The sequence below is a fragment of the Mesoplodon mirus genome (assembly GCF_964341445.2).
Source record: "Mesoplodon mirus genome assembly, chromosome: 3".
Classification (NCBI taxonomy): Eukaryota; Metazoa; Chordata; class Mammalia; order Artiodactyla; family Ziphiidae; genus Mesoplodon; species Mesoplodon mirus.
The window spans coordinates 151,764,421-151,899,828 of NC_138978.1; the positions used below are offsets into that span (position 1 = coordinate 151,764,421).

Below are 135,408 nucleotides of genomic sequence, written 5' to 3' on the forward strand. Positions count from 1 at the left end.
AATGTATTAAAATTTTAATTATCTTTCTATACACTAACAATGAACAATCTAAAAATTAATTAATTGAGGCATTGAGGAAACAATTCCATTTATAATCACAGTGAAAATAAGAAAATGCCTAGGAATAAATTTAACAAAAGAAATGCAAGACTAGTACACTGAAAACGACAAGACATTTTAAAAATAAATTAAAGATCCAAATAAATGGAAGGGGATCCCATGTTTATAGATTGGAAGAATTAACATTGTCATGATGGTAAGTAGTCTCTAAATTGATCTACAGATTCAATGCAATAACTATCAAAATTCTAGATTCTTTTTGCAAAAAATGACAAGCTGATTGTAAATTCACATGGAAAGGCAAGAGATACAGAATAGCCAAAACAATGCTGAAGAAGAAGAGCAAGTTGGAGGACTTATACTTACCAATTTAAAACTGACTACAAAGCTACAGTAATTAAGACAATGTAGTACTGGCATAAGAACTGACATATAGATCAATGGAATAGAATTGAGAGTCCAGAAACAAACCCTCAAGTATATAGTCAACTGATTTTTAACAAGGGTGCCAAGACAATTCAACGAGGGAAAGAATAGATTTTTTTATTTCAACAAATGGTCAGTGAAAACTAGATATCCATAAGCAAAAGACTGAAGTTAGACCCCTGCTTCACACCATATGCAAACATTAACTCAAAATGGACCACGGACCCAAATGTAGGTGCTAAAACTATAAATCTCCTAGAAGAAAGCATAGGAGTAAATTTTTGTGGTCTTTGATTACGCAATGGTTTCTTAGATACAACACGAAAACCAAGTGACAAAAGGAAAAATAGATAAATTAGAGTTTATCACATTTGAAAACCTTTGTGTATCAAAGGGCACTAGCAAGAAAGTGAAAAGATAACCCATAGAACAATACATATTTGCAAATCACATATATCCAGGATATATAAAGAACTTTTACAACAATAAAAACACAAATAGTACAATTTAAAAGTTGGCAAAGGATTTGAATAGACATTTCTCCAAAGAAGATATACAGGTGGTAAATAAACACATGAAAATATGCTCAGCATCATTATTAGGGAAATGTAAAGCCAATCAGAATGAGACACCACTTCACACTCACTTGAATGGCTAAAATAAAAAAGAGAACAAGTATTGGTGAGGATATGGAGAAATTAGAACATTCATACATTGCTGGTGGGAATGTAAAATGGTTCAGTCACTTTGGAAAACTGTTTGACAGTTGCTCAAAATGCTAAACATAGAGTTATGTAACCTAGCAATTCCACTCCTAGGTGTACACACCGGAAATGAAATATAGGTCCACACAAAAAATTTATACATTAATGTCCAGCATAGCACTATTCAAAATAACCAAAAAGTGGAAGCAACCCACATATACATCAACTGATGAATGAACAAAGCGTGGTATATTCATATGCCAGAATTATTATTTAGCAATGAAAAAGAATGAGGTACTGATACATGCCACAACATGGGTGAACCTTGAAAAGATTAAATGAATAAAGTTAGTCACAAAAGACCACATATTATATGGTGAAGTGTCCAGAATTGGCAAACTCATAAGGACAGAAGGTAAATTAGTAGCTGTCTGGGGTTGAGGCAGGGAGTTTGGGGAAGTAAGGTGAGCAGAAATAGTGAATGATTGCTAATGTGGACAGGGTTTTTTTTTTCGGGTGTTGAAAATGTTCTAACATTAAATTGTGGTGTTCATACTACTGTGAATGTACTAAAAGCCGTTGAATTGTACACTTTAGGTGGGTGAGTTTTATGGTGTGTGAAATATATCTCAATAAAGCTGTAAAAAATACATAAAGACATTTTCAGACATTTTCAAGGCTTCAAATTTTAATTTCCCATCTATCTTTCACAAGAAGCTACTTGCAGATGTATTCTGCCAAAAAGAGTAAATAACTTCAGAAAGAGAAAAATATGGAATTCAGAAACCAAAAATTTAACCCAAGAGAGAGGCAAAAGAAATTCTCAGATTAATGATTAAGGGATGCTCGTGATAACAGTTGTGCAGCAAGCTTCGACAGTTACAAGTTATATATAACAGAAAGAAAAAGGGTATAGGAGAGAAATCTTTGAGGGAAAAAAAAGGAAAAAAAAAGACTACTTAATATGTCTGCATATATTGAGATGATTTTTATTGTTTGGCCAGAGAATTTGAAATGAATTTGTGATAAGTACACGGAAAACTAAGCAAGCAGGCAAACAGTGAGGCAACTATTAACTCCAGCAAAACATAAAGTTGTCCAAAAAATAAAATAGTTTTATTGTATTCCCCAGATAAGCAGTGAATTACATTTCCATAACCATAACACCATCAACACTGAACACTGATTTCACCCACAAGGTGAGAAAACTATAATGGGAGGATGGGAAGAATTGATTGTGAGTGTGGCAGGAGTGCAGGAAATGTTGGTATAGGATCCAAAAAAGCTAAAACTGAAAAACCAAGAGATAGCAGTATAATCCTGCTATTTAGAAATAAGGGGTTGGGGGGAAACAAAAGCAACAGAGAAGAGAGTCAAAAGCAGTTTTTTCTAGGAAGCAGGAATTCAAAAAAGTAGGGGGAAAGGATTGCAATTTTTTCACTGTAGACTTAGTGGTACTATGGAATTAAAAAAAAAAACGGTACCCATGCATTACTTTGGTTTTTTAAAGAAAGAATAAATAGTTTTTAAAATAAGGAAGATAGTTGTACTGGAGTGTCCTCAAAGAAACCACCCTTTCCAGAAAAGCTCCTCGGCTGCAGCATTCCACCCTGCTCTTCCTTTTCTTCAGCCCACATCAGCTTCCCTCCTCAGTGACTGACTTAGCCCCCTAACCACTTGCTCCTTTTTGCCCCAGTATGGTACGCTTTGGCTTCTCCCTCAGTCCTGTCATAGTCATCCAGGTCCATTCCCTGTCTCTCTCGACCTTCCCTTTTGCTTTAGAATCTTGGACATGAGCCTGGGCTAGCCTTACTCTAAATTTGTCAGCCTCAAACAATTAGTCTGCTCCAATCTGGTTCTCTTGGCTGCTCCACTAGCCTTGTAAGTACTCTGTCTGTACATCAGCAGCAGCCATTAGCCTGGCTTCTTCTTGGGACTAGAGTGGGCAGCACTAAGCATAGCTGTCCAGGGGTGGGCAAGGTCCTCTCCTGAAATCTGGATCAAGCCACAGACCACATATCACTCCCCTTACTCATTCTGAGCCCGCTAAACTCGTTGGTTTCTCTCAAGCTATGATGGCAAGTCTCCACCACATTCATGGACTTATAATTGCTTTTTTCGCCTACATGCAGCATATTTATCTATATAACATTATATCTTTCTAAAAAAAATCTTGTTTTGACTCATCTGTGGAGTAAGGAGCAAGGATAAACACTGTATAAATGACATACAATGTAGACTCAAAGTAGAGGTGCTCAGGCATGTGGCTGGCAGGATGGACACAGTCCTCCCAGACACTTGTCATCTCAAGGAGAGGCATGCTTAGGCCGACCATGACTTGGAGTGCCACGTGTGTGTGTTTGTGATCCAAGAGAGGGAACCTGGTGCCCCATTGCCTTGCATATTAATGATGAAGGTCAGAGGGGATAGATCCTGAGCTTTGCAACCTGGGTTACAACCTTGTTGGCATGAGAAATATCCTATTCCCCAATGAGTTGTGTGAGAAGTTTGCAAATCAGCATTGGTTCCAACCCAAGTTCTTGAAGCCCTCCTACAGAGCCAGCATTCTACTGGGCTGCCCAAGGGTCATGCAGTAGACAATCTGGTTTGTCCCTCCTCAACGGGTCTTTACATATCTGAGCTTACTTTTGTGTTATGTTTTCCTCTAACCTTTGTGCTATTCAGTCTTTATCCAAGCCACTGCTTAAAATCTTGAAAAAGTCAAAACCAGTGAAAAAGCCCTGTTGTTTATCTCTGTGATGATAATAATCAATACTTTTTGGCTATTAAACCAAAAAGATCTCTATCTAATATGCTATCATCCAACTTATTCCTCTAGTTTGTCCACAAAGGTAGTTATAGGAGTCTTTCTCCAATTCATGCTAAGAATCAAGAAACCCCATATTCATCAGGCCCTATCCACAGCCAGGACATGGATGGTAAGGGCTGGCCTCAGAGACAAGGGGTACGGAAGAGGTTCAGGAAGCCACATCCAGCTGTATGGAGATGGAAATTTTAATTGTCCCAGTGGATGCAGCAAGGGAGAGAAGAAAGCATAGCTGTGAGGAGACCCCAGATCATAAGCCTATTAGAGTGAATGTGTTAATTAATGTGGTTATCAAATCTTTCCCTCTAGGATTAGAGAACCCCCCAGACAGCCTGAAAGCCTTGGCACCTAAAAATGGAGATGACTGAAAGAGAGGGGACCGAGAGCTGGGAGAGGAGGGTCCCTCAGCCCCTCCTTGCTCTCCATCAGCCCCCTCACACGGCATCTTGTGTCCTCATACATCAGAAGGTGATTGCCTAAATTGCATCATGTGTTAGTTACTCTCTCAGGAATATTAATTATGTCCAGGCCACCAGGGGAGCACAATGCTTAACCCATACAAGTGAATTCCTCTTTCCAGGCTGAGCAGAAGGATTGGGGGAGTACTTCAAACCAGACCGCAAGGTGACACAACACTCACTTTCAGTTTGTTCTCTGTATACATAGCCATTGTACTTATCACTGTGAGATAGTTGTTTACATGTCTTTCACATCTACTAGATTGTCAGCAGCTTGGTTAATGCAGATACTACTGTGCTGTTCATCTTTGCATTCCCAGGGCCTGGCATGCACCTGGCGTACTCCACCCATCTGCCCAGTGAAGGCTGGCCCTAGGGGTCCTGCAAAGGGCTAGAGTGGCATCATTCCAACTGCTCCTCTGTGCTTGGCATATAGTAGCTGCCCAACAAATATCTGGTGAATAAACGAAAGCAAAATATTTGCCTGCCTGTGAGGAAGGTCTTAGGACAATGCTTACAGGAGACTCTGCCTGCACGGCTCATCCTTCTCCTCAACTGATCAAGGCCAGTGAAAGAGCCCTGTGGCACTGCTATGGACTTCCCCTCAGGATGATGAGAGTCATGGTGGGTCAGAACGTTCCCTGCAGCTCAGGGAATAAAGAACTACCCTGTGAGGCTCCTCTGCAGCCTCTGGGGTGGAAGGCATCACACTCACAAGCAATTCTGACATTTGGCACGTGCTGATGGAGCCCTGACTATGAGCCAGATCCTGGGGACAGAGCAGACACAGGCAACGTCCCTGCCTTCATGAAGCTTACATCGTCTCTCAGGGAGGAAGACAATGCAAATAAATATGTAACAAGTCTCATGATAGTGGGGGTAATGAAGTCAACAAAGCAGGGTGAAGGGGGAGACCCGGGGTGCTGTTTTGTGTAGAGGTCAAGGAGGACCTCGGAGGTAGGTAACATTTGATCTAAGGCCTGAATTCAGTTGTTCACTTGTGTAGCAGTCTACACGTCTGGCCACCCTCTCTGCTTCCTGCTGTTTCTCCAGCAGACCAAGCCCCTTCCACCTCAGGGTTGTTTCTAGTGCATGCGATTCTCCTTCCTAGTTGTTTGCTCTAGTTGTTTCCACTGCCTGCGATTCTCCTTCACCTCTTCAAGTTTTTGCTTAAATGTCACCTTCCCAATGAGGTCCGGCCTGACCGCCCTGTTTAAAACACCCTCCCCGTGGGAAGCAGCCGCATAGCACAGGGAGATCAGCTCGGTACTTTGTGACCGCCTGGAGGGGTGGGATAGGGAGGGTGGGAGGGAGACGCAAAAGGGAGGGGATATGGAAACATATGTATATGTATAACTGATTAAATTTGTTATAAAGCAAAAAAATAAAAAAAATAAAATGTGGCCAGCACCTGGTAAGTGCTTCAAACATCCACTGTTCCTTCAACCTGATGTGCCTGCCCTGCACCAGGTGCTGCCCTGCGGTGGCAAGAAGCCCCCTTGTGACGGTGGAAGGGGGCATGGAATGCTGCCCCTACTTCCCTCTGTGCTGTTTTGGGCTAACTCTGGGGGGAGGTGGCATGGTTGGCTTGGGAGTCCCTGGGCTCCACTTCCCGACCACCTCAGCTCCTGCCCTCTTCTCTTCCAAAGAGCACAGGGCGAGGACCTGTCTCAGATCAGGAAGCTGGAGGGGGACCTGGAGAGGGTTGGCATGGCCAGAGACAGGGGACGTACTCTGAGGAGGGCTGGGAGTCGGGGCGAGGGACTCGGCCTGCCAGGGTAGGTCGGAGCTGAGGCGAGAGGCACAGGGCCACCTGGAGAGGCCAAGGGTGAAGAAATCCCTTCCTTATTGCCTCCCTCAGGCATTCTGTAACGAGCCTTGCAACACCATTCCAGTTCCACTGTGCAAGGCTCCTGGTACTCTCAGCGGGGTGTCTGGGAGAATTAACTGCCTGAATGCCTAATGACAGACACAGGAGCAGAGAACAAGTGTGTATGTGTGGGGGGCGGGGTGAGGAAGAGCCAATGCCTTTTCTCTTTAGAATTATTTGTGGCCAATTGCAGATTTCCATCTTCAGAGCCCGTATCTTCTGTGAACTCAGCCAGCCCTCCCCACACCACCACTGTTGTCACTGTTCCTGAGTCTCTGGCCAAGGGACTGACCCCTCTGTTTTCCCAAGCAGGGATTTTCAGATTCCCTTCCCTCAAGCTTAGCACCGATGCCTGCTGGACCATGGTGCCCTCCCTGCTGTGACCACTCCAGGCTGACAGTCACTTTCCCTAGGCTCGGTCACTTGATGGCTAACAAGTGTTCCCTGGGGCTGGTCAGAGTGAAGTCCAGAGCAGTGAATTTCTCCCTTGCTTCCTCCACTTCTGAGCTACGAAATTATCCGTTAAGCAAATCAATAATTCATCAGGTTATCCACATTTAGTCTAAATTAGATCTCATCGCCTCAGGCTAGACTTTGAAGTCCTGCTTCACCTGACTCCACTACCCAGCCAGCCACGCCACGGAGTCCAGCCAGCTTGCTAGTGCTGGGCCCCTTCTCCCCACTACTCGGTCCCCACACCGCTATCCCCAGCCGACCAAGAATAGCCCAATCTGATCCCCTCTCCAGAAGCCCATCCTTCCCTCTTTGATGTAATCCAGCTTGCTCTTCAAGGTCTCGTCTTAATTCCAGCCTTTACCATGAGCTTCCTGGGGCTTCTGCAGCAGATGGAAATATTTTATAATTAGAAGTACACAACTTTGCACTTATTTGCACTCCATTTGTTTCACATTTGCAAACTCTGTCTTCCCCGATAGTTGTTAAGCAACACAAGGACCGTAACAGACCCCTCACATCCCTTCACCACACCACGGAACACGCAGTGAATGCTGTTGAATTGTACCACCTCGTTTCTACCCTCCTCTCCATCACCATCTCTCTCTCTTAATCCAAACTACCTTTAGCACCGCAACCCTCAGTCCCACTTTCCCTTCAGTCCTCAGGGACTAGACAACCCTGGGTACATGGTCAGACTTTGGATCATAGAGAATCAAGCTGGCTGCAAGCCTACTGAAGAGATTAGAAATGGGGCTAGAGTGGATACAGGCCAGTCGGTAGGGCCATTGCAGCGGGCTGGATGAGAGATGGTGGGAGTAAGTTCAAGGAGCCACTGATAGAGATGGAGACAAGTGGATGGATTCAGGAGATCATCTGCAGCACTTTTGCATCTACTACATCCTTTGAGTTTCATCTCCCTCAACAAGTTGTGACAGATACTGAGTAGTACATGTAATTTGGATCTCGGTCTAGGTGATGAAACCAAGGCGAGGAGGGACGGAGTGGATTGCCTGGATTCACACAGCTGGTCGGGGTGGGCCTCGGACCCACACCCAGATCCTCAGGCATCACATCTAGGACTCTCTGGTCTCGTGCCCCGGAGACTAGCGCTGGAGCTGCCATGGGAGGGCCGGGTGTTAAGCTGAAGAACCCTGCCTGGGCTACCTGCCTGCAGCTATTCACACAGTTCCAATTGATTTGTAGTAACCTGTAATTATTTCTGCTGAATTTTTTTTGCATGCTCCATTTGTTTTTTACTCTCCAGCAGACAAGCTGCAGGAAAAAAAGCAGCTTGGGACATAAGTGGGGGCAGAAGAGCCTGTCTGGTTCTGGGACAGAAGGTTAGGGGAGTCCAGATGCCAGTCTTCCGTCTTGCTCCCCTCGGCTCCCTCCACCATTTCCTCAGTCTCTCTTCCTCCCCACAGATGGGGGTGGGGGGTGGGTACTCCTGAGCCAGATCTCTCTTCTCAGTACCTCTCAGGTCTGTCTCTGCCAGAGGGAAAGAATCTCTCCAGAGTCCCTAACTCCCTTTCTGCCATGTAACAATTTCCCCTTGGCACGTCTCTCAAGACACAGACTTTTGGAAGGAAAAAGAAGGAAAGAAACTGCAAGGATGGATTGTTAATTTTCTAAATGAAATATGACTGTGAGATTCTACCTAGCTAGCTGGAGGGACATTCCACTATGCTTCCCCTCTGTAAGGTGGTCTGAGTGTTCAGGATACTTACTCAATTTGGAAAGCTTGGGGAAAGTCTTCTGCCCATAGTCCAAACCTGTGGGGTCCCTTCAAGGGAGTGAGGGCTGCCCCTAGGGGCTAGTCTCTCCGTGCCAACTTGGCCATAGTACCCCAGACCCTATAAGAGGTTCAGCTGTGTCCTGGGTCACTGTGTGGGTGTGGAGGGCAGGTCTCCCCCACTCACAGAGCCTGCCACTCCCTCACTCCTCCTCACTCTCCCTCGGGGTTCAAACCACTCCCACCAGCTCCAGTCCAAGCAGCAGCCTCCTGTGGAGCCAACCCTTTCCAGCCACAGCTTTGGTAAGTTAGATTTTCTTTTGCTTCATATTTTAGAGTGGAGACACAAGGAAGCAGTCCTGTCCACCCAAGGGGTTAAGAAGAGCCTAAACCTTAGTACTCAAAGTGTGGATGATCTCCCTGGCATGGAATTGGGGTGAAGCTGGAAACAGCTCTCACTCTTTTTTTTTTCTTTTTTTGCGGTATGCGGGCCTCTCACTGCTGTGGCCTCTCCCGTTGCGGAGCACAGGCTCCGGACGCACAGGCTCAGCGGCCATGGCTCACGGGCCCAGCCGCTCTGCGGCATGTGGGATCTTCCTGGACCGGAGCACGAACCCGTGTGCCCTGCATCAGCAGGCAGACTCTCAACCACTGTGCCACCAGGGAAGCCCCCCAGCTCTCACTCTTTTGTGACATGCCTATAGACAGGAAAATAGAGACACAATTCATTTCTCAATCTGGTTGTCCTACCACACTATCATTTGTCAAGTATTTCACAAACACAGTTTTTGGTCCTCACTATTATTATTTCAGGGTAGTTATTATTAACCACATTTTACATATGAAGAGGCTCAAAGAAATTAAAAAAATGTTTTTTGTCCAAGGACACGCAACTATTAAGTGATGGAGTGGGGATTCAAACCCTGGCCTGCCAAATTCTCTTTCCACTACTCCAGCTGCTGCTGGGTAGAGATGAATTCTCTTCACCAAAGGCACTTGCATTAGCAAAGCCCTGGAAAAGTCAAAGAAAGAAATGCCCAAGTAAAGTCTTCAGGGGTCAGTGTAGTGGGGAGCTATTTTCTGGAGGCAGCTTCTAGAGCCTCTCAAAGGATAAATAAATAAATAGATAGATAAATTTATAAGCATAAACAAATACTGAACTCTAGTTAATAAGATGATAAAATGTTTAAAAGTTAAGTGTACTGATGTATGCCACTTACACTGAAATGTGTCAAAAGCATAAGAATGGACTGATGGATGGACAGATGTGTAATAAAACAAATATAGTAAAATGCTAGTTATAGAATCTAGGCAGTGGGTGTTCATTATGCAATTCTTTAAATTCTTCTAGGGACTTCTCTGGTGGCACAGTGGTTAAGAATCTGCCTGCCGGTGCAGGGGACATGGGTTCAATCCCTGGTCCACGAAGATCCCACATGCCGCGGAACAACTAAGCCCACGTGCCACAACTACTGAAGCCTGTGCGCCTAGAGCCCATGCTCAGCAATAAGAGAAGCCACCGTAATGAGAAGCCCGTGCACCTCACCGAAGAGTAGCCCCTGCTTGCCCAGCTAGAGAAAGCCTGCGCACAGCAACGAAGACCCAACGTGGCCAAAAAAAAAAAAAAAAAATCTGGATGTTTAAAATTTTTGCAATAATATATTGGAGGGAGAAGAAATCACACAGGTGAGTCACACCCACCTCTTGTCACACATCACTGTGGCTTGAGGGATCTTGGTCATTAGTCACCAAGTTTTTCCTACAGGAAGAGTCCTGGACTACACACTTGAGAATACAGAATAATGAATGGATAGGTAGTCCCTGCTTTGTGAAAATTTAGGATACCTGGGAGAAAATAGGACAGAGTCATAAAAAACAGTGGTTCTTTATTTTCTGCCTTAACAGAAGTGGAGCAGGTTACAAATTGCTTGTAAGTATACATCGTCCAAAACCCTCTTCTGATTGACTTTGATGCGTAGGACAGCCCACTACAGTTAAAGAGTCAGAAATGGACAGTAAGGGAAGATGACTCACAATCCCCCGGGGATTACAGAGACTCCCACAGTGGAAAATTCACCCACAGGTGAATGTGTTAAAGAACAAGAGCGGCTCCTTTGGATGGCCGATTGGTTTCGTGGAAAGCTCAGCAGAGTTGGAACCCAGCCAGTCCCAACTCTGCCCATTTATATCAACTTGAACTAGTCATGTTCTCTTCAAAGCTTAATTTCCTCCTCTGTTAAGGATGATAAACTATTGCCTGCAGTTCAAATTTTGCCTATGACTTGTTTTTATATGGCCTGAGAGTTAAGAATGATCTTTATATTTTTAAATGGTTAGAAAAAATTAAAAGAAGAATAAGTTGACATGTGGAAATTATATGAAATTCAAATTTCATTGTCCATAAGTAAAGTCTACTGGAACAGAGCTGCTCTTGTTTTTTTTTTTTACACATTGTCTATGGCTGCTTTCAACCTACAAGAGCAGAATCAGTTGCGGTAGACACCATATGGCCTGCGCAGCCTAAAATATTTACTTTCTAACCCTCTGCAGAAGAAGTTTGCTGATCCGGTGTGAAATGGTCCATTCACTAACTTCACTTCTCCATCTACCTCACTTCACAGAATTGCTGTGAGAATTAACACGCGCTTTGGGCTTAGTAAACTGTAAGTTTCCATGAAACTCAGGGTGTTACTACTACTGGACCTCATTTCTCTCAATACCATCTTAACAAAGGGAGGAGAATCTGGAAGGAATATTTTATACGACAGATGGGGAAACTGAAGTTGAAGAAGGGAGACAAAACAATCATGCAGAAATAAATGCCCCTATTTCACCCACAAGGCTTCCACAGCCAGGGCCTCAGGTAGGAACCTCTGCAAATCTCTACGTACCTCTGAGAAGGACAGAATGGGGAGGACCATGCATTTTTCAGAAATTTTATGAGACAGTTGTTAAAACACACCCATTACTAAAAAGCAAATTACATAAAGTTACAATTAAATAAATTATAAAAGAAAAGGTAATAAATACTCAAAATTCATCCCTTCCTAATTATTTTACAACATTTATTACTATCTCTGCTTTTGAAGTTATTTATGTCTTTTGTATCTGCATGGTGAAGATACTGTAGAATGGTGTGCTTCTGCACAGCTCTTCCTGCCTTTGCATTCAATGATGTCACATTTGGTATCTTGAAATTAGTTTTGGTGAGAGTGTTTACAACTTGACACATGGCAAACCCTATAAATCAGGCATTTCCCTCACCACAAAGCTGGACTTAAACATTTACTTGCACGCTGCTGGGACCAGAGCTTCTGGTTACAGGAGGTTCACAAGGGATATGGTGGGCGAGAGAGTGGAGAATGATAGAGGACAGAGGGCAGATGCCACAGGTATAGAAGAAGAGGAGGCCACGTTTTTCTTGGACCAAGAAGCTTTTGAACTAGGAGTATTTGGGGACTAAGGCTCCAGCACTTTCCCTGGGGAACCCTAGAGCCTTAGTGTCTGCAACCATTACTGTGATTCACCTTCTGGTTATACCTCCAGAGCGGTGAGGCCTGAAAGAAACTGGTTGCATAAAGACAGGATCACTGAGGCTCAGAGAGATGAATGACTTGCTGGGAGTCAATCAGTGCCTCAGAGCCAGGTCTAGAATCCCAACTCCTTCTCCCAGACCAGCTCTTTGTAGAACAGTGATGCTGTTTTACCAAGCACCTGCTGATGACAGGAAATGGATATGTGGACCTGCATGGCTGTTGTTTTCCCATCAGGTCCCATTGAGGACCTGCCTCCCTCTCCTTTTGTCAACAGATGTCAGGGGCCTTTGGCACACAGGAGAGTCTGACCACCCATGTCCTCAGCTCACCTGTACCTCTGCAGCTCTCTTTCTCACAGCCTTCAGTCATCTCTCTGGACTATTCTCCTAACACAGGCTCATTAAGAGCATATGAAGTGTTGGGCTCATGGGTAGGGTGACTGACTATGGTTTTGGGAAGCTCCTGTCTTCTAGGCAGGCTGTCAAAGGGTGTCTTTGATCTGGATTCCTGCAGGAGCCTACCAACTGAGAAGGCGCACAGGACGAGGCAAGAGAAGGTGTTCAGGAAGTGGTCTGTTCTCTGAGCACATGAAATGATTTTAGATCGTCACTTGCACTCTGTATCATCATCATGCACACAGTAGGCTCTTGGAGAGTCATGTTTGGAAGGAACCCAACAGATCATTACGTCTAGTACTTCATTTTACAAATGAGGAAACTGATGTCAGAGAGAGGAAATGACAAGAGCAAAGACATTCCTAGTAAGTGATGGCATTGGATTCAAACCCAGGTCTCTCTGAAGTTTGTTCTTTTCTAAAAACAGAGCTAGGATTTGGAACCAAGATGGCAGAGTAGAAGGATGTGCTGTCACTCCGTCTTGCCAGAACACCAGAATAACAACTAGCTGCTGGACAATCATCGACAGGAAGACACTGGAACTCACCAAAAAAGACACCCCACATCCAAAGACAAAGGATAAGCCACAATGAGATGGTAGGAGGGGTGCAATCACAGTAAAAACAAATCCCATAAGTGCTGGGTGGGTGGCTCATAGACTAGAGAACACTTATACCACAGAAGTCCACCCACTGGAGTGAAGGTTCTGAGCCCCACGTCAGGTTCCCTACCTGGGGGTCCAGCAACGGGAGGAGGAAATCCTAGATAATCAGACTTTGAAGGCCAGTGGGATTTGATTGCAGGACTTCAACAGGACTGGACGAAACAGAGACTCCACACTTGGAGGGCACACACAAAGTAGTGTGCGCATTGGGACCCAGGGGAAGGAGCAGTGAACCCAGGGGAGACTGAAGCAGAGCTACCTGCTAGCATTGGAGGGTCTCCTGCAGAGGCGGGCGGTGGCCATTGCTCACTGTAGGGACAAGGACACTGGCAGCAGAAGTTCTGGGAAGTACTCCTTGACGTGAGCCCTCCCAGAGTCCATTAGCCCCACCAAAGAGCCCAGGTAGGCTCCAGTGTTGGGTTGCTTCAGGCCAAACAACCAACAGGAACCCAGCCCCACCATCAGCAGTCAAATGTATTAAAGTTTTACTGAGCTCTGCCCACCAGAGCAACACCCAGCTCTACCCACCACCAGTCCGCCCCATCAGGAAACTTGCACAAGGCTCTTAGATAGACTCATCCACCAGAGGGCAGACAGAAGAATCAAGAAGAACTACAATCCTGCAGCCTGTGGAACGAAAACCACATTCACAGAAAGATAGACAAGATGAAAAGGCAGAGGGCTATGTACCAGATGAAGGAACAAGATAAAACCACAGAAAAACAACTAAATGAAGTGGAGATAGGCAACCTTCCAGAAAAAGAATTCAGAATAATGATAGTGAAGATGATCCAAGACCTCGGAAAAACAATGGAGGCAAAGATCGAGAAGGTGCAAGAAAAGTTTAACAAAGACCTAGAGGAATTAAAGAACAAACAAACAGAGATGAAGAATACAATAAGTGAAATGAAAAATACACTAGAAGGAATCAATAGCAGAATAACTGAGGCAGGTGAACAGATAAGTAACCTGGAAGACAGAATGGTGGAATTCACTGCTGTGGAACAGAATAAAGAAAAAAGAATGAAAAGAAATGAAGCCAGCCTAAGAGACCTCTGGGACAACAGTAAATGCAACAACGTTCACATTATATGGGTTCCAGAAAGAGGAGAGAGAGAGAAAGGACCCGAGAAAATATTAGAAGAGATTATGGTCGAAAACTTCCCTAACATGGGAAAGGAAATAGCCACCCAAGTCCAGGAAGCAAAGAAAGTCCCATACAGGATACACCCAAAGAGAAACACACCGAAACACATAGTAATCAAACTGGCAAAAACTAAAGACAAAGAAAAATTATTGAAAGCAGCAAAGGAAAAATGACAAATAACATACAAGGGAACTCCCAGAAGGTTAACAGCTGATTTCTCAGCAGAAACTCTACAAGCCAGAAGGCAGTGGCATGATATACTTAAAGTGATGAAAGGGAAGAAGCTACAACCAAGATTACTCTACCTGGCAAGGATCTCATTCAGAGTCGATGGAGAAATCAAAAGCTTTACAGACAAGCAAAAGGTAAGAGAATTCAGCACCACCAAACCAGCTCTACAGCAAATGCTAAAGGAACTTCTCTAAGTGGGAAACACAAGAGAAGAAAAGGAGCTACAAAAACACACCCAAAACAATTAAGAAAATGGTCATAGGACCATACATATTGATAATTACCTTAAACGTGAATGGATTAAATGCTCCAACCAAAAGACACAGGCTTGCTGAATGGATACAAAAACAAGACCCATCTATATGCAGTCCACAAGAGAACAACTTCAGACCTAGGGACACATACAGACTGAAAGTGAGAGGATGGAAAAAGATATTCCATGCAAATGGAAATCAAAAGAAAGCTGGAGTAGCAATACTCATATCAGATAAAATAGACTTTAAAATAAAGAATGTTACAAGAGACAAGGAAGGACACTACATAATGATCAAGGGATAGATCCAAGAAGAAGATATAGCAATTATAAATATACATGCACCCAACATAGGAGCACATCAATACATAGGCAACTGCTAACAGCTATAAAAGAGGAAATCGACAGTAACACAATAATAGTGGGGGACTTTAACACCTCACTTACACCAATGGACAGATCATCCAAAATGAAAATAAATAAGGAAACAGAAGCTTTAAATGACACAATAGACCAGATAGATTTAATTGATATTTATAGGACATTCCATCCAAAAACAGCAGATTACACTTTCTTCTCAAGTGCGCATGGAACATTCTCCAGGATAGATCACATCTTGCATCACAATTCAAGCCACAGTAAATTTAAGAAAATTGAAATCATATCAAGCATCTTTTCTGACCACAACGCTATGAGATTAGAAATGAATTACAGGGGAAAAGACATAAAAAACACAAACACATGGAGGCTAAACAGTACATTACTAAATAACCAAGAGATCACTGAAGAAATCAAAGAGGAAATCAAAAAATACCTAGAGACAAATGACAATGAAAACATGACAATCCAAAACCTGTGGGATGCAGCAAAAGCAGTTCTAAGAGGGAAGTTTATAGCTATACAAGCCTACCTCAAGAAACAAGAAAAATCTCAAATAAACAATCTAACCTTACACTTAAAGGAGCTAGAGAAAGAAGAACAAAGAAAACCCAAAGTTAGCAGAAGGAAAGAAATAAGATCAGAGCATAAATAACTGAAATAGAAACAAAGAAAACAATAGCAAAGATCAATAAAACTAAAGTCTGGTTCTTTGAGAAGATAAACAAAATTGATAAACCATTAGCCAGACTCATCAAGAAAAAGAGGGAGAGGACTCAAATCAATAAAATTAGAAATGAAAAAGGAGAAGTTACAACAGACACTGCAGAAATACAAAGCATCCTAAAAGACTACTACAAGCAACTCTATGCCAATAAAATGGACAACCTGGAAGAAATGGACAAATTCTTAGAAAGGTATAACCTTCCAAGACTGAGCCAGGAAGAAATAGAAAATATGAACAAACCAGTCACAAGTAATCAAATTGAAACTGTGATTAAAAATCTTCCAACAAACAAAAGTCCAGGACCAGATGGCTTCACAGGTGAATTCTATCAAACATTTAGAGAAGAGCTAACACCAATCCTTCTCAAACTCTTCCAAAAATTTGCAGAGGGAGGAACACTCCCAAACTCATTCTATGAGGCCACCATCACCCTGATACCAACACCAAAGATACTACAAAAAAAGAAAATTACAGACCAATATCACTGATGAATATAGATGCAAAAATCCTCAACAAAATACTTGCAAACAGAATCCAACAACACATTAAAAGGATCATACACCATGATCAAGTGGGATTTATCCCAGGGATGCAAGGAGTCTTCAATATATGCAAATCAATCAATGTGATACACCATATTAACAAATTGAAGGAGAAAAACCATATGATCATCTCAATAGATGCAGAAAAAGCTTTTGCCAAAATTCAACACCCATTTATGACAAAAACTCTCCAGAAAGTGGGCATAGAGTGAACCTACCTCAACATACTAAAGACCATATATGACAAACCCACAGCTAACATCATTCTCAGTGGTGAAAAACTGAAAGCATTTCCTCTAGGATAAGGAACAAGACAAGGATGTTCACTCTCACCACTATTATTCAACATAGTTTTGGAAATCCTAGGCGTGGCAATCAGAGAAGAAAAAGAAATAAAAGAATACAAATTGGAAAAGAAGAAATAAAACTGTCACTGTTTGCAGATGACATGATACTATACATAGAGAATCCTAAAGATGCCACCAGAAAACTACTAGAGCTAATCAATGAATCTGGTTAAGTTGCAGGATACAAAACTAATGCACAGAAATCTTGCATTCCTATACACTAATGATGAAAAATCTGAAAGAGAAATTAAGGAAACACTCCCATTTACCATTGCAACAAAAAGAATAAAATACCTAGGAATAAACCTACCTAGGGAGACAAAAGACCTGTATGCTGAAAACTATAAGACACTGATGACAGAAATTAAAGATGATACCAACAGATGGAGAGATATACCATGTTCTCGGATTGGAAGAATCAATACTGTGAAAATGACTATACTACCCATATTCAATGCAATCCCTATCAAATTACCAATGGCATTTTTTATGGAACTAGAACAAAAAATCTTAAAATTTGTATGGAGACACAAAAGACCCTGAATAGCCAAAGCAGTCTTGAGGGAAAAAAACGGAGCTGGAGGAATCAGACTCCCTGACTTCAAAGTATACTACAAATCTACAGTAATCAAGACAATATGGTACTGGAACAAAAACAGAAACACAGATCAATGGAACAAGATAGAAAGCCCAGAGGTAAACCCACACACCTATGGTTCAACTAATCTGTGACAAAGGAGGCAAGGATATACAATGGAGAAAAGACAGTCTCTTCAATAAGTGGTGCTGGGAAAACTGGACAGCTACATGTAAAAGAATGAAATTAGAACACTCCCTAATACCATACACAAAAATAAACTCTAAATGGATTAGAGACCTAAATGTAAGACCGGACACTATAAAACTCTTAGAGGAAAACATAGGAAGAACACTCTTTTACATAAATCACAGCAAGATTTTTTTGATCCACCTCCTAGAATAATGGAAATAAAAACAAAAATAAACAAATGGGACCTAATGAAACTTAAAAGCTTTTGCACAGCAAAGGAAACCATAAACAAGATGAAAAGACAACCCTCAGAATGGGAGAAAATATTTGCAAACTAATCAACGGACAAAGGATTAATCTCCAAAATATATAAACAGCTCATGCAGCTCAATATTAAAAAAAACCAAACAACCCAATCCAAAAATGGGCAGAAGACCTAAATAGACATTTCTCCAAAGAAGACATACAGATGGCCAAGAAGCACATGAAAAGCTGCTCAACATCACTAATTATTAGAGAAATGCAAATCAAAACTACAATCAGATATCACCTCACACCAGTTAGAATGGGCATCATCAGAAAATCTACAAACAACAAATGCTGGAGAGGGTGTGGAGAAAAGGGAACCCTCTTGCACTGTTGGTGGTGGGAATGTACATTGATACAGCCACTATGGAGAACAGTATGGAGGTTCCTTAAAAAACTAAGAATAGAATTACCATATGATCCAGCAATCCCACTACTGGGCATATACCCAGAGAAAACCACAATTCAAAAAGACACATGCAACCCAATGTTCATTGCAGCAGTATTTACAATAGCCAGGTCATGGAAGCAACCTAAATGCCCAACAACAGACGAATGGATAAAGAAGAAGTGGTACATATATACAATGGAATATTACTCAGCCGTAAAAAGGAACGAAATTGGGTCATTTGTTGAGACGTGGGAGGATCTAGAGAGTGTTATACAGAGTGAAGTAAGTCAGAAAGAGAAAAACAAATGTATATTAACACATATATGTGGAACCTAGAAAAATGGTACAGATGAACCGGTTTGCAGGGCAGAAATTGAGACACAGATGTAGAGAACAATCGTATGGACACCAAGGGGAGAAAGCGGCGGGGGGTGGGGGGTGGGGGTGGGGGTGGGGGTGTGCTGAATTGAGCGATTGGGATTGACATGTATACACTGATGTGTATAAAATTGGTGACTAATAAGGACCTGTTGTATAAAAAATGAATAAAATTAAATTTAAAAATAAATAAATAAATAAAAATAAAAAGAGAGCTAGAACTTGATCTCTTAACTCCAGACACAATTTGAAATTCACAGAACCGTAACTTTTTAAAGATAGTAATCTACTATATATTCCTGGAAGCATGCTGAGCACTGTGAAATGAATTCAATAAACACAGTTCCTGCCATCTATGATCTGGTTTATAGTTTAAGACTGATAGATGAACATAGACGGGAAGGGAGTTTTAGACTTAGATAATGGATATATGAACAGAATTTACATTCTATGGGTGGTGATAATAGATGTAAGCTTGGTGCAGAGGGGAAAGCATGGGTTGGAGAAACAACCACCTGAGTTCAAATCCTATCTTTGCTGTTCGTTAGCTGTGTGATCTTGGATAAGCTACTCAGCTTCTCAAAACCTCGGATCCCTGACCATAAAATGGGGAGAGTGATATTCCTTTAACAAGGATGTTGTGAAGCTTAAATGAGATATTTGTAAAGTATTTAGTATAGTACCTGGAACTTAACAGATGTTCAAATAATGGTGACTAGTGACAGATAATGCAAGGTATGGGGAGTGGGTTGGGCCAGAAACATGTGAACTGGAGAAGAAAATGATTTACCTCCCTGGTGCTGGTCACGGTAACAGCAAAAATTCCTCATATTTGCATGTCTCCTTGTAATGTACAGACAGCCCTGAGAGACAAAGCAGTGTTGGTCCTATTTCCAGGCTGATGTACCTTCATATTTTTTCAGTTGAAATGCATTGTTCCAGGCATGTTCTAGATTACGGGGCTTTAGTGATGCAGAAGCGAATGCTAACGGAAAAGGCAGCAGCCCAGACTCTGACTTGAGTTCTTTGAGCTGCTCTTTCAGGCCCCACTCATTCTTCTAGTTTGAGGAAGGCCTAGAATCCCCCAAATGTCCAGGATTCTGAGGGGGAGTAAAGAGGGCTGGAAAGAGGTGCCATGTGCTGACTCAGGCCATGGCACTCCAGAGCACCACTGAGGGGTGGGGTGGTCACTAGAACCTGGTCACTCCAGGGTCACTTTCCTGATGGCCCTTCCAGGTTAGCACACACCCCTCCCAGGCTCAGGAAGCCGCATTCCCCCAAGACAGCTACTTCTGGACTGCTGCTCTGGGCTCTGTGCAGGCAGCCTCTGGCATTCAACCCAGTCGAAGCCAGAGTGTGGAGAACTAAAGACAGGACAGGTGCTGCACGTCAGTGACCGGAGGGAGGCAGAAACCACTCCTGGCTCCGCTGGTCTGCATGGATGTCGGCTTAGCCTGCCAAGAGCCTGCAGGAGAGAGTGTAAGTACGTGGGTGTCCACACGTGGAGAGTGGCCTGGTGTGGTGGGGAGCTTTCATGCACGGTGAACATGGAAGAGTCATGTATGTTTATGTGTACATGAGTATGCTTGTGGCATGGGTGTTTGAGTGAATGCTGTATGTTGTGAGAACGGTGGGTGTGTGTGAATGTGCATGTGAGCTATATACATCCAAGATGTAAATAGATGGCCAAGAGGCTGATGCCATAAGCCACAGACAAAAACTTTGTAGATGAATGCTTCTAACATGAACCTGTATGTGTCGTGTGTCTGTGTGGTTTGGGCATATACGTTTGGTCTAGTGCCCTGTGCATTCAAAAATGTGTACAAGTAGATGAGTGAGTGTTGTGTGCATTTGTACACGAGGCTCTATATGTGAGTGTTGGGTGTGTTATGTGTGTATCTATGTAAGTCTGTGTGTGCTTCTGGCCAGGGCTGGGGACAGGATATTAGTGTGGGACAATGACAGATTCCTATTTTCCTGTAGGCCCAGGATTCTCGCTCCCATAGTCTGTTACAATTTATCCATCCTGAGTGAAATCCTAAAGGTTTGGATGAATCAGTTAAGGCTTTGACCCCCAACAATGTATCCACTTGCTGCTTACACCAGAGCTACCCAGAGACAACTCCCTGATAGGTCCCACCACCAGGAGGAGCCTCTGACCCAAGGGCTGGACCAATACAGCCTTTCTTAACCTCCCCTCATTCCGTCCCTCAATGAGCAGGGCCTGCAGCAGAACCCGAACAGTCCACACTGGCCACCCCCCGACACAGTGCTTTGTTGCAAATGTCCCAGTTTCCCACCCGGGACCTAGAGGGGCTGGTTGGAAGGCCCAGATAATTTTCTCACTACTTTGTCATCTCCGAAAGCTGCTCACTCTAATAGGCCCCCTCTGCTCTGCGGTTGACATTTCTCTCTGCTTTTGTCTAATGAGGTACAGGAGGCTGCTGAAACTGACAATAGAATTACCTGGGATGCTAGATCCTGTCAATCTCCATCAGGAGCCCAGGGAGAAAGTAGTCAAAGCACCAGGACACCTTGGTTCTGTTATTGTAACGGGGCTCACTGTGAGAGCAAACAAAACAACCTTTCCCCTAGACGCACACCCTGGGCTGATGAGTCAACCTGGCTCCCAGCCCAGGCTGCAGCACCCACCTCTCCAGCTGTGCCAAGGTGCCAGAACCTGGGAGAGAATGCACCTCACTGCTGGGGGTACTCAGACATCTGCTAGATCTCAGACCTCAGATCTGCCTGAGGTTGACTCAACAGCCTTTCCCCACTTTAATGACTTAATGGAAAATCCAAAGCCTTTCTATAATTTCCTGGGTGACTTATCTCCTCTTAAACACCTCTGGTTTTGAGCTGCTGATGGATTATTTGAGGACCATCTCTCTGATTCCTCCTCCATCATTTTCCAGTTCCCATGTGTGATACTGTGATTTATAATGAGAAATATATATTTGGTCTTTATTTCTGGCACAGAGCTCCTAAAACCCTTGGAACCTTCTAAGCGATAAGAGCAATAAAGGTGTCTTGATATTCACAACAAATTCCTTTCAGTCCCACCTGAGTTAATGTGAATGAGGTAAGTTTTGGAAAGCACCTAAGGATGGGGGCTGGCTGCAGGGGAAACTAACCATGTGATTGGAAGGCTGGAACTTTCAGTCCCATGATCCTAACCTCGAGAGGGGCTGGAGCTGGAGACTGAATCAGCTGCCAATGGCCAATAATTTAATCAGTCATGCCTATGTAATAAAGCCTCAATAAAAACCCAAAAGAATGGGGTTCAGAGAACTTTCAGGTTGGTAAACACATGGAGGTGCTAGGGCAGTGTGTGCCCGGGCAGGACATAGAAGCTCCGTGTCCCTTCCCACACACCTTGCCCTACTCATGTCTTCCATCTGGATGTTCATCTCTATCCTTTATCATATCCTTTCCTAATAAACTGATAAACAATATGTAAACTCTTTCTCTGAGTTCTGTGAGCTGCTCTAGCAAACCACCATCTCAACCCACTGTGAAACTCAGTCTTTTTCCTCAATTGACTTTTTTTCAATTTATTTGTATTTTTTTATTGGAGTAAAATTGCTTTACAATGTTGTGTTCGTTTCTGCTACACAAATGAAGTGAATTAGCTATATGTATACCTATATCCCCTCCCTCTTGGACCTCCCTCCCCCCCCATCCCACCCATCTAGGTCGTCACAGAGCACCAAGCTGAGCTCCCTGTTCTATACAGCAGGTTCCCACTAGCTATCTATTTTACATGTGGTAGTGTATTTATGTCAAACCTAATCTCTCCATTCATCCCACCCTCCCCATCCCCCACCCTGGGTCCACATGTCCATTCTCTAGGTCTACGTCTCTATTCCTGCCCTATAAATAGGTTCATCTGTACCATTTTTCTAGATTCCACATATATGTGCTAATATATGATCTTTGTTTTTCTCTTTCTGGCTTACTTCACTCTGTATGACATATTCTAGGTCCATCCACCTCTCTACAAATGACCCAGTTTGGTTCCTTCATATGGCTGAGTAATATTCCATTGTATATATGTACCACATCTTCTTTATCCATTCATTTGTCATTGGACAATTAGGTTGTTTCCATGTCCTGGCTATTGTAAAGTGTGCTGCAGTGAACACTGGGGTACATGTGTCCTTTTGAATTATGGTTTTCTCAGGGTATACGCTCAGTAGTGGGATTGCTGTGTCATATGGTAGTTCTATTTTTAGTTTTTTAAGGAACCTTCATACTGTTCTCCATAGTGGCTGTATCAGTGTACATTCCCACCAAGAGTGCAAAAGGGTTCCCTTTTCTCAACACCCTCTCTAGCATTTATTGTTTGTAGATTTTTCGATGACGGCCATTCTTACTGGTGATACTTCACTGTAGTTTTGATTTGCATTTCTCTAACTATTAGTGATGTTGAGCATCTTTTCAACGATGTCCACTCTTGCCACTCTTATTCAACATAGTTTTGGAAGTCCTCCCTATGGCAATCAGAGAAGAAAAAGAAATAAAAGGAATACAAATTGGAAAAGAAGAAGTAAAATTGTCACTGTTTGCAGATGACATGATACTATACGTAGAAAATCCTAAAGATGCCACCAGAAAACTACTAGAACTAATCAATGAATTTGGTAAGGTTGCAGGATAGAAAATTAATGCACAGAAATCTCTGACATTCCTATACACTAACAACGAAAAATCAGAAAGAGAAATTAAGGAAAAAATCCCATTTACCATTGCAAAAAAAGAATAAAATACCTAGGAATAAACCTATCTAAGGAGGCAAAACAACTGTACTCAGAAAACTATAAGATACTGATGAAAGAAATCAAAGACGACATAAACAGATGGAGAAATATACCATGTTCTTGGATTGGAAGAATCAATATTGTGAAAATGACTATACTACCCAAAGCAATCTACAGATTCAATGCAATCCCTATCAATCAAACTACCAATGACATTCTTCACAGAATTAGAACAAAAAATTTTACCATTTGTATGGAAACACAAAAGACCCTTAAGAGCCAAAGCAATCTTGAGAAAGAAAAACGGAGCTGAAGGAATCAGGCTCCCAGACCTCAAACTATACTACAAAGCTACTTTGTAGCTATTACTAGCTACAAAGCTAGTAATCAAGACAGTATGGTACTGACACAAAAACAGAAATATAGATCAATGGTTCAGAATAGAAAGCCCAGAGATAAACCCATGCACATATGGTTGCCTAATTTATGACAAAGGAGGCAAGAACATAGAGCAGAGAAAAGACAGCCTCTTCAATAAGTGGTGCTGGGAAAACTGGACAGCTACATATAAAAGAATGAAGTTAGAACACTACCTAACACCATTCACAAAAATAAACTCCAAATGGATTAAAGGCCTAAATGTAAGACCAGACACTATAAAACTCTTAGAGGAAAACACAGTAAAAACACTCTGACATAAACCACAGCAAGATCTTTTTTGACCCACCTCCTAGAGTAATGAAAATAAAAACAAAAATAAACAAATGGGATATAATTAAACTTAAAAGCTTTTGCACAGCAAAGGAAACCTTAAACAAGATGAAAATAAACTTATAAAAAAATTTTTTTTAATGGGAGAAAATATTTGCAAATGAAGTCATGGACAAAGGATTAATCTCCAAAATATACTAACAGCTCATGGAGCTCAATATCAAAAAAACAAACAACCCAATTAAAAAATGGGTGGAAGACCTAAATAGACATTTCACCAAAGAAGACATACAGATGGCCAAGAGGCACATGAAAAGATTCTCTTAAATTGACTTAAAAAGACTTCTCGGGCTTCCCTGGTGGCGCAGTGGTTGAGAGTCCACCTGCCCATGCAGGAGACCACGGGTTCGTGCCCCGGTCCGGGAAGATCCCACATGCCGCGGAGCGACTGGGCCCGTGAGCCATGGCCGCTGAGCCTGCGCGTCCGGAGCCTGTGCTCCGCAGCGGGAGAGGCCACAACAGTGAGAGGCCCGCTAAAGACTTCTCAAAGGTTAGTCTTTTCAACAATGGTGCTGGAACAAGTGGACACACATATGCACAAAAATGAGTCTCAACCTATACCTCACACCTTACACAAAAAATTAACTCAAAATTAGTTTAAAATGGGGACTTCCCTGGTGGCACAGTGGTTGAGGATCCGCCTGCCAATGCAGGGGACACGGGTTCGAGCCCTGGCTCACGAAGATCCCACATGCTGCAGAGCAACTAAGCCTGTGAGACACAACCACTGAGTGGGTGCTCTAGAGCCCTGAAGCCACAACTACTGAGCCCACGTGCCACAACTACTGAAGCCCATGTGCCTAGAGCCTGTGCTCCGCAACAAAGAGGAGCCACCACAATGAGAAGCCCATGCACCACAACGAAGAGTAGCCCCCACTCACCGCAACTAGAGAAAGCCCACACGCATCAACGAAGACCCAATGCAGCCAAAAATAAAATAAGTAAATAAATTTTTTAAAAATTAGTTAAAAATGGATCATAAGGACCATTTTACATATGGATCATATGTAAAACAAAAAACTATAAAACTTCTAGAAGAAAGCATAGGAGAAAGTCTTTGGGACTTTGATTAGGCAAGGAGTTTTTAGATATATAATACCAAAAGCATGATTTATAAAAGAAAAAATGTATCTATGTTCAAAATTGAATTATATATATATAGATATAATGTGTTCTGATAGCTTTACCTTTCTCTGCACCTTTATATTTGGTTCCAGGTCATAACTGATACCATGTACTTGTGAGAGAGGCCATGGAAAAGACACCTGGGTTGATCAGATAACCAAAAGATCTCTGTTCCTATTGAGGCCTGACCCACAGGCTTGCAAAGGAGCAGAGAGGGGAAAAGGGTAGGGTACGTGATGTGCTGCACTTTATTAACCCAAGACAGAAGAATGTGTAAAGGGTGGTGAAGTCTCATTGGAACCAACTGGGATTTACCACAGGGAAGGCCAAGACTTGGGGCCAAAGGCCCACCCAAGCGATTAGCCAGTGACCCTCTAATGGGACCTGGGCAGTTGGAAGAAGGAAGGGTATTCTTTGTTCTTCACCATCCCTGTAAGAAAAGGGCAGTTTCCTGCACTTGGGAACCTGGAGCAAGCGCTCCATTTCAAATAATTCACTCACCTGCGATTGAGGTGATCTTGCTACTGGGTGTCCATGTGCTCTAATTCTGGTTTTGGATACGTTCTGTAAAGATCTTGACAATGAAAATGTGTTTTTCTTTGTTAAAAAAATTTATCAGTGTACTAGAAGTAGTATATCTGTAGGTACAGGTCCATCTCTGCCCACAGGTAGGGGTGTTTTTCTTCATTTAACAGATTGACACTGGAGTCTGTTGCCCAGAGCCTCCCAACCCTGAACCATTTCTAGGTGAAGGCAGAAAAATCCACAATTAGTCACTCCTCTAAAGACACTTCACCTGAGGTAATAAGCCATTTGGAATGTTCCCACTCCAAAAATAAGTGGTAAATATTTTAATTTAGCAGATAGAGTCTTAAAGGGAAAAGCAACATTTGACTCATCTTTGATTTCTCCCCATTAGATTTGGCCAGAAAATAGATAATATGCATTGATTGATTTCCAAGCCCAATTCAGTAGAGTGGGAGCACTGCTTCCTTTCCTTATCCCACTTGTCTCTTATCTTTTTATGGAATTAGATGAGAAGCTATGGTCTGAGTGACCCTTGTGGCCTAAAACAGTTTGCATATGTACTACATGAAAGGGCTGTCACATAGCTACAGATTCCATTGGCCACCAAAGACTGGAACCCACACATATGTCCCAAAGGAAAGGAATTTCTGGAATGCTGCTGCTTCGCTGGTGGTGCCCTCCTGGCCTGATGCTTCACATTTTGGAACTCTGTTCCCTGCACAGTAGATAGATCAGGGCTGCAGTCTCTCCCAACCTTAGCCCTTGGTGCTAACTGTCCTGCAGTGAAGTGCCTGTGGGGTTGTCCTATCCCATAAGCCACTTAGGTGCTGAGAGTAACCATCATTGGGATGACACAAGCTGAAAACAGAGTCCCCCCCACCACTCAGTGACACCTTTCTTCTTTCCCCCAGACCGGAATATTGATTAGGGAGCACCTCGACATGACATTCTTGCATTGTCCTTGAGATTAATTTGGCAGCAGGAGGGAGCAGACTATGTAACCAGACGTAAGCATTAATTTTTATGTTGAGGGAAAAAATTTAAAAAGAAAGAAAGCATCATATAAATATATTTTTTAGGGAAACATTAATTTTCCTTTAAACTTCTTTTGATGGGGCTTCAGTTCTCACAGCGGCACTTGGCCTCCACAGGGCAGTAGGACCAGGCCCAAGGGCTAGAGTTCTATTCTCTTTTTGTAACCTTGGAATCTTCTGTTGCTCAAAATACAATTAAAAATGGCAGAAACTTGTTTGTTGGGAAAAAAGAAAAAATGATAAATTAGATATTATAAAAATGAAAAACTTTTGTTCTGCAAATTACACTGTTAGTAGAATACAAGCCACAGATGGGAAGAAAATATTTACAAGTCGCATTTTTTTGCTTTTTTTAAATAAATTTATTTATTGATTTTGTGTTGGGTCTTCGTTGCTGTGCGTGGGCTTTCTCTAGTTGCGGTGAGCGGGGGCTACTCTTCGTTGCAGTGCGCAGGCTTCTCATTGTTGTGGCTTCTCTTGTGGAGCACAGGCTCTAGGCGTGCAGACCTCAGTAGTTGTGGCACGTGGGCTCAGTACTTGTGGCCTGCGGGCTCTAGAGCTCAGGCTCAGTAGTTGTGGCACACGGGCTTAGTTGCTCCGTGGCACGTGGGATCTTTCCAGGCCAGGGCTCGAACCCGTGTCCCTTGAATTGGCAGGCGGATTTTTAACCACTGCGCCACCAGGGAAGCGCGCAAATCACATTTTTGACAAAGGCCTTGTATTCAGAATATATAGAGAACCCTCAAAACTCAACAATAAAGAAGCAAACACCAACTAAAATATGGACATAAGATTACAAAAGGCATTTCTCCAAAGAAGGTACAGGGATGGCAAATAAGCATATGAAAAGATATTGAATATCATTAGTCATTAGGGAAATGTTAAATTAAAACCACAATGAGATACCGCTACAAATCTGTTAGAATGGCTAGAAAAATTTTTTTATACCTGACAATATTACCCAGTGCTGATGAGTTTGTAGAGCAACAGGAACTCTCATACATTGCCAGTGATACAGCCACTTTGGAAAACAGCTTGGCAGTTTCATATACAGTTAAACATACACCTACCATATGACCCTACAATCCCAGTTTTCTTGGCTTAAGAGAAATGGAAACATGTTCACACAAAAATCTGTGCATGAATGTTTACAGCAGCTTTATTCAAAATCACCCAAAACTGGAACAACCCAAGTGTTCCTTAACCGGCAAATGAATAAACAAACTGTGGTACCTCCATGGACTGGAATAGGACTTGGCTACTGGTTGACATACAGCGTGGATCAGTCTTAAATGCATTTTGCTAAGTGCAAGATGTCAGATCTAAAAGGCTACATATTATATGATTCCATTTATATGACATTCTGGAAAAGGTATAACTTTAGGGACAAAAAACAGATCAGTGGTTGCCAGTAGTGCTGGGGAGAGGGACTGACCACGAAGGGGCAGAACAAGGGAATTTTGGGAGTGATGGAGTTGTTCTATATCATGTCTGGGGTGGTGGATCCACAACTCTGTGCATTTGTCGAGACCTACTGCACCGTACAGCACAAAAAGTGAATGTCACTGTATGCAAATTGTAAAGAAATAACCAGAATGTTGGGGGAACTCAAAATGGAATACACTAAGAAATAAACCAGATTGTGTATAAATGAGCCATATACCTACACTGAAGGGGATGGGAAAGAAAAGAACTAAACTAAGTAACTTTAGAAAATAGTTTTTTGTTTTTTTTTGAAGATGTTGGGGGTAGGAGTTTATTAATTAATTTATTTATTTTTGCTGTGTTGGGTCTTCGTTTCTGTGCGAGGGCTATCTCTAGTTGTGGCAAGCGGGGGCCACTCTTCATCGCGGTGCGCGGGCCTCTCACTATCGCGGCCTCTCTTGTTGCGGAGCACAGGCTCCAGACACGCAGCCTCACTAGTTGTGGCTCACGGGCTTAGTTGCTCCGCGGCATGTGGGAGCCTCCCAGACCAGGGCTCGAACTCGTGTCCCCTGCATTGGCAGGTAGATTCTCAACCACTGCGCCACCAGGGAAGCCCTAGAAAATAGTTTTGACTGGATATGATAAGAGAACAGACCAAAAGGACTGTATACAGGTATTGTATGCTGGTCAGGAAATCTGCTTCTCACAGGGCTATGCATTAGCATTTGTGCAGTTACCTCATGTGTGCGCGTATTGGGGTTTAACAAACTAAATTCAGCCACTGCTGGTTATCCACAGTAGTTAGGGTCTGCAAGTCACTGTGGACACTGAATTAGCAAATCCTAAACTATTGCTCCTGGGGAAATACAAGGTTAGCTTCCTGTGAGCCCCTGGTCACAACATCTTTGTCAATCAATCAACACATAACTTTGTTTTATGTGTGTTTTTTATTAAAGACATCTTATTAATATATATCGTTGATTCACTAACAATGAGCTCGTGGTCAACAGCCCTAAAACTCACTCCTGAAGGAAGCTCAACTAACACCCGTGATTTCCCCATAAGGCGCATCACATCTTCCTCTGCTCAGCAACACCACATGGCCCTTCTGCACTGTGCTTGGGGACCATTTGAAACAGCCAAATCACCAACAAAAAGCACAAAGATGAGGAAAATGTGGCACTAAATAGACCATGAAAAGGGCACTTGTTTACAGTAGGAGAGCTGAAGCAAGTAGGCAGAGGGTCGCCTCATTTGACCTCAGCTGAGAACACGTGCCTCTGGCAACTCAAATTTTTCACCACTCTGCACAGGTCTGTGAACGACCGACAAAGCGCCCTGAGTTTTGATTTGGGGGTGACGAATTAATTTTAGTGAGTAAGAGAATTTGCAAATACAGAATCCACAGTAACAGGGATCAACCATATATTGTAGATAATGAGAGCCAGATGAGGGGAACAGGCTATCAACCCAACAGTCTCACTGAGGTCACTTATGTCCCCAGAGTGCACTAGACTTTCTGGAGTGAAATTCAGAGAGTTCAGGCTGGAAGGGCCCTCAGAGACCAAGTATCCACCACGCCTTCTACAGAAGCAAAAGCTGAGGTCTGGGGAAGGGAAGGGACTTGTCCAGGTCACAGTTAGCTCTGTTCTGTCTCCATTTCCCATAATACTAGGATGTCTCAGTACCCATCTCCGGGATCTGAGGCCCTGAGAGGTTTGTAGGAGTTGGCGTGGACGGGAATAGAATGCTTGAAATCTAGGCCTCAGTTTACCCAGACTGATCATGCTCTTATACCACCAATCTGCCAGAAAGAACTTAAATAGCTAGAGCCTCGGGCTCAGCCTCAGACCTCCCTCCCTTCCTTTCTATCAGTGCTCACTCCTTAGGTGATCTCATCCATTCTCATTACACTAAGTACCATCTCTATGCAAATCTATACCTCCAGCCCAGACCTCTTCCCTGAACTCCAGACTCCAATTTCCAACTGCCTTCACCACATCTCCACCTGGATATTTAACAGGAATCTCAAACCTAATATCTACAAAACAGAACTTTTATTCCCTCCCCATTCTTTCCCATCCCAAAATCGTAGCCCCAGTTGCTCAGGCTAACATCTTGGGTCATCATCCTTGAATGCTTTCTCCCATATTCTACATCCCATCCAGCAACCAATTCTGTTGGCTCCAAGCACTTCCTACCATGTCCATGGCTACCAACTAGGCCCTCTAACTGCTGCATTTGCCTCCGGAACTGGGTTCCCTGCTTCTAGCCTTGCCGTGTACAGTCTGGCAAACAGCAACTGGCATTGCCCTTATGGAAAATCTTGTCACATCATTGCTCTTCCCAAAACCCTCCAATGGCCTCTCTCTCATTCAGAGTAAAATCCAGGACCCATAGAGGATGCCCAACGCCTGCGTGAGCTACGATCTCCTCTCTGCCCACTCTCCGCTCGTGCCCTGGCTCCAGCCACTAGGCTCCCTGCTGTTCCTGAACACCCAGGCATGCTTCAGCGGGGCCTGTGCTCTTACCGTTCCCTTTACCTAGACAGCAGGTTTGCAGGTCTTCAACACTATCCTCCTTGATCCCGACAAGCAGATCTGGGTTGAAAACCTTTGCTTGCTGGCAGGGTCAGGCCTGGAATCTATTAGCTCTCCCGTCGGCCATCCTCCTGTCCCGCCACTCACTAGCGATACTCAATTCTTTACACGCTTTTTCCACTTCAAGGTTGGATTTTCATCTGCTCTCCCCATGTTTGGAAAGTGTTCCTAATCACTGGAGAATCTAATTACCACTCCTAAGTGAGTTCTCTGTCTCTGTTATGCAGATGTGGCTGTAATTGAGTCAGGCAGGTTTTGTTGCCCTTTTATCTTTCCTCCGCCATGTCTCCAACCCCTTTCAAACTAGAGTTGCAGTTCCCTTTATTTTTTACTGTGAAGGCCCCTGAGGTCCCCAGCTCCCCAACCACTGAAATCGCCTTGATTACCCACTCCGCATCCCAGGAGCCACAAAAGGTCTGCCTCGGGAAAAACAGAAGGAAAAATAAACAGCGTTTAGTGGAATTTATTTTCTTTCTTTGGAGATGCAAATCAGAAGGTTCCAGATGAGCTCTGGGAGCCTCAGTGTGGGGCGGGAGGAAGTTGGCTGTGGGAACAGGAGCAGAGACTGTGGGGAAAACAGGTCCCTCTGCAGCCGCAGGGACTGCACTGATTCTAAGCAGAGCGGGGGATCGGGGGTGGGGTGGAGGGAAGCAATGCCAAACCCCAAACTGTTACATTTGTTATTTTGTCTTATTGAAAGTTTCTGGGCCCTCTCTGAGCAGAGACTCTTGGGAAACTCTGGCTCATTTAAGCCTTGAAATTATCTATTGGCAGACTTGGCCGTGGAATGTGTGCTTCCCGGGTCCCTAGGAGGGGGGCGAGTTCCCTGGCCTCGGGATGGTCCAGGACCACCTCCTCAGCTGCCATCTTCTGGTGACCCTGTCTGAGGTTCCATTTGTTCATTCATTCACTCATTAACTAACACACAGAGTGCCTACTATGTGCCAGGCAATATTCCAGGTGCAGGGAATATAGCAGTGAACAAATTAGACATAAGCTTCCAATCTAATGAAGGGAGATAGACAATACACAAATGGGTGGATATATTATAGCAGGTGGCAAGGAGTATGAAGAAGAAAATCCAGGATGGAGAGGAGAGAGAGTGAGGGGGACGACTCAATTTGGAAAAGGTAGTCAGAGGGCTTCCCTGGTGGCGCAGTGGTTGAGAGTCCGCCTGCCGGTGCAGGGGACATGGGTTCGGGCCCTGGTCTGGGAAGATCCCACATGCTGCGGAGCAACTAGGCCCGTGAGCCACAACTGCTGAGCCTGAGCGTCTGGAGCCTGTGCTCCGCAACAAGAGAGGCCGCGATAGTGAGAGGCCCGAGCACCGCGATAAAGAGCGGCCCCCGCTTGCCACAACTGGAGAAAGCCCTCGCACAGAAACAAAGACCCAACACAGCCATAAATTAAAAAAAAAAAAAAAAAAAGTCAGGGAGGAACTCTAATAAAGGGACATTTGAGCAGAGCATTTTGCAAAAAGTGAGGCTGGAGGTCCAGGCCTGACTCCCCCTGGCCACCCAGATCTTCTACTTGTCCGGATCCAGGGGTGAAAGTGTTGAAGATCCACAGACCTGCCTGGGGGGAGCTCGGGCTCTACCCCAGATAGCTGCGCGACCTCGTGCACGACTGACTCCCAGTAATTCACCTGTTAAATGGGACCTAAAGAGCTACTTGGTGATTAAATGAGATACTGTGTGTCTGTGGAGTTTAAATCCGTGGGCAGTGTGCTAACTTAAAAGCACCTTCTCAGTGCAGGTCTTACAGAAACTTGTTTGCTTCCTGTAGGGCATAAGGTTGACCCCCCTCCAGGAGGAGGTAACTTTTGAGTTGAGAAGGCAGTTAACTCAGGGGAGCGAAGGGGTTGGCAGCCGTGCAGCTGGGGCAGGTGACTGCAGAGGCAGAGTGACAGAGGAGCTGGAAGGGCTGAGGGTGTTAGAGAACGTGGTCTCGCCCTTTCTCTCCCTGAGCCCCAGTTCTCACTTTCTCCCCTGAAGAAAGCATAACGTCAGAGGGGTCACCTTGAATGCAATATTTGTGCATATATAAAAATCATTTGCAAATGTGGATCCTTTATTAGTAGTAGCAGATAATTTGTGTCATACCACCCACTGCCTGGACTATCATGCCCTTTGATGACAGAGACCAGATTTTTATTATTTTTATTATCACTTTTAATTTCTGGCACTTTGGTGCATTATGGGTGATCAGGAAATGTTTAATGAATGACTACCCAGTTTTGACACTCCCTTCCTCCCCACTGCTGTGGCATCCACCAAAGGCAGGGGACTCCTTGAAACCAGACAATGTAGATCTATAACTGGCATGACTCAACAAAAGATTAAGGGACTTTGGGGATGTAATCCTCCATATGTTACTTCTGGGCAATGTTAGGATGTTGGAACCAATGTCCCAAGTTTCCAAGAAGAGAGTGAACTGCAAGGGGCCTCTCTAAAAGAGAACAGATTCGTCCCATCCTCACTTCTTATCTGGACTTGAATATGAGAAGCCTAATTGCTGTGATTAGAGAAGAATGAGTCAAAAATTATTCTTCTTTTACAAGGGTGTATGTGTTTGGGTGTGTGTGTGTGTGTGTGTGTGCATTTAAGTTGTGGTTATGGAAGTATTTCTGCAAGTCAAGTATTAGCTAAAGCTAAGAGTTTGTGTTCAGCTGGTTTCCATGGTAACCCATCAGCTTCCTTTGCTTCCCTCTCTCCCCCTCCTCTGTTATGGGTATACTCCTTTTCTAAACAGGAGGGCCAAGATTAGTAAAAGAGAGAAGGGACCCTCATCCACCCCGGCCTCAACTGCTCACAGACACTGTAGCTGAGGAGGTATTGCTGGAAACCTGAGGTGTCTGCCTGTGCGGCTCAGAGCTGGTGGAGGGACTGATGGGCTCCCTGCTCCAAGGTCACCAGCCCCCAGATTCCTGCTCAGGCCCAGCCCCACCCTGATAGCTAGGCTGGTGCTGTAGGCACAACTGTGCCCAGGGACTTAATTACATGCTTGGGATTCTGTTCTTTCACAGACCAGGTATTTGTTTTTAAAACAGAAGGACAGCAAAGGATTCAGCCAAAGACAGGAGCTGAGAGAGGCAAAGAGAGGGAGGATGACAGACAGACAGGGTCGGAAAAACAGCACAATAAGCTTTGACCCTTTGATATATTGAACAAACAACAGTCCCCAGAGATTACTAGTGAAGGAATAGTCAGAAGATGAGGTCTCAGACTCAGAACAAATGTAGCCTTAGCCCAAACATTTCCCAATTTGCAGGTTACCTATTTTATAATACAAGGTATATGAACCCATTAAACCTTCCCCTTCCTCCTGCAATGTATATATAAAGAGGGTGCCATCCTTTTTTCTTAATATTTTCTAATACAGCTAACTTCTTAGAGCAAGGAGGCACATCCAAAGAATCATAGACTTGAAGTTCTATTTAGACTAAATGACCATGTGCCAGGTCATGGCATCACATGTGTTAATTAGTTTATTTCATCCCTACAAAAAGCCTGTGATATAGATGCTCTAAGAGCCTTCAGTTTATAGAGAAGGAAAGAGAGGCACAGAGAGGTTAAGTAAATTGTCCAAGGTTACACAGCAAACAAGTGGCAGAGCCAGGATTCAGACTCCAGGGTCTGTGTTTATAACCTCTCTACTAATGTGGCTAGAAAAGAACTTAGAGAACATCATGTTTAACCATCTCACTTTACCTGGAGTAAGGAAGTGACTTACCCAAGGTCATACAGCTCCTGAGCAGCAGATGCCAAGGGCAAGTGCTCAGATAATTAAGCTACAGCTGGTCCCTCCCCTTCTGAAAAAGATCTGGGGCAAAGATCTCCCCCAGCCCCACCCGTTCTGCCTCCTGTCCCAAGGTTCATACCCCTTGCTCCTTGCCTTTGAAGGGTCCCTTGCCAGATGTCCCTGTCAGCCCTGCCTGGGTGAAGGGGAGGAGGCTCTGCCCGGCAGTCCTCGGAGAGTGGCAACACCACCCACCACCCTGCCATCTCCGCCTCACTCCTCCCTGTCAGATGCCTCCTGGTTCCCAGCTGTCTGTCAGCAGCTGCTCGGGGATATAAATAGCCAGCCATTGGCAGAGGCAACCCTGGCAGAGAGGGGCGGGGGGGCGGTGGGGGGAGGAGATGGAGTGGGAGTGGACAGGCAGTGAAGAGACTCGGGGGTCTTCTTTGGGATCTGAGCCGCTCATCAGAGGGGCTGGTTGAGGCCTGATAGAAGAACGGGAATTGGGGTTTAGCAGGAAGCAGCTAAGCAGAGGCGGGGAGCAGGCCAGCTCTGTCATACATCCCCTGGGTGCCTGGTACAACCTGCATGACCCCAGTTCTTCCCTCTTTCACCTGATTCTTGAGGAAATATAAGGGGAACTCCTCTCCCCACAAGATCTGTCAGGTGTAAGGAAACTAATAAAGAGAAGACAGTTCTGGAGAGGAGAGGGCTCCTGAGGCCTGATTAAAGCCCAGAGTAAGGGCAGAAATAAGAAGTAAAAGGGAGATCTTGGCAAAATTGGGAGGACAAGAAAATAATTAGAAATTCAACTAACATTTGTCAAGCCTCTACCACACGTTGGGTGCTTCCGCACACATCACCCCATTTCATCGTCTCTGTAATCCCAGGAGTGGGCATTCTCTCTACTTTACAGATAAGGGCAATGGGGAGTGAGAAGGAGAAGCAAGGAAACACAGGGCTGGCAGATCACCGGGTGCAGTCCTCACTTGCTGCTGAGGAGACACAAGGAAGTTAGTGACAAGCCCAAAGACACACAGCCAGGCAGGGGCAGGGCTGACTGGAAAGAGCTTGACAGCCCAGCAGTCACGGCACCCTGTGCCCTCCTCCCCGGGCTGCACGTGGGGGATACGGAGTCGGGGGGAGCTTAGGTAAAGCTCAGGAAGGGGTTCCCCGAGAGGGGACATTTAACAGACCTATTTTATGGCTTGACAAAGGCTGCCCCTCTGATATCTCTTGGTGGAGGACCATCTCACACTTCAGTGTACATCAGGCTCACCTGCAGGAGGTTGAAATGGAATGCTGAGCCCCACCCCACCCCCACCGGAGTTTCTAGATCAGCTAGTGTATGTTTATACGTTTTATTTTCTGTATCTTAAGATGTTTTGAAATCTGAAAAACCTTCTGGCTGGGGAGAGGGAGTCTCTCCCCGGCTAATCAATTCTTAGAGGTAGCAAAAGGCCCAGCTGGGAACACATCTTCCTTTGATATGCAAACTAACTATTCCAGAGCCAAACCTCTTCTGTTTGGCTGGGACACCCCAAGAGACAATCCTTCTGCCTTAATCATCCAAGGCCAGGTACCAGGCAACTAGGGACACCCTATCGCTTAGAGCCCACCAGAATTATTCAAACTAGCCAGTCCTAAACTGTTTACTCTGCCCTGCCTTGCTTTTCCCACAGAAGCCCCGATGGAGGCCATGGCCTATGCTCTCCCCTCCCTCCTGCCCCTTCTGCTTCCTGACAATGCTTCTTCATGTGGCCCTATGCAACATGCTTCCTGTTTCTAGAAGATGTGAGTATAATAAACATGTTTTCCTGAACCTCTCCTGTGTCTCTTCTTGTGGCTGCACCTAACTCACCATCACATAAAAGAACATAGTTCAATAGGTCTGGGGTGAGCCCTGAGAATTTGTATTTCCAACAAGTTCACAGGTGATGCTGACGCTGCTGGCCCACTTTGAGAAGGTGGGTTCAAAGGTAACTGGGGAAGAAAAAGACAAATTTGCATAGGGCCCATAAAACTTCTTGAAAGGAATAGGATCAAGTCGCTGATCTCAAGTTCAGTAAGTTGTGATGGACTGAGATGTAATAACCTTAGACATCACTGGTGAGGATGGACACCAAGGTCTCCAAGGGAGAACTCATCCCGAGGAAAGAAGAGTCTAGACCGGGCTACACAGTATGGTCCCCGTACTGGCATCAGTATCCTGTGGGATGAGATGCAGATTGTTAGGTCCCATCGAAGACCCACTCATCAGAATCTCTGAGGGTGTGGCCCAAAGTCTGTGCTTGAATAGGCTCTGCAGAATTCTAATACTGTACCCAATAAAATTTGGGAAGCACTAGTCTAGACTGGTCATCGGCCTTAATGCTGGAGCTCAGGTTATCTTGGTGGCAGAGTGGCTGATTCTGGCACAGAGTGTTACTGTGTCTAACAACTCTTCCCAGTCCAGCTACTTAGCTGGTGACCTTTGGGGACAGTGGCTGATCACACGAGTATACACTCATTTGCGGTATATCAGGGGCCCAAGAGTGGAACATCCCCGTGCTGGTCTGTGTAGGAACCTGATCAGCAAGGACATCAAAGCAGCAGTGGAAAAGCACCACTGGACTGTGGGAGACCACTGTCGGAGCATCACGTCATGAGGCAGTGACAGGAGCGTGGACTGTTCAGGCCCTCCAGTTATCTACTCACCCATCCCTTCCCACTTCACAAGCCCTAGGACTTTTCTAACAATTACAAGGGGCAGGAGTTGTGGAGGAAGAAAGGGTCATCAAGAAAGAGATTCCAGACTTCCTGCTAAATTGGGCAGATGGATGCTTAGAGGATTAACTTAAATACTAAAAAATCTGTGACCTGTTTTGTACCCTAAACTGAGGAAGCACATCACACTGGTTATCTTTTGATAAACTTCATATTTTACTTATGTCTCTAACAGAGACTGGTTACTGGTACTTGCAACTGAGAGTTCTGACTAATGGTAACCCGAGGGCGAGGTAAGGAAGGAGGTCTTCTTGTGTGGTGTGCAACCAGCTTCTTCACCCTGCCCTGAAAGACTGCAGAGTCCATGCACCTGAAGATGATTCCATGAAGGTTTGCTGCAAGGGAGGGTCCAGGCCAGGAGAAGTAAAGACGCCCCTCAGTACGAGGGGCGCCCCCAGCCTCATCCTGCCTTCGGCACCCACACCCACTTACACATTCCAAGCCCCCAGGCTACTTCCCACCTCCAGTCTCTGCTACCGTCTTCCACCCTACCCAGATGACAAGTGCCTATGCCTCTTTGAGGACTTGGTTTGGGGACCTTTTCTCAGAGTTTCCAGACCTGCCCTGTGATGCTATGGCCATTGCTTCACAGGCCCCCACTGGACACTATCTGTACTTCTGTCAGAGCACAGACAAGCCTTTTTGCCATACTTTAAATCCTAAAGGCAAAGATTACCTTGCCTTTCTCTTTAGGTTCAGCCCCTTGCAGGGAGAACAAGACCATTACTACCCAGGTGGAGTTTATAATCAGGTACGATTTTTTTTTTTTTTTTTTTTTGCGGTACGCGGGCCTCTCACTGCTGTGGCCTCTCCCGCTGCGGAGCACAGGCTCTGGACGCGCAGGCTCAGCGGCCATGGCTCACGGGCCCAGCCGCTCCGCGGCATGTGGGATCTTCCCGGACCGGGGCACGAACCCGTGTCCCCTGCATCGGCAGGCGGACTCTCAACCACTGCGCCACCAGGGAAGCCCTCAGGTACGATTTTTATAAAGTCATCCAAATAAGGAATTAAACCCTGAATGATGAGCCTTAGATGCCTGATATTTTACCAATTAAACTACCAAGACTTTAGCACCTAATCTGACTAAGAAACACCCCTACCTGGGGAGCTCCCTGTTAGATGGGGGAACCCAGCTCCCGCCCCAGGGAACACCAATCTGGTAGGAGTAACACATCTCTTGCCCTCAGGAAGTTCCCAGTATAATGGGTAAATATATTCGTCATGACACTGTTGCCTGCCATTTATGGGTTCCTTTTCCTGTGGTGGGAAATGTGGCCCCTAGAGGTCCAAGGCTAAATTGTCCTACAGTTCACAGTCCAGAGGGAGAGTCCCATGTCCTAATATCAAGTCTCAGAGAAGGCACTGTGTGGCCTGGCCAGGTGTCCATCCCTTGGTGGGTGGGGCAGGGTGAGGGGGTGGGCTGGTCAGCCCTACCAATGTACACAGAACAGGTTTGCCATAGGAGAGGGCTCTGGTACAGGGGTGGGAGGATGGACAGGTAAAAACGCTGCCCCCGGCTGCTGAGGAAGCTAGACACACACCCACACCCATCCCAGATCATACATGTGGGCATGTACAGCAGAAGCAAGTGCAGATCAATACTCAGGAGTGCACTTAAATGCTGAGGGGGAGCCTGGCATTTGAGGTCAGGTGGAGTTAAACAGGGAATGCTTGTAGGGGGAGGTGAATCTTGACTGGGAATCTGAAGAAAGAGGGCAACAGGCCTCTGGATCAGAGGTGGCAGAGGGGTCCTTTCAGATGCCTGGGATCTGGGATGGGGTATGTTGGGGGTGTACTCTGAGGAAGGAGAAGACAATCTCTCAGAGGATGCTGGAGACGTGAGGCCCTAGCATTCCCACAAACTGCGCCCAGGTCCTTTGCCCCATCCTCCCAGTTATAGCATAGGACACTTTCCCTTCAGAGCTTGGAACCGGCTCTTGGGAATCTACAGTCTTGGAAGGACTGAAGAGAAAAGTGCACAGCTTTAATCCTTCCAAAGGGAGAGATGGGGCAGGCAGGGATTTAAGTCCCATGGAAATTAGGAATAGTGGTGGGGGAGGGGGAATTGAGACAGAGAAACAGAGACAGAGAGAGGTGTTTAGCTTGTGAAAGGAGCAGAGTATGGGGTGGGAACAAGAACAGGGGCAAGCCTCACTGTTGTCATGGCAACACAGGCGCATCCAACTGTGCTGTAAACACCACTGTGTTCGAGTCTTTTCCTAAGCCAAAGCCCCAGGACAGAAAGGACCGGGACAGCAGAGCCCGGGGTATGAGGATCACCCACAGAGAGCCTGTGCCCGTCATGTCTGGACACTGCCCTGGCCAGGGGTGTGGAGTGGGCAGGATCATCTGCCCTCCTTGCAGAGGTCAACTCTCCCCTTGGAACAGAGGGAAGCCCCTCATGCAAACTGCCTTCATCTACAGAAAGCCATCAAATGGTGTAGTTTGTGCACCCGGAATTGTGGGGCTGTGGGGAGCAGAAGAGGGGTGTCCCTTCAGGTGGGCACAGATGGTGGCACAGCTCTGCCCACGCATATCCCATGAAGCCCTAGGGCTCATCACCAGGGCGAGGGATCTGGCGAGGCGTGGCCCTGCTCTGCCCTCCCTGGGTTGGGGCCTGCGGCTCCCGGAGGGGGATCCCTTCAGCTGGCCGGAGGAGGGGTGGCCTTGGAGGAAGCTCTGCCGAAGCCCGGGAAGCTGAGTTTCCCCGTCCTCGCTCCCCTATTCTCCCCCACCCTTGTATTTTCTTTTCTTTTCTTTTTTTTTTTTCTTTTGCGGTACGCAGGCCTCTCACTGCTGTGGCCTCTCCCTTTGTGGAGCACAGGCTCCGGATGCGCAGGCTCAGTGGCCATGGCTCACAGGCCCAGCCGCTCCGCAGCATGTGGGATCTTCCCGGACCGGGGCATGAACCCGTGTCCCCTGCCTCGGCAGGCGGACTCTCAACCACTGCGCCACCAGGGAAGCCCCCCCTTGTATTTTCTTGCTCCCTGTCCTCTGCTTATCTTCTGGCAGCTCTCATCTTCTTTCCTGCTCCCTCTCCTCCCTCCCCGCCCACCATGCTGCTCTCCCTCTTCCTCTTCCCCTCTCCGCTTTAGTCTGCCTCTTGTTCCCTGGGTCGCACTCTTCCCTCTCCCCACCTGCCTTCTCTCTATTTAAATCGATAGGAAGCCAGAAGAGTAGGTGGAAGAACACTGCGCTGGGATCAGCAGGGAGGAACGCTTTAGTGTCATCTTCCTGCCGCAGTAGAAACAGAGAAGAGATCCCGGGAGGCATTATCCCGAGGATGCAGGTCACCTACACACCCCACCCCAAAACCGCGTCGTGGCCTGGGCGGCAGGAGACCAAGACTCAGAGGAGGAGAGAGAGGCCGCACCCAGCCCCCTCTTCTGTGTTGCCACCCTGCAGCTAACTGCGATCCCAGACCCATGGGAAAACTGGAACTTTCCTAAACGTGGTTCACCTTGGGACCAGCCCTGCAGAAATCCTAGGTATTCTGCATTTGCAGTTTGGCTAAAGTGGACCGAAAGCCTTGTGGACAGCGTCGTGTATTGATGAACATGGGAGGGGCAGGAGGCCCAGGTCTCTGCTGCAGGTGCTCCCAGAGTTGAAGGAACCCCCATGCCAGGCCTCTGCACTGGAAGGCCCTCCAGCTGGGCCTGGCAGGGAGGATGCGGGTCGGTCTGAACGTCTGATGTGGACAGCTTGGTTGGGAAGACTTTCTCTGGAATTGAAACTAAAGGCCAGTAATGAGGAAGGTCCTTTGATTCCCATTTTGCTAAAATAGAAATACTCTTTAAGTTGTAAACCCACCCAGTGAGATGGGGGCTATTCCTAATGGCCCGTAAACACATTTCGTGAAGCTTACAGATCCTTATCTTTGAGGGGCAACTACCCACCAAGGAGCCCCGCTGACACTGGAGAGCTACACTAGATATAGGATAGCCAAAGGGTGTCCCAGGGTGTCACCCTGCCCCTCATAGAAACTGTTGGCCCAAGAGACCCCTCCAGATGCCTGCAGACTTGTATCCAGAGTCATCTTTAAGTCTCCAGGGTCCTAGAGTATGGATGAAAGGTAGTGAGGAGAGGGACTGTCATGCAGAGAGCCTTCACTCGTGGTCCAGGGCCCCACACTGTGGGGAAATATGGGATCCTGGGTACGCTGGGCAGCAGAGGTGGCCAAGCATCAATCAACAGCATCTGAGACTGATGTGTGCATGCATGTGTGTGTGTGTGTGTGTGTGTGTGTGTGTGTAAAATGACTGGATCACATATACCACATAGAAAGAGAAAAAGAGAAGATCAGGATAGCAAGCACAAGTGATGAGAGCATACTCTCGATAAGGCCTCATGGAGCACTTAGCTTCTTTCTGGCATGCACCACAGTCTATGCCTGCTGATCATAACAGTGGCTGTGGTTGTTCTAGAATTCTAGACCTTCTAGAGAACTTTGACCTTCCAGAGCTCTTTCTCATCTATTATCTCATTTGATCCTCAAAGCAATTTCACCAGGATCACTTTCCTAACTTCCAAGATAAAAGCTGAACTCAGAGAGGTTAACTGACTTGCCTAAGGTCACACAGCTTATTAGATTCGATAAAGTACTTCCTGGATGTTTCCAGTGGGTCAGAAATGTCTTATTTCTCTAAAAGAGATGACACATTGCCTGGTAGCTCACTGGTCTAAAACACATCAGGTCTAACGTTGGTGTAATACAGCCCAGGAATTTGCCCCTCAGACCTCCTGGGCTTGGGCCAGGGTGGAATGTGTGGGCAGCTGCCTTGCAGGACAGGAGAGTAAGTGAAAAACTAAAATGCCTAGGAAAAAGCAGCACCTATAAGACTTGTGTACTGTACCTCAATGTCAGTTTATTTGCTTATGTGAGTGCACACACACACACACACACACGTCACCTGGGCGCCCTCTCCCTGGGTGTCCTGGGTGTCCTCTCCCTCCTACTGGCGTCCTGTGGCCAGGCCTGCTTGAGAGCAGAATCCTCCATCTGAACGAGGGAGCAGCCCCGTTCCTGTTCTCCAGGCTCTCCTCATAAGGGGTGGCTGTACACACACACTGACTCGACACCGGCAAAGAAAACACATAAACAAATGCAGAGGAATAAGCCAGCTGCAGGAGCTTTACACAGCCATGCCAGTGCGTGGATAGTACAAGCAGAGCATAGGACTGGGAGTGCTGAGTCCAGGCAGCTGTGTTTGGGGTTCAGGAGCTAACTTTAAGGGTGAGCTCTAGTCGGTACATAAGTCCTGAGGTCCCTCTACAGACAGTCTGCATTGAGCACATTTGGGTGGTTGCTCAGACACCCCCAGGCTCTGACCCAGGCCCTTAGGCTCTCACTGGGTCTAGGGCAGAAAGGAAAAGCCGCGGAGACCAGATACTGTCCCTGCCAAGGGGTAGAGAGGAGGCACTTCCCTAGAGGGCTGGGCCAGCGACCTCCTGTGGCCAGAGAAGCACGGCTACCTGTCCTGGTCGTGTGGAAAGCCTCACTGAGAGCCCATCCTCAGTTCCGTCGGGGGCTCCCTCTTGGCTAGAGTAACTGGCCTTCTGAACAGGCTGAGAGGCCACTGCACAAAGGAGGACACTTAAAGGACGCAGCAGGTCACTGAACTCCTGGAGGCCGGGCCTCCCTGCCTTCTTCTTACAGCTCTTCCTCCCCACAGGCCTCATCTGAGATCTTCTGGTGGTTGATTTAAATCAAGCTTCACAGACAAATTCCTACCTTGTATCCCTTGGTTTACGTTCCCTAGGCTCATTTCCTGCTTGTAATTTGGACCACAGTGAAAAGATATAAACATCTCTGTGTTTGAAGAACCTCTGAGGAGCCACAGCCGCTCCCTGGCCCTTCTGTGATTGGGGAAAACACTGGGGGTGTCAGGCACCAGCCCTCCCCGCTGCCTTGCCCGGGGCCGGGGGTGCTGGGAGAGATGGGGTCCTGTCCTGCTTGGGGAGGGCCAGGAGACCAGTGGGGAGGAAAGCTCCCTGCCCCCTGCACCACAGCTGTTTCTGTGTTTTATAGCAGGGCACCTAATTTATAAGCTGTTTTTACTGCTGTTGTCAAACAGCCACAAACCGAAGAAATAAGTAGCCAGAGGAACAATGTCTCCCCTCTGCCTGGGCCCTCCCAGTGTCTCTGCAGGGTCAGGGTCTCTGTCTGAAGGGCTGGGGAGCTGAGGTGCTCTGTGACAGACCCTCCAAAATGACCCCCCCTGCCGCAAGCCCCTGTGAGGAGGGAGACACATTCAAGGAGGCTGGTGGGAAACGCATTGAAAGCTGGATTCCTGCACTGGACACCTCAGCCTCTCCAGACAAATGAGGATGTGCCTAAACCTTGTTGCTTCCTGGCTGAGCACACCTGGACTGCCCTGCCGCCCTTTCTCCCCGGTGCTGCTGGGCACAGAAGTGCCAAGCATGATGCGTGGCAGAAGGAAGGCCGTGATGACATTGTCACCCGGGGCTCCATGCTGCCTGGGGACAGCCCGGCCATTGCTCTGCCCACCCCCAGCCCTCAGGGCCCATAGTGACAGCACTTGATTATGGGCACAGTGCCCTCATGGGGAACGATGTCTTCTACGAAATGATACCTTAGACTGCTCTGGGGCCCCCTTCTTATCACATCTGTGCTGGGCCCATAGTGGGCAGGGGACTGGTACACACGGATTAAACGGTGTGATTCTGGGAGGGGAAGGAGCGAGAGCGTGTGAAGGGGGCAGCAGGCAGCCAGGAGGGTGCTGAGTGTGAAGGGTGAGGGACCACCAGGGAGGAGCTGGGAGCACTCCTGCTGGACCCTGGGGAGGAAGGCCGGGGAGCTGGCCATGTCTGACAGCCGCTCTTCTGTGGTGGGTCAAACACAGGATGTGTTTGGTGAGATGTTGAGGCCCCAGCCAGTCTCCCCTGCAGAGAGAAGTGTTAAGGCCTGGCCTCTTCTCCTTAATCACGCTGGATGAGCAGAGGAGAAGGATGGTGTCTCCCGGGGCATCCAGGAGGGTGTCACCCAGCTGAGTATTGAAAACTGAGGTTCCCAGCTAGAGAAGGGGAGACAGCTATTCAAGCCATGGAAAGCTGGGCAGGTCGTGGTTACTCCGTTGCTGAATCCCGTTTGCCGTGGTTCAGCACAGGTAACCGGGTGCAGCCACGGCTCTGAGTCAGGACCACCCTCTCTCTACAGCCACCCAAACCACAAGCTCACCTAAACCATTCAGAAATCCCTCTCCCTAGAACTGCCGGCCTAAGCAACTCCCCTGTCCCCATCCTTTGACCCAGACCCAGACAGAGGTCAGATCAGAGCCCCTCCTGCCCAGGCCAGGCTCTCTCTGCAACTGCACTGTGTTCCGCCGGCTGCCCTCACCACGGTCCTTCACTCTTAACCAGCATCACCCCCGACTTCCTACCCACCTGCCACAGCCCCAGTTAGTCTAGCTTCCATTCAGCAACCTGTGCGGGCCTTCTCTGAGTAAGGAGAATGAGAGATGCTAAGGAAGGAACCCTGAGGGATACCTCATCCCTGCCCTTGAGGGGCTCACAGGGGAGTAGAAAATCCTGGCACGATAGCAGGATTGATGTCACAGACCATCTAGCTTGACCACCTCGTTGTGAGGCAACTGGGAAACTTAGTGACTTGTTCAATATCACGTCACAGAGCAAGCTGGTGGCAGAGTGAGGGCTAGACCTCTGTGCTCTTTCCAGAATGATGTTGTGATATGTATGGATTTGGTGTCAGACAGACCTGGACCTGACTCCCCGTTCTGCCATGTTCTAGTTGTGTGACCTTTGAAGAGTTACCCAACGTGCCTGAATCTTAGGTTCTTCCTGCTTAAAATGAGGGGACGAATGCCTTGCTTACAGGGTTCTCATAACTATCAGGGTACGACGAAGCAAAGTGCAAGGCAATGGAATGAACTCAGCAGATGGTAGCGCACGGGAGGCAAACAGCAGAAGAAGGCAGAACAGTAACCGCAGCGAAGGTGATTGTGTGTCAGAGACTCCTTGTGTACTTCCTCCCATCAATCCTCCAGAGTAAACACTTTTACTTTTCAGGACAGTTGAAGAAAATGAGACTCCGAGAGAGAAAGTAAACTGCCCAAGGTGAGCCAGCTAGCAGGTGGGAGAAGCATCACTGTGGGGTCCACCCTGCCGGCCTGCTTGTGGCTCTCCTGGTCCCTGCACCTCATATACAATTCCTCTGACTCTCAACCTATGAACATTTATTGAGCCCCGGAGGTTTACAAAACACTCTGGGGATGCAGAGCAGAATAATGTGGCATCTTTGCCCTCTAGGAACTTATAGTTTGGGGAGGAAGGACATAAATATAAAAAGATAACTGATAGTCCAAGTCCATGCCAAATAATTCCCATGTGAATTCTAACCCAGGAGGGATCACAGCGGGTTGGGGTAATCATGGAAGGCTTCACAGAGGAAGTAGGCACTCCAGACGGGCCCTGAAGGAGGGAAATGTGCAAGAAAAACAGAAAGGTAGGAACAGACATTCCAAAAGTTGGAAATGGGATGAGCAAAGACCTGGAGGCAGGCTGTGTCTCAGTATAGAGAGGGCATACTGAGTCCTGAGTTTACATACCATCTGTTCATTCACTCATTCATCCCTTTACTGACCCATTTGTTCAACAAATATTTCTTTTCATTGAAGTACAGTTGATTTACAGTGTTGTGTTAATTTCTGCTGTACAACAAAGTGACTCAGTTAGACATATATATATATTCTTTTTCATATTCTTTTCCACAGGATATCAAACATAGTTCCCTGTGCTACACAGTGAGGCCTTGTTGTTTATGCATCCTATATATACTAGTTTGCATCTGCTAACCCCAAACTCCCAATCCTTCCCTCCCTTCCGCCCACCTTGGCAACCACAAGTCTGTTCTCTAAGTCTGTGAGTTGTTTCTGTTTCATAATATGTTCATTTGTGTCATATTTTAGATTTCTCAAATAAGTGATATCATATGGTAGCTGTCTTTCTCTCTCTGACTTACTTCACTTAGTATGATAATCTCTAGGTCCATCCATGTTACTACAAATGGCATTATTTCATACTTTTTAATGGCTGAGTAATATTCCATTGTATATATGTACCACATCTTCATCCATTCATCTGTCAATGGACATTTATGCTGCTTCCATGTCTTGGCTATTGTAAATAGTGCTGCTATGAATGTTGGGGTCCATGTATCTTTTTTAAAATAAATTTATTTATTTTTTATTTTTGGCTGTGTTGGGTCTTATTTGCTGCACGCGGGCTTTCTCTACCTGCGGCGAGTGGGAGGTGGCTACTTTTCGTTGCGGTGCGCGGGCTTCTCCTTGTGCTGGCTTCTCTTGTTGCAGAACATGGGCTCTAGGCGCGTGGGCTTCAGCAGTTGTGGCATGCGGGCTCAGTAGTTGTGGCTGACGGACTCTAGGTGCGCAGGCTTCAGTAGTTGTGGCACATGGGCTCAGTAGTTGTGGTGGATGGGCTTAGTGAGATCTTCCTGGACCAGGGATCGAACCCGTGTCCCCTGCACTGGCAGGCGGATTCTTAACCACTGCGCCACCAGGGAAGTCCCCATATATCTTTTTGAATTATAGTTTTGTCTGGATATATGCCCAGGAGTGGGTTTTCTGGATCATATGGCAACTCTATTTTTAGTTTTTTGAGGAACCTCCATATTGTTTCCCATCGTGGCTGCACCAGCTTACATTCCCATCAACAGCGTAGGAGGGTTCCCTTTTCTCCACACCCTCTCCAGCACAACAAATATTTCTTGAGCACCTACTCTTTGTCAGGCATTGTGCTAAACCTTGGGGATAGAGAAATGAACAGGGTGTGGATGCTATTCTCAAATAACTCAGTCTAGTTGGCAAGACCAACAATACAATGTGAAAATAGTAAGGTAGACAAGTTTGAGTGCTAGGGGATCCAGAGGAGTGGTCTTCCATCCATGCCCGTGGAGTCAGGCAAGATTTCTAGAGGAAGTAGTGTCTAAGCTGAAACATGAGGGACACAAATATAGAATGATCTAAAAAAATATTCATACTCACCATTATCATAATCAGCATTGTCAAAATAACTTACATTTATTGAGCCCTCACTAAGTACCAGGGACTAGATTGAGTACTTTACATATATTCTCTTCCAGTACTTGTGACATCCCTAGATGCTATTCATTACCCCTATTTAGAGATAAAGAAATGCAGGCTAAGAGTTTTTACAAGACTTGCCCGAAGTGACATGGCCAGGAAGTGGCAGAGTCAGGATTCAAACTAGGTCAGGTGGGCCTTAACCTTTATGTCCCTAACCATGTGCCATACTAGAGGTCAAGAAGAAGTATGCTTAAATCCCATGGCATGCATGTTTGCATACATGTGTGCATGTGCATGTGTGCATGGGTATTGGTTGGGAAGGGTGTTTGTTTAGCCCATTGGAGGATGTTTTCCAGTCTGCCCACAGTACTCCCCACCATCACTCCAGCTGCCCACACCCTTAAGCTCAGACTTCCTGCCCCTTGCCTGGGCTGATCCTTCAGTGTAAACCTGGTGTTCCAAAAGGCCAGAGCACCAAAAAGCAAAGGAGCCTCCAGAAGAGACAGAGGCAACTCCTCCTTTTTCCTGAGCTTTCCCCATCCCTTCATTCCCTTTTGAAGAACTGGCCCCAGGAAAAGTAGGGGGCGGGGGCACAGAGCCACAGAGCCGGCTCTGAGTTGTTGCCAGAGCAGCTCAGGTGAAGTCCCGCGTCTGTTGTCATCAAGCTCCCCCAATTAACAAACCAGAACTGTCAGTCAGAAATAAATTTATGAAACTCATTCTCCAAAAGAGGTAGCATGGAGTCCCACAGTGGGCTATAGACCAGCTCTGCCATTAACTGCTGCAAGGTCTCAGGGTCTTCACCCACGAAATGAGGGGTTTTGTCCAGACAAGCCTAGACAGGAGACAGGAAAGGGGGGACATGCACTCCTGGATGATTGTCTACCTTCCTGGGAGCCCCACAAGATCAGGATGCAAAAGATGAGGGTGGGCCTAGATGAGCAGTAAGGAGATGGTGTGCGACCAAGGCAGGACAAGCCTGTGTCTCTCCCTCCCAAAGACTTAGGGTGGGGAGAGAGAGCAGAGCTCCTGGGGCTGCTCATGTGGGGTGGCGTGTGGGTGGTCAAATGAATCAAGTCTTAGGATGGCTCTTTCAGGCCCCCCTACCCTGGACCGCCCCCACCCCCGCCCCAGGGCAAGCCACATTTTGTATCCCATGCCAACGGCAGGGTGGAGCCTTGGCTCACCAGGAGCACACCATGGGTTCAGAAAATGCAGACTTGGCCCCAAAATAAAGTGGCAGAAGAAGCAAGTCCTCTGGAAATTCAATTCAGGATCCTCCTTAAACTTGAAAGTGAAGCTGATTAGGCTTAGAATAATCAAATAAACAAAATATGTTTATACTCCTTCTTCACGGGGTAGATAATCCACTTAGAATACAATACCCCAAGAGGAGGCATAGGCTGGAAATAGGTAGAGCTCCCAAACCAGATTATAATGATTCTGGGGAAAATGGATTCATTATAGGTTAGAAGGAGAACTGAAGTATTTTAGCTATATTCCTAATATTTAAGAATGCCGGGAGAATCTGGTACTTCCAAACCTATCCTGAACATCATGCTAGAGATCAAAGGCAACCCAGGGGTTGACAAACAGTGGTAACAAAGGGTAGAGGTTTTTTTAAAAACCAAAAACCAAAAAACAGGAATTGAACACTGGTACAATCCTCAGACCTTATTCAGATTTCACCAATTTTACATGCACTCCTGTGTGTGTGTGTGTGTGTATGTATGTGTGTAATTCTATGCAATTTTATCTATCGCATGTGTAGATTCATGTAACTAGCACCACAGTCAAGATGCAGAATTGTTCCATTCACACAGATCCCTCGTGCTGCCCCTTTATGGTCACATCACACCCCTCTTCTCCTCTTAAACCACCCCCCCTCCTCATACCCTGGCAACCACTAATCAGTTCTCCATCTGTACAATTTGGTCATTTTGAGAATGTCATATAAACGAAATCATGCAGCATGTGACCTTTTGAAATTGGCTTTTTTCACTCAACACAATGCCCTGAGAGCCATCCAAGTTGTTGTATGTATCACTAGTTCATTCCTTTTTTGTTGCTGAATCGTATTCTACAGTGCAGATGTACCAGATTGTCTAACCATTCACCCATTGAATGACATTTTGGCTGTTTCCATTCTGGGGCTATTTATTACAAATAAAACTGCTATGAACATTCGTGTACAAGATTTTATGTGAACCTAAGTTCTCATTTCTTCGGGACACACGTCTGGGAAGATGACTGCAGGATCATATGGTAAGTATATGTTTAATTTTTAAGAAATGGCAACTGGGGCAAATAAACAGGCACATCTGGGAAGTGCAAGCACCTTCAGCTCATGGTCAGAGGTGTCTGCTAAGTCCAGGCCGGGCCCAGGTGGGAAAGGAACCGATACTTATCGCCCTACAGAGACTGAGACTGCAGCTGACACAGCGGGAAATGGCCAAAAGCAATTGGAAGGAAGAGCTATCTGGACTCCAAAGCTATCCCAAGCAATCTAGAGAGACCTCAGAAACAAGTTTTAAACAGCAAAATAATTCTGGCCTCCAACAAGCCCCTAAACATGCTAGAAAGATGGGCTGCCCAGAATGATTTTCAAGCCATAGCTGTGTTCTGGTAAGTCAGAGCCCTGCACATGAAGAGCACGATCAGAAGAGCTTACTTGTTCACTAAGGAGCTGCGTCGTGGTCCAGCCCCAACCATTGCCCTGGCTCTGTCTCCCTTGACCAGAGGGGCTGCCAAGCGGAAGGCACCAGACCATTCAGTCACTCCCTCAACAGGCATTTTTTGAGGCCCTACTATGTGTACAGCACTGTGTTAGGCTTCTGATTCAACCAAAAGAAACCAGTAGGTGGTCACCATTTGGAGAGAACGTTGAGGGCTGTCCCAAGGTACCTTAAGAAAATTAGCATCCCAACCAGCTAGAATTTCTTAACAGAGGGCAGGCTACAGGACATGTGGAGAAGGCAGGGTGTTGGGGACCTTAGGGACAGTGGTTAACTCTTATTGAGTACTTTGTCACCGCCAGGCGCCAGCACTGTGCCAAGCACTTGATAATACAAATGGTCCCTGACTTATGATGGTTTGACTTAACGATTTTTCGACTTTGCAGTGGTGCAAAAGCAATACACATTCAGTAGAAGCCATTCTTCAACTTTTGAATTTTGATCTTCTTCTGGGCTGGTGACATGCAGTATGATACTCTCTCATGATGCTGGGCAGCGGCAGTGAGCAGCAGCTCCCAGTCAGCCACAGGATCACAAGGGTAAACAACCCATCCACTTACAACCATTCCTCACCCTGCAAGCATTCTGTATTTCACTTTCAGTAGTTACAATCAATTACATGAGCTATTCAACACTTTATTATAAAACAGGCTTTGTGTTAGATGATTTTTCCCAACTGTAGGCTAATGTTAAGTGTTCTGAGCACATTTAAGATAGGCTAGGCTAAGCTATGCTGTTCGGTAGGTTATGTTAAATGCATTTTTGACTTTAGATATTTTCAACCTATGATGGGTTTATTGGGATGTAACCCCACTGTAAGTCAAGGAAGATCTGGACTTTAATAGTGTAAGATTCATGCAATATATACTTAATGAATTTCCTACTATGTGCCCAAATGACCGAAGAAGACATTGATTTCACGAGATGGGGGGGAGTGACTTGGACAAGAGGCAAAAGTGCCCTTGAACAGTCCCAGCCTGGCATGGCTGATGCTTTTCTGCTTATCCTGTGCTGGATATTAGGGCAGTGATTCAGTGACTCTCCAGTGCAGAGGGGTGGGGAAGTTTGATCTCCAATTTGGGACTTACATACAGATTGAAAGAACATATTCAAAATGATACTACAATTTTACGTTTGGAAATTAAAATTATTTTATTTTTATAACAAAAATTAGAGTAAGTAAGGCTTGATAAAATGATCTTAGCTAGTACAGATACACAGAAAAATAATAATTCTCAAAGAGGGCAAAGTTCTGGGGCGAGATGCTAGAGAATCTCTGAAGGTGTGTGTGCTATTTTTATGCTCATCACAAAGAGAATTTGAGTAAAAAGAAAAAAATGTATTAGTGGGTTATCATATTCACCTTGACCCTGCCTACTTTCTCAAATAGACCCTCTTCCAACCAAAGTCCGAAAGCACGAGCTTTGGACCACCAATCAGGGGACCTTCGATGCCTCCTGTCCCATCTTTCTTTCACTGACACTGTCCCCTTCCTCCACGAAGTCCTTTGCAATGTCAAGTTGTTCCCCTTTTCTCTGAAGGTTCTACAAAGAGAAAAGCACCTCACATTTTGGAAACTAACTGGAGCCGGCCCTGGCTGAAAAATCCCCTCTTTTGGTGAACTTGTCAGAGGGTCTGTCTGGGTGGTAAGGGTCCTGCCGCATCAAGCATTCCCTTTGGCAAATCTGGTAGCAGAAGGACAGGAAGGCTGGGTAGTGGGAGACCGTAGGGCCTCCATCCTGAAGTACCCACTAAACAGCATCTGGCAGCCCCTAGAATGTTCTAAACCTCAATCAGTGGAAAAGGAGCAAGATCAGCTTCTTTTCTTTGTCCTTAAGAAAAAAAGATACATTCCAGATATTTTCACCGTGATGAAAGAGGAAGAACTGCTGAAGTAGCAAAGGAAATAAATTAACACCATCTCAGCTAAAATCACACACAATTAAAACCTGGATCTGAATGTACTTTCCTGTGCAGAGAGAGCATCTTGAAAATGACATGCATTAGTCATCCACTCCAGCCACCCTACTCAGTGTGTGGGGAGATCATCTCTGACACTGCAGTGGGACAGGGAAGGAGAACGGCTGGGTGCCCGACCCGGGGCCTCAGCTTTCTGTTCTCCCATCTGGAGTCCGAAAGTCCCACTCCTCTCTGACGGGGGCATCCAGGTGAGCCAGGTGCAACTTCTTCCAGTAGCCGTTTCATCCATCTTCCCTTCCAGGGTGGGACCCATCCAGCAGAGGCAAGGGCCTGGGGTCTGTGAAGGGATGTGGACCATTAGCTATTCGTGCAGACGTACACAGATGCGGCCCAAGGCTCTAGGCTCTCTGCCAGGGTCCTGGCCTGCAAGGAGACCAGCATTTTGGTCACCTCCTCGGGTCCTGCCTTCAGGCAGATCAGTCTCCCTCAGCTCAGGAAGAGGTGGCCCTAATTTACATCCTCAACTCTCTTCTTTCTCCTACTTTTCTCCTCCTTCCTCTCCTTATAATTTTTCTTCTCCCAGAAAAGAAAAGAAACCCCCCAGCAAAGAAGATGAGTTTACAGTGCCTGAGGAAAAGAAGACAGAAAAGACTTCACAAAGCCAAAGGACCCGGGATTCCCACATACAGAGGCTGGTGACCAGTGACAGGCTGCTCTTCATCCCCGCTGAGGTTGAAACAGGAAGAAATGTGCTTTGTGGCAGGAGGAGCCATAAGGATAAAACATAAGGATGAGTTTTCTGACAGTGAAGGTTTTAATCCCTTTGACAAGTGGCTCTCGGGGATTGTGGGATGTCTTCCACGAGAGGCAGAGGAGTTGTAGAGGGGGAAGAAAAGGAAAGAACAACAACAACAAAAGCCAGTGGACTTCGACCAGAGGACATGGGACTGAGTTGGGTCTGAGCTTCTTCCTAGCTGGAGACTAGCTGCTGTGGAGCTCATAAGGACCAAGTGAGACCACACACTGACCACTCCCTGCGCAGAATCAGGAGCTTAGAGTCAATTTTATCCAAGTTGCTTATCATGCAGGACAATGCCTTGGGACAGGAGAATGGACCAAGCTGACCTCTGCCTGAAGAACCATTTAATCTAGGAATAGGACAGTGTCCAGGCCACGCCTTCCTCAGCCCCCTTTCCTTCCGTCCATTTTAAGGCTTAAGTGTCAAGACTTGGGGCCCAGGATACTTGCTTTAGGCTGCTTAGCAGGGCTGGCACTAGGGTGGGGAAAGGTGCCTAGAGCCGAAATTTAAGGAGGTGTCCACTCTTAGGGTCCTGCATGTGTAGGGTCAGCACCCGAGAGTAAGTGCTGCCTTAAATCTTGCTCCCTAGGCAGCTAGCTTGTCTCATTCTGGTTCTAGTCTTGCTGCTCAGCCCTCTGCCTTTGCTGTTCAATGTGTTTTTGGGTGGGGAGCATGTAATAGCCTTTGATGAAGCTACTATCCCAGAGGGGTCATCTGGACTCATTAGTTTTTACCGATTCACTTCTCTCTAAACCTATGGAGGTCAGATGGAAAGGACAAAGTCAGACAGAGCTGAAATCACCCAATCAATAACACTGTTTGATCCAGGGAACAACTCAGACACTTACCCCTGCCCTGAGCACTCCAGGGTAGAGACTACCACCCAGGGCGCTAGGGGCTGAGAGGGGCAGGGGGATATATGGGAGGATTTTGTCCTACGCACAGAGAGCACATGAGAAATCTGCCATGAGCAAGGTCCTCTGCTGGGTACTCTGGGGAAATAGTAATGAATGATACAGTTCCTTGGGGGAGCTAATAAGTTAAGTAGGAAGGCGGGATGCCCAGATAAAATAACTTTTCAGACAAAGTGCAAATGATTGCAAATAAACATAAAGTGGCATAAACAAGACTGTTCCTGCAGAAGGGAAACAGTGGCGTGATCAGAACTGGGAGTGAATGGGAGAAAGCTTCCTGGAAGGAGCTGAATTTTCTCCATGGTTTATAAATTGTGTTTCTCAAAGTGTGGTCCTCAGAATCACTTAAAGAACTGGTCGAAATTGCAGTTCAGGAGCCCCACTTCAGACCTATGTATGGGATCCAGGAAAGTGCATTTTAATCAGTTCCCCAGGTAATTCTTTTGCTCACACAGTTTCAGAAGCTTGAGTTTACAAAGCAAAAATAGACCCAGGCGCTGGCTGCTGGGACACACCTTAGGAATGATCTCTGGAGAGCCCTGTGAGCTCTAAGACCTATGTTGGAACTAATTCAAATATTGGCAATAAGACCATAAAGACTTCCTTCTCTGAGAGAAAATAAGAAAGAAAATATAGGGGTCAGAGACAGTGCAAAGATAAAAGTACAGGGTTAAGATACATGGAGTCCCAGTTTCTTTGCCCTGTCAACCATTTCTGAAATAAAATGTTCAGAAATGAACAGAGTCTGATTGGAAAAGAAGAAAATCACAGAAGTAATGCCATGTGAAAAGGCTGGATTTGAGAAATACTTTACTCTTAACATGTGAGATACCTCATAAGTATCTTATTTGCAGACTTTGGGAATAAATAACCAAGGTTTTATGGAGACCCATGGTAAGAAATACATTGAACACCATGACATAGTACACACATAAGATTTCATGAAACTGGAACAAAAGTATTAATGAAATATGTTCTATCCTATTCTATTTCATTTTTTTTTTTTAAGTTCTTATTGTAACTCACTAATGGGTCTCCACCTGCAGTTTGAGAAACACTGAACTAGATGGGAGGTGAGAGACGGGCACCTTGGGACAAAGTCTTCTTGGCAGCCTATGGGTTACACAATGAGGTGGGTTAAGAGTCAAATGAAAAGGTCTTTGAGGGTCCCTGGCACTGACCTCTCAGGAAGCCTAACCATTCTCCCTCCTGCCTTCAAGTGTCTTCTCAAAAATTTCCTCCTCCAGAAAGCCATCCCAGATCACCCTCATCCAACTTCATGTACTCAAATCCCTCGCAAATGTCCCCCATTTGGGCTGTGCATGTAGGCAGCCCTTAATTTGTCTTAAGAGACATACGCACTTCAGAGTTGGCCAGGTGTACCCACAAATGATGCTGCCTGGTTGGGCTGTTTTCAGATTGCCATGGGGCACAAAACCCTTGTCCCCCAGCTTCAGACCTCTGAGAGTCTCCCTCTTGCCTAAACAGATTCCGTATGAAGGGAAGGGGGAGTCTCTCCAGTCTTCTCCATGGCTCCCTCCTTCCCTCCACAAGAGCATTTCTCCCAGGAATCTTTTGAATACGTTACGTTAAACAGAATGGGATTTGGTTACCATATTGCCCAGTTTAGCTGTTTTATATATTCAAATTCAATTTAACAAATACATAGTCCAGGTGTATCATTTACAGTTGATTAAATATGGTATTTATACTTAGTCCTATAAAAAGTTGGGCACCAGGACCTTGGTGAGGATTGTAATCTCCATTATCACATTGTTTCTGGGCAAAACCAGATTCAACCTACATCATTTTACCTTCAGTACCTTTTCCAAGAATATAACCCAAGATAAATTTGAGGACTCCCTGCAGTTCCACACAGCTCTGCCATCTGCAGTATCCTCCTGCCTTTCTGGTTCTCTGTGCTCCAAGGGTGTCTGTGGATCCTGGGAGCTCCCTGAAGGCAGGGGCCAGGGGAAGAGCCAGGTTTTGTGGGGCCCTCTTAAGAAAAAGAACAAATACAAAATTAGGCCCAATGGTGATATTTCTTTAGAACTAGAAAGACCACAATAATTTATGTAAGCCTTGGAAATTCAGATCCCTTCCTTATGACACCTCTTCATTCAGTTCACCAGAAATGCTTGCATAAAAATGCTTCCTGTTTGCACACTGGCCTCCCCTCCTCCCCGCAAGTGAACAACCATAAAGCTTAAGCTTCACCAGCTTCACTGTGAACCTGCCTCTGGCAGGGACCCTGTGTTCTCCTTTCACTGTGGTTCCCCAATATCCAGAATACAGGGCTCTGTACTTGCTGAGCCCAGGCAGGAGAGATCAGAGAGTGATGGGCACACCAGGCCAGTGTGTCTCAAAGCAGGGTTCATCTAGCCACTTGAATCAGAATTACATAGAGAGTTTGTCAAACTGTAGATTCCTGCAGAATCTGACTTTGGGGTAGGACCTGTGAGTCTGCATTTGTTCACACGCTCTAGATGATGCTTAAGCCTGAGGACCACTGCTCTGGGGCCACACTCCCTACCTAGTTCTCTGCCCAAAGATGATACAATTCCCTTATCCCTTATGTGTCTTACAGGGTCTGCCACTTAGGAACCAGCAGGGTTCAGATTATGCCTGTAGATCTTAAACTCTCTGAGCCTCCATTCTCCTGTCTGTTAAATGGGGTAAGAGTCAACTCAGAGGATAAAATGAGGGACATGTGGGAAAAGGCCTGGCATCCAATCGTAGCTCTATAAATTCCCTCCCTTGCCCCCTACCTACCAGGCAATCCGTTCTGCTCTGCTGGTCTCCCCTTTCCTGCTTTCTGCATTTGCTAGTCCCTGTTTTCTCTGCCAGTTTCACCTGTCCCTCCATCTGGGCTCAGCTTGAAGCTCAACTCCTCCGTAAAAGCTTTCATGAATAACCCTAACCTATAACAGCCTTTTCTTTCTGTATTTCTACGGCACTTCCTTTGCCTTGAAATGTTAAAATGTGTTTCATATAGTTCCAACTTGTCCCTCTAAGCTCCTTGAGGCCATTACACCCCACAGCAGGGGTGGAGGGTGGGGGCATGGGAGTGGTTTAGGAGGTACAATGAGAACTTAATATGTGCTTATTGAATACATGAAGGTGAGAACCCCCTCTGTGCATACAGAACACACAGACCTTCAAGCCGATTTGATAAAAGCCTCCAAGCATGGAGTTACCACCGGCTGTGCCCTTGGAGAAGACAGAGCCAGAAAGCTCTGTCCCTGTTCTCTCTGAAGCTCAGCTCACAGGAGGCATTGAGCGAAAGCCCTGGATGAAGGAAGGCAGACCAGATGCCACTCCTGGCAGGACTCCCCATCCCTTGGGCTCCACCCCCACCTACTCCCCTATGGTTGCTTCTGCAGGCTCTGGTCAGAACCAGAACCAGACAGGGTGTGGCCTGTCATGGACCTGAGCTTGTCACGTCCATTTTGAGTGGTCCAGGTTCAAGGCTCCACGAAGGCATGGGCCTCAGGCAGTTGGCTCCAGCAGGAGACGCACTCTCCTAAGCACCGACCAGTGGCGGTGTCCTAGCCTTTCTAAGCCACCAGGTAGCAGCCCAGCACCCGCCTTCAGCATCCTGCTCTCCTTTCCCAGCGTTCACAACGTCCAGCCTGCAAGAGGGGCATCCCCCAAAGCCAAGCCCCTGAGTGGGCTTGCCAGTTCCTGCCTAACACCTATGGAGATTGATATCTTTGCCAAGAGCCAGGGTGGAATCTTCCAGAAAGCCAGAGCTGCCCATTTCAGGGGGCAATGCTGGAAGGGCATGAGAACTGGTGGGGGTGGGGTGGATATTCCATACCATTCTTTAGGATGCGTGGTACCCGTACCCATGGACAAATTCTAACCCACTCTGCATTCCTTAGTCCGCTGTTAACTTGGGGGAGGATAACACCACGCAAAGCAAAAATGCTATGCTTATGAGTTGCACCTGTGCTCTAAAAGCTGCTGAATTTCTCCTCCGTCCTCCTGGCCTTTACAAGGGAGTAAGAAGCAATATCAGAAGAGCCGTTCCCTTTCCCCTCTCAGATCCACGCGCTGTGCTCCCTTCCTCTTTCAGCCTTGCGTGTAAAAGCACAAGAACACCACGGCCCCAGACGCTCAAGCCTCAGCATCTGGCCCCACCCAACCCCTCCCTCTGGTGTGTGTGTGTTAGGGAAAGGGGCCTCTGGGCACTCTGGAGTTAAAATGGCAGCGGGACTGGAGGGGGTGGGGGATGGCGTGGCAGGCAGACTGGGAGAAGGCGACCGGAGTGGGCTGGGGAGGTTGGGAGAGCGGCGGAGCAGCGAGCGAGAAGCCGGGGGGAGGGGCGCGCGGAGGGGCGCGAGGCGCCGCGGAGGCCTGCTCGCTGCACTAGCGAACGGGCGGCGAGCGGAAGGAGCGCTCGATCTCGGTCGCCAGCCTCCCGCCGAACGCGCGGGCGCGGCGCGGGTGGGAAGGTGGTTGATCTGCCCCAGGACCACTCCCAGGAAAACTCCACGGCAGGGAGACGCCCGCGACCCCACCCTGGCCTGCGCGAGCGGCGCGCGGAGGGAGGGGCGGACTGGTCTTCCTCAGCCCAGCCCGGGCCGGAGCGGAGCGGTGCGCGGAGGCGCAGGCGGCGGCCGGCGGCCGGGGGTGAGTGTGCGGCTCGCGACCCCGGGCGCGCGGGCGGGGGGCCGCTTGGGCCGGGCGGGCGCTAGGGGAGGGGCGGGCTTCTGCCGCGACGCCCGTAAGGGAGCCGGGGAGTCGGGCGGGGAGGCGGCCGCGAGGGCAGAGGGAAGGAGAGCTGGAGACTGGAAAGACGGTTGCCGACTGCGCAGGCTGGACCCGAGGAGGGGGCGTCCGGGCCTGAATCCACCGGAGAGGCCCGAACCGCCCCAAACTGTTGCTGGGCAGAGCGGGCCCCTGAGATGTCGCGGAGCCGCGAGGTGGCAGAGGTTAGGGAGGGCGTGACAGGGGCGGACTCGCCAGGGGAAGCGCTCCAGAGCCCGGGGACTTCCCTTCCTTGGAGCTTGGGTGTCCAAGGTGGCCTTGGCGTCTGTCCGAAGTATCTGGAACCCGGAGCCTGCTTCTTCCCGGGCGGCAGGGGTCTGTGCACAGCCTGGGCTGGGACATTCGGAGTGGGGGATGGGCTGGCCTAGGGTTCAGCCTGCGGGCCCCGGGCTCAGCCTGCGAGCCCCGGGAGTGGAAGGCCAGCTCGGGGCCCACCGCGGCACCCAGCCGACGGGAGGGGTTGGCCAGCCACAGGTGGTGCGTCTGTCCTGCAGGCGAAGGGCGGCGCTGGCTCCGGCGGCCCAGCCAGCGGGGAGCCGCCGGGTGAGGGGAACCTGAGCCCCATTAGGGCTGAGCTGAGAAGCTAAAGAGGTGCGGGAGACCTGGACCCTGAGGGTGGGCCCTAGGGTTATTGCGGCGCTCCCCCTCTGTCCTTGTCCTTCCTTCCCCATCAAAGGAACAGGAAGGAGGGTGTCAGCTGGGCTTTGTGCTCTGTTCTTCAGGCTGCCGCAGCTCCGGTCTGCTGGAACCAACGCAGCTTCTAATAGGGCACCTTGCAGGGTCTGGAGGGGGTGGGCTGGGCGCAGCGCTCAGTTGCCAGAAATGGACCCGTCGGGCCCTCTACTTGAAGACCCCAGAAGGGGAGTAGAGGCGGCTCCCTGCCAGCTTGGTCATCATCATGGGGCGATCTGGGTCTTATCATGCACCCTGGCAGACGGCAGGCTCCCCCTTCCCTGCCAGCTTGGGGTGGGCTCTGGCCCATGTCCTCTTCCTGAATGAGAAGGCAGGGATCCCCTCCCACTGCCCACTGCTCCTTAAAGGTCCCTCCAACAAGAGCACTGGGCACGGGATGGGCAGGGCTGTGTACAGAGCACTGGGGCCCCCTTGCCTGTGGGCCCTGCTGTTATTAGAAAAAAGTCACATGTGGGTGGCCTGACCCACTTTCCTGGCTGGCCAGGTGTCCTTATGGGGAGAAGACGGAAAGAGAACACAGCTAGGGGTCTGAGCCTTCTAGACCACTTTCCTTCCCCTGGGCTTGGCTCACAGAGTCTCCTCCTTCCCATGCGGGGTGGGAAGGGGTTGTCCCTCTAGACCTGGGATGAGACCTCATTATTTGGAAAGGATGGAACTAAAGGCCTCAGGCTTCAGGGATTGAGACCTGCCCAGGGTCTGGCAGACACCTGGCATCTAGGAGCACCCCCAAATCTACAGCCTCCCCCTGCACAGCCCAACCCAGAGAAGACACTGAATGGCAGGGGGAACTCAGAGGTCTGCTAAGACGAATTCCACCCAGGCTGAGACAGCATGTTTCCTCTGTAACTCTCCACCATTCCTCTCCACTCCCCATTCTTTATTTCCTGTGCCTCCCCCCCTCCTTCCTCCTCCTCTCTTTCTCCTTCACTCTTCACGTCCCCCTCAAGCATCTCTTCCTCTCCTTTTCCCTCAGACTGCTCTCACTCTTCTCTCACCCTCGTCCTCTCCCCAGACTTCTCCCTCCCTCCTTTGCAGGTCTGTCTCCACCTTTGCCCCGTCTCTTCTATAAACTGCCGCTTCAGCCTCAAGCCAGGCGTGTGCACTTGGCTCCTGGCTCCCGAGCATCCTGATGGTGGGAACACATGCACTGTTAGCTTTGCTGTACCCCCTTTGCAGAGGAGGAGCCTGGGTGGAGGGCCTGGCAGCTGCATTCCCCCTGCATGACTCCTGTACCTTACCACTTGCCCCTCCTACCTACCCTCTTTTTTTTATTATTATTATTAGAAAGGGGAAAGGAAATCCATTGCTTTTTTAAAAAATTCATTCATTCAACAACTTATTGAGCACCTACTCTGTGCTTAGCACTATTTTAGGAGCTGAGGATACAGCAATTAAACAAACCTTTATATCTCAGGGCAGAGCCAAAGTTGTATCTGGACTTCCCAGCTGATTAGGTCTGTGCTCACCAGGATGTTTCAAAGACCCACTACTTGTGGGGTCAGTGGGGGATGCATGTGAACAATCCTAGTAAATTGTCATCTTTATCATACTGAGTGACCTCTTACATGACAGGCCCATCTTCTTACAGTAAACCAGGTACTGCAAAGCTTACAGACCCAGGGTCATCCTGTCCTTAAGACATTTCTGACCTCCAAGGATGGACCAGTTCATATCTTACCATTTATCTGGGAGGGCTGAGTAGAAGGCCAGTGCTTTAGATGGAGAAGGGAGAAAGAAACATATTCGTTTTTGAGTACCTATAAGCACCAGTCTGTCAGGAGCTTTACAGAAATTATCTCATTCAATCCTCCTAATAACCTTCTAAATTCTGGATTATCATCTGCTTTATAGCTGAGGAGATTGAGGACCAGAGAGGGTAAACCACTTGTCCCAGGTCACAGAGGTCTCCGTATTGAAATCACTGATTATCTGCAGTTCACTTGGCCCCTATGTCTGTGACATCTGCTAACTTATACAGTTATCTGAAGATTACATTTTAACCAAATTTTTCAGGAGCATGCCTTGTCTCCTCAGAATATTAAAATATATAAGGATTTGATGAACGATTGCATGAATAAGCTTTTCTCATGGGATCTGGGAAGCCTTCCTGGAGGAGTTGGGACCTTGGGAGAGGAGGCAGGGAGGGCAGTGGATCTTCCTGATCCCACACAGGTCTGTGACAAACTAGGCAAGCAGTCTCTCACACACACACACACAGCATCTAAGTACAGTTGATGAGAAATTGCCATTTCCATTCAGGGTCAGTGTGTAGGAGCTTGGTCCATGGCCAGTCTAATGAGTCAACGTTATTGGTGTTCTCAACCTCCTTGGGCAAGTCTGGATTCTAGAAAAGCTCCAAGGCAAAGAATGGGGGTGGGAGGCTTTCAAGCCTGCAAGAACTACAGAGAAGGACAGGGACAATGGATGGAGGCTGGGTGGGACAGGAAAGGGGGAGAGTGACCTAGGAACAGAAAAAGGCAGGAGATAAACAGAAACAAAAACCAGAAGGCAGGAGACATGCACGAAAAGACACAACAGGCAGGACAGACAGCAGTGTGCGGTGGGATTGCTAAGAGAGGGTGAATAAGAAGGATGCCTTTATCTGATGCTTTCCGGAGGGCCTTGATCTCTCTGTCCCGCAGCACAGAGGCTGGAACATTCACCATGTTAGCCTTATGCAGGCGTGTGCTTACTCAGTCAGCCTATCTTTTCTAAGTACCTATTGTGCGTTCAGCCCTGTGCTAGGTGCTAGGGACAGAGACAAATCAGGTGTTGCCCCTGCCTTCTAGGAGTCGACAGTAAGAGTACAGATTCTAGAGCCACACAGCTGCGGCTCAAATCCACCACTTCTAGCTGGGTGACGTTGGGCAGGTTATGTAACGTCTCTGTGCCTCGGTTTCCTCATCTATGAATGGAATAATACTAGTACCTACTTCATAGAGTTGTTGTGACGATTAAATGAGTTAATACATGCACTGAGTTTAGTAAGTGCCAGATAAATATTATTCTTAAAAGGGGGAGTCAGTCTTAAAATAATGAAACAAGTGCTATAATATAGGGATAAGCAGATAAAGCGGTGACTGCCTCTGTCGGCAGATTAGGAAATGGTCATCAAAGGACATGATATTGGGGCAAGCCTTGAAAAGGAGTCAACCAGGCAGAGGTGGTGGGCCTGGAAACCCTGGGGCCCAGGAATCGTGTGTGGAAAGGGGCTGTGTTGTGTGTGTGTTGCCTTCTATAGATACCAGGAGCATCTCGGACACATCCTACCTCAGCCTCTTTGTTCCCGGTGCTCAGAGCTGAGCTTCCAGTGGGGCTGGCAGGTTGCCCAGAACATCCCCACACTCTCCAGCCTAAAACATTTGGCCTTTGGGCCGGGGACCTCGTACATCCCTGCTGGGATTGGTCTCATGACCTTGGCCTCCTAAATGGTCTAAGCCAGCATTGAGCAGTCTCTGCTCCAAACCCAGAGCTGCCATGGCCCTTGTCCTCTGGCTTCTTGCGCTTCCTGGGGACCCAGGAGAAACCTTGGCCTGAGGGACCTGCCTTTTAGGAGGTGAGTTGACCCAGGCTTGGTTTAGAATTCAGTTTCTCTCTGTACATTTCTTCCACCCACACCTTCCCTGCTGCTCAGCATTCGATGATCTTGCAGTGAATTACAGGACTAAGAGCAGGCAGAGGGTTCCTGGGGCACTCACTGTTATTCAGCCTCCACCTGGCACATTGTAATGGCAGCTGGCATTTCTTGGGCACTGACCACGTGCCAGGCACTGTCTATGTGCTTTACCTACATTGTCCCATTAAGTCCTCAAAACATACCCCATTAGGGCTTCCCTGGTGGCGCAGTGGTTGAGAGTCCGCCTGCCGATGCAGGGGACATGGGTTCGTGCCTCGGTCTGGGAGGATCCCACATGCCGCGGAGCGGCTGGGCCCGTGAGCCATGGCCGCTGAGCCTGTGCGTCCGGAGCCTGTGCTCTGCAACGGGAGAGGCCACAGCAGTGAGAGGCCCGCGTAGCGCAAATAAATAAATAAATAAATAAATAAATAAAAAGTACGCCATTAGGTAGGTCCTCTTATTATCTCTAATTTAAACATGAGGAAACTGAGACTCAGAGAGGTTCAATAACTTGCTCAAGGACATGTAGCTAGAAAAAAACCGAGGGAGGACTTAACCTTCTTTCTGACCGGTGGGCTCCTCTCCTTCACGCCCCCAGAATCCAGTGTCCCTTGGGCCTGGAGTGTGCTCTGGGGGCATCCTGCCCATTCTCCTACCCCCCTACAGTAAGAAGCTCCCCAAGTCCTGTCCAAGCCGGGGGCTGCCTGTTCCACTTTTGGGACCTTCAGAGAGGGTTTCCCTTCTTTTTCCTCCCAGAGGCCACAGCTCCTGGAGAACCAACGTTGTTTCCTCTGCCTCAGCTAAATGCCTCGGAAGCCACATGGAGCTAGTGGCCTCAGAGAAGCTGGACCCTAAGAGTCAGTCTGCAGGGCCACAGTAGTGGAACCAATGCACAAGTGACTTATGGGAGATGTCTTCTCCCAGTGACTGATGTCCCAGTGACTTCTGGGAGGGTGGGCTGCAGACCCCAGATGAGGCGGAGGGAGGTGGGGAAAGCTTGAGATTAGCACTGTCAGTGGGGTGTCTCTAACAAGGGAGAATCCTGTGTCTTGGGAAGAACAAGTACAATTGTTCCTATTTACAAACATCTCACGGGGCAGATCCTTCAGGAGCAAACATGTGGAAGAAGGGGCAGCAATTATTAGGCAACCAGCACAGGTCCCCCAGGAAAGGGGGGTCTGTCTTCCCTCATTCTACCGGGCGGGGGAGCGGGGCAGGGGGAGGAAAGGGGCGAGGAGAGAAGAAAGTCAGGGAAGGTCGTGTTCCTTTACAAAGCGTTCTCAGAATGAGCATCAGAGGCAGGTGACGAAAGTGTCTGTCTTTGGCCTGGGAGGGCAGGGGTTGTGATGCCCAGGAGACGGAGAGACCACAGAGGGCTGGCTGTCGGGCACACTAGGAACCTAAAAGCTGTGCACACGGAGGGGAGGGACTTGACATTTTACCTTGCCTGGCAGTCACCCCTGCCCCCTCACCTTCTCCTTCTTGGACAGACCTCCCAATGGGATGAAGGTCACTGGGGCTCACACAGCTCCACGCCTCCGAACCTCAAAGTGTTTCCTCAGAGCTGGCCCAGGGGTGAAATGGTGGAATCCCACATCTAGGAGGAACCTACAGAATTTCCTGTCCATTGCCCATCTCTGAGCACAACTGTGCCTTGGCCATCTCAGACCCAGGGTGGGGCTGGGGTCTCTTCATTCAACAAGTATTTATGAAGCATCTGTGCCAGGCACTGGGCGTATAGGTAACAATGAGCAACCAGAGATCTCTAGAGCTTATACTTTACTGTCTGAGGATAGAGTAAATAGTACAGTTGACCCTTGAACAACGCGGGTTTCAACTGCGTGGGGTTTTTTTCCAATAGTAAATACCGCAGCACTACACGACACTTGGTTTAATCTGTGGATACGGAGGAACCGCGAGTATAGCGGGCCGGCTGCAAATTATGTGCAGACTTTCAGCTGTGCAGAGAGAGGGTCAGTGCCCCGATCCCCAACCTCGTTCAAGTGTCAGCTGTGCATTAGAAAGTGGCAAGTGCTAAAAAGAAAAATAAAGCCAGGAAGGGGGGTAAGAGTGTATTGTTAGGAAGAGGATACTTTGTAGCTTTGTACAGGGCAACCTTGCTGAGAAGATGACATGAGCAAAGATGAAGTGGAGGCAGATGGTAAGGGCACGCCTGGCAGAGGAAACTGCAGGCGCAAGGGGTCAGAGGCAGGGCTGTGCCTGGTGGGTTTGAGGAGGCCAGGTCTTGGAGAGCCTGGAGCTGGGGTGAGGAGTTTGTTTCCTCAGAGTAAGATGAGGCTTTGCAGGGTTTAGGGCAGGGGTGATATGATCTGACCTTTTAAAACCCCAAGGTTTGGGCCATCCATTTCTGCGTTTTACTTAGGTGGCTGGTCAAGAAGTTTTCCAGGCATTGAAGCTAATTTAGTCAATCAGTATTGACCCACCAAGTCCTCACAGGATGGGCACTGCCTCCTAGGCAGTGGGGGTGGGGGGTTGGGGTGGATAGGGGGGAATAAAAAGAAGCATAAGATGCACTCGTTACTGGTAAGGAAACCTACCAATCAGCTGGAAAGGCAAAACTTATACTCACAAGAAATAAGGAGGGAATAATACCAGACAGTATTTAAAACCAAGTGCTAAACTGTGTGATTTAGACTATAAATGTTATCAGAACTGTGAGCTCTGTGTGGGAGTATATAGGGAACGTTTCCCCGATGAGGTGCAGCTGATTTGGGCCTTGAAAACCGGGTGGGGTTTGGATCTGCAGAGGGGAGGATTCTCAGGAGGGGAGCTTGTGGGTGTGGGGAAGGGTGGCCAGGCCAGGGGAGGGCACGTGGGTGGGAGTAAGGCAGCAGGTGAGTAAGCTGCCGAGGGCAGGCACTTTGTCTCTGGAGCAGCCCCTTCCCCATCACCCAGGTTTCTCGTGTCCCCTTTATTCTCCCAGGAAACAGGAGAGCAGCCCTTTAGAGAATGGAAACCGTTGGCCAGTACTCTGGGCCTCTCCTTTGCAGAGCTAGCTGATCTCTGTCCTTTGAAGCCCTCTTGCTCTTCTCAGGTCCCATTTCCAGCTCTCGAGTTGTTTTCATAGATGTGCTCTCTTCTAATCTGGTGCCATCCACCAGCCCCCACTCAGCCCCCTGTTGTCTGGGGCCCAGTTCTCTGGAATTCCCTTGAGCTCCATTTCTCTACCCTGTCTGCAGCCAGCTTCTCTTTTCCCTTCCTCTCACTGCCTGAGCTCCTCTTTGGTAGGTTACTCCTAGAACATTCCAATTAGTTTCGTGTATGGCAAAATGGAAATGAAATTCTGTCCAAAAGAGCATCCATCCCCCATGAGGGGTGAGTCTCTCTTTCCCCTAGAGAGGCCGCCTGGGTCCTGGGGGTTGGGCTTCCTTCTGGAGTGTGGAGAGAGACTGCCCTGAGGTGGAGTGGGAGCATTGGTGGGGCCTTCCCGGCCCCCAGCCAGAGAGCTGGAGCCAAGAGTCACAAGGGCTAAGTGTTCTGCTCCACGGTCTGCGCTCCCTCTGCTGGGCCCTCAGCAGCCTGAGGAAGGAAGGCCCACCAGCTCTATCCCCCGAGGCTCCCCAGCACAGCCACCTCCACGATGCAGGCCTGAGCCTGGGGCTCGCCTGCAATCCAGAGGAGCTAGAATCAGAGCTGGTTAGAGTCCCTCCTGTAACCTTATGCCCTTGGGCGGTTTCTTAGGTTCTCTGAGCCTCAGTTTCCTCACCTATACATCTGGGTTAATAGCACTCACTTCATAGGGTTGCTAATGATAAGAGCTAAGTTGTTGAGTGTTTATGATGTGCCAAAAGCGTTACTGCATTTATCTCACTTAATCCACAGAACGCTGTGCAGTAGATATTATTTTCCCCCATTTTACCATTGAGGAAACCAAAGCTGAGAAACATTAAGTAACTTGCCCGAGGCCAGCAAGTGGCGGAGCCAGAATTCAGCCCCACGTCTTTCTGACTCCAGAGCCCTGGTTCTCAACCACCCCATTAAATGAGCTAATCTGCATACAGTGCCTGCTACAAAGTAGAAGCTCAGTAAATATTAGTTCCTTTTCTCCTCAATCTCCCCAGGGCCGTACCTCCAAAGAATAGCTTTCCCCTCCTGCATCACATTTCTTCTCCAGGATCCCTTGGGACATATGATAGAAGTAGGAATGGGAATGGTTTATACCAAGGGGGAAAAAAGGGCTGAGAGAGGGTGAGTAATTTGCATAAAATCATAAAACACTAGGGCTGTGATTAATACCTAGGGCACCTTTCTCATAAGAATCTGGTTATTCAACGCCACTGGGTTCCAGGCAGTCAGCAGAGAGTATCTTGCAGAGGTGAGAACAGAGGTTATGCTATGTGGGAGGAGAACGCGAGGCCACTATCTCCCCCAGGGGCAAGTGTTGATCACTGTGGGCCTAGAAATGTGCTAGCAGGAAGATTCTAAAACTTGTGCCTTCTGAACTTGGGTACTGTTTCTGGAGTTTATTACAAATAATCTGGGGGCTCCTCTGGATGGATTTAGGAAGGGACAGTGTTGAAGGTCATGATGTGGGAAGAAGGGCCACTGTCTCAGTTTTTTTACTGTCAAATCAGTACACCTTTTGCACCAGGTGCAGTGCCAATGGATGGGGACAGGTAATGGGGAGCAAAGGAAAACAAGGACATGGCCTCAGGGATCACCCAGTCTGATGGGGGAAGATCATTCACATGCATGCATGGATGCACATGCACACACAGCTAGCTCCATCTGACCTTACCTGGAAGTAAAAACAAGAACACATGACTGCAGGGTAATCTGAATATATGGGTACAGAGGGAGGGGAGAGGAGAAAATTGAGACTGGTGGGGTCTCCACAACAGCCCTCATGCTTTCCTCCCTGGAGACCTCTTTTCTGGTGGACACAGAGACCCACCTCTCTGCACACCGCACCAGGACAGCCTAAGCCTGCCAGCATTCACACTCAGTGGGCAGACCCCAGAGTTCCTCTGAATTTCCTTGTAAGGATCCTCCAGGGAGGGAAGGAGGAGTCCAGGCCAAAGCATTTAAAACTGATGGCAACTGAGTCCTCTGGTCATGTGGCTTTCAAACATTTCTAGAAATTGATCCATATTTCAAGACAAAGCTATAGGTGTGGTAGGCAGAATAATGGCCTCCCAAAGATGCTCACCTCCTAATCCCCAGAACCTGTAAATTTGTTATGTTGCAGGGCAAAGGGAATTAAGGTTGCAAATCAGCTGACCTTAAAATAAAGAGATTATCCTGGATTATCCACCTGGGCCCAATGTAATCACAAGAGTCCTTTAAATGTAGAAGAGGGAGGCAGAAGTCAGTGTCAGAGTGATGAGAAAGACTTGACTGGCCGTTGCTGGCTTTGAAGATGGAAGGGGCTGCGAGCCAAGGAGTGTGGCAGCCTCTAGAAGCTGGAAGAGGCAGGGAAACAAATTCTCCCTTGGAGTCTCCACGGAGGAACACACACCTGCGAACACCTTGATTTTAGCCCAGTGAGACCCATTTTGGACTTCTGACCTTTCAAACTGTAGATAATAAATTTATGTTGCTTTAGGCCACTAAATTTGTGGCAGTATGTTACCTCAACAACAGGAAATTAATACAGGGTGCTGTAGTTGAAGCAAAGCCAGTGGACCAGAACCCCACTACTTGGCCTCCTCCTGCCCGTGACCCTGGAGGAATCGCTTTCAGAACTCCGAGGCTCTGGAGAACCAGGTTGAAATACACTGTGTCTGAAACACAATCTGTTTATTTTCGCCACGATGAAACCGAGGCCCAGAGAGGCTTTGTCAGAGGTCACACTGAACTGGTAGACTCAGTCCAGGGCCTGCTCCTGTCCTGTCAGATCTCGGGTGCTTACCCGCGTTCGTCCTCTCATCCGCTTATCCATCTGCAGCAAATACGTGTGTGCTTTTACCTACAAAGAGCTGGGTGCTATGCTCAGCACTGGTCAGAAGCACAAGTGAGTTCGACGTTCAAGAATCTGGGAGAAAGTGGTTGAGTGCTGGTCCTGCCCTCAGCCCCTAACTTAGGGGCTTCTTCCTCTAGACATAGGCCAGCAGCTCAGGTTGCTCAAGGCTGTCAGCCTCCCTCACCCTGGGGCTGGTCTCCAGGTGGGCTTGGTCACAGCCACCTCCTCTGGGCAGAGATGCAGTTCTATGAAGGGAGGGGGCTTGGCCCGCTGGCCCTGCTGCACCTGCCCTCTTGCAGCACACAGGGCCTTGGGGGAGGGGGAAGCAGAGGTGGCAGAGCCTGGTGCCCCACCTGAAGTCAGCACTCCGCTAGTGCCTTACCTCCCCTCTGCCAGGCGTTTTGGCCTACCCACCTCTCCCCCACAGCACACCTGAGCCACTGGCCGGCCCCCAGGGCTGCCATCTCCCGGTGTTGGTCTCCATGGCAACCACACATTTGCCGTTCTGGTTTCTAATGACTTATTGGCATGTGTGGTAATTTGCAGAGCTTGGCAGGCAGAGCTAGGGGAGCTAGTCGGTGGCGGGGGGAGTGAGGGGGGCTTGACAGTGGGGAGGACGTTCAAGTTTGGGCTGGTGATAGAGGCACACTTTTCTTCCCTCCCCACCCTTCCTATTCCCTGCTGATTAATATCTGCAGTAAAGGAGCTGCTTCAGGTCCAGGGCCTCCCCTCTCTGAGGAGCATCAGCTCTCTCCAGGCCCCTGAGTTGGAGACAGATGGACAGACAGATGCCGAGCACAGCTGCTCACCTGTCAGGCAGCAGCGGGCAGGCGTGGGGGGCTGACAGCCGTGTTCATCCGTGCAGTTCAGACCACTCGTGTTTTCTGACGTCTCCTGCCGGCTCCCTGGGCCCTGAGAACAAGGGTCTCTGCTGGGACCTGTAGTCTCCTCACCTTGTGGGGAGGGGACAGGGGTGGTATATCCACAGGACAGGTCTTTGCCACGTCTTGACCTCTCACACGCTCAGAGAACCAAGCTAGGCGGTGGCTGAGCGGGATGCCAGATTGCATAGGCAGTGGGTGAACCAGCCAAGCAATCAAAGGCAGAGAGATAAGCGAGGCCCTGACCCTCTCCACTTCTCTTCAGCAAAGCTTACCCAACCTCAAAACCACTTTCCCAGGGCAAGGCAGCAGGGAGCCTCACCTGTGTGCCACGCAATCTTCCACACTTCGCTGCCTCCTCCTTTGCTTCTGTCTCCATCCTGGTCTCTGTTTAGGCAGAGAGGCAGCCCGGTGTGCTGAAAAAGAGCACCATCTTTAAAGTTAGATACATCTCGGTTAGAATCCTGGGGCCGCTGTCTACCACGTCTATGACCTTGGACATATCTCTTAACCTCTTTTTGAGCCTCAGTTTGCTTATTGTAAAATGGGATTTACATACCCATTTCACAGGGTTGTGGAAGTGAAACCAGCTCACACTTCAATACTTGGCATATAGTAGGCACCAATAAATATTAAAGAATTTAAAAAGTAATCTTTTATCTACTCCAATAAATAGGAGCAAAGTGATCAATAACTTAAAAAATTCTGGTGGGCTTGGTAGGGTTTTCTTTTTGTTAGTATTCGAGAATAGTCTTCATTTATTCAGTAAATATTTGCTGAGTATCTACTGTGTACAAAGTTCTGGGCCAGGTGCTGGTCTTTCCTAATATTTTATGATTAGGGTGCAGTTAGGTTGCCTGTGCATTCTCTAAGCATATAGCATCTGACGGGAGGTGGAGGGGGAGGCCAGGGAGGGCTAGTGGCAGAGAGAGGGTGGCCCAAGGTCAGCCACATAGTGGATCTTCCATGGATCTCTGAGAAGTGGCTGGCCCCAAGAGAAAGGTCAGCATTGTGAAGGCTCTGTCTGGGTCATGTGCAATGAGACATTCTGCCTGACTCCTCAGAAATGGTGAGTCTGTTTTTAGAACTGGAAAGTGGATGAAGTGCTCCTCCATTTTCATAAGCTGCTGCTGAGGCTTGAGGGGGCTGCCAGCGACCACCCAGCCACCAGACAGAAGAGGGGCACCTGCCCCTCACCTGGGCAGCTCAGCGGATCACAGCTCGCTCAGCTGGTGCTGGGAGGGAGGCGAGGAGAGCAAGAGGGAGCTGGGAACTTGGCTTCCATCTCTGCCAGCAGATGGACTTCTGCCTGCAGCAGGAGTCTGTCTGTTCTTCTATCAGCCTCCCCGCAGCCTCTTCCAAGACCGAGTGCCAGAGATGCGCAAACAGAACGTCAGAGACGGCTGGGGCCCTGGAGAGTATCTGGCCCACGCTACCCCGCCCTCTTGTTCACAATATAGCACACAGACACAATGATAGCGGCTCAGGGACTCTGACTGACCCGAGGGCTAAGCGGGGGGTCAATGTCTCAGCACACCTGTAACCCATCTGTGGCACCCTAACATCGATTGGGGAGCTTTAGGTTAGCCAGTTCCCCCAACCTATCTTTACTGATGCAAAATCTGAGGCCCAGGGAGGGGAAAGGCCTTGCCCAAGGTCACACAGCATGTAAGTGTCATCAGGACTAGGTATACATTTCCTAACTTCTGACCGTGCGCCATATCTATTCCCTCTTCTCAAGACTCCTTCCACTTTCTTTTCTGACCTTTCACTCTGGAGAACATACTTAAGGTACAAGGGAATGTAATTTCTCTAAGAGACCATTATTCCCCTAATCTCATAAAAGTCAGGCTGCATTTCTGCTTCCCCCTTATCATCACCAACCACCCTCTTGTTCAGTGAAGCCTTTGGCATCTGCCCATAGGCATCCTTCCCTTTCCAAGTCTGTCCATTGTTTTGGGGGAGATCAATGACTAGATGGGCAACTCAGTCTACCCCGAGACCCATCAGCCCCTTCACCAGCTTCCCGGCCTCAGCCACTCACTCCCAAGGTCACAACCTATATCTTGCCATCACCTGGAAATCACCTAATAAAGCACCCTGCTTTCTGGTCGCCACGTCCTGGTTCCCCAGCTTGTTATCTCAGACTCCCACACAGCCGTTTTTTAACCTCTTTGAGACCTTTGGTCCATATGGATGTAGGTCCATTGGGACCTATGTTCTAGATCCTTTGGTCCATTGGCACCTCCACTTTCTTGCCGTCCGTGACCTTCCTCTGACTTGTCTGAGTCCAGATAAATTCCATGTTCCATCACTTTGAGAACTCTCCTGCCAATATCCTAAACTCTCCTGACCCTCTGTCTTTATTGCCCTGGTCTGGCAAAATCCCAGTTCCAGATTAATCACTCTATCTGCTGCTTTCTGCCTGCATCCAGACAACACACCTGGTAGAAAAAGACAAAATGAGGCAGGTTGGGACCTCTAAAAATTCACCATTACCAACCCAACTTATTCTTCAGAAGTGCCTGGTGTTCCTACCACATTCCTGTGGTTATCTCCCTCCTGACTCTCCACAATGACTGTTTCGCACCTCCCTCCCCAAAACTCTACCTACGCCCTCACTCTCAGCCAAGGACCTCACCTCCTACTTCACAGAGAAATCGAAGCCATCGGGAAAACACCCTCAACTCGTTTCGCCAAAGCCTCAGACCCAGCTGCCTGTGCACCAGTCGTCTCCCCCTTCCCTCCTGTCTGAGCAGAGGAGGCAGCACTTCCATTGCAGCCCAGTTCTTCCTCCACTTGTGTTCCAGATCCTGTCCTCTGGTCTTCTCAGGAACATCCTTCCCGCCACGCTCAAGCTTCTCCCATCTTCAACAACAACAGAAACCTTCCTCAAGTCCAACTGCACCGCCTGCCGCCTTATCTCCTTTCTTCTTAGGGGCCAGATTTCTTGAAAGAGCTGGCTCTACTAGCTGTCTTCGTTTCTGCACCTCCCACTCCTTCCTCTGCCCCACTTCAGTCTGGCCTCCTCCCCCATCGCTCTACTGAAACAGCTTTCCATATCACTAAGTGCAGGAAACATTTTTTAGTTCTCAGAAGCATTTTTTACTCCTTTCTGACACTTCTTTTCCCTCGGCTTCTCTGACCCCATATTCCTGGCTTTTCTGGTTATTCCAAGTCTTCTTTGCTGACTCATCCTTCCCTTCTCTATCTTTAAACATTGGCATTGCTTATGGTCTGGCTCAAGGAATTCTCTTCTGACTGCATAGCCGTCCCTAAGCCATCTCATGAAAGGCTTCTGTTATCAGCCACGTGCAGGTGACACCCAAAAGTACACCTCTAGCCTGCATCTTTCCCTCTAAGTTCCATATCCTTATGTCCACCTGCCTAGTTGACTAAGTTGGGAGTCTCAAGAAACTTCAGACTTGGCATATCTAAAGACACAGTCATGATTCTCCTAATCTTCCACTGCCTCTCCACCCTCTGCCTGATCCCCCTTCAGCATTGCCTGTTGTTTGAATGGTACCACCTCAAGCCAGTTCTGTGTACTGGAGTCATTGTCAACTCTTCCCCTTACCCCCTTATAACCAGTCCATGCCCAGGTCCTGTCTGATCTCTGAAACAGCATCCATGTCCATCCACTCCTTCCCATCCTCACAGCCTCCACTTCAGGCTGCCCTTACCTCTCGCCTGCACCCTGGAATCCCCTTCTGATTTGGGTGTCTACATCTGCCCTTGCCAATTCAGTCTCCAAATAGCTGCTAGAATGCTCTTTTTTTTTAAAAAGTGTTTTTATTATTTATTTTTTTGGCTGCATTGGGTCTTCATTGCGTGTGCGGGCTTTCTCTAGTTGTGGTGAGCAGGGGCTACTCTTTGTTGTGGTGCACGGGCTTCTTGTGGTGGCTTCTCTTGTTGCGGAGCATGGGCGTGCGGGCTTCAGTAGTTGCAGCACGCAGACTCAGTAGTTGTGGCGCGGGCTTCAGTCGTTGCAGCATGCGGGCTCAGTAGTTGTGGCACATGGGCTTAGTTGGTCCGTGGCATGTGGGATCTTCCCAGACCAAGGATGGAACCCATGTCCCCTGCATTGGCAAGCGGATTCTTAACCACTGTACCACCAGGGAAGTCCCTAGAATGATCTTTTAAGGACACATATCTGATCTGGTCACAGTCTCCCATACTCTCAAAACTCTTCAATGATTCCCAGTGCGCCCACCACTCTCATGCTCTACACTCTACTAGACATTGGCTTCTTACCATTGTTTGCTAAGCTCTTTGCCTCATGGTTTTCACACATGCTGTTCCCTGTCCCTTAATCACTCTTCGTATTCCATATTTCTCCCTCAATTCTAGTTAGCTTTCAGATCTCAACTCAAATAACCCTTCTTTAAAAAAGCTTCCCCAGGGTACCTCCAGAATTTTATCAGCCCCCTGTTAAACACTCTCATAATGCCCTATATGCTTTATTCATAACACACATCATGATATCTAATTATATAATTGGGTGTGCTTATTAGATAAATGTGTGTCTCTGCCACTAGGCTGTGATCCCATGAGGGCAGAGACACTGTCTGTTTAGTTCACTGTTGTAACACCGGCACAGATTAGGCATTCAAAAAATATTTGGGGAGTGAATTAATTAGTGAAAGGTCTTTAAATACAAAAAGGATCTCGGGCTTCCCTGGTGGCGCAGTGGTTGAGAGTCCGCCTGCCGATGCAGGGGACGTGGGTTCGTGCTCCGGTCCGGGAAGATCCCACGTGCCGCGGAACGGCTGGGCCCGTGAGCCATGACCGCTGAGCCTGCGTGTCCAGAGCCTGTGCTCCGCAACGGGAGAGACCACAGCAGTGAGAGGCCTGCGTACCGTGCAAAAAAAAAAAAAAAAAAAAAAAGGATCTCATGGAAAAAGCTGAGAGTGTGACCAGATGACCGCTGCCTTGCCTGTGTTCTGCAGTAGAAGGAAGCAGGGCTGCTTCTCCTCTCCCCTTTCCTTTCCCTTCACTGTGCTTCCCCAGCTAAAGACTTGCCCAGCTTCAAAGGAGATTTACTCTGATTTTCCAATCAGAGGTGTAGACTCCTCTTTACCAATAGTTGTTTCAGAAACAATAGCAATAATTTTTCACAACCTACAAAACTCTTTCACATATATCATGGTGTTTTGATTTTTTTAAATGTCCTTTGAGCCACCCTTATGAGGAAGCTGGGGTATGTGTTACGATCACTTGTTTCACAGTGGGGGAAACTACTGCTCAGAAAGGTTTAGTGGCTTGCTTGCAGCCACGGGACTGGTCAACAAAGAGTTAAGCTCAAACCTGGTGCTTGTGGCCCCACTTCTGTGCTTGTCTGCACCATTGCATATACATGCTTGTAGAAAAGAGGCTGCCCCAAGTTCTGGATTATCCACAGTAGTGGAAGGAGGAGTGGTACCAAAAAAAAAAAAAAAAAAAGCAAAAAACCCTACATGGAGTGGGAAGGAGGAAGTGGGTGGAACGTGATGTGCAGTTTGGTTTGTGTAGATATACCTCCTGTGCGGTTAAGGCCAGTCTACGTGGGCTCTGCAGAGCCTGCACTGGGCCTCTCACTTTTCTCAGATACTTAGAGTCCCTCATTCAGTGCCAGGACAGAGTGACAGATCAGGCTCTCTGGGTCCCAGGAGCAGGAGGGCCTGGAGAATCCAGAGGAGAGAACGAGGGTGGTTGAGGAGGGTGTCGGACAGTGGCCCCCTCACCCTCACCTCCGGAGGGAGGATGCCTGGGCTCTTGGGGCATACACAGCCTCCCTGGAGTGGCTTCTGCCTATTTTGCAGCCTCTCACCCTGCCACTCTCTGCCTTCTAAATGCCCAAGTAAAATCAACTGCCTCTTGGCCTTCCCATGCTGCTCCACACCGGTAAGCTTTGCTCGACTGCTCCTTCTGCCTGGGTGCCCTTCATACACTCCTCACCTGGTTGACTCTCCCTGTACTTCAACACTCAGCTCTGGTGACATCTTTCCCGGGAAACCTTCCCCAAAGCCCAGAGACCTCCCCCCATGTACTGAGCACACTCAGCATGCCGTATTAAAACATGTCTTTGCTGCGTCTTCCTATCATGCTGGATTGGAAGCTCCTTGAGAACACAGACCGTGACTTACTCACATTGGTGCTCCCAGCGCCTGGCAGGCCGTAGTAACTGCAACACCAACATGTAATGACGGCTTGCTGTGTGCTAGATATCTGAAGTGCTTCATATCAATTCACTGAACCTTAAGAATAAACTCATCTTGTGGGTACTGTATACCCCATTTTTAGAAAAACGTTTTGTTTCAAAATAAGTATAGATTCACTGGAAGTGCAAAGAAATGTAAAGAGAAGTCCCGAGTACCCTTCATCCAGCCTCCCCCAACATTCACATCTTATGAAGCTATGAAGTTCAATATCAAAACCAGGAAACTGATGTTGATAAAATTCATAGAGCTTATCCAAATTTCATTTGTGTGCGTGTAGCTTTGTGTAACCACCACCACAATCAAGATACTTAACTGCACCATCACAAGGCTCCCTGGTGCTAACTTTCATAGCTACTCACCCCCATCCCTAACTCCTGGCAACCTCTAATCTGCCCTCCATCTCTATGATCATGCTATTTCACAGATGTTATATAAATGGGATCATACAATCTATGTCTTTTGCTATTGGCTTCTTTTCTATCAGCATAGTTTCCTTGAGATTCATTCAAGCTGTCCCCTGTATCAGTAGTCTGTTCCCCTTTGTTGATGAGTAGTGTTCCCTGATAGGGGTGTGCTACAGTTTAACTACTTACCCACTGAAGTACGTTTGCATTACTTTATTTTCAAGTGAGAAAACTAACTTGCCCAAGGTCACAGAACTAGTTAAGTGGCATTTAGTAAGTGTTTAGTAATAGGCACCTAATCGATTTGTTTGTTGTACTGAGCTCAACTGATGGCTCTTCATGCTCTTAGTGCCCAGCCTAGTGTTTTACACACAGTAGGTGCTCAGTAATGTTTGCCAGAGGGGATGTGGATGAAATAGCATCTGTGTTTACATAGGTAGCAGTAATGTCTAGCTTGTCCCTGTGCCTAGACATTCACAAGAGAGAAACACATCCCTCTCGATATCTTATGTAACTGCACTTTCAGTTTTACTTGGAATATCAGAAAAGGAAAATCGGGGCAGTAAATATGATCACATACAGTGCTGGCATTTTATTGCCTAAAATGCCCAAAGCTATTGGTTCCAAATTACTATATGCCATATTTGCATGCTGTTTTGCATCTGATTTGCAGGTTGCTCATTTTAGCACAATGCAGAGAAGTCCTTCCAGCCCCTGCTTCTTGTCACCACCGCCCTCTCAGCTGCTCCAGGCAGGCTGTGCTGGTGCAGGCTGCAGAGACCATGGGTTGGGTCCAGAAAGTGCCCGCCCTAAGCCAAGAAGGCCACCAGGGCGTTTTTGCCTGTAGAAGAGGAGCTGAGTTATTGCCACTCGGCAGGGGCCTCAGGAGGTTTAATTAAGGAGGATTTGTGGAGTAGTTGGAATCCTCAACCTCAGGTGTGGAGCCAAATGCAATTAAGTGACTGGAAAGGCCCCACGAGCTAACTGGTCTCGATCCCGGGCACCGCACCCCGGGGACGGCTTGCTAGAACCCCTGTGCCATCCTTCTGTCTGTAGAGGTGAGGTGGCAAGAGAGCTAACCTCAGCCTCCAGGGACACAGTGGGGACAAGTGGGGTCTCCAGGGCGGGACTTTCTTGGAGGGAGTTTGGAAACATGTCCCATGACCTCAGAGGGAACCTGTGATTTTAGTCCAGTCAAGGCCTTAGCAAGGGCCCTGTGCCGGAGGGACAGACAAAAAGGGTGGGACCGTGGGCCCTGCCCTCAAGGAACTGCTAACGGTGTTGACCCAGCCTCAAAGCAATTAATTAAACACCAAACTAAATGGTATAGGCCCTGAAGCCAGTGGTAGTTGGTGGAAAGAGAGACGGTGTTTCCTGGGGAAGGTGTCCTAGAGGAGGTGCGACTCAGCTGGACACGGAAGAACAGGCCTGGGACCTGCCTCTCGGAGCGGTACCTCCTTGACTCCCGGGCTCAGGGAGGAAACACTAGAGGAAAGCAAATACATTCTGGCAGGAAGTTCACAGAGGTTTAACCAAGACTCCAGAGTCATTTTGACCTTTCTGCAGGCCATTTGGGACTATGTCCTCAGACCCCTGGGAATGTATGACCACTCTCTTGTCATCAGGGCCACTTCAAAGGAAGAGTCGACTCCTCTCCCTAAAGAGAGCGGAGTCATGGGTGGGGAGGCAGAATGGACTGTTGAGAGGATGGGCTTGTTAGGAGGTGCAGCCAATACTGGGGTAGAGGGTGTGGCGTGTCTGATTTAGGACCACTGTTCTAAGGACTCAAGTTGAAGTTTGGTAGCTTAGGGACTGAATGGAGAGAAAGGACTTGATGGTCACTGTGATGGTGCCGCCAGTGGGACAAGAGAGTACCGGGGAGGCGGCCAAGGAAGCGCGGGGATGAGCCTGCAGGAGAGGCTGGTCCCGGAGGGAGGGTGAGCACCGAAGACAGGGAGAGAGTTCCGAGAAGGAAGGACTTCTAGCGGTGCTGGATGAGTCCATCAAGAGCTCCCGGAGGCTGGAAGTGGAGAAAACGCTGCTGGGTTGAGAAGAGCTGTGAGATTGAAAAGCGGCTCACAGGTGGCTAAGCAAGAAGGCTCTGCTTAGGAGGAGGACCAGACAAAAGTGGCATTTTTATTGTTGGTTTTAAAGGCAGAGAGAGGGTAAGTGAGGGACTGAGTTTCCTGAGCAAGTGGGAAGGGACGAGGTTGGTTTTTAAAGGGAGAAAACCTCTTTCCTTAAGACAGAGGGAAGAGAGGACTAGCAGCTGGGCAGAGGTGTGTGTGGGGAGGGAGGCACAGTGCCGGAGGGCACAGGAGGTCATGCCTGCCCATCCCATCAGCCCCACGAGTCGGCAAGGCCACCTGTCCAGAGGACAGGGTGCAGACGGGGGCACAATGAGAAGCAGGTCTAGGAAAGGGCTCTGCAGAGTGTGCCAGGGCGGCAGCAAGAGAAGAATAAAAGGATTGCAGCAGAGAGGGCCTGGTGAGGCTGGTATCGTGGGTCTATTGTATGGCTGGTCTGTAGGCTTCTCTATTTTCTTCCTACAGTGCTTTGGAAGGGGAGGACCGGAGTGGGATAGGGAGAGTAGCTAATCTTTTAATTGAGGCAGGGGTAGCATTGACGTCAGTAACCTTTGCCTCACTTCCTCGGGCCTGGGCTCCTAGGAGGCCCAGCCTTCTACAGAGACCCTCCCAGCCTGGCCTCCTCCTGTGAACAGCCCAGCCAGGAGGTCCACTCACCTGGCCTTGCCATCTGGGGAGCTCTCCACTTCTCAAAGCTTAAGGCTATTTCTTCTTGTCCTGACTTATCAATGGATCCGGTTCTAAGAGAGTCCCATTTGCCCTCGCTGCTCTCTGTGCACTGTTTTCATTTTTCTCCCCTCCTCGATCTTGCAACAGCAGCTTAATAGCCTGCAAGAGGGTCAGACCGGGAAGATGAATGCTGGCCTGTGGGGGACTGCGTCCCGCCTCTCCATTAGGGAGGTGATGGAAGGCGGTAAGCAGAGAATGGATAATCCAGGGAAACACAAGAGACACAACAAGCACCTTGCAGGATAATCCAAACAGCGTTTCCCCTTGTGCTTGGAGTGTGCTGTGATGACTCGAGTACACCGATTTGCTGGTCTCATTCGGTCTGCTTTGGAGAGCACTGGCTGCATCGCCTAGAGGAAAGGCAGCAGCAAGGAGAAACCAGGATGGGCAAAGAGTGATTGCTGGAGTCGTGGGGAGAAGCCACCCAGCGCATAATCCCCAAGCGCACGCACAAGCAGAATGGAGGGGCCGTGATGGCTGCCCCTATGTGAACACTCAGCACCTCAGAGCCGTCCAGCTACTGCAGGGCACCCCAGAACAACTGTACTCCTCGTGTGTTGTGTGTTGACCTCTGATGACCAGGTGTACCAGGGAGAATGCCTGGGAAAACCCCTGTGGGTGGAGTCAGGGCAGATGTCCAAGGTGACACATCCCTGTGCCTACCTGCCCCTCACTGACATGCCCCCAGTCTTCGAGCTGATGCCTCCGGACACTCTTTGCCAGAGGAACTTTGAAGACTCCCAGGGCTGCTGCCCTGCCCTCCCAACCCCACCGTCAGGGATGGTTACTGCTTCTTTTGCACCTGTGGCATCACTTCATGGTTCAAGTGAAGGATGGAGGGGAGGGCCCCTGAGGCAAAGAATGGGAATGAGATTGAAGGAATATCCCAAAAGGCATCTGGAAATGATCTGTTTGAGGAAACATGGGTTCTAGTCTCAGCTCCGGCCTCAGTGTCCTGTATAATCTTGAGTTCTCTGGGCCTCCACTTCTCTGCTAGGACATTTTTCTATCTCAGTTCCTAAAGGGCTTTAGTAAAACCAGTCGTCATGAAACCAAGCTGTGCTCTAAGCAGTGGTGCCGCCAGATTCTCTGAGACTCATGACAGGGCTGGACTGTGTTTCTCAGTGTCCAGACAAGGGATTGTGGCAAATTTAGAGCCATGTGACTTGTGCTTAAGGCCCAAGTTCCCAGCTGCTTACCAACTGTTTGATCTTGGGCAGGTTATTCTTTACCTGAAGGTCAATTTTTCATCCATGAAGTGGGACTTATACATGCCTGACACAAGGTGTTTGTGAAAAATCAAACAGGATAACGTGTGAGAAAGCGTTTTGCAACTTCTTAAATGTCTGACCGCAGTTGGAGGTTGAGAGGGAGAGGTAGCAGGGATTATGGAAAGGTCGTGGGGCTCGAGTCATACGGACCCGAGTTCAGATTCCAACTGTTTGTAAGTCTGTGGCCTTGAACAAGCTGGTGAACATCTCAGTCTTGGTTTCATCATCGTAAAGTGGACATGAGTAAGCCAGTCAGAATATCGTGACAATCAAATGACGTGGTGTTTGGAAAGGGTCCGACATGTGGTAGATGCTCCCAAACGTTGCTCCCTTCACTCTCCCCACACCCCTGTCTATCAATAGCTCCCCTTCCAGGCCTTCACATCAAGGACGGCTCAGAAGACATAATTTACACACATTTCCAGACACTCCTGCCCTGCGTCTGTCTGCGGAAATGCCACGTTGTCTGCACCCTGTCCAGGGTCTCCTCTTTAGCTGCATGTCTCGGTCTTGGGTTTCTTCTTCCTGTCCAACAGCAGGTGCTTGCTTAGGAATGCATGGCTCATCGAACACAGTCTCTGATCCCTATGGAGTCATTAGGCCATTCTGTGGATCTCCATCTCTGCTGGGGACCAGCTTTCCCCACCACTGCATCTCCATGACGTTTGCCTGGCCATCCTGGGGCAGGGTGCGCAGGGGACAGGAGTGCTGGAGAGGGCTCCCTGCTCAGAGTAATTCCCTCCCCTGATGAGGGGGCCTACTCCCTGTCCTGATTTGAGTTAGCTCATAGAGCTGCCCCTCATTTCCCACCACCACTTCTGTCTGACAGCGCTTCCTCTGTGCCGCAGCACGGCAGCCCCTAACCCTTCCTGCCAAGGGTGTCTGGGAGCCCTTAACCACGCAGCTGCCCCTCATGACTCCCAGCAGGATGGCACTTAGGTCATGGCTGGACAGACGTCCAAGCCCCATGTGGTCTTGTCTGTGGACCATTGTCTCAGAATCAGTCTTGGTGGGGGAGAGGGATGTTAACAATGCAGATTCCCAGACAGCACTCCAGTGTCCAGAAATCTGCATTTTTTATATTAATTTTTATTGGAGTATAGTTGCTTTACAATGTTGTGTTAGTTTCTGCTGTACAGCAAAGTGAATCAGCTATACGTATACATATATGACTTATTTTTTGGATTTCCTTCTCATTTAGGCCACCACAGAGCACTGAGTAGAGATCCCTGTGCTATACAGTAGGTTCTCATTGGTTACCTATTTTATACGTAGTCTCAATAGTGTATGTATGTCAATCCCAGTCTCCCAATTCATCCCACCACCATTCCTTTCCCCTTGGTATCCATTCATTTGTCCTCTACGTCTGTGTCTGTTTTTCTGCTTTGCAAATAAGATCATCTATACCATTTTTCCAGATTCCACATATATGCATTAATACACGATATTTGTTTTTCTCTTTCTGACTTACTTCACTCTGTATGACAGTCTCTAGGTCCATCCACGTCTCTACAAGTGACCCAACTTCGTTCCTTTTTATAGCTGAGTAATATTCCATTGTATATATGTACCACATCTTCTTTATCCATTCCTCTGTTGATGGGCATTTAGGTTGCTTCCATGTCCTGGCTATCGTAAATAGAGCTGCAATGAACATTGGGGCGCATATGTCTTTTTGAATTATGGTTTTCTCAGGGTATATGCCCAGTAGTGGGATCTGCATTTTAAATAAGCTCCCATGTAATTCTTATGCATTGTAAAGTTGGAAAACCCTTGGTGTGACTTTTTTTTCTCATTTTTATTGATGTAGAACTCATACAGTGAAGCACACAGACCATAAGTGGGCAAATTGATGAATTGTCAGGGTGTACCATACCCCCCCCCCACGTTACCATAGCCCAGATCAAGATGTAGAACACTTCCAGCCCCCCAGAAGCCTACCTCATGCCCCTGACACTCTGACACTGTTCAGAGTTCTAGCAACATACTTTAGTTTTGCCAGTTTTTGAATTTATATGATGGGATTTCTTGGCTTCTTTCGCTTAACATCGTGCCTATGCTGCCCACTTTTAAAGGCCCAAACAACGTATCTTCCATTCCCTGCACTTTACTCTCTCCCTCAAGAGAGGTAGGTAGATAGGAACAAAGAAAAAAAGGAAAAAAAGAAAACAAATTTTTCCAGGGCCTAACCCTAACCCTGCTCATTGCAGTTTCCTCCCTGTCCCTGCCCCACCCCAGGCCTTGGAGAAATCACTCTTGGTCACCATCCTTCAAGCATTAGCACTTCTGGAGGCTCAGGACCCAGGGCTGTGCCACCGTGGAGGACCTGAGCCTGTTCCCCTGCCAGACTCTCTGTTACAGCTACAGGGGACGCGCATTTGTTGTGTGCGGATTGCCAGAGTCCAGGCACATTCCAGATGAAATTCGCCAACTTAAGCTACAAATGAAAAGACAAATGAGATGGAAATTGCACAGCACAAGCCTACTCCTCATCAGTAGGGATCAGTTCTGACACACTGAGCTATGCAACCTGTTCAGGCCTTTCTCTGCAGCTGAGGTCAGCAGGGCTCTTCCGGCGCTGGGAACACTAGCTCCGTTGCACCCAGCCCAGCAGAGGGGCGACCCGAGAGGCTTTGAGAGGAAGCCAGCCAGGGTGTGAGTGGGGTGGGATGGGGTGAGGGTTTACAGATAGAGGACGCAAAGCAGATACAGAAACAGGGCAATACAGAAAGAAGATTCCATCATTCCAAAAAGAAAAAAAAAATATTTTGAACATCTCCTATGTGCCCGGCTCCATGCTAGGTGTTCAGACTGTAAAGGTAGAGAAGATCTGCTTTTAAGGGGCTCCCAGCCCAGGGGATGAAAAGAGAGAAAGTGAGATGATGGGGACAGTGAGTGAAAAAGCAAGAAGACACATCTGGAAAAGCGGGGGAGGCGCTTGAAGGGAGAAGTAGGGATGGGCAGGAGAGCCGAACAGAGGAGCCAGAGCCCTACGGCCAGCCAAGGCCGGTTCAAGACCAGGGATGTACTGGAGCCATAGGTACAAAGCAGGGAGGAGGGGGCTTCCCTGGTGGCGCAGTGGTTGAGAGTCCGCCTGCCGATGCAGGGGACGCGGGTTTGTGCCCCGGTCCGGGAAGATCCCACGTGCCGCAGAGCAGCTGGGCCCATGAGCCGTGGCCGCTGAGCCTGCGCGTCCGGAGCCTGTGCTCTGCAGCAGGAGAGGCCACAACAGTGAGAGGCCCGCGTACCGCAAAAAAACAAACAAAATGGCAGGGAGGAGGGAACTGGGAGGAGGAGGAGCTGGGCCTGCCTGTCCCGCCTGGACCGGGAAGGGGCAGCCATGAGGACAGCCTGGAGAGGGAGCGCTCACAAATGGCTTTACAGACATCAACTAATTGGTTCTTGGTAAAGCGTCAAGGAGTAGGGCTGACGGAATGAGCTCACCAATCTCGTGAATGGGGAGAACTAATAAGCAGAATATTTGGATGATGGTTTACTTGCTCTCGTGTGAAGAGGGATCAAACACCCAGGAGTTCTCCATCCTTGGGTCTCTATCTTATGCATTTTCTGAGTTGAGGGAGTTACAGAGAAGCAGGCAGTGCAAATTTGTTTTCATACGGATTCAAGCTAAATACAATTTTTGTAATAATAATAGCAAACACTTATAAAGCACTTACCAGGAGCCAGGCTGTTCGAAGCACTTAACTGTATTAATTCATTTGCATAGTAAATACGCTGGGGGCGGGGGAGTAGTTCAAAGCGGAACACTAGTGACTTTTTTTTTTGCGGTACGCGGGCCTCTCACTGTTGTGGCCTCTCCCGTCGCAGAGCACAGGCTCCGGACGCACAGGCTCAGCGGCCATGGCTCACGGGCCCAGCCGCTCCACGGGATGTGGGATCGTCCCGGACCGGGGCACAAACCCCTGTCCCCTGCATAGGCAGGCGGACTCTCAACCACTGCGCCACCAGGGAAGTCCATTAGTGACTTTTTAAAATTATCCATCTCTTTCCTTCCTCCCCACTCTGAAAGTTGATTAAGAACTGTTGGCCAGGGGCTTCCCTGGTGGTGCAGTGGTTAAGAATCCGCCTGCCAGTGTAGGGGACACGGGTTCGAGCCCTGGTCTGGGAAGATCCCACATGCCGCGGAGCAACTAAGCCCGTGCGCCACAACTACTGAGCGTGTGCTCCAGAGCCCGTGAGCCACAACTACTGAGCCCGCGTGCCACAACTACTGAAGCCCATGCGCCTAAAGCCCGTGCTCTGCAACAAGAGAAGCCACCGCAATGAGAAGCCTGCACACCGCAACGAAGAGTAGCCTCCACTTGCCACAACTAGAGAAAAGCCCGTGCACAGCGCACAGCAAGGAAAACCCAATGCAGCCAAAAATAAATAAATAAATAAAATAGATACAACATTAAAGAAATAAAAAATGTTAAAAAAAAAAAAAAAGAAAAAGAAAAAGAACTGTTGGCCCCTGAAAGAACTCTGAGCCAACTGTCCCTCGCTCGGGTGAGCATGAAGCAGAAGTCCCGGGGGGCTGGATTCGGGGGCAGTTCCGGGAGTACTTGAACGATTCCAGATCTTGGTGGGTCACCCTCTGCCTCCTCCTTCTCTGAGCTGAAGTGCTTCGAGCCAGGCCCCATGCCAGGTGCTCAGGAAGAGAGGAGACACCTTGAAGGATGTAGGTGGTCATTAGGGTGAGTGTAGCCAACTCTCCAGGGACTGCTCTCGGCCTGTTACCAGAGCCAGAATCCATGTGCATCCCACCACTGTGATGCCTCTAAGCCCGATTGTCACCAGGGAACTAGTTTCCATAGCGATAGAAATACACTAGACCCTTGACATTCTCAAGAGAGACATCATAGCCTGTCATGAATCCATGGATTAGAGACTACCCTATAATTTCCCCCATAAAATGTAGTAAAGTATGGCTGAGAAATGTAATGAGGATGGCTAGTGAGGGCAAAGTCACCTTACTGTCAGCTTGCCAGGAGGTTTTCCTGAATCAGACTCACAGCCTGCAAGTCAGCCCTGTGCACTATTTCATGTCAGATCGGGGTTGGTTGTTGCAGTGGAAACCACCTTATGGTAAACTTGAGAATGCCAAGTGTCTGCTGCTTTTCGAATGACAGGAAGCAGAGAGGGACTGCGATTGAACGTGGTAGACTGAACACTCTCTCCACTACCACACGTAAACAAGAGTAAAGGAGAAGAGGTGCCAGCCCATAAGGGCAAAGGAGAGGAGACCAAAGTGAATCAGTGATGTCTGTGCAGCTTTGGAAGTTGAGAAGCTAACCGACTTGGCTTGATAGAGAAAGTAAAACCTAAAGGTCCTCAGTGGAGAAGCCAATGAGAAATGGACAGACTCCTGCCATTGAACGACACATAGGCTCAGAAATCAGTGACGTCTGAGGATAGAATGTGGAGTAGGGCCAAAAACAGGAGAGTGATTCCTCACCCCTTTTCACCACAGAACTGTCCCTGCTGTACCCTAGCAGCATCTTGGAGAGAACTTTATTCTCCAGAGAGACTGAACCCAAGAAAAGCTGGCTTGGGAACATGGGTACAAAGTATGGGTGGAGATGAGGCAATATATTGAAAAATGGGGATTTTCTGAATGTTTGCAAGCCAGATGGGGGAGCCCCTTGACCTTTTCCTCCTGTTGGCTCTAGGAAATGTTGGTAGCTGGGCAAATAGTGACATTTGGGGGACTCCACTGAAACCTCCCATGGCGAGACCCACACATGCACACAGAGCTTCCAGTCAGCTTCTAAATGCCTCACTTGTAAATACGAGCCATCAGCCAAGCACTACAAGATTTTTAAGGAAGGCATCCAATATGAAAAAGCATTAGCCAAGGGAGGGTGGGAGGAAGACACAAGAGGGAAGGGATATGGGGATATATGTATACATATAGCTGATTCACTTTGTTATACAGCAGAAACTAACACAACATTGTAAAGCAATTATACTCCAATAAAGATGTTAAAAAAAAAAGCATTAGCCAAAATAAGACAAATTGAAGAAGGTAAATATATGCAGGGAGCAAAAGAAAATGTAAACACCACCACCATCACAACTGATATCCTCAGAGAAATAAGGGAGGATTTTATACTCACAGAGCAAGGGGCCTTTTTTAAAAAAATGAGATATCAGGAATTCCCTGGAGGTCTAGTGGTTAGGACTCAGTGCTTTCACTGTTGAGGGCGCAGGTTCAATCCCTGGTCAGGGAACTAGGATCCCGCAAGCCACATGGCATGGCCAAAAAAGGAAAAAATTTGAGGTATAACTCACATACCATAAAATTAGCCCTTTCAAGATGAACAATTTAGTGGGGTTTTTTAAAAATTATTTATTTTTGGCTGAGTTGGGTCTTTGTTGCTGTGCGCGGGCTTTCTCTAGTTGCGACGAGCGGGGACTACTCTTCGTTGCGGTGCACGGGCTTCTCATTGTAGTGGCTTCTCTTGTTGCGGAGCACGAGCTCTAGGCATGCCGGCTTCAGTAGTTGAGGCTCACGGGCTCTAGAGCGCAGGCTCAGTAGTTGTGGCGCATGGGCTTAGTTGCTCCACGGTATGTGGGATCTTCCCGGACCAGGGTTCAAACCCCTGTCCCCTGCATTGGCAGGCGGATTCTTTACCGCTGCACCACCAGGGAAGCCCTTTAGTGGTTTTTAGTATATTCACAAGGTTGTGCAACCATCATCACTATGTAATTCTAGTTACATCATCTGTTCAGTCTACTGCATTCAAAAAGAAACCCCATACCCATAAGCAATCACTCTTCATTCTTTCTCCCCAGACCCTGGCAACTACTCATCTACCCTCTGTCTCTATGCATTTACCTATTCTGGACATTTCCTAAGTGGAATCGTATAATATGTGGCCTTTGTGTCTGGCTTCTATCCTTTAGCATAATGTTTTCAAGGTTCATCCGTGTTGCAGCATTATCAGTACTTCATTCCTTTTTATGGTTGGATAATATTGCATGTATGGATATTTCACATTCATCCATTTATCACTTGATGGACATTTGGGTGATTTGCAGACAGTGAAAATGCAGAGAACAAGAATGAACTCCTAGATATTTAAAATATATTCCATTTCCTTAAACGAAAATGATTACATACTTTCCAGATCGCAAGGATCCATTAGGCGCCCAGCACAATTAATGACAAAAGAGCCTCACAAAGACACATTTTAAAATTTCAAAATGTTGGGGATAAAGTGAAGATTCTACAAGTATCTGAAAGAAAAAGACAGGCTTTAGGATAACAGCAGACTTCTCAATAGAACTCTGGCAGCAAGTAGATAATGGAAAAATTCCTCCAAACATATGAGGGAAGGTTTTTTTAATCTGAAATGATGTTTTCAGTCAGTCTATCAATTAATTACAGAGATTAAATGAGGACGTTTTCAAACATGCACATTTTCAAGAAACTCACCTTTTTCAAAAGTAACTTGACAGTGTGCTCCACCTAAACGAGCAAGATGACATGAAACCCAGGCAGAGGGACATAACAGTAAGAATATTTACTACCGTAAGAAAAAGCTTGAAAGGACATGCACCAAAATGTTAATAGCAGTTAGTTAGAATTGGGAGGTGGGAAAGGGGATTATTTAAATTTTTTCCATGTGTTTTTCTCATTTTTCAATAACAGTGCTGCATTGTACCTCAATGACTATATATTTGTTGGCAAATGCAGAGAGCCAAAGGCAGGAGAGAGGTACAAAGGACAGGGAGGGAGGATATGGCTCTCCGAGGGCCCTTTTGGCTCTCACCTCCGCCACCCCCCACTGTGGGTGCCCCTGTCTAACACATCTCACAGCCCCTGGGCCTACATGAGACCTATGTCTGTCTGTCTGCCCTGCTAGGCTGAGAGCTTCCCCAGGGCAGAGCTGAGTCTTGTTCATCTCGTGTATCCCCAGTGCTAACAGCGAGCAGGCACAGAATCAAAGCTTGAATGAATATGTAGAAAGAGAAAGGGAGGAGGAAAACAGAAAAATAGGAAAGAGAGAATTCCCACCAAACATAGACCATAAAGTGAAGGAGACCTGGGAGTTGGGATGCAATCAAAGTTTTACAGACCTCCTGACCTGGAAATCAGAGAGGTTGATTAGAGATCAAAGAAGGCAATCAGCCCTGGGCGTCCTCAACCTGGGGCGAGTGGAGCCAACTCCTGGAGTAAATAATCCCCTAAACATTAGAGTTGAAAGGGACCGGTGGTCCCATAGCCAAGGACTTTTATCTTGCAGATCAGATTCAGAAGCCGAGTTCCGGTGAGTACCCTTGCATAAGTCCCTTGCTGCTCTGGGCCTCAGTTTCTTCCATTGAAAAGCAAGGAGGCAAAATGAAGTGGCTGAGGTGAGCTCTGACCACCTGAGGCTCTTAGAACATATATCCCAGGAGGTAGAGGACCAACTCACCTTGCTTAGGTGTGGAGGCTGCCTAAGGCACACACCTCCACGCGAGGGTAGAGGGTGGGGGGAAAGGCTCTACCTCCCAGCCAGCTCTTTTCATCTGTGGAGGCAGCTTTTGAAATGGATATGGTGCCGGACAGTTTGGGGCCAGCGCTTTCCCCCCAGGAGGCAGACACTCGCCTGAGACAGCAAGTGCAGACCCAGGCACCTACATCAGATTCACCTGCTTGGAAGTGAGTCAATCTTCAGGTTTCTGGGCTCCACACCCAGGCCTGCAGAATCAGGGACCAGAGGAGTGGGATGGATATTTGCATGTGAACAAGCACTCCAGCTGATTCTTGGGCACACTCTGATTTGAGATCTGTTGGATTCAAGGGACTGGGATTCGGGATGGGAGGTTCAGTGCTCATAATGGAAATAGCTACCATGTATCCAGTACCTACTCCATGTGGGGCACTTTTCGACATCTCTAATCTTCACAACAACCACCCTGCAAAGTAGGTATTATTACTCTAATTGTACAGAAGAGAAAACTGAGGCCCAGAGCTTGCCAGACATCACACAGCTAACGAGACAAAGAGCCAAAATTTTACCTGGGGTCCTTCTTTACTCTCACACTACGCAACTCTCGCTCCTTGCTTAGGCCAACAGCTGCCTCTTGCATGCCTCCCATGTTGGAGGTGACCTGCACTGAGAGGGGGACGGGTTCATGTAAAGGTGGGGCTGCCGTGGGACAGCAGGACAGAGGGAATAGAGGAGCCCCGTGCCCATCTCTGCTTTTCCCTTTCCCTCTACTTCTCAGGCTTCCTCAGGCTCCCAGGCACGTCTTGATGGGGCATGAAGCCATCCATGACCTCTGTCTTCCCTTCTTTCCAGCCTCCTGTTGTCTCACTAACTACAGACATCTCAGATAATTCCCCCTGCTGTGAGCCACTTATGGTGCACCAGCATCCCACTAGGGAAAGCAGCAGTAAGCACCTGCTACCCTGGCACTGAGGAGACACCTGGGCGCTGGCAGAGGCCAACGGGGGAAGGGGGCAGAGCAGGGGAGAGAGGACGTAGCCCAGGGACAGGACTGGAAAGGCAGTGGTAGTTAAGCCCCGCAGCTGGAAGGAGAGGGTTCTGGAAGGAGCCAGTGCCCCACCTCTGGGCAGGCCCCCACCTTCGCTAGAACTGCTCAGTCCCCATTCTGAGCGAGAGTCCCCACAGCTCCATCACCTGCTCCTGGATTTGACAGCACTTCCCCCAGGATGCTTTTAGTGGTGACTCACCTGAAAGTCCCCCACCTCAGAGCCTTTGCCCTGCTATCCCCTCTGTCTTACAGTGACCGACCATTTGGTTTGCTTGGGACTGAGGGCTTTTTGAGATTCAGGACTTCAGAGTTAAAGCTGAGAAATGGGGACAAATGGATCATCGTATTCTGCCTCCTCCTCCTCATTCAGGTCTCAGGACAGGTCCCTCCTCAGAGAGGCCTTCCCGGCCACCCAGGGTACAGCAGCACCAAGTCACTATCCTATACGTTTAGTTCCTGAATTCGTTTTTTATTGCTGCTGTAACAAATCACCAGAAATTTGACCGCTTAAAACAACACGTATTTGTTGTCTCAGCTCTGTAGGTCAGAAGTCCATGGCTCTCCTGGTCTCTCGGCCCCAGGTTCCAAAAGGCCAAAATCAAGGTGTCAGCCAGCCTGGACGCTTCATCTGGAGGCTCTAGGGAGAATCCACTTCCAAGCTCATGCAGGTGGCAGGTGGAACCCAGTTCCTTGCGGTTGTAGGACTGAGGCCCTGCTTCCTCGCTGGCCGTCAGCTCCCGGAGGCCTCCCTTCAGTCCTTGTGCGTAGCCCCTATATCTCAGAACCAGCAACAGGACGCCAAATCCTTGCATGCTTGGACTCCCTTTCTCCTTCCAGCTGGACAAAGTCCTCTGTGTTTAAGGACTCCTGTGATTAGATGTGCCCCACCCAGGTAATCCGGGACACTCCCCCTTAAAGTCCACAACCTTAGTTACATCTGCACTGTCCCTTTTGCTATGTAAGGTAACAGATTCCACAGATTCCAGGGATTAGTGTGTGAAGGTCATTGGAGGGCCGTTCTGCTTACCCCGTTCCTTCAGAACCTGTCACTATCGGGTGTTCTATTTACCTACTTATTTATTCTCCATTTATTGTCTATCCCTCTCCTCCCCATGTCAGCTCCACGAGAGAGGGGGTGGTATCTGTACTGTTCACTGCAGTGTCCCTCGTCCTTTTTTAGTGCTTGGCACATTGGTGTTTGTTGAATGAATGTTCTAATGACTATTGGATATGGCAGCTTCTGGCAAATCCAAAGAGGCTTCTTAGAGCCCACCCTCAGCTGGGCAGATGGCAGGAGGTCAGGCAGGGAGACTCCTGCAGCTACAGTGGGCCCTCCTGGCAGCTGGGCTGGAAGCCCCTAGCACTGCTGGCTTCTGACCGGCTGCACCTTCTGCGCAGCTGCTTCCCCAGCCCAGCCTTTCTGCCAGTGTTCCCCCCTCCGCCTACCCAGGACCCCCAGACCCTCAGTCTGTCCCTGCCTGAGGATCCCAAAGGGCAGAAGCCTGAGGCTAGGTGGCTGCCCTGAGGGGCGGTGAAGAGGGGGAGGACCAGTCCAGGAGGAGGCAGGGACTGCTTGCCTCAGCTGGGTTCAAAGCCAATCCACCTGGGACTTCAAACAATTAATTTCCCCAGTCTGCAAAACGATCCGCTTCTGAGGGAAAAGTTAGCCCACTGCAAATTGCAATTGTCGTCTTACTCCTGATTTTAAGTTGGACTAATGGGGGGCTAAGTGATTCTGGCTCCCTCCCCCTTCCACTGTCCCATGGCCCTGGGCCCTCCCCTGCCAGTGGGCATTTAACCCTTGGCTGCCCACCTTGCACCAGGGACTGAGGGACGTTTGGTGGCTGGTACAGGCCGGGGTTGGGCTGAGCCGGTGCTGGCAGGAGGGAGAAGGAAAGAGAGTGCCTCGGGCCCACAGGGGAGCTGCCTGTTTACGAGGCTCCTAGGCAATCAACGTTTTATTGATGGAATTGACTACTGACTCGCTCCTCTGTCACAGCCAGTTACCTCTGGCTGCGCAATCTCTGGGGACCCAAATTCCAGGAGCGTCTGCCTCCCTTGGGCCGGGGCGTCTCTGCGTGGCCTTGCCCTTCTCCACCCCCTCAGTGCCCCCGCTGTGGTGAAGCTGTGATTCTCTGCATCTGGGAGAGGATCCAGTGCCCACCACCTGCTATTCATGGGGTCGCTGTGAGTGACTTTGCATCATTTAGTTCAGCCCCGCTCCTACGAAACAAACTAAGGCCTGGAGAAGGAAGGGACTTGCTCAAGGTCACACAGGGGTCCGGCCTCAGGAGGAACACGCAGCCCATCATGCTTATTGCTTACTTGCCTCTCCTCTCCTTGGGTGCTTCTTTGCTCTCTTGCCCATGGCTTACCCCCAGCACAATGCCTGGCATCCTCCCAGAGGCAGGAAATGAGGCACATGCAGAGTCCTGAGTCTACCAAGCCCCTCTCCCGACTTAGCCTCACACAATAGGCTGGTTTGATTCATTCATTCACACATCCCTTCATTCATCCATCACTGCCACTGGGAACCATGCTACGTGCTGGGATCCAAAGACAAGACCCATCCCTGCCCTCCAGGACTTCACAGCCTTGTAGTTGTGCTGTGTGGAGCTGTTCAGTCCTGGGTCCCAGCCTCCAGTAGGTCACTCTTCAGTGAGAACTGACTAATCCTGAGCAGCAGCGGGTGAGGGAATAGCTGCTGGCCCCTGGCCCCTGCCTCTGGCTGTGGAGGGACCCTGAGCTCAACCATGTCGTCGCGTTGCTGCTGCTTGAGGAGCTAGGTTTGGAACCAGGAATTCAGGATCCTCATCCTGGCTTTGCCACTGGCTCTCTCTGTGACCTTCCACAAATCCCCTCCTCCTTCCTGAAGCCAGGGCCTTGGCTCTGGTGCCTCCACCGCCGCCTTTGGGGACTCTGGCAGGAGCTCACCCGGCTCCATGCTAGTGGAAGACTCCCATCTGGTCAGGGGCAGCCTGGGTTAGGGCTGCCACCACCACCGGGTAACCTGAGGCTGTGAGCCTCCCGTTCCTCGTAGGTAAAGCAGGGCGGATGGTATGAGGCCGGCAGGTGAAGGTCTGCACGTTAGCAGGCAGGCATGGAGCACCTTGCATGACCCCTGGAACAAAGCCTGCGGTGCTGCACGAGAGGGCGTCTTTGGTGTGCCCTGGGGGGTGCCACCGCATCTGAGTGCTATCCTTTAGTTTGGTGGGAGCACTAACTGGAGGCTCGTGGGGAGGTGGAAAGCGCATGGAAGTGGGAATCAGGAGGGGAAGGGATTTCCTCTCAGAGCCTCAGCTTCCAGGCCAGTGGGTCACGTCCTCTCCCAGGCTTCCACTGTTAACAGGCGGGTCAGCAGCTGAGATTTATCCCCCAGTGAGGGCAGCCTTGGGAGAGGCCACAGCTTCATCTGGGTTCCACCCAGGCCCCTCCGTCACCACCTCCTGAGGGAGACACAGACGGCAGCCCTCTCCAGCATTCTCTCTGCACCTTCCCCATTGCCTGCCCCCTCCCCTCCCCCCCCCCAACCAACCAGCTCCAGCCCTGTGTTGTTTCCCCACTGCTCCTCTTGGCTTTAGCTGGGCCACCTGCCTGAGTTCCTCCTCTCCCTCCCCGACCCGTGTCTGCCTCCACCTGCTGCCAGATCTCCCTCCTCGGCCTGACCTGAGGGAAAGGCGTGGGAAGGTTGGGTCCACAGCCTCAGGACCCCTTCCCCTTGGAGGGCGCTTAGAGCTCATCCCCCTAGGCCTGTCTCTTGTCACTAAAGAAAAGCCAGATGCTCCAGTGTGGCTGGCTCCTCATGGCAGGACATTCCTATTGCAGCCCCTGCTGCTGCAGCTTGACCCATTTTCCTCAGGTGCCTGGGAACCGTCTTTGATGTATAGGGCTGCACAGATGCGAGAAGAGGGGTGCATTGACCCCAGCCTTCCCTTCCCCTTGCAATGCGTACCTAGTCTTTCACTTTCTGCTCGAACATCTCCTGCTCGCCTGCTGATGGGGTTGACAGAAATGCATCCTGCTCCGGGCTGGGGGTAGGGAGGGTTCTCCCCCTCCCGAAGTCATTACACTAACCCTCACTGGGATCTCCATCAGTGCTTACCAAAGACCACCTCCAGAGTGTGTTAAGCAGGCAGGTTCCTGGGTCTCACCTCCAGAGAATCCAATTCCAGAAGTCTGGGTGGATTCCAGGAATCTGCAGGATTAACAAGCACCCTGTATGGTTGTTCTGAACCTAATTCTGGTTTAAGGGGACAACGGACCACCCTCTGTGAAAGGTTGTTTGATCTGGATGTGACAAGAAGAGCTCTGTCCCCTGCTCTTTAAGGCCTTGAAGTTCAGAGTCTGAGAGAGAAGCCATCAGCCCCCAGCCGGACTTGGTCAGAGGCCTGGAGCACTGGCTAACTAGGTCTTCAGGTTGCTGTCAGCACCCTCTTCCTACCTTGGTCCCCCTGGTAATCCTGATCTTCGTCCCTACCCCTGCCCTGGCCTGGGGAGGTGGGAGCCTCAGGAGAGGAGAGGGGCTGGTTGTGGGCAGCAGCTGGGAGCCCGGGCTGGCTCTGTAGGAAGGATATTTACTTCCCCAGGAATTAGGCAATGCCGTGATGCTCCTGGGTAAAGATTTTAAGGCCTCGCCCACCTTCTTTAGACACACTTCATGACCAGAGCTCTTTGAATTCCTCACTTGGGCTCACTCGGCTGGTCACAGCCCCAGGCTCCACACCCTGGTGGCGTGGGGGCTTCGGCACAGCACCCCATGGCCCAGATCCCAGCCCGGAGGGCAGTGGTGTCTGCCGTAAGGCACAAGCACATCGAGTCACCCTAGGAGGTCAGGAGCATCACTACTGCACTTCCTTTAGCCCATAGCCCACTGCTGCTGCTTGCCCCTCACAGAGACTCACGTGAGGAAACAGGTGCGCCGAGGTTGGATAATTCATACTGTGGGTCATAGAGCTTTGGGGGGCACTCAGAAGTCATCTGCCCTAATCCCTTCATTTTACACTTGGGAAAACCAAGGTGCCAAGGGGTAATAGTTTCCCAGATTCTCATGGAGGGCCAGTGGAAAAGCTGAGCGTGCAGCTAATAATTGATGAGGCTAGGAGAGTGTTCAGTCCTGGCTCCCAGGAATGGGACGGGGGAGCCTTGAGTAAGTGGTGCTGCTCCTTTCTGCTGAGTCACAGAGTGACTCGGCATAGAAATCAGAGCCATCTCATCCCCCTGGCCTCTGCTGCCCCTGACTTCCTACTGTTCCCAGGGGGCAGTCCTCCTCTTCCTCTGGGCTCTTTCAGGATCATGCTGTTCCCTTCCCTCTCCCCTGCCCATCTTCCAGTCCACCTCTCTCACTCCATAGCTCTCTCCTGAGGACTTGTTGTCAGACAAGAAACCTTTAAATAGTTGAGACAAAGGTGACAAATGTTCCTCATTTACATTCAGGTTCTCTCTGGCTTTTTGGGCCCTGTTGAATGGCACCTCTATCAAAACATCTCATTTGGAAATGTCAGTGTGGCTCTTGATAAGTCATCAGTCACTGTGATGGCGACTGACAGAGAACAGTGTGGTGGTATCTAATATGCTGCGGGACGGCTCTTTTGCAAATGCGTAGTTATTTCGTTTATTCAATGGGGCATGAAATCTCTCTTGAAGGAAACTATTAACCCTGCCACACCAGGTTCCTCAAGGCCTTCCTTTCCCCTTAACTTTCTAGCCTCTTTTATTGCCTTCCTGCTCCTTGGCTACCTGGAGTCAGAGTCTTGCTCCTTCTCCCACTCCAGCAGGAGGCAAGCCAGCTGCCCTCCAGGCACCGGTACGGGAGCTGGAAAAGCTGCTCAGCTGCTGCAGGGCCCTGGCTCTGAATCCAGGTGCGGGGATTGCCCGTGAAGCTCACCTGGACCTGAAACAGTTCCTGTGTGCAAGGAACGCCAGCCTTCTTCACAGCCACTGTTCACTCCTGGCTGTGATTGCTGGTCCTCCCTCCCTTTACCCCTCTCTTCTTCCTGCCCTCCCCAGCTCCTCCAGAGTCCCCAGCAGACTGTGCTGCTCCCCGGCTACGCACTAACCCAGGTGCTTACAATCCCAATTTTCTCTCAATTTCAATGGAAACGAGTAGATTTTTGAAAAGGAGCACTAAAAATTTAAGAGAAACAATAACACATGCCAAAAACAAAAACCCAAAAAGCATAGAAGTCCCAAGATTTTCCAGATCATATATTTCTGATCAAAAATAAAGGTACTTAAGTCTCTGAGATGGGCTGGTTCAGTCCAAGCAGCTTGTTCCCGGCTCCTTCCCCTCATTTCACCCTTGTGTCTGGACTCCCCTCTTTTCTCACGGTGGAGGGCTTCCTCCCCCTCCCTGCATTTCCTTCCCATGCTTTTGGGGTTGAGACTTTGGCCAAGTAGTGCAAGTAACCAAGCATGGTGGCATAGAAACAGGGATGGGCTGAAGCCCCCTGAGTTGTTTATTGCTGTGCTAAGAGAGCCGTTCCCCACCGGTACCTGGAGACTGTGACGCCTGCTCAGAGGCTTGCCTTGTGAACCTGAACCCCAGTGTGGAATCCTCTGACCCGCATCCAGACACGCGGGAGGAAAGGCTATCCAAACCTTCCTCCATCCATTCTCTCTGTCTTTGTCGTTGGTGAAGAAGTATCACTCACGCGCACATGCATACACACAATCTTTCAGTGTGAGCCTTTCTCCATTCCTGTTCCCTCTGGATGCTGTTATGATTTCTGCAGAAGACAGTATCTTGTGAAGAAAAGAGATCTCGTTCTAGAGCTGGACCAACCTGGCTCCAGTTTCAGCTCTGTGCAGCTTCTTGCCTGGCTCTGGGCCAGTGAGTCACCTCTGAGCCTCAGTGTCCTCACCTGTGAAATGAGTCGAGGACGCCAGCCTCACAGAGCTCGCCCTATCACTGCCAGTGCTCACGATGGTTAATTCCCCTCCTCCTCCCCTTGAGTAGCAGGTGCACCTGCAGGTGCAAGGTAGAGAAGGTTCTGGGGTGATTGGCAGAAGCCCTCTGCCCTGACCCCGTGGCTTGAAATAGACAAGTGCAGAATCCAAATGGGATGGGCACATCCGCCTTCTCATTGTCACCTGCTACTCATCTAGTCTAGGCACAGGGTTAGGCCTTCTCCAGCAGGACCCAAGCTCGCCACCTTTTACAGATGGGGTGGGTCTGCCCCCTTTACAGGAAGCCTCCTGTTAAGGACAACCCCACTGCCAGCCATGGGCCATCACACCATTTGTTCTTTTACCCCAACTGGCATTTGTTGAGCACCAACCATGTGCCAACCCCTGTGTGAGGCAAAGGGGAACCAGGCTAGAGCAGGCCCAGCCCCCTGCTCTGGAGAAACTCAGGCTAGGGAGGCAGACACTCCATGGCTCCTGCTAAACTAGGGTAGGTTCTTGGAGGAGCAAGAGGGGGGAGGGCAGGGATTGTCACCACGAGGTGACAGTTGAGCTGGCACTGGAGGGTAATTAAGAGCTCCCCAAGCAGAGAGTGGAAGGGCATTCCAGAACAACAAGTTCAAAGGCCTTGCAAGCACAAAAGAGAACAGCCAGCTGCTATACAGTTCAGGGAAAGAGAAGAGGAGGGGAGGCCCTGGAGAGGTGGGTGGGGATGGATGAGTGGGGGGCTGCTGCTAAAGCAGGCAAGGGGTGTGCCCTTTGGTCAAGGAGAGCCAGTGGCCTCCCTCATCACAAGCAGAGAGAAGGAGAGGAGAGGCTGCACGATACAGATGGAAAACGTAGATGGCAATTGCGGGATGTCAGGAAAGAGCACTGTACAGAGGAGAAGGGGGTCTTCTGGCGACCCATGAAGGATTGGGAGATTCGGGTCAGCGTGGGCAGATGTGGCTTCTGACTGCCATTCACGTGTTACCAAGAAGCCCTTCTCCCCTGGGGCCCCTTTTCTCTGATATTGCAGTAGTGCAGCAGGAGGGTGTAGGTGTGCACGTCCCTATCCATGCCTGCTGTGAAAAAGAACTCATTCATTGAGCTCCTGCTGTGTGCCAGCACTATGCCACATTCTTTGTCAGTATTACCTCATTGAATCCTCAAGATACCCCTTGAGGTGTTATTCCCATTTTACAGATATAGGAACTGACTCTCAGAGAGGTTATGTAATTTGTTCAAGGTCACACAGCTAGTTAGAAGCAGAAGTAGGATTTGAACTCAAGTCCTTCCTATTCTGAAGACTTCGTTCTCTCCACTCTGCTGTGTAGAGCATTTGGCTCCCAGCTTCCTGAACCTGATCTCCTTCTAGCCCCTGGGGTTCTGGAGGGATTTTTATGACATTGATGCTGCCTTCATCATTAGAAGGCTGTCACTGGGGTGACAGAGAACAGCAGATATGGAGCTGTCACAACGGGAAAAATGAGGTGACGAGGAAGGCACTTCAGCACTGCAGCTAGATTAGAGGCGACCACAGCTCCACCTGGCAAAAGACTCCCTGTCATAGTTCTGCTTCAGCTGTGTCCCCAGACTCGTCCTAGCCCCCCTCTTCAAGCAGGTAGAATCCAGGCCTCAAAATCCACTGCTGGGGCTTCTCTGGTGGCGCAGTGGTTGAGAGTCCGCCTGCCGATGCAGGGGACACGGGTTCGTGCCCCGGTCTGGGAAGATCCCACATGCCGCGGAGCGGCTGGGCCCGTGAGCCATGGCCGCTGAGCCTGCGCGTCCGGAGCCTGTGCTCCACAAAGGGAGAGGCCACAACAGTGAGAGGCCCGCGTACTGCAAAAAAAAAAAAAAAAATCCACTGCCGTTGCTGAAGGATGAAGAGACCTTTATGGAAAGGGGCCAACCCATCATCTTTAGAACTGACCAAGGAATCAGTAGAGCAGTGCTCCTTAGCATTTGGGGGTCATAGACCCCACTGAGGATCTGATACAAGCTATGGACCTCTCTCCAGAAAAACGCACCCATACGCTCACGCTCACACATGTGCACACAAACACAATTTCAGGTGTTTTCTAGGCTCTTCAGTCCATCTGTGGACTGGAGATTAAGTGGGCTTTTTCTCTCTGGAGATGCCGGGGGAATATGTTTATGATAAGCACAGTTGCTGACTGTGTTTACCCTTCTGACCCTTTCCTTGTCCTGCAGCTCCTGGAGGAAGCAAAGGAAATGTATCAATAACTCAGATCCAGTAACTGCTTTTCAAGAATGTCTTTGGGGAGGTTGAAGCCACAGGCCACAAGAGAGCTTTGGCTTCTCTGTATTTAAATTGCTCAGAGTCCTTCATGTCTGTCAGGGCGTGGGTGGGCTGCCTGGACACTGAGGAGTGGGCTCTGTGTCTAAAAATCTGCCAGGATGCTGGCTCCCGGAACCCTGGGAGCTCCTCCTTGCACTGGGTTCACTGGAGAATGCTTTGGAGGAGAAAGCCCATTGCTGCAAGGCCCTGAGGTCCTCCGCCTCCTCTGGAAGTTCCTGTCCCTCCCTGGCGGGAAGCACGTGGGCTCTTAATAAAGCTGCCTAATCACTTGTTTAAACTAGACATTTGGTGCGTAATGACTCCTGGCTGGGATCAGAAAAAGCCATCAGCCATCCTCTGCAGGGACCAGACCTGCCAGACTTGGTTCCATTGGCTGGAGGAGCAGGGGGTCGTTCTCCCTAAGGCAGTGCCCACTGTGTGGGAGCCCAGAGATGGGGGAACTTCTTAAGGTTGGGCAAATACAGCTGACACCTTGCTCCCTTCCTTACCTGTTCTCCTGCTCCGGGACACAGGGTGATCCCAGAACGTGATGGAGTGAGAAGGTGGAGAGCCAGAGCACCTGGGGTGGTTTGCCAGCTCTGCTAGGGGCACACAAAGGGCAGCTTCTGGGACCAGTCTCCTGTGCACCTGACTTGCCACCCAGCTGGAGGAGACAGAAAATCTGCCAGTACCTAAGGCTTCCCAGGCTCTTGGGTATGGCTAGAAAGCCAGCAGATTTGCTATTTGCCCAGAGTTTTGAGATCTGGGGAGAGAGATGCTGGAGAAATATAAGCTACAGCTCAGTTAATTATTATTATTTTTATCATTATTACAGACGAGAATGTTCTCCTGTTAATTCCCTGGGAAAATGACTGAAAACGAGCTGGCACCACCCAGGCCTTGAGCCCAGGAGAGCAAGCAATGGCAAAATACAGCCTCCAAATCTGCTCCCCTCTTAGCTGGCTCACCTGGCCGGGCAGCGCGCGTCTCCCCAACACACAAGTGCACACACGCAGACACACAGACGCATGCACACAAACACGTGCAGCCCAAGCTGCTCCAGCAGAAGGGAGGGTACGTAGCCCCTGGAGCACTTGTTCTTATCTCGGTGGAAGAAAACTGGCCAGGCTATATAGCAGAGCCCTGTGAGAGTTGGGGGAAAGACCCTCTGCTTTAGTTGTTCTGGAGATTTCTGTTGATAAGCACTTTTGCACACATCCATCCCGTAGGCTCCCTCACAGCCTGGCAGTTGGTGTGCTGAAGAGTGAGGGCTCAGCATCACACAGTGCTGGACCTGGATCATGGCTCCTACATGTACTAGCTGTGGGACCTGGGCAAGTTGCTTAACTTCTCTGAGCCTCCATTTCCTCCTCAGTAAATATAACTGCCACTCTCAGGGGGTTGTTATGGGGGTTAGATAAGAATTAAGCTTCGTGAAAGGCCCAGTACAGAGTAAGTATTCAATGAATTTTACCTACGAAAATACAGAGCAGATATTCTTATCCCCATTTTACAAGTGAGAAGAAACTGGGGCTTGGTGAGATAGTCCCATAGTTGGTAAGTGGTGGAGCTGGGATTAGAATGCTGCTGTTTCCCTGGGAGATTTACATGGTGGCAGTATGGACTTGGGCATCCGTCGAGTTGGCCCTTTGCCCTCCCGCTGCTGCCAGCTCTGTCCTCCCTGGCCTGCCTGCACACTTGGCCACCCCTCTGGGGACTTCTCAAAGGGGTCACCTGGACAGCACCTGCAGCTGTGGCTCAGTCTCTGCCAGGTGGGGGTGAGGGAGCGGGGATAGGTAGAGGAGACCCGGAAGCCAGAAGGAAGCATCAGGGCCTGGTGGGGGCGGGGAGACGATGGTGATGGATGAAGAGCAAAGTGGGGGAGGGGTGAGAAGAGGGGGGAGCATTAAGAAAAGAGGTGGAGGCTGGGAGAAGACACAGGCCCCACAGCTGGCTCCTGAGGAGCCCCATGGCTGGACTCGTGTGGCGCCGTTTGCTGAGACTACTGAATGCACCTTCCAAGAGGAGCTTCCTGTTGGGTAACAGTAAAACATCCTTAAGCTTGGTGGCAAATCCGGCCATTAAATTTATTTTTCAAATATAATGTGATTGAATTTATGGTACATGAATTAGATCTCAATGCTGTTATTTATATATAATTATGTAATAATTATACATGTATATACATATATATACCTACATATGCATATACATGCATATGTATAAGTTTATATATATATAAAATGGGGTTGTTAAGAACACTGGTTCTTGCCCCTTCCTAGTTGTATGAGCTTGGGTCCGAGGCTTAACTTCTTTTAGTCTCAGTTCCCACATCTAAGGATTAAAAGAGGTGATGAGTGGCAAGTCCCTGGCAGAGAAAAAGCCCTTAATGAAATTAGCTAATTGTTTTGTATCTGTTTTAGCGGGACAAGGTGTATGCCGTTGCCCCTAGTTTAGGATTAAGGAAACTGAGCCCAAGAGAACTGTCTACAGGTCTGGAGGGCAGGGAGTGGGTGGAGCTCGGTGAACGTTTGCAGAGTGAAAGGCGTTTCGCCCCTCGCTGGCACAGCTCCGGGCACCTGAAGAGGCTGAGGAGGGATGCCCTGTGGCCCAGGGGCCAGCTGGATCCCAGGGGGACAGTGGGCCTCCCCAGAACTGCTGGGGCTGGGCTGGACTCCCCTAGGCTTGCTCACACAGGAAGGACTCTTACAAGCCAGGAGCTGAGAGGGCTGCCAGGGAAGGGAGGCCTCAGGGTGGGATCCTTGGCAGGCATGCGAGCCCCAGACATGCTTCCGCAGCCGGGAGGCAGGAGCCTGGGTGGGCTCCCTCTTGGGGCAAATGAGCTAAAATGCAGTTTCTTGGCAAGACATGCCTTTTTTATTTCAACCGCTCTCTCACCCAGGAGATTCTTCCCCACATCCAGCCACAGCAGCCTATGGTCTTTCATCTGGTTTCCTGACCTCTGGTCCTTAGAGGAGATGGACTTGGCTTCAGGTCCCAGCCAGACACTCTCCCTGAGGCAGCCAGGAGGACAGGTTGGACTCCCTGAACGTGCCAGCATGTTCTCAGCGCTTGGGTGTGACCTTTCGCGAGGCACATTCACACATTCTAGGTGTGGTGGGTTAGGAGGTCAGGGTCCTGGAGAATGCCTAGTTCCACCCCAGCTTCACACTGGAATTTAGTTTCCTAGCTGGTCACCTGGAGTAGAACCCATTCCAAAGGTTGAAACAGGAAAAAATCACCAACCTTAAGAGGTAACAGGGAGCAGTGTTGTGAACCCTGGCCTCTGCAGTCAGCCTGTCTGGGCTTGCTTCTCTGCTACATACTACTTACAAGATCCTGGGCAGGCTTCGTAATATCTGTAAGCCTCACTTTCCTTATCTGTAGAATGGGGCTGCCAGGAGTTCCTACTCCGAGGGTGTGGGGGGATTCAGTGAGACCCTGCATGGGAAACACTGAGCTTGGTGCCGAGTGGATACAGAAGCTCGGGTTGGAGACCTGGCCCTGAGATAACGCGCTGAGAGTGCCCTGTGAATGGTGATACACACACGGGGTCAGTGCTGGCGATCATACTGCCCAGACTGCAGCCAGCAGACCGTATGCCAGGGCCTGACGCTTGGGCTGGGGGGAGCAGGCAGTCACAGTTGGGGTCCCCCTACGTTCAGTGAATGCATTCATGAAGCAGAAAGGAGGCCAGAAAAAAGCAAAGAAGAGAAAAGAAACCCCAGCAAATTCTCCTCTGTCCTCCCCCAGCTCTGCAGCTCCTGGGGGAACTGAGCTGCATAATACAATGGGATTTAATAAAATGCCTTTAACTCACAAAGTTTGTCTGCTGCCAGCTCCTTAATTAAATTGCCTAATGCTGCTTTGCGATGGCAGCACAAACTCCTGTGTTTAAAGAGCACGGTGTTGCCATGGCACTCCCCCGCCAGGACGAGCCAGCTGTGGAGGAGCATACAGATGAGACGTGGAGCCTGGCCCCTGCCCGCAGTATCTAACGCACACACACACACACACACACACACACACACAAACACACACACACACACACACACACACACACTCTGCAATAGACTCTGGTCTGGTTTTCCTGGGAAAGGATTTAATCCTTGCTAAGAATGCTGAGCCGAGGCTTTAGAAAGAGGAGACTCGGGGCCGTTTGAGCAGAGCAGAGCTGGCCAACTGGTATGGCAGTGGGTCCCAGGCCCAGCCCTGCGAGGCCTGGGCAGCCAGGTGTCTCCCTAGCCGCCCGCTCCTACAGCAAGCAGCTGCCTCCGTTTCCCCTGGTGCACCGTCCAAATCCACTTGTCTACGTGTGATGGGACCCAAGAAGGGTGGGTAACGCTGGACAAGAGTCTGATTGGTTTGATGAGAAAGGGGGTATGTTTTTTCACACATGGAGGGTGGAGGAAAGAGAAACTCACTTGCTTATGGATTTTTCCTTTAGATGCAGTGTTTCTCAGCTCTAGCTTCACAGTAATACCAATTGGATATTTTTCCCAATATTTTATTATGAAAAATTTCAAATATACAGCAAAGTTGAAGGAATTTTACCGTGAGCAATAATATACCCACTACCTAGATTCTACCATTAACCTTTTACGAGACTTGCTTTATCACATCTCTTTCCATCTATCCATCAATCCATCTTATTTTTGGTGCATTTTAAAGTAAATTGCAGACATTAGTACACTTTTCCCTAAATACTTTAACAACTATGGAGTTCAACTCTTATTTTACTGTTTTGTTTTTCTTTTCATGTAAAATTTACATACAAAGAAATCCTGGGGAGTTTTAATTCCATGCCTGCGTTGTACCCCCAGAGATTGATTTTAACTGGTCTGGAGTGGGATGTAGGCATCAGTATATTTTAAAAGATCCCCATATGAATCTATGGTGCAGCCAGAGTTGGAAAACAGAGATAATAGGAGACAAAGGATTGTAATTTTTTTCTCCTAAGGAGAATGTGGAGCTCTGGTTGACCTATCCCCTGCCTGTCCTTCCAACCCCACTCCCCTTCCCCCTGGTGCTCTCCGTGTGTACATCACATGTCCATGTTTTTGCTTATGTTAGGATGGATCTCTGTGTACATGTGAATCCACCCATTCTCACGTTAGCCTTATAAGGTCTCATATGTCCCAATGGCAAAATCCATATATGTTTCAGATACTGAATAAGTCACAGAGATGAAACCAAACAAGTTCTCTACCCATATCTGTTTCAGATATTGAATAAGTCACAGAGATGAAGCCAAACAAGTTCTCTGACGATGATCAGGGTTCTCTGATGACCGGGATTGTCGCAGCAGTGGATGGAGGGATAATGATGCTGGTGGAGGGTGTTCAGAGTGATGTGTGGTGATGGCAGTGAGCGTGGGGGTCCTAGTGACCACGGCTGAGGACAATGATGACAATGGGTGGTGATATTGATAGAGATGGTGTGCTGCAGGTGGGGTGACCGCCGTGCTGGTAAATCTCAGGTGATAGCATCGTGGTGGTGGTTATGTTGATGCTGATGTTTCCCTTCCTGTGAGGGCGGCGTGCAAACAGACGCTCATTCGCCACACGGATACACATCTGGGAAGAATGTTGGTTGTCATATGGCAGGAAGCTAGCTTGGTCCCCACATTTGAGAACCCCACTGCTGCAAGGTGCAGCTCCTTCCAAAATTTTGAGAGGCCACCTGAGAACCTTATCCCCCCTGGAGCCCTGGAAGAGGCCCCGGCAGAGAGTCAGCAGCCCCACATTTGGCCACCCTGTTCCGTTGCACTTTAACAAGACAGCCCCAGCATTCAGTGTGAGTGCATCATTAGGAACGTTTATCGAAGATGAACAGCCCTGAGCCAGCCGGACGTGGGATGCCAGCCATCCCATGATCGATAGAGATTTTATCTGCTGCCTGCGTGGTTTCCTGTTCCTTTCATGCCCGGTAAGCTTGAAGGAGGAGAGAGGAAAGTGCTCTGGTTCCTCTCTTAACCCAGGCAGTGGAGGGCAAAGGGATGCAAAACCCCAGCACTCCTATCTCTCACCACAGTACTTAGCTGGCACCCCTCTGCATTGTCCTGGGCTACTGGGATGAGAATGAGGTTGGGAGGCTAAGATATACTACTTTAAGTATATATATCAAATATATATTAATATGTATGTAGGAATAAGCCCAGGAATTGATGCTGGAAAATACCTTAATAATGTTGTCCAACCCTTTCATTTTACAGATGAGAAAGCTAGGGCCAAGTGGGCAACAAATAAAATCTCTGTTGAGAACGACAATGAAAATACTCCTCATGTATATAATATCTCTAATGAGGCAAAGACGCCTCACACCTGTGATCTGATTGGATCACAGCCCTGTGAGCTGGCAAGGAACTTCCTGCCCCTCTGACAGCTCCTGAGTCGTTCCCAGATTGTCTCCACTAGCAGTGAGCCTAGGTGGTATTTGTGTAGCCCTCACAGCTCATAGCATATTTCACACTCATGTTTTCATTAGATCGGAACCAGATCTCTGGACAGAAAAGATGGAAGGGACTAGTCTTATCCCCATTTTTCAGAGGCAAAAACTGAGGTTCACGGAGGTTAAGCATTTTGCCAACCTTGGACAGTTAGTAAGTGGTAGAGTGGGAACCAGAATCCAGGATCCCGGCATGAGTTTACTGGGGCTGCCGTATCAAAGTACTACAAACTGGACTGGATGGCTTAAATAACAGAAACTTAATTGTCTCGGGTTCTGGAGTCTAGACGTCTGAAATCAGTGTGTCAGAAGGGCAGCAGGACCAGGCCGTGGTCTTTCTGAAACCTGTAGGGGAGACTCCCTCTTTGCCTCTCCCAGGCTCTGGTCCTGGCTTCCCTGGCTCGCAGCTGCAGCACTTCAGTCGCAATCTCCATCACCACATTGAATTCTTCCTGTGTCTCTGTGTCTGTGTCCAAATTCCTCTCTTCTTATAAGAACACCAGTCATTGGATTAGGGCCCACCCTAACCCAGTATAACCTCATCTTTACTTGATTACATCTGCAAAGACCCTGTTTCCAAATGAAGGTCACGTTCACAGGTTCTGGGAGTGGGACTTCACTGTATCTTTGGGGGGGGGGCACAATTCAATCCGTAACGATCCCTGACCTAAGCCAGTGGCCTTCCACAATGCAGTTTGCATCCTGTGCTCCATCCCATTCATCTTCTCCTCCTCGTCTTCTGCTACCAAGGACGAGGTGCTCCCCTCTCCTGCAATGCAGAAAGTGGGGCTGGCTGGGAGCGCTTTTCATCTTCTGCTCTTCCAAATGATTACAAGCTACTAAGGTGGACTCATGAAATATGGGCAGGCTTTTTGTCCTTTTTATTCCCAGGCAGTAAAAATCATTAAGGCTTGCTCTTAATTAGTTTCATTTCGAAGCTTCTAAATATTGATTTAACCTACACTCCTTTGTACTTGCTGCAGTCACTGAATTATGCCTGTTATTGATCATGAGATGGAAGTGCTTCTATCCACTGGGCTCCGGGCCCTGGAAGGCACTGGTCCCCCAGTGGGGGTGTGGGGCTCAGAAGGCATTGATGGGCTTGGAGGAAAGAAGGCCCTGCCAGATTGGAAAGGGCCTTCCCTTAAAGAAGGGCTGTTCAGCTTAGGCTGGGGGCCATTTTCTTTCTCTTGGGTTGGCCCAGGCTCAAGAGAATTTGAATAAGAAGTCAGCTGGAAATCTCCCATTCCATCCTGGGCCTGAAGAGAGCTGGGCAGTGGGAGCTGGAGGAGGGTGATGTGGGGTCGGAGTGTAGAGCATGGGCTTTGGCAGCCAGCCAGACCTTGTCTGAGTCCTGGCTTTACCAGCTGGATGTTCTTGTGCAAGGTACCTACATCTGTGAAATGGGGCTAGTAATCCCCATATCTTACTGTGGTTTTGAGCATTGAGTGCAACCACTCATTTCAGAGCCCAGCCCAAGGCCTGGCTCATAGGCAGTCCTTGGTCAATGTCTACCATTATTAACATTGCCATCCCACCGAGAAAGTAAGTCTGGACTTGGAAGCATACTGTCTTTTAGCCCTGGCTCCATTACTTGTTTGCTGTATGATCTTGAGCAAGTCACTTAATATCTTTTCCATTAAAATGGGGATAATGGCATCTATGACCTTGCAAGGCTATTGTGAATATCACACAGGATCGTGGAGATGGAAGAATTTAAATTGCAAGGTGGTGCATCCAGTCATAATGGATATTATTGATGGCTATAGTGGTCACTGCCTTAGATGCCCTCTTGGCTGCCCTCTACCTCCAATATCATGTCCAGACTGTTCTGGCTCCAGCCTGCTGCTCCAGCCTCTTCACCTCACCTACACTCTTGGAAACTAAGGGGGACCACTCAGTTCTTAGAGTTCACTTCATCATTTTTATCCCAGCACCTTTGCTCTTGGTGTCCCCAGTATGTATAGAATGGTCTTCTACCATCTGTGCATCTGCTGACCTAGGCAACACTTCCCTGGGAGGTTTTTTTTAAAAACAACTTTATTGAAGTACACTGCATACCAACAAATCTACCCATTTTTAGTGTATAATTCAATGACTTCTAGAAATTTCCTCACAGAATTGTGTTCTCTCCTCCAGACTATGCCCCTGTTGCCCTTGGTAAGTACTTCTGTGACAACTCTTATCATACTTTAGTAGAGTGTTTTGTTTTGTTTTGTTTTTAAATTTGTGACTCCCGCCTGCCCTCCCCATGACCTTGTATCCCTATCCCCTCAGAGCGCCAGCATACAGTCAGGGCTCTATTAATGCTCATTGGGTAGAGAGCTTCCTTGTGGCCAGGACAGAGAAGGTGAGAGGGGTCTGGAAAACTCAACTCTTATCTATCAGGATAATGATAAGGAGTTCATCATACACATAGGTTTTGGGGTTTTTTTTTTAATAGCTTTTTATTTATTTATTTATTTATTTATTTATTTATTTTTGGCTACATTGGGTCTTCATTGCTGCATGCAGGCTTTCTCTAGTTGTGGTGGGCGGGCTTCTCACTGCAGTGGCTTCCCTTGTTGCAGAGCACAGGCTCTAGGCGTGTGGGCTCAGTAGTTGTGGCACACGGGCTTCAGTAGTTGTGGCTCCCGGGCTCTAGTGCACAGGCTCAGTAGTTGTGGCTCATGGGCTCTAGAGTGCCTGCTCAGTAGTTGTGGTGCATGGGCTTTGTTGCTCTGCAGCATGTGGGATCTTCCCAGACCAGGGCTCAAACCTGTGTCCCCTGCATTGGCAGGTGGATTCTTAACCACTGTGCCACCAGGGAAGTCCCCATGTAGTTTTTTTTTTTTTTTGGCAGTACGCGGGCCTCTCACTGTTGTGGCCTCTCCCGCTGCGGAGCACAGGCTCCAGACACGCAGGCTCAGCGGCCATGGCTCACAGGCCCAGCCGCTCCACAGCATGTGGGATCTTCCCGGACTGGGGCACAAACCCGTGTCCCCTGCATCGGCAGGCGGACTCCCAACCACTGCGCCACCAGGGAAGCCCCCCACTTAGTTTTAATTGAGCGTTCCTAGCGGGCACTGTTCTCGTTTACAGAATTCTAATCTCATCTGGAGGGTCCTTGGAGGTTATCTAGCCCAGTGATTCTCCATGCGCATACATCAGATTCACCTGGATGGTTTCCTCAAACACAGGTAACTAGGCCCCACTCTCTGAGTTCCTGATTCTGGAGGTCTGGGGTGGGCTTGAGAATCTGCATGTCTAACAAGTTTCCAAGTGATGCTGATACTGCTGGTCCAGGGACCTCAGCTTTAGAACCACTGCTCTAGCCCAACCTCCTCATTTCACAGATGAGGAGCCCAAGGGCTAGAGAAGTAAGAGGACACACTCCAAGGTCTGTCCCAGGCCAGAACTAGAACCCAGTCCTGTCCTGTCCCATGTCCTCTACCACCAGTTCTCATGCCCTGACCTCTCCTTCCCACCCTGACTTCAGAGAAGCTGGATAGGGGCACAGAAGGTTGGACAGGGCTTCTGACAAATGCTCTCCACAAGCCTGACCCCGAGCTGGGGAGGGATGATGGGGGTGCTGCTGAGGGAGAGGCCAGTGTCGCTGAGGAGGGGAGCAGGGGAAGAGGAGGGCCACGGGAGGGGAGCGCGTGAAGGCGTGGGCAGGACGGGCCTGGAGGAGGCGATGACGACTCACAGGCCATTCTTACTGCGGTTGGGGATGGAAAAAAACCCACTGCGGGGCCTCAGCTGCAGCCATTTATCTCTCAGGCTTGCCCGAGACAGCTGACAGAAGGAGAAGGCAGTGAGCCACACCGAGACCAGGGCTCCTTCCGCCTCGTGATTTATCTCTGAGCTTCATCTGGCAAACCTGCTGATGAAACGAGTCTCCTTTTCTCTCCGCCTCATCAATTTTCATTCTGATTTCATTTTCTTTTTCCGCTAGAAGAGCTTTGGCCTTTCTCCTTGTTTAACTGGTCTGTTCCCCATTTGCTCAGCCTCTTTCTCCTCAGCCACCCAGGCCCCAAGCCCTCTCCCCAGGCATTCCTCCCACCCCCACCATGCCTTGGTGCTTCTCTCACTGTTAGTTCTGGGCTCAGGAGTCACAGAGTTGCCCTCGAGGGACTCACAGTCTGAGAGAGGAGTTGAGCATCACAGTGGATATGGGTTCTTCAAGGATGGGAGAAGGAGAAAGGGATTGATTAATGGGCGTGGGCGGTGGTCAGGGAAGACTTCAGAGGGGGCCAGTGTGAACTGAGACTTAAGAGATGGGAACACACAAGCGGTGACAGGGACTTCTGGGCAAGGCCCCTGCATGTGCAAAGGCACGGGGGCAGGAAAGAGCACTGCTTGCATCTGTCTGAAGCCTTCCCTCTCCTTCCGCTGCACCTAACTCCCAGGGATCCACTGTGTCTGAAGGGCTGCAGGAGGGAGCCTTTCAAGAATGCTGCAGGGTCTGCCCAGCACCCCTGGCTAATTCTAGGAAGGGTAGGGAGAATTATAGGGAGAGAGGTGGGAGAGGCTGGAGGTCAGTAGCTGGGCTTGGCTGCCCCTCTGGCTTGCGCCTGTGGTCAGTGTGGAATGTCCGCAGGCTGCGGTCAAGCTGGGACATTTAGAGCTCTGCTAGGAGGGGCCCTCTCGACCCTTCCAAGGAGCACCTGGGCAAACAGAGGAGCTGCTCACCTAAGGCAGGAAGAGTGAGCTGTTGGGTGAGAGTGTGTCAGACATTGGTGACCTGTAAATGAACTGAGTTCTAGAGCCTTCTCGAGTCCTAAAGACTAGAACTGGACCCTGGTTGGAGGCCCCGGGGAGTGCTTAAAGTTGACCCAGGAGAGGGCAGCTCCGTCAGGAAGGAATGTCAGGCTGAGATGGAAGGGTTCCTAGGAGAGGCTGCCTGTGTTACAGGCCACATGACCATGGACAGGCCATCTGGTGCGGGCCAGGTGGCCTGGAAGCCAGGGACTGTGCCTCAGACAAACCGAGGTAGATGAAAAGGGCAGAGCGCTCCGGTGAGCGCCAGGCACTTAGCAGGCCTCATTCTTGCAGATTTCCCCCCATGAGGTAGGCTCTCTCCCCGAATTAGAGAGGAGGAATCTGAGTAAGGATGCTCGAGGTCACATAGCCAGCACCAGGATTCGACTCCAAAGCCCTCCTTTGAACCGCTAACCTAAGATCTCAGAGTGTCCACAGGATTTCCAGAGGGGGCGCCTGAGGGAGCTCCAGAGGGGGAGGATCATCGTAGGGTGGAATCCAGAGGCAGGAAGTTAAGTCAGAAGTGCCTTCTCCATCAGGGGAAGGGCTACAGTGGCCGTGCAGTGGCCAGAGGCACGGCAGGGGAGCCCGGGTGTGTGCCTACAGGAGGTGTGCTCTGGATCTCCTTCACGAGGCCAGACTCAGGTCCACCTGCTTTTAGGAGCTCTGAAGCAACCAGCCCCCTTCTGTTCTCGTGCCCTGCCCTTCCTTGCCTTTCTCTCTCTCCTTCCGCAGGTACCTTCTGAGCTCCTACTGTGTGCCAGACTGTTGGAGGAACTGGCAACTTGCAGCACAGTTCTTCCCCTGAGGGCCTCACAGACTGAAGGGAGAGGCAGACAGACAAGTAAACAGCCAGTGTATGATGGAGGGACGCTGAGGCACCAGAGGAGCCCAGGAGAGGCATGGAGGGGTCAGAGAAGGTTTCCTGAGGATGGGCAGAGAAGTCAGCAGAAGGCTGGCGGCGGGTGGCGGTGGAGCTCAGCCTGGCGCTGCTCTCCAGGCCCCTGCAAAGCTGGCTCCACTCCCCTGAAGCCTCTTTGGTGCAGTGCAACCAGACAAAAATGACTGTGGGCTACCTACTGGCGCCCTCCACTCCTACTTAAGAAATAACGAGGCAGGCTCCCTTCCAGGCAGTAGAATTGCAACACCCTCTGTCCAGGGCCAGTCCAGAGACTGGGAATGTAGATATTTCTTCCTGGGAACAAGTCCCTTCCCTCCCGTGCCAGGAAAGGGTTTTTACTGGAACTGACTCTTCTCACTCCAGAGGGAAGGGGAGGGCAAGGGTAGACAAGAGAAACCTCATCCTTTCACCAGGAGATGCCTTCTCATTTTCCTCCCTTCTCTCCTCCAGTCTCCCCAGTATCCTCCACTCTTGGAATTCAGCTTCTGGCACCAGAACCATGGAAATAGAAAGGGCTGGTGTGTGAGACACAGCTGGGTTCACACTCAGGCTCTTCCACATTCTAGCTGTGGGACCTGGGTCTGATCCCTTGTCTCCACTGAGCTTGAGGTTTCTCTTCTAAAAAGTACCTACTTACAGGGTTGTTGGGAGGATAGGATGAGGTATCTCTAGAGTGGCGAGCAAATAGAAATCCTGCACATAGAAGGCACTCGGGGGCGTCGTATCTTCCCTCTGACACTTTGATTTATGTCATCCTTCCAGCGGCATCAACTAGAGTTGAAGGGACCCACCTCACTCAGAGAGAGGCTCTGCAGACTCATCATTTTCAAGCTTTTATAGCTGCGACTCAAGGGCAAAAATGCATGATTTTGCATCACATCCGTCTGTACACAGGTGTGTGTGTGTGCATGTGTGTGTAAAACGGGAAAAATTTCTCAAAACAACACTTAGTCTAGCTACATACAATGCACTCTATTTTCTATTTCATTTTTTTTAATGTACATTGTTATCCACTTTAAACTGTTTTCATGACCCACTAATGGGTTGCGATTCATAGTTCATGGCTGTAGAACACCTCCCACCCTTACCAGGAAATTCTGCACTGCACTAGGCTCTGAGAAGACAAAAATAAATAACAAACCATCCTTTCCTCCAGGAGCTCACAGCCTGGTTGAGAACACAGGCTCTCAGAATGACAATAAGGAAGGTGCTGTTACCCTGGAGGTCTGTTCAGAGTCTCCGGGACTGCGGTGGGTATAACCACCCTTCTAGGAAGGCCTCTGGGAACATGTCACAGAGGAGGTGGCATTTGGGATGGGTTTTTATGGCTGAAGAGGAGTTTGATAGTTGAAGTTGGGGAGAGGTTTTGCTGGTTGAGTGAGAGACCCATGGAGGAGAAGGAAATAGCAAGTCTAGTCTAGGAGAGCATGAGGTGCCTGGGAAGGAGAGGGTCACTCAAGGGTGAGGAGGCTGCTGTGACAGTCAAGACAAGAAATGAAAAGGGAACGTTAGCGTGAGCACTGTGGTGGGTGTGTGTGAGGTGGGAGGGACGCGTCACCATGGCGGAGATTTCCAGTCTTGGAGACTGGTGGATGGCAGTGCCTCCTGAGCAGGTTTGGTGGGAGATGTTGGGCTTGGGACAAGTTGAGTGCAAGGAGCCTCTGAAATGGGCGAGTGGAGAGGTCTGGGGCAGTTACAAGTGCGTCTGGGTCTCTCCTTCCTGGTCACTCCCCCATTTGTCCTCTGCCTGGTGCCCCAGATTCTGTAATCAGAATACCTAGGGGTCTGGCAACAAAAAGGGCCAGGCAATGCTGCCCCAGGAGGCGGCCAAGACCCAGCAGGGCTTTGAGGAAGGGCTGCCAGGAGGTTATCCTGCCATCTTCTTGCCTCAAGGCAGCATGACACTCACAGGCCGAAGTCATAGGATTCCAACCAGAGAGGGGACCCTAGGGCATAGAGCAATTTCTAGATATGGGAATTGTAAAACAAGAAAGAGGAATAAGAGGAATCAGTCTCCCTTCCTGGAGATCGCTGATTAAGTGTGAGACCCTGAGAAGCTATAGCCACTATGAAGCAGGAGGATGAATTAAGTGAATTTCAGGTCTGAGGTTCTGGCGTTCCCTAAAGCCAGAGTCAACTGTTTCCAAAGACCCTGGTTCCAAGTTGTGATGGAGAAGGAAGGGGAATTCTGGGTTTAAAAGATGAAACTGATTGATGATGATAGAAGTCAGGACAATGGTTAACTCCAGGTGGGGGCTGGACATTGACTGGGAAGGGCTACATAGGAACCTCGGGAGGGCTGGAAATGCTTATATCTTGCTATGGGTGGTGGTTATACTGGTATCTACTAAGTAGATATCTACTGGTATCTACTAGGTATCTACTGGTATCTACTGGTTTCTACTAAGGTAGAAATCCATCAAGCTGTGCACTTGGGATTCGTGCCATTTATATACTCTCCTGTACATAAGTTATACCATAATAGAAAGGAAAGGTTTATGATGAAAGGTGAGAGATGAGAAGTAGGGGCTAAGATGGGAGGAGAGGCAATGGTGAAGGGGGCAATGAAGGCAACTAACAGGCACGTCATAGACCTTGCATCCTGGCTCCGCACAGCAGTTCTGTGAGAGGGTCTCATCCTCACTTCCCAGCTTGGGTCGTCTAACTTTGTCCAAGGTCACACAGTGAGTGGCAGAGCCAGACTCATACTCTGATCACAGCGCCCAGGCTCCTTCCGCTCCACCACTCCTCCTTTGCATAAGTTATTTATGGAATTCAGACTCTGGAAGACTAGATAAATGCCGAGGTCTCCTCCAGCTCTGAGGTCCTGGCTGTCTGTGATTAAATGAGAGGTGGGAGTGAGGGGCCATGCTCACCTCTCAGGAGGAGTGGAGGCCAGGTGTACAGATGGAGCGATGCCCCCCCCCCCAACCTCTGCATCCCCCAACCCAGCGCTTAGCTGCTGGTGAGGAGGCCGGAGTTTATCAATGCTACACTCAATTATGCTGCCCATCTGTCTCCACAGCTCAGGGGGACCTGGCACTGAAGCAGCAGCGAAGGCCAGGCAATTGATCACTGCCGCTGGCTGTTCCTCCCTCCGGAGGGCTCCCAGCTCAGAGGGGCTGGGCAGAGGCTGTGGGAACGGGAGAGGAGTTGGGGGAGGGAGAGGCTCTGTATCCACCAGCCACCTGGAGGAGCAACTTGCTGTCAGTGCTGCCAGGAGCCTGGGACTGTACTGGGGGCAGGGCCAGAGATGGAGGAAAGGGAGACGAGCAGCTCCGGCTGCTGACGTCAGCTTCTCCAAAATTCTTCATTTGGGGCTTTGCCAAGGGTTGGAGTTTAATGGGGAGTGTACGGGATCAATTCCATACTTTCTGCTAAATCCAGAGCCGCTGCCGGGAGGAGGTGGGTCCGTTGGGGCTTGCAGAGCCAGCCCTTCCAAGAGAAACTTTGCTCCTGCAGTGGGCAACCCTGCTTCCCCTGTCACTGACGGTCATGGCTCCAGCTGTCCCTGAACAAAGAGGAGCACCCAGCCCCCAGTCTGAAGGCAGGCTGAGGTCTCTGTGCAGCCTGCTGGCTGTGTCTGTCCCTGTGCTTCCAGGCCCAGCCACACACTCAGAGGAACAGGGTCTTCCCCATGTGTCCCCCAAGGAAGTCACTCTAGCCAGAAATGAAGGAATGGTGTCTGAGGGGCCCCCTCAGGTAGCGTTGGGGAGGGGCAGGGGACCCATTCATTTCTGAGAGGACAGGCACCTGAAGTAGGCATTCTGGGCCACCAGCCCTGCACTCTGCTTCTGTTAAGGTGGGCGTTGAGCTGCCAGGCAGTGAACCTTGGCTGGGCTGGTGGGGCAGGTTACAGAGTCAAAGACCTGGGTTTGAATTCTGACCCCACCACGTCAGAAGCTGTGCAAGCTCTGACGTGTCAATTAACCTCTCCTTGCTTCAGTTGCTTCCCCTGTAAAATGAGACTAAACAATCCCTTCTCTGTCTGCACACAGGGTTGATGGGAGAGTTACACACTTCACTTCACAATTTGTATCCACTCACCAGTACCCTCTGCATGCTCAATCCTACACTTGGCTCACCGGGAACACAAAAAGCATGCAAGACATAGCCCCTATTGCAAAGAGCTTGAAATCCAGTTGGGGAAAATGTACGTGTGGTAGTCTGAACTCCTGCTCACCCCGGGAGATTATAGATAAAAGACAATTAGCTTTCTCTGCAGCTCTGGCTCCCAGCAGAAATTGCTAATCAAGCCTGCATGAGTGGGCCATGTGCAAGACAGCCTTAAGTGGTGATGGCAGGTGAGTGGGCAGCTCTGAGTTCTATCTTGGAAGGGGCTGTGTGCTCCGCAGTGAGGGGGAGGACTTGTCTGGGCCTTTGCCAAGCCTTGGGACCAGAGGTGCGTACAAACATGAGTCATCGTCTCTGGGCCTCTGGATGCCGAGCCCCAGCCCGAGGCTCCTGGCTGAGGGGCTGGAGCTCTGGCTCACCACCCGCCCCCCAGCCCAGCCACAGGGGCAAGGTGGAGGGTGAGCCTGGAGTGGAGGGAAAGGCGAATCTCTGGACGTTTTGAATGAACTTTTAAATGGCTTCTCGATCCCATCCATACAGTTGAGCATCTGTAGGACAAAGGTGCCAGGACAGAGATGTTGGAGGAGGAACCTGGGGCTCGGGCAAGGTCTGAAGGCACTCTCCACCCACTGCAGCCTCCTCTCCCCTTAACGAACTGTCTTGGGCTCTCCTAATCATTTTACATTTTTGGTCCTGCCAGAGTGGCACTCTTAAAGACGTGACGTTTTATCTAGTCCTGCTCACAGCTCCCCATCCCGCCTGGGGGCGACACTGGGCCCACAGTGGGCAAGCTTAATAAGGGCTTGTTGAGTCCTGGGATCCAACTTCTATCCCCCACTAAGAAGTCCTGTAGCTGGGGAGCTTCCCAACCCTGGGAGATGAAAGAGAACTAAGCCTTGCTGAGCTCTCTGTGTGCACCGCACCCAGTTCCTTTAATCCTAATGACAAGCTCATTTTACACATAAGGAACAGATGCTCAGAGCAGTGAACTTTTCCCAGGGTGCTCTGGTAGGAAGTGGTAAGTAATAGTAAGATCTCTTTGCTGGTGGGTTCACCTTTCTTGGGTGAGGCCTGGGCAGGAGGCAGGAGCCTGTGGTGTGCACGTGTGGCAGGACCACAGCCCTAGTTCCGTGACAGGGCCATCCCAGGGCTCAGCTTGTCCCCGCTGCCTCTCCACTCACATAGCACACGGCAGAATCCCCACCCCTCTTCCTGACCACCGCTCACCGGCCTGGGTGGCTGAGTACTCCAGGCTCCCCTCTGCACGTGGATGCGGGTGTGCACGTGTGTTTGCCCTGAGTTTTACGTGTCAGTGTACACACACCTCCACTCAAAACCTCTGTGCATTTTAAGTCATGTTGTTTTTCCCACCTTCAGAAATAGCTGCAGAGGAAGGTGGGAAGTAGTCAAATGTAAATAGGCATGCCGCTCCCTTGCTCAAGGGAGGCCTCCAACTGCTCCCCTCCCCGGGCCCAGCATCCTGGAAGTGGGATGAGGTGGGCAAAGAGCCCCGCTGGCCAGCTGAGAGGCACTTGCCTGGAAGGTGGTGGAAGACACAGCTCCCAGCTTCCTGCAGCTCCCTGATAAGGACTCATCTCCTCAGGGGACAAGAATGGGCACGCAGCCTGCTGCTTCAGCAGCCAGTACAGCTCAGGGTATCCAGGGTAGGGTCGGGCCAGATCTGGGGGCAGAGAAGTACAGTGTAAACGGCACAACCTCTGAATTCGTGTCTCCTGACATTTACCAGCTGTATGGCTTGAGCCAAATTCTTTAACCTCTTCCAAACCTCAGTTTCTTCATCTGAAAACTGTAGGTATTAATGCTTATCTTGTAGACTCTTTATGAGGGTTAAGTGAAATAAGACATAGTCTTTGAAAGGTCCTGGCAAATAGCAGGCATTCAATAACTGTGCACTCCACTGATGTCTGCAGCTGGAAAACTACCCAGTCAGACCTCCACTCAGGAGTCAGACCAGGCCCAGGGGCCCCCTTGGGTTCGCCCATCTCGGTTCTAGGCCAAGACTGGACTTTCGTCTAGGGCAAAGCATCCTGGCCATGGGTTCTTCTAGAGAACCCAGATTGATTGTTCATACTCAGGAGGAAGGAACAGCAGGGGCTTGGATTCTAGACTGGAGTGGGGGTAGGGACCCAACCTCCTGGAGGAAGGGGCCCTGGGACCATAGAGATTGATTTATACGATCAACCCTCACTGGGCACCTGTCCTGGGCTACAAGCATGATGATGAGTGAGACAGGTCCCCAGTTGGGGAGACATTTCCACATGATGTGATCAGGGTTGTGACAGAAGAAAGCATGGGGTACTGTGAAAGCACAAGGCAGGCCCCTTAGCCATCCAGAGGTGGGGAGGGTTAGAAGCAGCTTTCTGTAGGAGGTGACTGACCTTAGGTTGAGTCTTGAAGAACAACTGGGAGTTGTCTGGGAGACAGGGGTTGGGGGGGGGTTGTTGGGTAAATCTGACCTGAAAGGTTGGTCACAGTGAGTCAATAGGATGGCAAAAGCCAGGAGAATTGGCTGAGGCCAGATCACATATGGTCAGGACTGAGGTGCTCAGACCCAGGCTTCTTAAACCCACCACCTCCTCCTGGCAGTTCGGCTAGGCTACAGGGGAAGGGAAAGCCCCTGCCTCCAGGTAGGGAAGTTGGCAAAAGCCAAAGCTATCCCTATCCCAGGAGAGCCTAAGCAGACCCCAGGTGACCACCCCACTCCCCCAGCCTGTCTGGGTGTGGGGTCAGGGTCCACTGCCTTCCAACTTTCAAAGTCCTGGGAGCGCACCCTGGAATTTAGAAGCCACATTTGTTTCTACCACCCACACTGCTCAGAGGGATGTCTGAAAACTGTCGCTTTATTTCCCATTTACTCAGTGAGGAGAGATGTAAGGAAGGTTGGAGAATCTACTCCAGATCTCTCTGGGCTCAGAAGGACTCTGAAGATGACAATTTCAGCCATCCCTTCACATGCGCACACACACGCACACACACGCACGCACGCACACACACACACACACACACCTTCTGTGGGTTATCCTGGAAGCTTCCAAGGCTCAATCTCTTGCGCCTTCCTTGAAGACTCCCAGTCACTCCCCCAGCAGATTAAAAAAAGGACAACAAATCCTGAGGACTGTAGGACAGAATCCAGGAGCCCTGGCTCTGATCTTGTCCACCCCGCTCAGCTCCTTTGACCTCTTGAGTCAAACGGGGGAGACACAGGAGGAGGGAGCAGATTCTGCTTCTCTGCAACCTCCTTAACTCTGCATCCTCTTCTTCCAGGGCTGCCCCGATGGGGCACGGCAATGAGTGAGCAGACCGAGCGCCAGTGGACAAGGATGGAGAGCCACACCCGGGAGGGCAGGAAGTGATGTCCACCCATCCCCGCATAGAATGACTGCCCAGGGAGAGTGGTTCCCCGGGCCCTGGCAGGGCTGCTGACCCTCAGCCTGCAAACCGCTAAGAGCACAAGGACTCCAGACTCTTCTTGTGGATGGTCCCCTGCCCTGCAGCTCCACCATGAGGCTGCTTGTGGCCCCCCTCTTGCTAGCTTGGGTGGCTGGTGCCACTGCCACTGTGCCCGTGGTACCTTGGCATGTGCCCTGCCCCCCTCGGTGTGCCTGCCAGATCCGGCCCTGGTATACACCCCTATCGTCCTACCGCGAGGCCACCACCGTGGACTGCAATGACCTATTCCTGACAGCCGTGCCCCCGGCGCTGCCTGCAGGCACGCAGACCCTGCTGCTACAGAGCAACGGCATCGTCCGCGTGGACCAGAGTGAGCTCGGCTACCTGGCCAATCTCACAGAGCTGGACCTGTCCCAGAACAGCTTTTCAGACACCCGAGACTGTGATTTCCGTGCCCTGCCCCAGCTGCTGAGCCTGCACCTGGAGGAGAACCAGCTGACCCGGCTGGAGGACCACAGCTTTGCAGGGCTGGCCAGCCTTCAGGAACTCTATCTCAACCACAACCAGCTCTACCGCATCGCCCCAAGGGCCTTCGCCGGCCTCAGCAACCTGCTGCGGCTGCACCTCAACTCCAACCTGCTGAGGGCCGTGGACAGCCGCTGGTTCGAGATGCTGCCCAGCCTGGAGATCCTCATGATCGGCGGCAACAAAGTGGACGCCATCTTGGACATGAACTTCCGGCCCCTGGCCAACCTGCGCAGCCTGGTGCTCGCAGGCATGAACTTGCGCGAGATCTCTGATTACGCCCTGGAGGGGCTTCAAAGCCTGGAGAGCCTCTCCTTCTATGACAACCTGCTGGCCCGGGTACCCCGGCGGGCGCTGGAGCAGGTGCCTGGGCTCAAGTTCCTAGACCTGAACAAGAACCCGCTCCAGCGGGTGGGGCCCGGGGACTTTGCCAACATGTTGCACCTCAAGGAGCTGGGGCTGAACAACATGGAGGAACTGGTTTCCATTGACAAGTTTGCCCTGGTCAACCTCCCTGAGCTGACCAAGCTGGACATCACCAACAACCCCCGGCTGTCCTTCATCCACCCCCGCGCCTTCCATCACCTGCCCCAGATGGAGACCCTCATGCTCAACAACAATGCTCTCAGTGCCTTGCACCAGCAGACGGTGGAGTCCCTGCCCAACCTGCAGGAGGTGGGTCTCCATGGCAACCCCATCCGCTGTGACTGTGTCATCCGCTGGGCCAATGCCACGGGCACCCATGTCCGCTTCATCGAGCCTCAGTCCACCCTGTGCGCCGAGCCACCAGACCTCCAGCGCCGCCCAGTGCGGGAGGTGCCCTTCCGGGAGATGACGGACCACTGCCTGCCCCTCATCTCCCCCCGCAGCTTCCCCCCCAGCCTCCAGGTGGCCAGTGGAGAGAGCCTGGTGCTGCACTGCCGGGCGCTGGCTGAACCAGAACCTGAGATCTACTGGGTCACTCCAGCTGGGGTTCGACTGACGGCTGCCCGGGCAGGCAGGAAGTACCGGGTGTACCCTGAGGGGACCCTGGAGCTGCGGAGGGTGACGGCGGAAGAGGCAGGGCTGTACACCTGTGTGGCCCAGAACCTGGTAGGGGCTGACACTAAGACGGTTAGCGTGGTTGTTGGCCGGGCTCCCCTGCAGCCAGGCAGAGGCAAGGGATGGGGTCTGGAACTCCAGGTGCAGGAGACTCACCCCTATCACATCCTGCTGTCTTGGGTCTCCCCACCCAACACGGTCTCCACCAACCTCACCTGGTCCAGTGCCTCCGCCCTCCAGGGCCACAGGGCCACTGCTCTGGCCCGCCTGCCACGGGGTACCCACAGCTACAACATCACCCGCCTCCTTCAGGCCACGGAGTACTGGGCCTGCCTGCAAGTGGCCTTTGCTGATGCCCACACCCAGTTGGCATGTGTATGGGCCAGGACGAAAGAGGCCACTCCTTGTCACAGAGCCTTAGGGGACCAACCTGGGCTCATAGCCATCCTGGCTCTCACCATCCTCCTGCTGGCAGCCGGGCTGGCAGCCCACCTTGGCACTGGCCAGCCCAGGCAGGGAGTGGGTGGGCGGCCTCTCCTTCCAGCCTGGGCTTTCTGGGGCTGGAGCACCCCCTCAGCCCGGGTGGTATCTGCACCCCTTGTCCTGCATTGGAATCCGGGGAGGAAGCTGCCCAGGTCCTCAGAAGGGGAGACACTGTCACCACCATTGTCACAAAATTCCTGAAGCTCAGCCTGTTCTCAGCAGTAGAGAAATAACTAGGACTACTTTTTACCAAAAGGGAAGCAATCTGGGCCAGGTTCCCTGCCAGGAAGGTAACATGGATCCACGTGCTTGAGGCCTGGCAGCTGGACCAAGACAGCCAGCTTTGTGGCCCTAGGGGGTGCTCCTGCAGCCTCCAGAAACTGCCCTCACCTTCTGGGGGCTCCTCCGATGCCATTCTGAAGAGCATCTCCAAGGAACAGGAAGGACTCTGGCTAAAGCTGCCCACCTCCCCAGTTGTCTGTGTGCCCAGAGGCTCCTGGGCCTGGATGTCCCCTGCCTGTGTCCTCAGGCCCTTGGCCCACAGGATGCGCCCCCTCCTCTTCTCTGTCTCTGTACAGTCTCAGTTGCTGGCTCTTTCCCCTTCTGGGCAAGAGCTGAAGGAGGCCTCTCCTCCCCACCTCGGGGGACTGCTCCCAAAGTGGGGCCCCCGTTGGAGCAGAAGGACATGTGGGAGAGGGATGCCCAGGAACCCTCTTCTCGGCACCCTTCCGGTCTGCACTCTGAGGCTGACTTTCTATAGGCAATTTTGTACCTTTGTGGAGAAATGTGTCACCTCCCCCCAACCCAATTCATTCTTTTCTCCTGTTTTGTAAAAAATAAAAATAAATAAGAGGAACAATAATAAGGGGAGGGGAAGGAAACAAAAGAAAAAGAATCCTTTGAATACTGAGTATAACTAAAGAGCTCTCTGCTCTGAATCTCTTCAAAGCCTGAGGGTGACAGAAAGAGGGGCTGGAATGGGAGAGGAGGGAGGAGAGAGAGAGGAACGTAGTGCGAGAGAGCACAGCTTTTCCCTTTAGGTTTGAATTCTGACCTGCCAGGCGCCTCTGGGCCTGCTCCCCAAAGGGCCTGGAGATCTGGAGAAGAGGGACAAAGAGCAGGAGAGGCTGACACGAGAGGCAAGAAGAGACAAGGAGAGGGCGGGAGAGGAAAATGGAGGAAAACCTGGAGATGGAGAGTGGAAATTTCCATCACCAAATGTTGTCACCCCTTCTCCTTCTGTGATAAGCAATTAACATGCCAGTGCATGGGAAGCACTTCCCATCCTATTTCTAATTAAACAAACCCAAGAGGCAGAGTCATGCAGAGAATTGCAGATCATCAGGACGGCAAGAACTTGGGCTCACTGGGGCAGGAGCGGGTTGTGGGGTGATGGAGGATTGGGGGAGGGGAGGGCTGTGGGACAAGAAAATTGCTGCATTTATCTTTCTGGTCCATTTCAGTATAATCTGCAATGAGCCTGGTTTGCTTTTGCAGTATTTTTTTTTTTTTCATGGATTGACTTCTTAGGACCAAATGTGAAGAGAACCATCTTTGGAAAAGCAGAAGAGCCAAGGGGAGGGGCTGCTGTGGCCAGCCGAAGGGCATTTCCAGAGCAAAAGGCTGCTGGGCCACAGCTCTTGTTTCTGAGATGGGTCTCTTGAGACTGAAAAGAAGCAACACGTGAACCTGACGTCTCCTGCGCTACAGACACGTTTAGCAGACTCGTAGGAAGCGGCGTCTAAGTCACCCTAAGGTTGCAAATGTAGACACAGGTGGAAGCCAGACCAATAGAGCATCAGGCCCCATGGAACCTAGAAAGAGAACACTCACCCCAAGCCAGAGGATGATGCTTCTCTCTCGGCAAGCACAAAGAGAGCAGGGTTCTCTGAAGACCTTCGGCAAACAGCCACTTTAGAAGCCTTTTCCTCTTGGGCAGAAGGGTTCTCACACATCAGCCTGCATCAGAATCACCTGAGGGCTGGCTGAACACAGAGGGCCGGTCCTACCCCCAGAGTTTCTGATCTAGATTTGGGTGGGATCTGAGAATTGCATTTCTAACAAGTTTTCGGCTGATGCCGATGCTGCTGGTCTGGGGACCACACTTGGAGAACCATGGAGCTCCAGCCTGCGGTGGCTAGAATGTTTCACTTCCTCTGCTCAGGGTCCCAGCTTTTTTATACACAGCAGTACAGGTTATGGTCCCGTGAGAGAGTTGGGGAGGGGCTGGAGGATGGCCCCTCAGCTCCTGCCCCCTCTACTGCTGGGCTACTTGGCCCCATTTCAAATGACAACCCACTGCCCTGAATCACCAGGCTCCATCCACATGTGCTCTTTCCCATGGGCAACTTACCTGTTCTTTAGGGGAGGGAGCTGGGAAAGCTTTGGGACCATCATAGCCAAGTTCCGGGCAGCCACGCCAACTAACTGGGGCTGGCCTGTGGGATCCAGCCTATTTGCCATTGGTGAGGGTTCATCCTCTGTGATCCAGAGGCTCTGGGGGGAAGAGGCAGGCCAGGGCCTGTGCTGATCATGGAAAACAAGTTAGAAATCAACGCCTCTCCTGTCTAGGATGAAGGGGAGGTGCTGCCTTTCTTGATGGGCCCACATGGCAAGGAGAATCCTGGTGCTGGTCCCTTAAGTACCCAGAGCCCTGTAAAGCCTGTGAGCCCTGCAACCCTCTCCCATCAACTCCTCCCCTGCCACCCCAGAACTCCTCTAAGACCTCAGGGCTCGGTCATAGCAACCCAAAAAGTGACCCCGGCACACATTAGATCCTGCAAGCACGAAATACTTGTAAAGGTACCTGCGGTTGGAGGATGGAAAGGCTGGAAGTTGAAAGACATCTTTGCTACCCTCCTTTCCCGAAGACTCCTCGGTTATAGGCAGGAAGCCCTGAGGGAACCGTGGAAGCTGTGAGCCCTGAGGAAAAGGGGTGCAGCTCTGGCTCCCAGTTTCCATGTCCTCAGGGGCTCCCTGCACTGAGCCCTTAAAAATGAATCCCTTCTTGGCGGGGAAAGGCAGTTATGATGATTTAGCCTTTCTCTCAGCTGGATTCCCTGGTCCTGAGCATGTGGCTGCCCCAGAGAAGTGAGGTGAGCTAGAGAAAGGATGTGAGTGGCCTCTATTCTCCTGGAAAGAGAGCTGAGCTGCAGTTAGCTTTTAAACTAGTCTGAGTGCGTGGGCAACTAAACACGCTGGGTTTAAAACAAACAAGACAGCTATTTAGCCTGGTCTCTTCTGGACATTTAAGGTAGCTTTTTTTAAACCCTAAATAGAAAGGAATATTTATCACTTTGAATTTTAAGTTGTTACAGAGAGCCTGTCATTTCCATCTATTGCGATGATTTCAAAATGCAGCTCAATTGTTGACTGTATATGTCCCTGGCGGGAGCACGCCACTGCAGGATCCTATCCTGCCTTTCTGTCCTCAGCCGCAGCCCAGACAGACTGTGGAGCAGACTCGGGCCAGGACACAGTTCTGTGGCTCACCACAGCAGCCTTCCTACCAGCCCCACACGGGCCCATCAATCAACCCATCTGAGGTGGCCACTCAGCCAGCTGTCAATACAAGCCGCTTAAATACACTCTCTTGCAGCCCACATTCCTGCATTCTCCCAGGAGGCAGACTTCCTGGAGGGCTGTGCCAATAGGAGGAGAGAGTGAGTGTGAGGCAGTCCTGGCAGCTCTCATACTGGTCCCTGTATCGCAGAAGTCAATGAGGTTGGCTGATGTCGTGTAGGGTGACCAACTGGAACTTTCCTGGTCTCAGCACTGAAAGTCCCTTGTTTCAGGACCTCTCTCAGTGCTGGGAAAACCAGGATGGTTGGTCACCCTGGTCTAGTGACCTCTTTCTAAGTGTACCGGTCACCTTCCTTCTTCCCATTTTCCCTTCTGCCTCCCAGTCAACAAATATTTAATGAACGTGACTATGCGGTTGGCACAGTTCTAAGAACTAGGGATGCAGATAAAAATCTCTGAACCCATGAACCTTGTATTTTAGTGAGGGAAGGAAGTTGATGAACAGGACAAATAAGTAAGACTATATAGCATGTTGGGCGGTAGTGAGTACTATGGAGAAAAACATAGGTCAAGGAAGAGGATGAGTCGGGATAGGGGGCGTTACATGGGGGGGTTCAGGAAAGACCTTGTTGAGGAGCTGACGTTTGAGCAATGCTGTGGGGGAGGGAACCAACCAGTTTTCTGGGGGAAGAGTGGTCCAGAAAGAGAGGAAAGTAAGGGAGGATGCCAAGAGCAAGGACGCTGTGTCCGGAGCAAGGGGGAGGGGGGCAGGGAGAGGACCTGTGAGACCTGAGGGCAGAGAAGTAGCCGGGCGATCATGCTGGGCCTCATAGGCCGCTGGAAGGACTTGGACTTTTCCTTCCAGTAAGAGGGGAGACACTGGAGGGTGCTGAGCAGACGTGGCATGATTTGGCTCAAGCAGATCCCTCTGGCTGCTAGGCTGAGAACAGAGCATGGACGTGTGGGGTGGCCGAGGGCAGAAGCGGAGAGGTCACTTAGGAGACCACTGCAATAATCATCTCCATTTAACCATCGCTTCTAGAACTTTGCTGGGGATGGACACGAAGTGTACCTCTCTTTCCTGAATCTATCTTTTCCCCTCTTTTTGAAAATCAAAGCCACATTTACTCTTCCGCAGGATCCTGACCGCTCTCTCTCTCCCCCCATGGTTCTTCAAGGCAGCTCATGCAGATCAAGGCTCCTCCATCACATCTGCTACTTCTGTCAGTGCCTCATAACAGAGACGGGAACTTATGTAAGGTAGTGAGGGATGATCCTCACTGGCTTTAATTTCCATCTTCATTGTGTTTGTCGTTCAAGCAGTCAGTCATTCCAAGGGAGAAACAGCAGTGGCAGGAGTCCTTATCCTGCCTCTTCCCTGACAGCGCATTGCCGTGGACACTGCAAATGCAATGTGCTGACAACGCATTGGCTGTTCCAGGCCTGACGTCTACCTTCCTTCTTGATGATTTTACCAAAAGAACGCTTGTGTGTTCCTCATAAGTTTCACACATGTCAGATCAACCTGTCCTTAGCCTTCCCAGTACGATTGTTACCCATTTGGGCTCTCCTTTTACAGATGCCCTTTGGTTAAGAGTATCTCCTTGTAATTTTTATAGAATGGTGATAATGCCTAAAGTCAAGCATTTACTATGTGCTAGCCCCTCTAGTAAGGATTTCACACGCAACACTTCATTTCAATCACAGCTACCTTATAAAGTGGTTACAGTTACCCCCATTTTTCAAATTTAGATATCAGAGCCCAGAAAGGCTAAAGGACTTATCCAAGGTCACAGAGCTAGTAGGTGGCAGAGTCAGGATTCAAACGCTGTCTGATTCCAAAAGCTCTTTTCTAACTACTGCTCTGCTATATTCAAATTTACACGCTTTAAAAGTATGTCAGTAGGGGCTTCCCTGGTGGCGCACTGGTTGAGAGTCTGCCTGCCGATGCAGGGGACACGGGTTCTTGCCCCGGTCCGGGAAGATCCCACATGCCGCAGAGTGGCTAAGCCCGTGGGCCATGGCTGCTGAGCCTGCGCGTCCGGAGCCTGTGCTCTGCAATGGGTGAGGCCACGACAGTGAGAGGCCCGCGTACTGCAAAAAAAAAAAAAAAAAAAAAAAAAAAAAAAGTATGTCAGTAGTTTTCGAGAACATGAGAACTTCTAAAATCCGTGTGCAGATTTTAGAGCACTCTCTGTGCAGCCACACATATTTTTAGATGCTGTCCTCTTTTTTTAAACTCAGGATAATTTGTGGCTTTATTGTCAGGACTTCAATTTTAAAACCTCTTGAACTATATTCCCTTGAGAATCATAGCTTATAACTCTTTTCTCTGAATTTTTGGAACATGCATTTTAGAAGCCTGGGTGTCTGATTTTGCCCCCTCATCCTTTCCTTCCTTAGACACTGTGAACTCTAAACTTCCACAGCGGCTTCCTCTGGAGGTTCTGATCTCTCTCCTCACCAACTGGTTCTTCTTTGTTGATCAGAACTGCATCCAGAGCAGCCCTTACCCACGGGCTTCCTTTTTTTTCTGAGCTCAGACGTCGGCTGGCCAAGTCAGGAGCTCATCGGAGGCTCAACATTGAGCCAAGCAACGCACCAAGCAAGTATCTAGGCGGCAGGAGTCCTGTCACTGCTTCCTCTGGCCTCTGTGCCCATTTTGTAGCATCAGTTAGAAAACACGGTCCCCATGGCCTCCTTCTGACCCAGTGACCCGTATCATTCTCATACCACAGGGCCCTCCTGAGCCATTCTCCTTTCATCTGCATCCAAAATCTGGTTTTGCTTCTTGTGAACGTCCATTGCCTTGCTACAGCTGTGAATCAGCATCCCCACCCTCCACCTCCACCACACACTCCAAATCTTTGTGCCCCTCCATGTTCCCTTTCCTATAGTCCCCAGCCAGGGAACCAAGAGCTCCCCTCTGCCTTGTTTGTAGAAATTTCCAATTGCCATAGTTCCCACCCCTACTGTGCACAAAAAGAGACCTGGTTGTCTTGCTTGTGGATGTCTTAGAGCACGAAGGGCCAGTGTTGGAAATGGCAGCTCCCTTGGCAACAAGAGAACACAAATAGGTTGAGGAAGTGCTAAGGCACTATTCCTCATTCCTTCATTGCTACCCTCAGAAATAAAAAATGATCTGGCTATCAGCCTGTGAGAAGGGAAGAAAGAACCTAGGCTCAACCTACATGATAAGAATAAGTGGCAGTACGTGGTGGCACATTACTAAGCTCATTGGTATTTACTCTCTCTTGCTCTTAGTAATAACTCAGTGAGTTATGCTGTATGGATATGATTTTTATTCCCATTTTACAGGTAAGGAGATCGAGGCTTGGAAAATTTAAATAACCAAGGTCACACAACCAATAAAGGTAGAACTGGAATTTGAACCCAAGTCTTCTAATTCTGAATTCCTATGCTCTGCTCACCTACCCACACCATGTTCTCCATCAAAAACAAGGAGTGAGTGGCGTGCACTCCTCTCAGGGCGGGGGGACGCAGTGTGAAGCTGGATGGAAATAACCAGGTACTGACGACAGAGAATAGAGAGGAGATGGAATCACTTGTACTGACAAGGATCACAGAAGCTGGGTGGGCAGGAGCCAGAGCCCACAGATGGACTCCAGGACCGTGGAGGCGGCACTGGCCCAGGCAGAGGAGCCACAGCTGAGAAGGGTAAGCGGCGGCAGTGCCTGGCTCCAGGGCTCAGAGGCCACTGCTTGGTGAAGTCCCACCTCTCACAGCTGAAGCCAGCCTCACAGAGTCATCTGGTTTAGGCCCCTGCCTTCTAATGGCCTAGATATCATTATCTCTGTTGATTTCACAGTGAGAAGAGGAGGGGAACCAGAATCTCAACCTTTTGGCTCAGGGCAGGGCTGGACTAGGGCTCTCCATTAGAGCCAGTCATTCAAAGATGGAGAGTCCATGGGCTGCTGTGAAGGCTAGCAAATTTTTCTGTGCACATGCATACGTAACATTTTCTGGAGAGAGGGCACCTTGGATTTAATAAGACTCTGAAATGGGTCAAAACCCCCAGAAAGATCAAGAATTACTGCATTAGAGGGTACTACAGTCCCACTCACAGCTGTAGAACTCGAGACTCCAGTTGGGAGTTGCCAAGGGAAACAGAGCCACCCACAACAATTTACAGGTCTGTCAGGGAGGATTCGGTTGATGAACATTCGCCATCTCTGCACCTAAATGGATTCAGATTTGCTTACATAGACATTTCCTTTAAAATAAGGAAGATGAAGTGAAGTCTCAGTGTTGTCATTTGCAAAGCAGGGGCTCCTATGTCTGCTCCTAACGTTCAATCAAAGCTTCAAGCTTTTAGCCCATCAAAACCTACAAGCTCGGGCTTCCCTGGTGGCGCAGTGGTTGAGAGTCTGCCTGCCGATGCAGGGGACGCGGGTTTGTGCCCCATTCCGGGAAGATCCGACATCCCGCGGAGCGGCTGGGCCCGTGAGCCATGGCCTCTGAGCCTGCACGTCCGGAGCCTGTGCTCCGCAATGGGAGAGGCCGCAATAGTGAGAGGCCCGCGTACCGCAAAAAAAAACCTGCAAGCTCCCTAGAACTCCGCTGCCCCTCCCACATCAGCCCCATGGGCCCCCCAGCCCCGAGAGCCACAGGAGAGCTCGCTCAGCCACTTAACAACATCCGTCTGACAAGCATGTGCCCAGGGAGGGCACAGGATTCACCCAAGTGCCTTGGGAAACCCAGGCTCAAGCCCTTCTCTTTAATCTTGAGTAGATTAGAATCATCCATCCTGTTCTATTTCTCCTTTACTCCCCTTCCCCAATTCCTCAACTTCTCTGACCCCCCCCCACGCACACACATGAGCTGTGTGCACACGTGCATGTCCATGTGTTTGCACAAACACACACAACTTTGTAAATGTCATTTGCAGCTCTGTTCCAGTCCCCATTCTACACGCCATTTGCCAGAAGCTATTTTAAGCACCTAATAAGACTGTTTTAGAATGAATCCCGGGATGTTCTGCCCTTTGCTTCCCTGGGGCAAAAGCATTTGGACTCCAGGTGGAGCGACGTGTTGGCACCAAGTGAAGAGAAGGAGAAAGAATCGACCCAGGATCAGCAAGATATCTCAGTCTCCTTGCCCATAAGCAGTGTGGTGTGTCTACACAGAGACATACACCTGGATTTAAATCCCTGCCATGATCTTTACTATCCCTGAGACCCTGGGGTGCTGACTACCCCTGTCTGCCTCATCTGTGAATGAGAGCTGCAAGTACCTCCACGGTTCTCAGCCTGGAGCACACATCAGAATCACCTGGAGGGCGGTCAAAACGCAAATTGCTGGGCTCAACCTCGAATCTGGAGTGAGGCTTGAAAATCTGCATTTCTAACACAAGCTCCCAAGAGGGTGCCGCTGCTCCAGGACCACTCTATGAGAAGCAATGACCTAACTCATGAGTTCCCGTGAGGATTAAATGAGAAAATAGATGTAAATCACCTGGCACTTAGTCAGGTAGCAGTTCTCAACCTTGGCTGTGCATTAGAAACACCTGGGGAGCTTTGAAAACTAGGTGCCCAGCAACTGCAGACCAATTAAATCAGTCTCTAGAGGTTAGATACAGAGGCATTACTACTTTTTTAAAAAGCCTCCCGGTGACTTAAATGTACAGTCAAGGTTGAGAGCCACTGTAGCAGGAGCTCAATGCATTTGAAACACACTGTATGAGCTGCCCGGCTGCGCCTCTTTCCAGGACCTCTTATCTTTCCTCAGAGCCCCATTGCCCACTCTGGTTCCCCTGGGAAGGACTGGGGGAAACTTAACCTTGGCTTTGGCTGCTGGAGTGGCCAGGTGCTGAGGACCATTTGGAAGATGAGAACTGGTTCATTCATTCAATCCACCCAGTCAGTCATTCATTCCCTAACACTCAACCAAGCTGCTATGACTGTATTTATGAGGTGCTTGGGGACATGGGGATGAAAAGAATCCAGTCCTGACCACAGGAGTTTGTGCCCTAGCACAAAAGATGTAGAATAATCGCCTCTCAGGTTTGGAAGTGTTCTCTAGCCTCAGCTCCCACCCACCACAGGAGTTCTCTCCACGAAGGCCCCATCATCTCATCCCAGATTTAATACTTTAAGTCGCAAGGCGGCCCATCAAGTTTAACGATTCTACGTTTTAAAAAGTTTTTCCTTAGACTGAACTGAAACCACAGCCCCGTGACTCCCACTCATTAGCTCTAAACTCTGGAAGAAACTCACCCCTTCCACATGCAGGCTGAGCTGTGTAGAGATGCCTTCCATGGTCGGGAAATTACAACTGCAAACTCAGAGTATGTTCCTAATTACCATCAAAGTGTCAGAAGGGCAATACAGAGGTTCTTGTTATAACTGAGTATTAGCTCGCCGGTTCTCACAGGTGGTGCTGGGACACAAAAGTCAACATAACACAAAAATACTTACTAATGAACCTACCACCCTCTAACCTTAACCCCTCACTCAATTTTGTTCTTTCCCGTTTAACTGCAGTCTCAGCCTGACCTAACACCTGTGGCAAAGGTCTTTGTCAGCCTCTGCTGGCTGTGGGCAGTTACTACCACACAAAACAAATAGAGACAAAGCAATTGCAAAGTGAAATTGCGTATCTTGCCTCCCAAAATGCAGGTTTTAATGATGTTGACCAAATCAATGTTAGAGAAGTATTTAAATCACCCACAAAGCTATTGAAAAAATAAGACTGGGGTGGGGAGACCAATTAACAACTGAAGAAGAGAAAATCAACAAGGATCATACACAGCAGTCACCTCAAAAGTAAATGATTTGGGGCTTCCCTGGTGGCGCAGTGGTTGAGAGTCCGCCTGCCGATGCAGGGGATGCAGGTTCGTGCCCTAGTCCGGGAAGATCCCACATGCTGTGGAGCGGCTGGGCCTGTGAGCCATGGCCGCTGGGCCTGTGCGTCCGGAGCCTGTGCTCCGCAACGGGAGAGGCCACAGCAGTGAGAGGCCCACGTTCCCCGCCCCCCCCCCCCAAAAAAAAGATGTAATGTGGCTCCTGATGCACAAAAGAGAACGAGGGTGAGAGGTCTTGGACACTCTATCTGACCCTCCCAAGTCCCAAAATGGGTAGGGGTTGGGGAGCCAAAGGTGCCCACAGGACGAGGAAGGGCGGTGTGGCCTCTGCTTGCCCTCACCTACCACAGCGCCGTTCGTGAGTGAGGGCGGGCATCTTGGGCATTTGACCCAACGTTGCCCTTGGCTAGCTGTGTGACAAACGAAGGGCCACATTTCACCCACCTGCCACACAAGAGGATGGCACTGGAGAGCAGAAATGGCGTGGGCTCTGTGATAATGACAGTGGTATGTACACAAACTTCCCTAATGCTAGTGTTCCCAGGGCGGCAGCTCTGGGGGCTCTGGGGAGAGCACGGGCATAGGGGGTGGACCCCCTTCTGTGCTCCTCTCCCCTGAATCACTGCTCTTCTCTTTTGATTGTTCCCAGGTCTGGGACTTGCTGTTTATCAGCTACAGGGGGAAGATTCAGGATGCTGTAGGGGAGAATTTTGTCTTGCTAAATCTCTACACTTCATGGGGAATGGCCAGTTAGAGCTTAGCTCTAAGAGTTGCATCACTTTTGTACCCTGGGGCCTTGGGTCCCTCAGCCAGGCTGGCTCCCTGGGCGAATGGCCATAGATCACAGCCGTCTCCTAGCAATGGGGGGAGGACCAGAGCGGGGCAGGAGGTGATGACTGGACAGAAGCTGGGAAGCCAGGGAGGGTGGAAGAAACCACAAACTCTTCATTACTCGGTGTCACGGAGTAGGGGACAGCCAGATAAATTCAAATATCCTGATAATCCAGGGTTTTGGAACAGCTTCCCAAGGAACTCCAGGGTTTGTGCTTCACTTGCATGGTCCCTGCCCCCTTTTGGGCCTATCCTCATTTCCCCATAACTTTGGGGACACTAAAGGCCATAAGGCAAGAAAGAGGTCAAAAGGTGGAAGGTGGAAATTGCCAGCCCCCTGCACCTCCCAGGTCTCATCAGCCTCAGGAATCAAGGCTTCATGCCTTCATTCACACATTCATTCACTCATCAAAAACTTGTAACGAGCACCTACACTGAGCCATGCTGTGTTCTAGGTGCTGGGAGGCCAGGTTGCAGGCCGTTGCACAGAACCTAGTGTCAGGAACACGGGCGAGTCTCCAGGGAACACACCAGTGGCAGAGTCCTGCCATGACCCCCATGGTAACACTGAGACTCAGAATCCGGGAGGTAGTGGGAGCCTTCCTGGAGGAAGCGACATCTAGGTTGGGACCCAAAGGATGCCTAGAACTACTTAGATGAAGAGAGGAAGGAGGGTGATGTGAGGGAGAATGTTCCAAGCTGAGAGAACATTGTGTACAAAGGCCCTATAGAGGCAGCGAGTGTGGTATGTTCTAGCGGTTGGAATGCATTTGTGTGGCTAAATCTCGGAGTAGGAGGGAGTGACACAGCAGATGTACCGAGAGCTCGGCAGGGCTGGGTCGTGAAGGGCAGTGGCTTTGTGTCAAGGAGTTTAGTCTGAGGGCAGTGGGAGCCATGAGACATTTTAAGTAGGGAAGTGAGAGGACCGGATTTGAATTTTTTTTTTTTTTTTGCGGTACGCGGGCCTCTCACTGCTGTGGCCTCTCCCATTGCGGAGCACAGGCTCCGGATGTGCAGGCTCAGCGGCCATGGCTCACGGGCCCAGCTGCTCCACGGCATGTGCGATCTTCCCGGACCAGGGCACGAACCCATGTCCCCTGCATCGGCAGGCAGACTCTCAACCACTGCGCCACCAGGGAAGCCCCCGGATTTGAATTTTTGAAGGAGCCCTTTGGAGGCTACGTTGCAGGCCATTGTGGTGGTTCAGAGGAAAGTTGACGGCGGCCTGGACTTCCATGTTCACTGAGAATAAGGCGCTCCCCAGCCAGCCTCTCCCCCGTTGCCCCTTGCCCTGTGCTCTGTTTGCCGGTGCAGCGAGCTCAGGGTAGGGGTGGCAGCTCACTCTTGTCCTCACCCAGATCTGTCCCATTGCTGAGTGCTCCGGTTACTTGAGCGCTAGTGTTCTTGGGCGTTTGCTCGCTACCTTGGAAGACTTTGTTTTCTTTGTTCTTCCCTGGCCTGCTGGAGAGCAGGACTCCTCAGGGGCTGAGGGATGACCATGAGACCTCTGAGAAGGCCAGGAAGGGTAGGACCGCAGGCATTCTGAGGTCCTGGATTCTCATTTCAAGTCCAGAGATTCTGGGGAGCCCCTCATTCTCAGCAACTCCTTAAGAGCAAAGCAGGGTGGAGAAATTGGAACCCTTGTGTGCTCTTGGTGGGAATGTAAAATGGTGCAGCTGCTGTGGAAAACAGCACAGCAATTCCTCAAAAAAATTAAAAATAGAATTGCCATATGATCCAGTAATCCCACTTCTGGGTATATATAGAAAAGAATTGAAAGCAGGATCTCAAAGAGCATTTGCACACCCATGTTCACAGCGGCATCATTCACAATAACCAAGAGGCGGAAGCCAAACAAGTGTCCATCAACAGATGAATGGATAAACAAAATGTGGCGTATACATACAGTGGAATATTATTCAGCCTTCAAAAGGAGGGAAGTTCTGACGTGTGCTACACATGGATGAACTCTGAGGACATTATGCTAAATGAAGTGAGCCCGTCACAAAAGACTGTCTTGTTGTGGTATCTAGAATAGTCAAGTTCATAGAAGCAAAAAGTAGAATGGTGGCTCCCAGGGCCTGCGGGGAGGGGGAAATGGGGAGTTGTTGCTGAAAGGGGATAGAGTTTCCATTTTGCAAGATGAGGAAGCTGTGGAGGCGGTTGTACAACAGTGTGAGCACCTTGGGCACTTCCGAGCTGTACGCTTAGAACTGTGCACAACGCTACATTTTGTGTTGTGTGTTTTAAACCACAATTTCAAATGAAAATTTTAAAAATCAGGTGATTTAAGTTTAACAAAAGGCAAAGCAGGGACAAGTGGGTGGCGGTGGTATAAGCAGCTCTCCCTTTCTGAGGGCGGTAGGAAGTGAGAGGTCAACCCAGATTCTGACTCTCCTCCCCTGAGCAGCCCCAGGTAAGGACATTTGATTCCCAGGTGTCCCCTTGCCCTCACGGGATTGGTGAGGACAACAGGCAGCTGTAGGGGCAGCAGGAGGAGAAGTACTGAGCTTTAGCTGGTACCCAAATGGCCAAGGTCACAGCTGCTATTTCCCCTAATGCACCACACACACACACACGCACACACACACGCACACACACACACACACACACACACATACACGAGTCTCTCCTCTGAGCACATATTTTCAACTTACTCTCTCCTCGATATTAGTAAAAATAGTGGGGAGGCTGAGAGGTGGGACACATGAAGTTGCCTTGGTTCCACACTCATCTAGGGGTGTCTCCGCCTCCCTGTTTCTCCTACTTTCCAGAAAACTGTAGCTGAGGTCCAGCTGGAGGCTAGGGGTGGCTGGGATGATGAATAGGAAACCCTTTTCACCCATATGGGGAAAAAGCAGCACGGAGGGGAAGGCTGCCACTGATTTCGCCTTTGCTCAGTTGCGCTGTTGCCTTCCTCACATCCCCCTCGGGCTAAAGCAGCCAGACCCACTGGGATCTTGGGCATGGGCCTGCTGGCAGAACACACAGGTGGGCTGGACTGAGGTCACCCAGGGGCTCGAGTGTTTTCTCTGCCACCTCAGGGGTTCCTCAGCCTTCCTCTGCCATTTGGTGTGGTCCATTGCATGTTTATGTTCTCGGGCTCTTGACCTTAAACACTGCAGTGTGCTGGGTAGGTTAGATGTACTCGTCTTTCCTAAGCTGTTGGGCCTCTTGACTAGGACATGGTGAGTATCCAGAGGACTCAGGAAGGAAGACAGGTTGTGTGTGTGTGTCTTTCTTGAAAAAGAAGCTTTTTCTTGGCAGCCGCTCCACAGCATGTGGGATCTTCCCGGACCGGGGCACAAACCCATGTCCCCTGCATCGGCAGGCGGACTCTCAACCACTGCGCCACCAGGGAAGCCCCTGACATTACATCTTAATTAGGAGGAAATCCGAGGCAATTAGTATGGGGTCCCCTGCAAGAAGCACGTTAGCTGAGAGCGACAACCACCCCCACACATGCAGGGGCCCCAGAGCACTCCACCTGGGCTTGCATGAAGCTGCTGCCGGCTGATGCCTGCAGCCTTGGCCCAGGTTACAAGAGCCAGGCTTTGGGGCCC

The 135,408-nt window shown here is 49.4% G+C and overlaps 1 protein-coding gene across 3 annotated transcripts; it reads left to right on the forward strand.

The window, feature by feature from the left end:
* The first annotated feature begins 58,167 nt into the window (after positions 1 to 58,167).
* Positions 58,168 to 121,512, forward strand: LRRN2 (leucine rich repeat neuronal 2). Of its 3 annotated transcripts, XM_082615243.1 has the most exons (3): positions 58,168 to 58,429; positions 108,573 to 108,670; positions 118,495 to 121,512. In XM_082615243.1, exon 3 carries the CDS (start codon positions 118,732 to 118,734, stop codon positions 120,868 to 120,870), a length of 2,139 nt encoding a protein of 712 aa, XP_082471369.1. In that variant the 5' UTR covers positions 58,168 to 58,429; positions 108,573 to 108,670; positions 118,495 to 118,731; the 3' UTR covers positions 120,871 to 121,512. The 3 variants fall into 3 exon arrangements, with proteins under 3 accessions (XP_082471369.1, XP_082471368.1, XP_082471370.1); XM_082615242.1 differs by lacking the exon at positions 108,573 to 108,670; XM_082615244.1 differs by lacking the exons at positions 58,168 to 58,429; positions 108,573 to 108,670 and adding an exon at positions 111,947 to 112,029.
* The last annotated feature ends 13,896 nt before the right edge of the window (positions 121,513 to 135,408 follow it).

Bases quoted from the DNA above. Each gene is read 5' to 3' on its own strand.
- LRRN2 (XM_082615243.1), top strand. From the start codon at position 118,732: ATGAGGCTGCTTGTGGCCCCCCTCTTGCTAGCTTGGGTGGCTGGTGCC.